This window comes from Culex pipiens, chromosome 2 (assembly GCF_016801865.2).
Source record: "Culex pipiens pallens isolate TS chromosome 2, TS_CPP_V2, whole genome shotgun sequence".
Lineage (NCBI taxonomy): Eukaryota > Metazoa > Arthropoda > Insecta > Diptera > Culicidae > Culex > Culex pipiens.
In genome coordinates this window covers 114,956,280-115,100,458 of record NC_068938.1, presented here as the reverse complement: position 1 = coordinate 115,100,458, position 144,179 = coordinate 114,956,280, and the positions used below count along the sequence as shown (strand labels likewise).

The 144,179-nt window shown below is 37.5% G+C and overlaps 1 protein-coding gene across 1 annotated transcript; it reads left to right on the top strand.

Moving 5' to 3' along the window:
• Positions 1–62,485: 62,485 nt before the first annotated feature.
• On the top strand, positions 62,486–132,713 carry LOC120422191 (lachesin-like). Its single transcript, XM_039585572.2, has 11 exons — positions 62,486–64,433; positions 89,008–89,049; positions 97,821–97,918; positions 97,990–98,197; positions 98,403–98,549; positions 98,648–98,776; positions 98,905–99,039; positions 125,302–125,454; positions 131,756–131,842; positions 132,074–132,181; positions 132,280–132,713. Exons 1-11 carry the CDS (start codon positions 64,340–64,342, stop codon positions 132,444–132,446), a joined length of 1,368 nt encoding a protein of 455 aa, XP_039441506.1. The 5' UTR covers positions 62,486–64,339; the 3' UTR covers positions 132,447–132,713.
• The last annotated feature ends 11,466 nt before the right edge of the window (positions 132,714–144,179 follow it).

Below are 144,179 nucleotides of genomic sequence, written 5' to 3'. Positions count from 1 at the left end.
AAAAGAAAGGAAAGTAATTGTAGAAATTTGGAAGAAAAGATCAATGTTTACAACGAGTTCAACCAAAAATTCACACATTTTTGCATCTTTTAAGTTGTTTCTACTTTTTTATTCATACAAGTAGATAAAATAACATTAGAATACATTACATCTTAACACTTTAAAATCAAAGCTAATGATTGAATTTATTGCAAAATTCAAAAAAAATTCAATTTGTTTTTAGAATATTTTCCAACAGGTAAGGTTTTTCTCAAGATTATGATTTTTAAAACATGTACTGGAATAGGCCACACAAAGTCCTTGCACTATTTCGGAAAAAAAGTTTTTTCAATAATGTTTAGAAAAATAGTTGCTTTAAAAATTCTTAGATATAATTCCGGGGTGACTTTGATAGTCATAGTTTTTTTTGTTAAAATCATATTTAAGATGTTCAAAGTTTATTTGTACGCTGAATGTACCATCACTAAAGTAGCTAATATAGATTTTAAGAAAAAAAAAAGTTACTTAATCCACCTTTAGGTGGTTGGTGCCTTCCTCTCATTTATAGAGTAATTCCAACCCCCCTAAAATGTCCACATTGTTTATGGATCTCTGCTAACGTGATCGCAGCACCTAAGAGATCCTTATAAAAATAAGTGATGAGTAAAAAAAATAGACTACCTACAGACTTTTTGTCAAGATTATACAGACACCGCCTTTGAGGAAAATGGCATCTCTCTACACGGCTTTTTCGTGGCGATCAGACCCGACCATTTGAGGTTATGTAAATTTAGACCATTTTTTAAACTGCTTGTAATTTAGATAGGTAAGTCAGATCTTGAAATTTTTTAAGCCACAAGAAAGGTCATTTCAGAGCCTTTCTAAAAATATATAATATGGCAGGTTTTCATGCAAAAACCACCCTTTTTTGCAAATTGTTAAATTTATATGCATCAGTTTTTTAAGCATAACTTTTGATGTACTTTACGGATTCTTATAAATTTCAATAGGGGCTTATGGGACCCCAAGACGAATCTAATGAGGCCAATACGTTCAAAATCGGATCAGTCAGTGACGAGTTATTCCAGTTACATTGATTCGGTACACATGTCTACATACAGCCAAACACACAGACATTTGCTCAGCTGGTGATTCTGAGTCGAGATGTATCAATGACGGTAGGTCTAAAAGGTCTAATTAAAAAGTTTATTTTTCGAGTGATTTTATAGCCAGTAAGGTGAGGAAGACAAAAATCAATGTTTATATTTTTTTTTTAGCAAAATACATATAAATTTTAGATAAAATTATTTAAAAGTCGGAATTTTGCCCGAAATTGGTTAATTTTTTTTTGATTTATTGTTTATAAAATTTTTGATTTATATTGTATTTTATACTGAATTCGAAGCACGAATCACAAATTTTCGAATTTAACATGGAATTTGTTCCACTAAATTGCCTATAAATTTGAAGATGTTTTTTTTTTGATTGTGTTTCAAAAACACATATTTTTTATTATTTAACCCTCTACTGCCCAATTTTTTTTCGAAAATATTTATTTTTCCCGTGTTCAGGAGGTCATTTTGAGCAACTTTTGTTCTACGAAAAACTTTACTTTTCTTGTTTTATGTTTTTCTTGTTTCATTTATAGTATTTTAATTTGCATTTATCTTATTAAGTTTATGTTTGTATTTGGTAGTATTTGGCCTACTCTACCACCTAATATAATTACATTTCGCCTATCTAATTTTTTCATGTTTTTGCGGTCACTTTTTCAATTTTTTGCATGTTTTTCACATTTTCTGCTATAGAATCGCACCATCATCATTTAAATTGCAAAAAAAAATGCGTAGAGGCATAGTCTGGGACACTACAAAAATTACTGCATACTTCTTTTTATTGAAAATATAGGAAATGTTAGTAAAAAACACTGCCAAAGTTGACCCCTAAAAAAATGACATTTTTAAAAACATTGGCAAAGTCACATAAAACAAGTTTAACTTCCAACTCTGAAATTTTCTAAAATTTGAAGAGTTCTCCTTTCCAATGCTTTTAAAAGATCAAAAATCGGTTGGATAATTGATTTTTGGCGATTTTTTAGATCGAAGCCCGTCTAAAGGCGGGGTTAGGTTTTAGAGGGTTAAAAACTTTTTAAACCTTCTCCTAGTAGAAAATTGTCCAAAGAATCCGAAAATACATTCCGTTTTCCGATTAAAAATAATTTTCATTGAGAAAATCATGACACTTTGAGAAGTTTAAAATAATAACTTTCATCAACATTTTCTTAACTGTTAACTAACTTTTTAAACTTATCAAAATTTTATGAAAAGTTCTTCTTGAGGTACTCTGAACACTTCTCTACCACGGGCAGTATGTTTCTAAACCATTCCTTACGTATTTTAATTGTTCTCTTCATTTTGCGGAAAAATCGCATACCTATCAAAGTCACCCCGTTTTACGGTATGTAAGAGACATAACCGAAAGACATAGGACCAAACAATTTTAATGAGATTATTGATGTTTTTGGATTGCTAGTGAAATTTGGAATAAGATTATTTCATTTTGTTTTCATAGATTTGTCGGCAAAATTGTCATAAATGTTCTGTTCCCCAAAGGGAACCTTCCATGAGGGCACCGGCAACTCCAGGTTTTGGCCACTACTGACGAAATGGCCATTTGCAGGTTCAATATCAAAACTATGAATTTTGATACCCATATTGCCACAACTCGTATGTATCGGTAAATGTCCCCCGGCCTGGGGGAACCTTCATTGAGGGCACCGGCCACTACAGGTTGTGATCACTACTGTCGAAATAGTCATTTTCGTGTTCAGTATCAAAAACAATGAATTTTGATACCAATATTGCCACAACTCGTATGTTTGGGTAAATGTTCCACCGAGCCCCGGGGGAACCTAATTAGAGGGCACCAGCCAGTACAGGTTATGGCCACTACTGCCGAAATGGCCATTTTCATGTTCAGTATCAGAAACCATGCATTTTGATACCCATATTGCCACAACTTGTATGGTTCTGTAAATGTCCCTCCGAGCCCCGGGGGAACCAGCTCTGAGAGTACCGGCCATTTTTCATGAGAACCGCCACATCCTGGCGACATCCCCTGTCCGCTTGGTGCGACTTCGTACAAAGTTCCTCCTTCTGCTACTAGTGGTTCTTCCCTCTGGTCCTCTTCTTCTGTTGGCTGCTGCTGCTGCTTCGTCCTCCACGCCGGCCCGACGTGCCCAGTTCGAGTGCTCGTTCCAAAATGACTTGCGATTGCGAAATTTTCTGCTTAAATAGCGGCAGAGCTGGAGAACGGGGCAAAAGGGGCGCGGCTTCGAATGCATAAGATCGCTCTGATTGAAAAATAACTCATTTTGATTGCATGTTTTAAGTGTTTTAACTATGTTTAGTCATACTCTCTATGTAGTTAAACGATAGCTGAAGTCTTCCCCTTTCGATTGGTGGTTCAACCGCCTGGATTTATTCACAGGGAAGAAAGATATAAGCGTTCGAAATGTCCCCTTTTTTGAACGCTTAAAAATGACGCTTTGGTTCGAATTTCTGAACTGCCCCCCCAATATAGTAAGTAGAGACATATGTCAAAAAGCTTGAATGGAGAGTTGCAGTTTTTTTTCGGTTTTATGTAACTGTTCAGGTCCTGTTCATTTTTTGGAGGAAAAAATATTGAAGAATTTGATTCCTAGGTCCTAGGTCCATGCTTCCATAAAACTCATCTAGCAGCGCAGTGTTTTTGTTTTCATTTGTTGCACACTGTTTTTCATCAATTTTCGAGAAGAACGTGCAACAACGACATCACGCAAACCGAACTAATTTGTATGTCCAACATCACATTCATCAACATCTTCGATACCCAATTAGCCAACAGTTGATTGACTGCTGCTACTGTGCAAATTGAGAGCTTTCAACAACTTTGCCAGCCGTCGTAATGTTACCGCAAAACAACAGTTGGTTGGTTGGATGGCAGTCTGCAACGGATACGCGTTGGTCTTGCGCTTGTGATACCAAACCACAGGAAACATAAACCACAACGAAAGCCGCCCATCAGCCAGAAGCCAAATCGAGCTAAAATCCAACCACACCGTCCGATTGGTTCGAAATGAATCGAAACGGACGTTTTCTGATTTGATGCCCCCGTCGTCACCCTCCCAACTCTGTCTCTGTCACCCAACAGCAGCGACCCTTCTCTGGATCGGTCGTTTCGATAATCACTCTCGATGGCCAAGATGCTGGCTGTCATTCAATTAATAAAGATTGAATCGACTCCGACGACCGGGACGGCGAGCTGAAATGAAACACCATAAACGAATTGATCTGGCTGAATAAATCAAGAAAACCCTCGTGATGTAGTGGAATAATTTCATTTGACTGGGCTCCGAGAACCCGGGAGAGATGATAATGACAAGCGAAGCGCCCATCCGTTAGATATTGAATTACAGAACCCCTTACTCTCAGCTCAGCTCAGGAGATTTGATGAGACTGCAAACATGTCTCGCATGTGTATAATAATCAAGCCTTTCAGACATGTGCTCCTCCGGCTGTCTCCTTCCATCGACGGCATGTCAAACTCTGGCATCAGCAGCAGCAGCTTGACTTTGCGGCTTCGTCGGTTGATGGGCAGCCGCGCTTGACAGGACCGGGGATTGCCGATGAAAAAAGTCATATTTCAATGCCATATTAAATAATCTGAACCTGTCATACAGTAGCTTTTATCTGTCATGGCGGTAGGTTTTACACAATCTCATCTTGGCGTCTTTCCACATCATTCTGACCGTGTGTTCCTGAGCCTTGGTGGCTTGGCCGATTGATCTCCATCATTATCGTTATCCACTCCTTTCGGGCTGTCAGTCCCAACCAACCCCAAGCAAAAGAGGTCTTTTGGCACTCACTCTCACCGGCATCGTTCAACAGGCACCAACATATCCACAATGTGGTTTCAAAGTTTCTCAATCCTTTCGGCTGTCGAGCCCGTCATGGTTACGGTATCTTGACCAATAGTGGGCACAGCATGAGCAAATTTATAATGTGAACAAAATTATGTTTTGCTCATTGCAGCGTAAACTTAGATTGATTTAATTTGAATTTAGGAGCAAGTGGGCAAGACGACCGTATGGGCAAGGGGGACAATTCTGGATTTTTTTTTAAAAGGTCCAATAAACCAAATTTCCGGTTTTTGCTTTTTGGGTGTTTTTGAAACCGCCTTGAGTCAGGGGTATTAAAAAACACCCAAAAAACAAAAACTGAAAATTTTGTTAATTGGACCTTTTTTTAAAAAAAAAAAAACTCTCCAGAATTGCTCGTGTGTGTATACCTATAGTTACACGGGAAATTGTTCCTTTTGCCCGTCTGCTCCACTTTCCCCTAACAGTCTTTGCCACTTAATTTAATTTTGAAGCATGATTCAGAATTTTCAAAAAATTCAGGGAAATTTGCTTGATTGAAATTTGTAAACTCCTTTTGAAATTACGTTTTTAAAAAACCTATTTTTCCTGTCATTCTTTAGTGACAAAATGGTCTACTCAATGTAAACTCCGGTGAATTGAGACAGCTGTTTTAACCATGTTGGAGCACAATATTTTGATTTTTTCTTGTTGGTTTCGGCTAGAACAGACTAAGACCAACAAAATGTGTATATCCATTTCCAAATTTAAAAGCTTTAAGTGCTCTAAAAACTGCTGTCCCTATTCAGACTGTAGTCCCGATTTGTCCCAGATTACGGTACCGAAAAGTTCATTACGCCTTTTCATCGGTTTCTTAAAAAAAAATACAATTATTTTATCCACGTTTTGGCTGTAACGATACAAAAAAAAAGAAAACACCCACAATGTGGTTACACATATGGAATGATAATTGTTTTTACTTTGAGAAATTACATGCAAATTAAACAGTATTGTATCCCGTAAAAAGAAAATGTAACGTGACGGGACAACATCGTAAAACTGAACTTTAAAAAAGCACACAAAAATAATCGCTGCAGTTTATCCAGTTTTATGTTTTCGCACCAATGCTCTTCTGCACATTGTCACCACATTCTGCCCCTTGAAATGAACGTATTGGTTGAAATTTGAGATTTTGCCAGCCATTTCTATACGTTACGGAACAACAATAGGAGCAGATTTAAGAAACTTGTTTCCCACTAAATGGCTTGCATACTTTATTTGATCATAATTTTGTACAATTGAGGTAAAATAACAATCCAAAATTATAATGCAATTATTAAACCTTAAAAATGCAATGTTTTATTCCAAAATTGCACTAAAAATTGAAAAAGGGCAAATTTGGTGTACCTTCGCTAAGAGAGCAGTTCTCTACGGAATCGGTCTTTTTTCTTTAATTTTAATTTTTGTATTTTTTAAACTGGCTGAAACTTTTTTGGTGCCTTCGGTATGCCCAAAGAAGCCATTTTGCATCATTAGTTTGTCCATATAATTTTCCATACAAATTTGGCAGCTGTCCATACAAAAGTGATAAGTGTTAATTCAATAATCTGTATCTTTTGAAGGAATTTTTTGATCGATTTGGTGTCTTTGGCAAAGTTGTAGGTATGGATATGGACTACACTGAAAAAAAATGATACACGATAAAAAAAATTTGGAAATTTTTAATTTAACTTTTTGTTACTTAAACTTGATTTGCAAAAAAACACTATTTTATTTTTTTTTATTTTTTGATATGTTTTAGAGGACATCAAATGCCAACTTTTCAGAAATTTCCAGAATGGGCAAAAAATCTTTGACCGAGTTATGATTTTTTGAATCAATACAGATTTTTTCAAAAAATCGAAATATTGGTCGCAAAAATTTTTCAACTTCATTTTTCGATGTAAAATCGAATTTGCAATCAAAAAGTACTTTAGTAAATTTTTGATAAAGTGCACCGTTTCCAAGTTATAACCATTTTAAGGTAACTTTTTTGAAAATAGTCGCAGTTTTTCATTTTTTTAAAATAGTGCCCATTTTTGCCCACCATTGAAAAAAATATTTTTGAAAAGCTGAGAAAATTCTCTATATTTTGCTTTTTCGGACTTTGTTGATAAGACCCTTAGTTGCTGAGATATTGCCATGCAATGTTAAAAAACAGGAAAATTGATGTTTTCTATGTCTCACCCAAAAAACCCACCATTTTCTAATGTCGATATCTCAGCAACTATAGGTCCGATTTACAATGTCAAAACATGAAACATTGGTGAAATTTTCCGGTCTTTTCGAAAAAAATATTTTCGAAAAATTTAAGTCAAGACTAACATTTCAAATGGGCGTAATATTGAATGTTTGGCCCGATTGAAATGTTAGTCTTGATTTTAAATTTTTGAAAATAATATATCAAAAATATCAAAAATATTTTTTTCAATAGTGGGCAAACATGGGCGCTATTTTTAAAAAATGAAAAACTGCGACTATTTTCAAAAAAGTTACCTTAAAATGGTTATAACTTGGAAACGGTGCACTTTATCAAAAATTTACTTCAGTACTTTTTGATTGCAAATTCGATTTTACATCGAAAAATGGTGTTGAAAAATTTTTACGACCAATATTTCGATTTTTTGAAAAAATCTGTATTGATTCAAAAAGTCATAACTCGGTCAAAGATTTTTTGCCCATTCTGGAAATTTCTGAAAAGTTGGCATTTTATGTCCTCCAAAACATATCAAAAAATAAAAAAAAAATAAAATAGTGTTTTTTTGCAAATCAAGTTTTAGAGACAAAAAGTTAAATTAAAAATCACCATTTTTTTTACCGTGCATCATTTTTTTTCAGTGTAGTCCATATCCATACCTACAACTTTGCCAAAGACACCAAATCGATCATAAAATTCCTTCAAAAGATACAGATTTTTGAATTTTCACATATCATTTTTGTATGGACAGCTGCCAAATTTGTATGGAAAATTATATGGACAAACTAATGATGCAAAATGGCTTCTTTGGGCATACCGAAGGCACCAAAAAAGTTTCAGCCGGATTAAAAAATACAAAAAAAATCGAATGACCGAAATCTCAGAGAATTGCTCAAGAATCGGTCATTGAAGAAAAAGTAAATAAAAAAATATTACCTCTATTATGATGTGATAAAAATATTAACGTTTTTTTTTTTTAAATAATACATTATTGAGGCTACACAGTAACCAAGTAAGTTATAGTCTTCTTATTCCAAAATTGTTGAACTTCCCGTGGGGGGGGGGGGGTAAATAACAAGGGAAATGCGCGATAATACCTTCCCTAGTAACATTTTTAAACTTACAGGTTTTATCATGGTTCTGAAAACCCTCTTATGGCCTAAATAGGCTTTTATGGCTTACTTAAAACCTAAAATGTTACTAGGGTTTCACTGTTATCAATACTAAACTTTGGTATTCCTAAACCCTATAAAATTTTTCTTAAGGATCAAATCGAATGCTTTCATTGAAAACCGAAAATTTAAAACTTGATAAAACATTTTTTATAAACCCCTTAAAGAACTGACTTGATATTGTGAAAAAAATTCTAAGTCAGAATCCCACATTTTGGTTTTAAAGGACGTAAGAATACCAAAAATTAAAACCATGATAATACCAAGTTGTGATATTCAAGCAATGTTCCTAAATCAAGAATATCTCACCGTGGTATTGAACTGGTTTTATTTTGTGGTACACCCCCCCCCCCCCCCTTAGTTGTTGATCCGAAATGCTACCACCGCGCCATGGACGCTTGGTGAATAGTGTGGGACAGAGCACCAACATATTCTTCTCTTTGTAGTTGTTGCTCGGGGACGCGCTAGCATTATATGTGTTGGTGAGAACTGCAGATCGCTGACATGTTTAAACGCGGGCAAAAATGATCTACGGGCTTGCTGCAAAAAATGTTATAAAATGTAACATTTTTTGCAGCAAATCCACTGTTGCAGATTTTGATATATATTTTTCCTTTGGGTGTATTATTTTACCTTTGGAATAACAGGTTTTGACATTGTTGTGGCCTTCCGAAAATCCCTGGACGTAATATTTGAACAACCTCCTTTCAAGTTTAAACAAATTTTTACTGTGTAGGAAAGGGATCCAGTAATAGAGCAACTACCCTTCTATTTTGGTGGGAATTATGCTCCATACAAGGAACCTCTCCGAGACGGGGATTAATAATCAGAAACGATTAATCTTCTGCTCGAAAACCCACTTGACCGTGTTATTATATTTATTTCTATTGTAAATCATACTCAACCATACAATACATCAGCCGGCAATCCATACATGTTCGGAAAGTGAACCATGATGTGACTGTCTCTTGTAAATGAAATTGTATAAATCACTGCGATCACCCAGCTGACGATGAGAGGGCGTTTCTTCGCCTTCGCGAGAGTGAGAGATAAGATGAGCCCTTCTCTCTCTCTTACTGCTTTTAAGCCACCCTCGAGTCGAAAGCTCTCCATCATATTTGCGTGGAGCTTTCCGAAAAAGTCTCGCCGTACATTTATCTTCGTTGGGGAGTTTTGAGCTGGCGTTTGAAAAATGGCATCTCGTGAGCGAAGAACTGATGAAAACAACAGAAGGACCCGGGACCAGGACCAGCTCAACTCAACCAACTCGGCTGCAGATTGATGGAATAGCTATTGTCAGCAGACGAAAATGCTTCGCCTTGATGATGGATAGGCTAGCCGAACCGAACGCGCCGGAGATAAGTAATGAAACGCTGATTCAAATTTATGACGACAATGTGTTCGACTGTCAGGGACTCTCTGAAAGCACGGCTCACGTGGGAAGTATAATTAATATTGCGACAGCTGGGATGCTTCAAAAATGCTTATCAAAAGATGAAATGGAAGGCAATCTACTCACTGTGTTGTTTGAATATTTTCGGAGATAATTGTGTTGATAAATTAGATATTTTTGTAGAATAGTGTTGTAAAAAAAGTACTTAAAATTTTGAAAATAAAGTTTGTTGAGCGTTTATGTAATAAAATTCATCGTATGTATTCAAGTATTTTGACAACATGAACCAAAAAGAAAATATAATTAAGACAAAGTAAGCAAGTCCTAGTTCATTGTGCTTGCGAAAATAAAAGTTTTTCACAACTATTCCGGGCAGCCGTGTTACAAAGATTTTAATATGCTGAATAAATTATGTGTCACCGGCAGTCATCTCAAAACGGGAATGAAAGCTCAAAACAAATTATAAATGAAATTCCACGATGCACCCTCGAAATGAATTTTCCTCCGGGCGCTTTCACCAAATCCAGCAGCAAGCTTCTCTGCCCTTTTTACCCTCTTGGATTGGGTGATGGGAGGTACCCTACTAGCACCCAGTCGGTTCCGTAGGGTGGCTGGGTGAAAAGTGTTTTCCATTCGGCTCCCCTTTATAAACATATTACGTTTAACCAGTAGCTGTCATGGCATTTCTTTTCTTGTAATCGTTTTACGTTGTGCTACTTTTTTTTCCCTCCTACGCTGATCCTGTTTCTCAACTCTCTTTCTCTTGTTCTGACGGCACTCTGCTGCTGCTGCTGCTGGGTGCTGTCTGCATGTCCTTTTCCATTCATTCAGAGTGTAATTTTCTTTTTCGTTCACAACTTTTTTGTCCACATCCCATCTTTCTTTAGCTCCTCGTCGCGCTGTCATGTTTTGTTCCGAGGGAAATCTCCGCAGCCAGCCAGCCCACAATGAGAAGAACGTTTGTAAAATTGTCATTAAAATTTAGCGATAATTTTCATGTTTATTCCATAAAAAAATACATGTTTTATGTTATCAAAACATAAAATTATTAAACCAGATAAACAAGAACAGATGACAAATGTAATAAGACTCACATGCGTTCTTCAAGCAATATGACTAAAATCACTCCATAGGATATGCCGCTATGCCAAAGAAAAACAGACGTAACTATCTAGTTTGAATAAGCGCTCCGCATGAAATGTCAAGAAGTTTTGTGCTAGAGATTCAAGAATCTTTAACGTTTTTTAATAAAAACCTCAAAAATCTTTAGATTGTTCGTCTGTTTTTCCCTGAATTTTTCAGTTAACATTTTCAAAAAAACTCAATTTTGAAATTTGTTTGAATTTGTATCATAACATTAAAATCTTCCTCATCCTTTCGGAAGACACGTGTTTTGGCACATAACATCTTCTCTTGTATCCTCATAATAAATAACAAGGTTGTTAACGAAAAAATTATCGACGATAATCTTATGGACAGTACACAGAAAAAAAGTTTAATTTATAATTTTGAAAATGTGGTAGGTTGAATATTACCTCTTTTTAAAGTAATATCGTAATATTACAAAAAAGTGTAAAAATGTGAACCTGATGAATATTCATCAAAAACTGATGAAAATTCATCATTTTCTGGGGTAAAATTTATCATTTTTTTGCCACAAAATCTGTCACCATTTCCTGATAAATATTACCATCATTTTTATTTCTGTGTAACTCATTTTAAAAATATTTCCAAAATCGATTTAATTTAACCTCACCATGTTAATTTGTCAATGCCAGTAATATATTTTTTGGAAAATGTAGTAAGTTTCAAAGTATAAATCTAGAGTTTTTTTTAATGTTGTAACCGTTGGTTACAATTCTTGAACGAACCTTCACTTTTTAATTTAATTCCCCAACATACAACATCACACCCTACAAAGCAGCGAAGGGATTTTCGTACCGCTGCGAATAAGACCGTTCTTGGCGGCGTCGCGTCGAGACGGCACACAATGGGTGGGATGGAAAATGGTGGTTTTCCCTCCAGGGAAAATAGGAGGGAGAAGTCTACCTGGCTCGCCGATCCCAAAGATCGGCCTCTTTTGCTTGACAGGCGTCCGTGTAGTCGGTTGAGTGTCCGCTAGTGCCAGTACCGCCAATTTGTACTGGTCACGTCCTGCATTCCGGAAGTGGAAGTGCCTCGGCGGAAGTCAACGGTCCGCTGGACCTCATCGGTGCACGGGATCTGGTCAATCTAGGCATGTAAGCGCGGCGGTGCCGTTGCCTACATTTCATCGTCAAAGACCGCAAAACCTCTGGCGCGGAACGCGCCATAATTGCCAAGGAGGTTCCCCTCTCGGCGAGCCCAATCGGTGGACTCCGGGGCTTGCCGATTCGTCACTGAGGGAAGACGCCTGCCCGCGCGGAAGTCCAGCAACGCTCGCTCGACATCCGACCGCGGTTCCCAGCCCAGCAGCTCAAGCGTTCCGGAAGCAACAACAGCCTACAACCGTTACGTGGCTGCAACGACCCCCCCCCCCTGGGAGTTCCGGCGGCACAGTCGAGGGCGCTCCTGTGACCGGCCATCGTAGAGGAAACGCCGAAGGCGTTCAGCCTAAGGACCAGCTGCAGCAGTACGGTACGTTGTCCCGGAGTTTGTTCTACACGCCCACACCCACACACAAATACACCGTTCAATAAAATTATACGTTTTAGTTTGAAAAGTGTGGTTCCGTGATTTTTATTCCCTATCCGTATTTACCTGAATCCGCTTAGTAGTTCGTGCCGACCCTGAGTGATGAGTAGTCAGTAGCTTTGGTCTACGACTACTTTTGAGTTGATGGTCTTTTGTCCTGGAAAGGACTGAGCTAGCCGTCCTTGATAACTGACCAAAGTCATTAGTTTCAATGTCCTATTAGCAATTGTGTTTCAAATGTGTATAACCTATTCAAAAAAAATCTCTTGAACTATTGAAAACTGTTCACAGTATTCTGTTTTTTTCGAAAAATACTTAAATTTTCATATTTTGCAATATGGGTAGCAAACGAAGCAAAATTTTGTTTGCTTTTTTACTTTATTACAATTTGTTAAAAAAAAAACATTTTTTTTCCCAAATTCTCTGTTTTTTCGAAAATACTCATTTTTTTTTAATTTACAACGTAAGAATCAAACAAAGCTAATTTTTCTATGATTTTTCACCTAACTTGGGTTTTTGTTTTGAAAATACTGAATTTTTAAAAAATACCGTATTTTTTGAAAGTATCCAAATTTGTAATATGGGTTTCAAACGTAGCGAAATTTTATATGCACTTTCAGTATATTAGAGTTTTTTTTTGTTTAAAAACTCAACATTTTCACCAAATGCTATATTTTTCGGAAATACTCAATACTTTTTCAAAATTCGAATAGGGAACGATATTTTGAAAAAAAAAATCACTTAATTTTTTTGTTAGTCATTTAAAGTTTCACAAAATATCGTTTTGAAAAATACTTGAATTTCCATAATTTGCAAAATGTTTGGGAGCCCAGAGCAAAATCGAGATTTTTTACGTTTTTCTACATTACTCGTAACTGGACCGTCCAAATTTGGTGAAATTTTGATGGTTGTAAGTTAACATTCTATTTAAACAAATGCAGGTTGAAGCAAGTTAAAAAAATGTATGGTAGCAGAGAAATTTAATTTTGAACACAAAAATTTGTGGTGCTCTGGAGTAACCATGGGCGTTAGAGGGTTAAGCATAATTCTATATATGGAGTTTTTTTTAAAGGTCCAATAAACCAAATTTAAAGTTTTTACTTTTTGGGTGTTTTATAGTACCTCTGACTAAAGGTGGTTTCTAAAACACCCAAAAAGCAAAACTTAAAATTTGGTTTATTGGACCTTTTAAAAAAAATCCAGATTTGAAGCATACATATTTTGAATGTACGATTGAAGCATGCAAAATTTCATTTCGTTAGATCCCATATTGCACATTTTAAAAATTTGAGTTTTTTCGAAAAATATGGTATTTTGTGAAAAAATTTGTATTTTCCTTAAAATACTCTTATAAAGTGAAAAAGCATACAACATTTTGCTTCGTTCGATACTTTGCCATTTAAAAAAAATAACACGATTTGGTTGAATGAAATCGATTCAAGAAAGATTTTAAAAATTAGTTTTCGTCCAGTTACCACCGATAGAATCATCAAAATATCGAGAGATTATCGTTAGACGGTAATATTATCGCCGATTGTTTTATCGATTAACAATCTTGATAACTAATGTATGGAATTTGTAAGTTTAAAAAGAGAACAGATATTTTTTAACTTAATAAAAAACATGAAAGCATATAAAGTTAAGGATTTTTTAATTCTTAAAAAAAAACAGCGAAAGGACACGTTTCTAAAAAAATGCAATTATAACCCATTTTTAAAAATCAAGCTATAAAAACAAAAATATAAGCTAAAGCAAACAGTTGCAAAATTATGATTTTCCAGAAAGATTTTTTTTCAGAGGAAGTCGTAAATTTATTCAACGAGGATTATTTTTATTCCCAACTTTTTGCATAAAACCATCCCAGTGTGCAGCCACCAAGTTCACCAACACAGTGTGGCGGGAAAATTATTTTCCTCCCTGACGCCCTTGGGCAACGGTTATCCTTTCTGTCCTTGCGTCACTCGTCTCGACGTTCGTTGTCGTTGCTTCTGGCTGCTGCGGCGTTCGAAAAAAAAAAATACCCTCTTGCCACGTGGTTTTGCGAGGACTCGCGCCCTACTGGTGGTTCCGGTGGTCGTAGACTTATTTTCTCTCATCATTTTTCCTGACTGCAGTGCTGCTGACATGCTATAATTTGGAATGACAATAGAATGGTGAAATGAAAATGCAGCATTTTCCCGCTCGTCGTGCAACACAGTGACACGAGACAGGGACGAGGCAGGACGAGAGAAAATGGAACCACCCGAGGCCATGAAAGAGCTGCCGTAATCATGTAGTGGAAAATATGAGAGTACAAGACGTTAACAAGTGCACAGAGCCTGACAAACATTGACAGCGAGTAAATGGAACGCTGCCATCGAGCAGACGCGGGAAAACAATTGCTGTCAAAACCACAGAACGTGAGCGATGACGTTGGTTCGAGGGAGGGAAGTCGTTAGCTGAAAGAGCAAAGAAAAAAAAAGACAAAGTTTGCAATCGAGTCGAATCTGTAAAAAGAATTTTACTTTCAGTATAGTTACCAGTTTTAGATAGTTCTCATTGTTTTACAACTTAGGATTGTATTTTTTGACATAATCACCATACATTTTTGAGTTTGAGTCAAAATAACTGGTAACAGTATTTCTTCTGTTGTGTGCTATCTTGTGACAACGCCGATTTTGGTTTAAAAAAAGGTAATGATGTGGCGTTTTGTTAAACTCAACACAGTCTACAAGATCTTTTCATCCGATTTTTGAAATTTGCTTTTGTTTTCAGGATATCGCAAAATACACTCGTAGCATAGACCAATTTCTTTTCAAAATAATTGTGCTATCTTGGGACACGTCCTACAAATTGCTGTTATTTAAATGTCATCTTTTGTTATTGAAAATATACTGATTAAATCGGATAATAAGCCGAAAATCTAACTAAAAAAAGAAGAAAAAAAAAGTTTGGGAACGATTGGTTAAGTCCCCACTTTGCGCAAAGCGATTCAATTTTGTATAAAAATTATAGTATGGGAAACCCATTTTTTTTGGATTTTGATATTTCAAAAATCCACGTTTCACGCTATATTATAACCGGATTCATATTCGGTTGCTCTGGAATGTGCTTTCCAACTTTCCCGAAGAGAGCACGGTGCTGATTTGCTTCTATAAAAAGATACAGATTGTTCAAAACTCGTCTAAAACGTGTTTTTTTCTCGAAAATCAAGTTTTAGACGAGTTTTGAGGACGCTGTATCTTCTTTCAGAAGCAAGTTAGCACCATACTCTCTTGCGGAAAGTTGTAGAGCACCTTCCAGAGTATCCTAATATGAATCTGGATTTGATATAGCGTGAAACGTGGATTTCTTAAATATCAAAATTCAAAAAATGTTTTTTTTTTAAATTTAATTGCTTTGCGCAGTGTGAGGACTGAACCAATCGTTCTTTGGGAAGCTATTTAGGACCCCAAAATGATATAAAAAATTGCTTTGCTGAAAAATACATTTTGTTATTACACCCTAATATAACACATCAAGAGTGTAAATTGGATCGCCTGGTCTGGTCCACGCATCCTTCATCTGTATCGTTTCAAAAAGTTGTCAAAGACAAACTTGTAGGAAATTTGACCGGCTTTCCGAATAAATACACTGAAAACAAAAACACGTGACCTTTATAATTTTTTTTTATTTTAAAGATGAACCCACGATTTTTTCGTTCAGTTTTTTTAAAGTAGCCTGAGATGTTGCAAAAAAAAAACTCACGAGAAATGCAGGATAGAGCAACTCACCTAAAAAGTACATAAATATCACTAATGTGGTCATAACTCGATACAGGGTTGCCAGATCTTCAATGTTTTGGACTCGTTGGAAAGGTCTTTTAATTACCTAACCAACGATGGGTTGAAAGATAAACCCGGACATAGTTTTCATGCATTTATTTGAGATCCGGATGTATGTGAAACCCGAGCAGGGGTAAATAACACGGAAATACCAAATTTTGGTATTACTTGGGCAAATAACAGCGACCAAAATGTGCCCTTGGTTGCCCAGTAATAGATGGTAAAGAACCATGAAATCATACCAAAATCTAGTATGTGGAAGGGCACAACAATACCAAACCATGTTATTCCAAGGGTAAAATAATACCTCAAAATAAAACCATTTCAAAACCAAACTGAGGTCTTCTGGATTTTTGAACATTGCTTGGATACCAAAACTTGGTATTGCCATGGTTTAATTTTTAGGTATTACCGCGCCCTTGGATAATCATATTTTGGTATTTCTGTGGTCTTTCACATACATGATTTTGGTATGATTTCATGGTATTTTACCATCTATTACTGGGCAACCAAGAGCACATTTTGGTCGCTGGTATTTGCACAAGTAATACCAAAATTTGCTATTTTCATACCATTTTTAGTGCAGCAGTTGCAGTTAGTGAAAAAACGTAAATGATCCTTATGCAGCAACCAAATCTACTTACCTGATGATTCCATGTTGTTTTTAGTGATATTCTTCACCACCCGAATGCATTTGTCATTGATGAACGGCTGTACTTGAAGTTCTTGAAGCTTCTGAAAAATAACAAGATTGAAATATAAGTATTATTAAAATGAAACTGGATTGAAATTCACCAAAATTCAATAATCTGTTGATTGACTCGTTTTTCAAAGTATTTGGTTATCCCAACTTAGAAAAATTTCAACGTTTTTGAAAAAAAATATTAGTGGGTATATCACAAAAAAAAATTAAATCAGCTTTAACATTTTTGGGTTTCAAGTCATTTTAGCGCAAAATTAATTATCTCGTCAAAAATTAAAAAAAAAATCCATAGTTTCAGAGAAAATTGATGAAACACTTTAATACCAAAATAATACCAAAATGTGCCATCCTGACTTAGAAAATTTTCCACAATTTTAAGTCATTTCTGTAGGGGGTATATCAAAAATGTTTAAAATCAAGTTTGAAATTTCCGGTTTTCAATGAAAGCATTCGCTTTGAGACATCATTTTAGCGCAAAATTAATTATTTTGTCAAAATTGGTCAAAATTTTCCCATAGTTTCAGAAGAATTTGGTAAAACACTTTAATACCAAAATAATACCAAAATGTGGTGTTCGACCATTGACAAATTCTGCAATTTTGCAATATCAAAACAATACCTTAAATTGGTATGATACCACATTTTGCTCTTGCATAATCCTTAAAACAAATTTTTAAGGGTCCAGGAATACCAAAATTTGGTATTGATACCAGAGAAAGGTATTATTACGCATTTCCCTTGTTATTTACCCATGCTCGGGAAACACATTTTTATACATAACTTATCGAAACCTCAAACAATTCAATAGCGATGTATGGGACCCTAAACATAGTCCAATGCAACTGGTTTGATCGAAATCGGTTCTGCCAGTGCTTGCTTAGAAAACTCAGTGAGAGTTTTGGTCACATACATACATACACACATACACATACATTTGTTTCGTTTTCGTAGGTGGGTCTTCAAGCTATTAATAAAAAAAGTATCAAGCAGGTTTATAGCCTTACCTCAGTGAGGAAGGCAAAATTGAATTCCATTGGAAAAATGTTCAGAAAATATATTGCTTTTCAGAGTATCAATATAAGATTTTCTTAAGAAACTAACTAAATTTAGACATAACAAATTGACTTTATTTTAAAGGCATAACTATAAAATAAATTTTTAGATTAAAGCTAGGCTTCTTCAAGATTCAATGAATTGTATTATTGATTTTTTAAATCATATTTTAAGAACTCTTCAGATTTTTTTCTGAGACTTGTTTAATTTTCACGATGTTTGACGTTCACGATGCCCGTAGAATTAACAAATACCACTTTTTTGTTTTCTATTCTGATTTCAATTTTTAATTTTGTTTTTGAAAAGTGAAATGAAAACCTTGAAAAAATCTACTTGGCAAAATGTCGCAGAAAATTCAAGTTGCATTAATATGAAATTCAATAAAATTTTAAAAAATAAAATAGAAGCAATTCAGCGAAATCTTTTTAACAATATCAGTCAAAGATTTAAAATGCAGTTCAATAATTGAGAATACATATGCCCTAGGATTTGTTTCACATATATCAAAATAATAAACCACGTGGAAACTTTTTGTAAAAATATGTCTTTGTCACGTTTAAATATATAGTGAATATATTTTAAAATTTATTGAAAAATACCATAAAATAAAGCATAACAAGAAGTTTCTGTAATTTTAACATAAGATTTTCAGATTAATTTCAACATTTTTCACGTTCTACGAAATGTCCGTTTTGAAATTAAGGTGTGAAATTTGCTAATTTTGAGCTTGAAAAATCATTCCAGCATGCTTACATGCTTACATCGGACTGGCTGCGTTTGTGTTCGATTAGATTGTATTTTGAAGACTTTGGGATTTGTTGAAGTAGTTATTGATGTAAACCCAGAAAAAAGGATTTAAAACAAATTAACACTACTTTCTTTATCATTTATTTTGATATGTCATTCCTGGTTTAGATAAATAAAAAAATCAACCTCGTAAGTAGCATTTATTGCTGCCAAATATTTTTCCAGCACCCGCAGAGGTCATATTTGGTAATCACGTATAAGCCATGAAATGTAATGATCTCATGCAGAAAAACGAAATTTACACAATCTTACCCTACCGCACAGCTTTTCACAGCACAACATTAGCCAACACCTTCGGCTGATGGGAAAGGGATGGAAAAACTGTTTAGAACGTGGAGTTTTATGCAGAAAACCTGAACGTAAGTGCTTCCGAGAACGAGAGAGTGAATTGTGTCAGTCTTCCTGCTCCCATCAAATATTTGTTGTGCTTTGGGGTCCCCAAAAAATCGGTTCTCTCACCCAGCATATCAAAGGAAGGGTGAGGGTTGAACAGTTTGAACCCAACCGAGGAAGAGCATAACGGTCGATATCATAAAAGATTAAAGCGATGACGATGCTCTAAGCGTGCGGTGCCTGCTGCAGGAGCAAATCGAGAGGATTTCCCTACTATTTCATACACACACACACATTCTTCCCGCAGATATAGACATTCCAGAGGCCGGTAAAGCTTGTTGGGGAGGAAGGGTGCGAGACACAGAAAAGGTAGTCCCATTTTCAATATGATAGGTTATGAAATGCCTTCGCTCGATCCCTTTGGCCTGGCGTTGCTATTGGGACCTGCCCCGGCTTTGACCCGATCCCATAAAGGACTTTTTATTAAACGATAAAATTCTTTCTTTATCAAAACTTACGATTATGAATATGTTGTTCGTAATGGTTTTTATGGATGTTAAAGCTATTATGAGAGTGTAAATATCGCCAGTGTTATGGAGATATGGTTTATTGGAGGAAATGAAATACTTCGTGCCTTGATTCTCATTATTAAAGCATGACAATCATTCTATAGGTATACAAAAGGGTGTCCCATTTTGAGGATTTGCAAACAAAAAATTGGCATCTCTTCTTAAATGATAGATATGGGTCATTCCTTCCCAAGTGACCACGCGTCCAACATCGACCTTCACCAGAGCATCATATTTGGTGACATTTGGTCCACCCCGCGCCCGTGGCACCCCCCTCTTTTTCTGAAATTTTTGAAAAACCTCATTTTTAAAATGCATTTTGTTAAGAGAAAAGTTTACAAAAAGTGAACTTTTGGGTATGCATATTTGAAGATTTTTTGATGTAGAATCGAATGGCGTACTCAAAATTTACGTACAGTGTTGTTAGATATGAAAATTTTGCGCTTTGAGTTTTAATGTTTTACTTAACCATCAATTTTCAACAGTACATTGCGTGAGAGCATAGTAGGCCTTGAAATTTGAATATTATTTTTTTCAATTTCTAAACGAAAGCAAGTGAATGTCCCAAAATTGAATTTATGTATGTATGTATTTGTGTATGTATGTATTGTATGTGTGCATTTGAACCTTCGTCTTGGCAGGACTTGGCGTGTTTCACGGATATAAAAAATGACAAAATGTTTAATTTCGAGCGCATCCACCGGAATTTTCTAGTTTTATGGCCCCAGAAGCTAGCCTGATAATATGAGCCCATTTGGTTAATGTTTAGTGGGTCCAGTTTTGACCTGAAGTCAGAATGGAACTTTAATTAATTAACTATGGGTAATTTTCACTTTTAACATCTTCATCGACAAAGTTTCCCAAAACGATATAAAATTTTCTTATTGTCAAAATTCTCAAAGATTTTGATCCGGGGAACAACTTTGTAGAACATCGCAAAGCGCTAGGAATTGATCCCGAAAAGATATAGGTTAATTTTTTTAGCATGTTTTTAAGTTTTGCAAAAAAAAAAAAAACTCCAAAAATCCTTCAGGTAAAATTGGACCCACCAACCCTAACCAAATAAGCTCATATTTTCTCGGGCTTCTCGGGCCATAAAACTAGAAAATTCCGGTTGATGCGCTCGAAATTAAACATTTTGTCATTTTTTTATATCCGTGAACCACGCCAAGTCCTGCCAAGACGAAGGTTCAAATGCATACATACAATACATACATACACAAATACATACATACATAAATTCAATTTTGGGACATTCACTTGCTTTCGTTTAGAAATTGAAAAAAATAATATTCAAATTTCAAGGCCTACTATGCTCTCACGCAATGTACTGTTGAAAATTGATGGTTAAGTAAAACATTTGCTGTGCAATACAGATCTTTCCAACTTAAAAATGTGATATCTCAAGAAATATTCATTTTACCCTGAGGTTTTGATTGAAGTTAATGTAAAAAAACTCTCAGCAATCGAATGCAATTGTCAGTTTTCTTGTAAGTGCTCGTTCAAAGGTTTAAAAATGCATTTTAAAACTTAAAGCGCAAAATTTTCATATCGGGCAACACTGTACATAAATTTTGAGTACGCCATTCGATTCTACATCAAAAAATCTTCAAATATGCATACCCAAAAGTTCACTTTTTGTAAACTTTTCTCTTAGCAAAATGCATTTTAAAAATGAGGTTTTACAAATATCTCAGAAAAAGAGGGGGGGTGCCACGGGCACGGGGGTGGATTAAATGTCACCAAATTTTGGATTCTTTGTATTTGGGGCAAAAACAACCCCCATGCCAAATATTAGCAGATTTGGTGAAGGTCGATGTTGGACGCGTGGTCACTTGGGAAGGAATGACCCATATGTCAGAAACAATGTTTTCTTACACAGGGAAAAATAAAAAAACTCTTTTTCGAGCTTCATCAATTTATTTAAAAGGCACTTTTCTGATTATTTACCATTGCAATACACAAAATAATTTAAAAATGTTTATTTTGTAGCGAACAATCAGTGAAGTGTTAATTTTCATGTGAATTCATTTTTTTTTTATTTCAATGCTTTAACAAGTGTGACTTGCGGCCTAATTTAATTGATGTTATCCTTTTTATATCAAAACGTTTTGATAACTGGGAATAACAAAAAAGCATTTCTTACCTTATATTGTTTTGTATACGCCACTGATAGGCTTCTCACATCAAACCCATTTTCTGCTCGACTTGAGCTCAAACATTCTTTCCGTAATCTATAAAGGCAGCAGCCTGGCTTCCAGTTGCCCAACGAAACATCAATCATAACTGCTTTTGCGGACCATCCAAGTGTACCTAATGGTTTTGTTTAATTTATCAAACCAGATTGGCTCTTTTGCTTCTGTTTAGAAAGGATTAAATTTCATCTTTCACACACACACAAACACATTTTGATTCAGGACTATTCAAAAGGAAAATTTTTCCTCCTCGCGCCGGCCAAAGTCGTTTTTTTTTCGTTGTACCTTTGAAAAGGGTAAACGGTTTAGCTAAAGAAACAAACCCATTCTGGCCGAGTTGGGAGGGGTGCTCGTACGAGAAGTGTTTAGAACGTTAAAGCCGTGTGATTTTGAGAAAGATTCAAAACGAATCTCCAAAACATGGTTATGCCCTCGAGGAACTGACACACTAGCTAAAGGTAACCTGTGAAGTGGATCCGTATGTGATTTTGATGATGACGATGAAGAAGGTATATGACTACCGTGTGCTTTTGATGCTAATCGCTCGAGAGGGCAACCCTTCAAGTGCACAACTATCGAAATGGGTACGTGTGTGGTTGAAATGGATAGACAGACAGCCCAACCCAACCCATCCTAGCCGAAAAGTGGCCAAACGATTGCAGCCGCTTACCGGAGATGTGAAGGTTCATCAAAAATCGTTTGATCTATTCTAGTCAGACGAAGGAGAAATTTTAATGCATGATATACAAATTCACTCATCATGCTTGAATTAATTTTAAACGGTTTTGTGCTTGAGCAGTCAGCGGTGAAATTTTCTGGAAGCATCTTAGCAGCATGAAATCCAGGACGGATATGAAGGTACTTATTAATATTTATGTCGACACCATTATGAAAAAAGCGAATGAGAATAAGATTGTGGTTCTAAACATACACTCTTGTAATTATAATTTGAATTTAAAAACAGGGATTCATACCCAGTTTAAAGAGGTTCTTTTGTCATCATAGTGCTACACTACACTTTTTGCATCCTTAAATGTCCCATAAAATAAGGGGGCACAACACTGTCAACTGACAACATTTTCTAACATATTTGGCCAAAAATTACTTCTCGAAAAAAAAAAAAACGTTTAAATATTTTTGTTGGTATTGCTCGAAAAGCACCGAAATGTTTGAAGTAGAGATTCTTCAAACATTGCAGCATGTCAACACGATTCCCTCGAACAAGTAACACTGTTTGGATGACTTGTTTTTACCATTTCTTTGTATTTGAGAATAATTTAAGTTTCATTTGATTCAATGTCACCCCCTTTAAGGGGTGAGATTGGGTCAATTTTCAAACGATTGGCATTTAAGGTAGAGGTTATCAAATTCCACCATATTTTGGGCAAATGTTAGTAAACTATCTAAGACCCGTTCTACGATAAAAGGTTTACGATGTTATTTAAAATGTTTCTGTTAATAATAGAGGTGTATCTTTTTTTGACCCATAGTCACCCCCACTGACAGTATCTTAAGCATAAATATGCAATTTAACGTGTAGTGATGCCTTATTTGAAATACAGTGAGTCAAATATTTTTCCGTTCCCCCTACCCCCCCCCCCCCCCCCACCGTACGGAAAATTTTTGTGAGGTAAAAGTTTATTTCATTTCATTTCATTTTATTAGGTTGCTCTAACAATTACATTGGTGCAGTTGTTAACCTGAGCTGAGATATGGACTACCTTTCAACAGCTGAATTGTTCAAAATGGGGAGAGAGTTTACTGGTACTAAGGAGAACGAATTAGACAAAGAAGGAAAAAAAATGCAAAAATAACCTTCGAAATAGGTAAAAGTTTATAAAATTCGACATACAGCAATCGACGCGGCAGAATGTTCTCTTCAAGATCCATTCATTGGATTTGTAACAAAACTTTTTCTAAAAAAAATACGGGCACGGACAAATATTTGACTTGCTGTAAATACTTTTATTGTTATTTGAAATTAAATCACTATTCTTCAAAATGCCTGATTAATCAAAATCAATCATCAACACCAAACAACCAAGCATTGGAGGCCATCTAGATGTGAAGAATTGCGCAGTAGCGACGCCACACTGTGAGTGGATGGAGTACATGCCATAAAATAACGCACGAAAACAAGAAAGCTTCCTAGCGTTATGATTTTGAAGCTTTTTAGCTATGCTTGAGATTTCGAGCAGAAAAGCTCCACATGGTTTTGCGATTTTTATCTAAAAGCGTAAAATTGAGATGCATGAGCCATGCTTTTCTGTTGGCAATAGCTAAGGCTACCAACTGTACGGATTTTTTCCTTACCATACGGATTTTCGAACCTCTTCGCGGATTTTCAACAGGCCGGAATTTTTGTAGGGAATTTTACGCATAATACGGATTTGTACGGAATTTTAACAACTTTTTAATCATTGAATTGCTTTTTTGATTTGGTTGAAGCTTTTTTTAACTAGAAATTTTTATTTTTCTGAGAGTTTGATTTAAAAAGGGAGCGTTTTCTGGGGTTTTCTCAATTCAAACTTGATTATCAATAATTCTAGAGTTTTTGAACTATTGTCTTTCATATGTTGCTAGGACCTTTAAAAAAACCCCTGGAATTGTTTTTTTAGAAATTCCTTACTAAATATATTTTTCCATTTCCAAAGGCTTTGTAAAACTTGTGAAAACATTTGAACATTTGAATTAACAAATCTAGAGTTTTTTAAAGGTCCTATAAAATATTGTGTTTAACATGTTTGAAGACCTTTTCAATAAAAAAAAAACTCTGGAATACTGTTCTTGAAAACAATAAGAACAATAAGCAAACTTGACATTTCGTAAACTTTTGAACGTTTAACAAAAAAAAAATGAAGAACATAATGATTTGATTCAAATCACGGTTTATTTTATGAATACTTTTAAACGTGCAAGTCATAAGCATTTTGTGAAATTTGTTAGCTGTAAAAACGACACAGTTTTATATTTTTAATTCTCAAATATATTAAATTTAATTTATCTAAATAATTCATTGACAGTTTTTGTTACACCATGGTGTCATATCGGCAAAGTGTACGGATTTTTGCTCGGCAAGAGTTGGTAGCCTTAGCAATATCATAGTAATATTATTAGGAACGAATAAAGGGTATAAATTTTAAATCACTAAAGGAAAATAAAGTCGGATTACGGTAAGCAGAAATCGAAAAACGAAAATATGGAATACGGAAAGCGGAAAAACGGAATACGGAAAGTAGAAACCAGATTTTGGAAACGTGAAACTGTAAATCTGCATCCGGAACTGGAAACCAGAAAACGGAATATGGAACGCAGAAACCGTAATAAGGAAACCGGAAAACGGAAACCGCAAATCAGAAAACGGAAAACGGAAAACGGAAGACGAAATCTGAAATTCGGAAATTGAAATTTGGAAAACGAAAACGAAAAACGAAAAACTGAAACTGGAAAATGGAAATCGGAAATCGGAAATTGGGAACCAGAAAACCAGAAAACGGAATCCGGAAAACGGAAACCGGAAAATGAAAATCGGAAAATGGAAATTGGAAACCGGAAAACGGAATCCGGAAAACAGAATACGGAAAGCGGAAACCGAAATTTGGAAAACGGGAAACGGAATGGAAACGGAAATCGGAACGGAAATGGAAACGGAAAACGGATTGCTCAAAGTGGAAATCGGAAAGTGGAAACGGAAAATAAAAATAGCAATAGGTTAGAGCTTTGAGTATTGCGAAAGCAACGGACAATTTTGAATTCGTTGCCAGTTTATCGTTCATTGTCTGAATCGCTTTGCGCAAAGTGTGGGCTGAACCAGTCGCTCCCAAATTTTGGGGGGTTGTTCAGGGACCCAAAAGGGACTGGAAAACTTTGTTCTGAAAAATCGATCTGACCGAGCCATCCTGTTGTCTACCTAACCAACAAAAAGGATTTAATTTGTGCGAAACTGTAAACTGCTTGTATTCGACGGTGAAGGCTGCGTCACGCTGCATGTACATTAGCGTTCCAATCGTATTTAGTCACATCATTATCAATGCTCTATATTCAAGAAGTGTTTCGTGACAAGTTGAGACCCAATCGTCTACTGACCTAAGGTTAAGCAAACAATTTTGGTCTTTGATAAAATTGTCATGTATTCATCGTATTGTTATCTAAAATTGCTTTCACTGGGTAAAATATTTCAAAATCTACTCAAATTTAAAGACAAATTCTCTATGCTACGCAAACGTTGGATATGATTTGCATAAATTTGCAACGTTTCTGGAGGGCAACCACGTCACCTAATGATTATTCGACACCTGGTTATATATGCACGATTTAATAGAATAAACACACTCACACGAGAATCCTTGCTTTGAGGTAGGTCTACCGACGTACGACAAGCTGAGTTGATACTGCAACATGCGGTGGATGTTCTTGGAAGACACTGTCTCTTCCTGCTTTCCCCAGCTAAGCAGAATCGTCTTCTTAGGGTCGTCGAGACCGGAGAGTCTGGTTCTATAGGAGACGTGTGCGGAGACGACTTTTATGACAGTAATCCAACGCATTATTATGTTAGCAGCCCCCGTGAACACATTTCCCCGCACACATTATTGTGACACACAACGCGGCGAGCGATTGAGTTCTACAATTACAAACACGGCTAGAATAATAAACTGCCATCGCCACGCGCAGTTCTCTCATAATGAGTTGATTAAGAATTAATAATGTCATGCCGGGTAGTATAGTAGTACTCCAGTATAGAAAATTACGTTTGCCTACCGATTGGATTTTGATGCTATTGTGAATGCGACAGGTTATTATGAACTGGCTATAACGGTGACATCGACAAAGGCACGATTGGAACTGTTCAGCATATTGCAGGTGGGCAAAACTCAGCTGATAGGTGTGTGTGTGTGTTCACTATTGGAACCGATCGATAAATTGACAACTTTATCGGAAGACATGAGCTAAGTTAGTAGAGACAGATTCGGCAGAATGACTAGGTTAACAAACCCTTAAAATCTGCAAATGTGGCATCCCTGCACCCTTTTATTTTTTTTATTGTTTATTCAGCAGCAACACGTTGCTTATAAATATTAGTTCATAAAGATAAGGTGGTCCTAATTTTCACGCTCGCTATTGTTTATGGACCCCTTATGTTCCCATGTTGGATTTAGTACTTTCAAACAATAGCACATTGTTAATCCCGCGCGTTCATGCCATTATTTGCCCGAAAAAGAGCGGATAAATTACGCAAATAAGAAAATGAGTGCCCATAAATGAGACCCGACCCCATTTCGAAACGAGATTTTCACCACCTTCCGCTTGCTGACCGACCACCACCCAGAGGCAATTAAATCCACAGATAAAATTGTGTAACTTTCCTTGCTCGGTGGTTCGTCTGAATGCCCCAACAGGGCAGGGTGAAAAGGGCACTTCTACACCAAATTTTGTCCACTTTTGGTCCACCTGATTCGCGCGTCTGAATGGCAAACCATGAGCGTGCTTGAGTTCTGGTTTGGGGGGTGGGCCCAAGGATAACACTGCGAAATTCATTACACAAATGCTGGATCAAAATGCAAACTAACTAGCTTCGATTAGTGGGGTTAAGTGACCTACTTGGCCTTAACCTATGCCTATGATCTCTGTTGGATGGGCGACAGGACAAAAGAAAACGTGTGGAGAATTCTGCAACCCCTTCCCGAATTGGGAATCGCGGGCCAGGCAAACTGACCGTTTTGAGGGCAGGTCAGCAGCACGTGGCCACGGATTGTAGGGGGAGGACTTTCTCAAAGCACGGTGTAATTACATCCAGAAATGAATGGATATCGGGGGATAGCAGCTACCAGAAGTAGCTGCAGAGGTGAGAATTGGCCCGGGGCAAACGGATGCCAAAACGAATGAGTGTGCCAGCCAAAGTCGGAAAGTGCTGAGCAAAAGTCAACATTAATGCGGAAAGTAATTACAGCGGATTTAATAAATGCTTTATTCATGCCGGTTTTAGATTGTGTGGCGAGTATCAAGAACTCGCTAGTGTTGTTTTTACTTATGATTTTTAACGTTATGACGTAACCTAGTCTCACCCGTGTGGATCAATCGGACCGCGCTCTGGACTAACAATACAAAGGTCGCCGGTTCGAATCCCGCGGCGGGTGCTCTCAAATTCTTTGTGTAAATAAGGTTATCCGGCGCCGTCGCTCCGTGCCGTGCTCAAACACTTAGGAGCCCAGGGCGACGAGGTCCTTGTAGTTAAAAGGAAGACACTAGCTATAAAGTCAACTTCGTTTTTTTTACGTAACGTAATTTTCTCTTGGTAGAAAAGAAACATACATATTCAGAATGTCGTCGCCATCGTGCTAACTTGTCGTACATGCATTTTAGGCCAAATTGAGTTAAGAACGCCATTTTGTGCAGCTCACAATGCCTCACCTTTTGACCTTCACAGATCCTCAAAATTCGATTTCAATCCTGAGATATTCAACAAAAACCGAAAAAACTCCGTGCATTTTTGTCACTTTACATATGAAAGTAGTTTCAATCTTGTCGTGCTATCTTGTCACTCCATGAAAATTGATGTAAGAATTTTTTTTTTGAAGTTAAATATGTCTTTATTGAACATTCTTATAATAATTACATTTCTTTTACATGCTAAGTGGTATGGTCTAATGCTCTTCATCTTTGTTGTATTTTTCGTTTTATTATTAACTGATCACATTTATTTATTTGATTCAAATTGTTTTACATTATTGCATTGAATTGAATACATTTGGGTAAAAAAGAAAAAAAAATCACTTTAGCAGCTAATCCTAACTTAAACTAAAAAAATAAATCCATTCAAATATTCAAAATCACTAGAACGAGTAAACTACGAACTGTATTTTAAGATGAATGCTCCAAGAGTTCTTACTTGTTCCTGGCGAGTTTTGCACCCACGCAGAGTTGTTGTCATCTCGATGAAAATGTTCAGAAGTTCTTGTGGTGAAAACAGGTCACTACTGCCTTCACCCGTTTTAAGCTCTTCTTTCAGCACACTCACATCCATGTCGTACAAGCCACGGAGGACCTGTTTCATGGGGCGTTTACCTGGATCGTCATGGCTGTAGTATTCAATCTTTGTGTTGTTCAGGAAATCCCGAACGTAGTTGTAATCCTTTCTGGTAGGTAGCAGAATTTTGAGTCCATCAGCACACAAGCGAATGGAAGCTCGTAAAGCACCAGATTTGATAAACCCGGTCAGCCACTTTCGCACCGAATCCGATGACGATGTTTTCACAAAAATGGGTGGCAACTTTTCCCGTCGTTCAAATTCTTCCTTCTCGCTCACGTCCACAGGGAGGGTAGCGAACTGGTTTCCAGACAATTTTTGAGCGTCCTTGCTCAAACTGCCTGGCCTTGCAGGTAGCGCTTCGGCATTCTTTAGCTTCTTTAAATCTGGCGATCCTGCTGGTGAGGACCGCCTCTTTTTCTTGCCCTGAGGCATTTTTGCACTTTTTAAGCACTTTTCAGGAGCTAAAATCCAGGAGTACCTCACTGAATGATGGTCCACAAAGGAAAAAATTGATGTAAGTGCGACAAAAGGCCAAAGGGATTTCAGGCCAGGAAAGTCAGGATGCGTTTGTCGCACGTACAAGCTAGACTACCGTAAACATTTGTAATTATAACTCGGGACTCCAGCAACCAACTTCAACCAAACTTTGGGACAATGCACTGAATGGTGAGCCAAACAAAACGTGTTTGTTATTGTTTACATTGCGTGCTCTCGTTTTTGAATATTCAAGGTCAAACATTAAAACGCGTTTTTCTCGGAACGTCAAAATGGCGGGTGCGACAAGATAGCACGACGACGTCGATGTGTTCGACACCAAACCACAGTATCCTAAAATCTAATTGTATAGCCAGTGCCGTACTTAGAGGTTGGCACACTTGGTGACCACCAAGGGCGTCAATATCGACGATTGAAAAAGATGGCCATACATTTATCCAACGAGATTTACCGAGTTTTGCAACGAGTTGCTTTCAACACTTTTTGCAATTTCGAAAAACGCTTTAAAAAGAATTTTGTCCTAAATCCATGTGTTAAGTCAATTTACCGTTCAAAACAAAAATATATTGAAATATGTTACTTTTCAATACCAGTGCTGAAAATATTTTCCATTCTGTTAGTTTTGGTAGAAAAACGTTACTTAATCCACCATTAGTTGGTTGGTGCCTTCCTCACATTTAGAGTGTAATGCTAGGTAATATCTGAGATCCAGCCTCCACAATGTTCATAAATAAGTGCTTATAACTTTTGATATGGTTGTCAAATCTTCAATCTTTCATTATACGCGTTTAAATGGGACGAAAGGCCGTAAGAGCAATGTCGTACCGCCCCTTTCAAATGTTGCTCCAGCAATATGACCAATTGAATACGATGAAACCAGGGATCTGACACGCATGCAGTTTCCTGAAGTCCCCACCAGAGCCGCTGTCCCTATTGTTTACGTAAGGTTTTTGAAAAGGTCGTATAAAATAAATTTTGTTCCCAAATTATTTTTTGGTTAGTTTTTACCATCTTTTGCAAACATTTGCGAGATAATTAAATGGGTAATTCTCCGCCAACTCACACAGCAGTTGTCCCGACCCCTCTTCGATTTGCGTGAAACTTTGTCCTAAGGGGTAACTTTTGTCCCTGATCACGAATCCGAGGTCCGTTTTTTGATATCTCGTGACGGAGGGGCGGTACGACCCCTTCCATTTTTGAACATGTGAAAAAAGAGGTGTTTTTCAATAATTTGCAGCCTGAAACGGTGATGAGATAGAAATTTGGTGTAAAAGGGACTTTTGTGTAAAATTAGACGCCCGATTTGATGGCGTACTCAGAATTCCGAATAAACGTATTTTTCATCGAAAAAAACACTAAAAAAGTTTTATAAATTCTCCCATTTTCCGTTACTCGACTGTAAAAATTTTTGGAACATGTAATTTTATGGGAAATTTAATGTACTTTTCGAATCTGCATTGTCCCAGAAGGGTCATTTTTTTCATTTAGAACAAAATTTTTCATTTTAAAATTTCGTGTTTTTTCTAACTTTGCAGGGTTATTTTTTAGAGTGTAACAATGTTCTACAAAGTTGTAGAGCAGACAATTACAAAAATTTTGATATATAGACATAAGGGGTTTGCTTATAAACATCACGAGTTATCGCGATTTTACGAAAAAAAGTTTTGAAAAAGTTGGTCGTCATCGATCATGGCCATTCATGGTCACCTGCGACAGACACGGACGACGAAACAAAGAGAAACGCAAAAAGTAACTTTTTCAAAACTTTTTTTCGTAAAATCGCGATAACTCGTGATGTTTATAAGCAAACCCCTTATGTCTATATATCAAAATTTTTGTAATTGTCTGCTCTACAACTTTGTAGAACATTGTTACACTCTAAAAAATAACCCTGCAAAGTTAGAAAAAACACGAAATTTTAAAATGAAAAATTTTGTTCTAAATGAAAAAATGACCCTCCTGGGACAATATAGATTCGAAAAGTAAATTAAATTTCCCATAAAATGACATGTTCCAAATTTTTTTACAGTCGAGTAACGGAAAATGGGAGAATTCTTAAAACTTTTTTAGTGTTTTTTTCGATGAAAAATACGTTTATTCGGAATTCTGAGTACGCCATCAAATCGGGCGTCTAATTTTACATAAAAGTCCCTTTGACACCAAATTTCTATCTCATCACCGTTTCAGGCTGCAAATTGTTGAAAAACACCTCTTTTTTCGCATGTTCAAAAATGGAAGGGGTCGTACCGCCCCTCCGTCACGAGATATCAAAAAACGGACCTCGGTTTCGTGATCAGGGACAAAAGTTACCCCTTAGGACAAAGTTTCACGCAAATCGAAGAGGGGTCGGGGCAACTTTTCCCAATTTCGTGTGAGTTGGTAGAGAATTACCCAAATACAAGTATTACGTATATTTTTCCACATTTTACAATTATTATTTTAATGCAAAAGTTCTACTTGACGATTCAAGTAACACAAGAATATCACTAATATTATTCAATTTGATTAAAAATGATTGATCAATGAATATTTTTGTAAAAAAATACCTTATTAATTCACAAACTTACGCATAAAAACGCAGTGATTCTGATTTTAATAACATTCATACTTATGCCTCCAATTGCAATCATTAAAAATTTTGATGAATCTGGGTTGGGTGCTAAATTGATGCTTCACCTCTGGAAATAATAACAGCGAATAAAAGCTCATAGCAAGAGTGACATAAAAACAAATTTAGGGGCTTGATTTTATAGGCAAAATTAAACAAAAATCAAATAAAAAAAAGGAAAACAAACCGGCCAAAATCTTCACAAAATTGCCTCTTAAAGATGCTTGTATATACTAAAATCAAGACAGGCTTCCCAAGTTTAGGTGAAAATACTGTAAAACCAACAAGTTTTTTTAAAAGGCGTCTTGAGGCGTTAAAATATAGTCCTGGTGAAATGTTAGGTGCAAATTTTGTTGAGTCTTTGTAAAAATAAGTCTTTGTAAAAATCAAATTGTAAACTCCATAACAAATATAACATTTTTTTCTGCACCGTTTTCGCAATTTAATTTAATTTAATCTCTGTTTAATGAAAGAATCCTTAAAACTCGTTTGGTTGGTTTATGAAATGTAAAATTAATCCTTTCTATTCGATGTTTTGCATCACCAGAAAGGAAAAAAATCAGGTACACAATGTCTGATTAAATTTACTCATGCAAAACACACGTAAAATGGTGAATGAATAGCTAATGTGCACCGGGTAAACTCAATCAAATTTACTCTTACAGTTCACATGATTTCATTTCGCGCCCTCAGTTAACGTAGCGATAGGATGATTCGCGCAAAATTCCCCCAGCCGATTTGTATGTTCGTAATTAAAATTAAACCCAAAAAGTAAATTATGAAACGAGTGAAATGATTGTACACTTTGTTGAACGCGCCAGCGCATGTGCGTGTGTGTGTGTGTGTCTGTGTGTGTTTGTTCTGGTATCACGCATTGAGCAAACATTATATGTTTTATTCAATTTGCGTGCATGCATGTTCTGGCGGGGGAAAAGGCACCATTTTCCAGCGGATTGTTCCCAACTTGGCCGCACAACAGCTTTCTCACTGACTGGAGCCGGCGACGACGACGATGTGTGTATTTATTTCAATTATTGAACTCGCGTTTAATTTTCACACTCTAGGCTCATTTAACACCGATTGTTTGCAGAAACACATGGCAAATAGCTGCTCGTCCGTCCGTTCGTGTCCGCAGATTCAATTATCCTCCATTTTTCCGCGAATGCCTCCCCCACAATCGAGAACGGTCGGCTTTCACTTGCTTTTGATCGCGGAAAAAAAACATTTCGTGAATTTGTCCGCCCAAATCCTGTACCATTTTGTTTCAATTTCCAACCGCCGCCACCCCTTCTTTCCCGACGTGTATTGTTTGTTTTGAAAATGAACTCAATTTAAAGCTTAATTTCGCCGTTATCCCGATTTTTACTCCACTCAACACAGTCGTTCCGCATTCCGAAATTTGCGTACAATCCACGCGTGCACTTCCTCTATTTTCCGTGACAAATTGCACGCAATTGATTCAATTTGGCGAAGCGTTTGAACCGACGGTCCGACGTAGGTGTTTCCCGATTTTGCCGGATTTATTGGCACCGGGACCGCCCCCACCTCGCACAAAACTCGAGCAATTAATTAATTATGTATGAGCGGATTTGAACCGCACGATGTGTGTCACCATAATGAAAGATTGAAAATTAATCAATTTGCCAGGGATTATGCTTTAAATATGTGAGCATCAGCGAGGTCAATGTTTCGGAATTTCATCGCCGGCAGCATAATTCAGCTGGCTTTAAATGGCTCCAGAAGGATTATCGACACGCGACTTGGTGCATAATCAGATCACTCGCAAAAGCATGATATTTTCATTGACGACGACCATGTGTTGAATTTCTCACTGGCACCGTTTGACCACCGGGGATGACCGTGTTATAACTGAACAAAAAAAAAATGAAAACATGAACGATGATTAACATTTATTTACTTGAGATCATTGGCGGTGATTATAAACCAACATGCGATAAGAATATTTTTTGTCTTGTAAGACAAAATGAGGGAAGTCGAATTGATAGTAATCATGAAATTATCAGCTTTATGGGCTGTTAATTTGTGAATATTTACTTAGAAAAAGCAATCACTTTCATTTAACGAGGCCACTGAACCTATTTTTCCTTGAGCAACAGATACCATAAATTGGGGTCGCATTGATAGGTCATCCTACAATTTTGCCTTGGGCTAGAATACCCTTTTATAATGTTTTTCAGTACCGAGGTGCCATTAGGCACGAATTAAGCATTAAAAGTGAGCATATTTTTCAAAGAGCATTAATTGTAATATTTTTATATTTTTAACCTTCCTCACTGATGACAGGCTTTATTATTTGTAGAAGTGGACTTTTTCAGAAATCTGTGAATGTATTTTCATCGAAAAAAAAAATATACAAAAATTGTGTCATTTCGGATCTGCAGTTACCCAGAAGGATATTTTTTTCATTTAAAACAACATTTTTCATTTTGAAATTTTGTGTTTATTGTAACTTTGCAGGGTATTGATAGTAAAAATATTTTAGATAGTACATCGGTTGTCTGCTTGCAACCTTTACGAGTTTTCGCGATTTTAAGAAAAATCATTTTGAAAAAGTTACTTTTGTTGTTGTTCTTTGTTTCGTCGTTCGAGTCTGTGATCAAAAATCACCTCTTAAGACAAATTTTCACGCAAATCCAAGAGGGGTCGGGGCATTTTTTCCGATTTAGTGAGAGTTGGCGGAGAATAACCCAAATGAATCATCAAAAGTGACCATACCGAGGGTTAATTTGACGCTATCAATTCAAATTTCTAACTTGTAGGAGGAAATTGGTGGGAATCACGTAACTATCAAAGCAACCTATAGGTTTTTAAAATAACAATTTTCAATGAAGCTGTTTTATAAAGCACAATTGAATAACCATTTTTGAAAAAAAAAAAATTGTACAGGGACTACCCAAGTAACCGCGGGACACTAAAATAGTAGTTTATGCAACAAGTTGCAAAAAGAGAATTTTTCAGCACGAATCGTACATTTATCCAACGAGGTTCACCGAGTTGGATAAATACGAAGAGTGCTGAAAAAATCAAGTTTTGCAACGAGTTCCATACAACATTTTTTGCAATTCCAAAAAACACCCATTGAGTGAAATTTAAAGTCGAATTTTCATGTATTTTGTCAATAAATCGTTTTAATCAAAAAAATGTTGAAAAGTGTTACTTTTCGAAACAAGTGCTGAAAAGTTCAACTTTTCAGCACCCATTTGAGTGCTGAAAAGTAGAACTTTTCAGCATTTATTTTGAAAAGGTTGCTATTCGATTCTGTTATTTTTGGAACAGAAAAGTAGGCTCTTTCGCCGTTCAAGAATGACAGGAAAAGTAAGTAGTTTCACGACGGAATTGCAAAAAGTAACATTTAATCAACTCTATATTAAAATAAAGTGTAAGCTATTTACAGCAATGAAACTTTATATTCCCTTATAAAGTGACATTAAAGCTAAAAGTGGCGACGTACAGAGTTAATATACAGTAACACTGGAAAATGTTGATAAAGAGTATTGCGCAATTCTCACCAACTTGGACTTCGCACTAAATTGTTGCTATCGATCGCACTATTGCGACTTGTCAAACTGGCTTGGGAAATTTTAATTTTCTCAAAAAATGATCAAAGCGAGCCGATCTTGCTCACCTATCAATCGCAATTTTAAAGTGCGAATGTCCAGTTTGGTGGAAATTGCGACTGGAAATGTAAATAAACAACTGATGGTTGCCTAGTTTCTGGAAATTATGTTGTCAAAAGTGCGAGAGAAAAGTGCGGGCCAAATCCAAGTTACAGTGCAAGAATCAATAATGCTTCCAAAAAACAACATAATACTACTTTGCCGACTCTTTGACCGTGTAATCAAAAAGCTTTTTCCAACCTCACACCATGTTCTTATTCTCTTCTCTCATTTAGAGGAAGCTTTCTCAGCATGTTACAATGTTTCTCCTCTGTCTAGGTTCGAAATCAGTTGTTGTTGAGTGTTCTTTCTGGCCGATGCCATCGATGCCATGCGCCAACCATCTCCTCCGTCGAAATATATGTCTCGGGGGAAGATTGTAATCGAAGTGTTTCTCACGGACCCTCTTTATATTTCTTGTGTGGTCCCGTTTGATTTATTTTCAAACAAAACTCACACATTGTATGTCTTCTGACCATCTTTGTTATTTTTGAAACATTTAAAACACAACTTTGTTATCATGAAAATCATGATTTACATTTTTTACTTCCAACTTTTCACTTCATACACTAGCAATTGAACATTTTTCACACTTTCACACATTTTTGCTGATCCGCTTCCATCACGCATTGGTCAGAAATATTTGCAACCAAAGTCCAGAGTTTCCGGCTCGTCAACACATTTTTCCAGTTGATTTTCAAACCCACCGAATCTGCAGAATGGTCGGATTAATTGTTAACAACGAAAACATTTCACTCATAAACAATATTTACTTACAAAAAAGCAGCACGACGGAACGATTCATAACACTGCTTCTGGTTGATTTAGTGGTTCAAAACATCATAAGAAATGTCAAAGTTTCGAAGCATTTTAGATGTTGATTTAGAGTTATGGTACATTAAACCATACTCTATAGTAACATCAAAAGTATTCTATAATGTTTTGAAACATATGTGTACTTAAGAGCGAGTCCACGAACAAGGCATACCCCTTTGTATGGGACGTCGTTTGGACCTCACCAATCTGCCTGAAATTTTTAATGGTTCAAAAACATCAAAAATCTTAAAAGGCTGTAACTTAGGCAAAATTCAATTTAATTTCAAAACTCAAAATGCATCTGAAAGGCTTAAAAAATTCAACAAAATGCAGGAAAAAGCATCCCAATTGGTTGATTCTAAAGGGAGTTATTGGCATTTTTGTGATAAAATAGCATAATTTTCAAACTCAAATAAAAAAATGTTCCATCCAGATATCAACTCGCTTCGACCTGCAGCTTATAGGGGACATCTGAGACTACCATCTGAGACTGAAAACGCTTTGGGTAAGGCAGTTTAACGTATTAAATAAACACTTTTTCTTTAAGTGATTTTTTTGGCTGTAAATTTTTGCTCGGGGGACCCCTAAGATCAAATTTTCCGGTGATAATTTCATGATATTCGTGTTCCTGAGACAATTTCACGATAGAAACATGCACAAAAATGTTTATTTTCATCCATGTGAACCCTTTAAAAAATAAAAGTTAAAAAAATTAAGAATCTGACTCTTTTCTGGTGTCATCTAGTATCCTTGGAAACGAACTTGATTTTCAATAAATGTGAATCGAAGATTTTTTACTTTCATTTTTTAAATGGTTAAAATTGGAAATATCAATTTTTATGCATGCTTCTTATGTGAAATTGTCTCAGGAACACGAATATGATAAAATTATCACCAGAAAATGGGATCAAAGGGGTCCTCCGAGCAAAAATTTACAACCCAAAAATTCACTAAAAGTAAAAGTGTTTATTAAATATGTTAAACTGCCTTACCCAAAGCGTTCTCAGTCTCAGATGGTAGTCCCAGATGTCCCCTACAAGCTGCAGGTTGAAGCGAGGTATTTGAGTTTGAAAATTATGCTATTTTTCCACTAAAATGCCAATAACTCCTTTCAGATTCAACCAATTGGGATGCTTTTTCCTGCATTTTGTTGCATTTTTTAAGCCCTTTCAGATGCATGTTTAGTTTTGAAATTAAATTGAATTTTGTCTAAGTTATAGCCTTTTAAAGATTTTTGACGTTTTTAAACCACCAAACTATGTGTCCCGATTTGCCCCACTTCCCGTTGACCTAGAGTGCTCATATTTTGGCCAGATGCTAGTTTTATATGTACAAACAACCCCTGAAAATTTCATGCAGATTGGTGAGGTCGATGCGAGATGGGTATGCTTTGCTCGTGGACTCGCTCTTAATATTTTGAAGCTCTAAATGGTTGCTCTAAATACAGTTAAACCTCGTATAAGAGCGCCTCGCATATGCAACTTTGCATATACGAGTCATTCCACCTGATTCGGTTTTGTCGCAAGAGTTGCATATGCGAGGTACAGGGCTTATGGGATTTTGGCTATATGGAAGACATGGGCTATATTTTTATAAAAAATCAACTAAACTATACAAATTTATAGTGTTTTGGAATCGTTATGAAGTCAGCTATACAGCTACACCAAATTTACATGGTTTACGATGTTCTAGATCATCCGAAACTTCGTCAAGTTAAGGCCTATGTGTTCAACGCCGTATAAGTATGAGGTAGGCGATTTGACTGTGGTTTTTGACCACAGATCATATCCGGATAACCTCAGGGACGTTCAGGGACTAGTCTACCGATATGTGGTGATGTTCTGGGTCTTCTGTAGAGTCCCGAGATGTACGTCCGATGGGTCTACCGCCGTAACACGGCAGAGGTCGGTAGTTTTAGACCTCAGATCATATCCGGATAGCCTCAGGGAGGTTCAGGGACTAGTCTACCGGTATGTGGTGATGTTCTGGGTCTTCTGTAGAGTCCCGGGAGGTACGACCGATGGGTCTACCGCCGTAACACGGCAGAGGTCGGTGTTTTTTGACCTCTTATCATATCCAGATAGCCTCAGGGAGGTTCAGGGACTAGTCTACCGATATGTGGAAATGTTCTGGGTCTTCTGCGGAGTCCCGAGAGCTACGCTTGAAGGGTCTACCGCCGTAATAAGGCAGAGGTCGATGGTTTTTGGCCTTAGATTATATCCAGATAGACTCAGGGAGGTTCAGGGACTAGTCTACCGATATGTGGAGATGTTCTGGGTCTTCTGTAGAGTCCCGGGAGTTACGACCGACGGGTCTACCGCCATAACAAAGCAGAGGTCGATGGTTTTTGAGCTTAGATAATATCCAGATAGCCTCAGGGAGGTTCAGGGACTAGTCTACCGATATGTGGTGATGTTCTGGGTCTTCTGTAGAGTCCCGGGAGCTACGTCCGATGGGTCTACCGACGTAACAAGGCAGAGGTCTGTGGTTTTTGACCTAAGATCATATTCGGATAGCCTCAGGGAGGTTCAGGGACTAGTCTACCGATATGTGGGTCTCCTGTAAAGTCCCGGGAGTTACGGCCGATGGGTCTACCACCGTAACAAGATAGAGGTCGGAAGTTTTCGACCTCAGATCATATTCAGATAGCCTCAGGGTGGTTCAGGGACTAGTCTACCGATGTGTGGTAATATTCTGGATCTTATGTAGAGTCCCGAGAGTAACGGTCAATGGGTCTACAGCCGTAACTAGTCTACCGATATGTGGTGATGTTCTGGGTGTTTTGTAAGATTTCGGGAGCTACGGCCGTTGGGTCTACCACCGTAACAAGATAGAGGTCGGAGGTTTTTGACCTCAGATCATATCCGGATAGCCTCAGGGGCAGTAGACCCATTTACCGTAATTCTCGGGACTCTACAGAAGACCCAGAACATCACCACATATCGGTAGACTAGTCCCTGAACCTTACTGAGGCTTTCCGGATATGATCTGAGGTCAAAATCCATCGACTTCTGCCTTGTTACGGTGGTAGACCCATTGACCGCAGCTCCCGGGACTTTACAGAAGACCCAGTACATTACCAAAAGTCGGTAGACTAGTCACTGAACCACCCTGAGGTTATCTGGATATGATCTGAAGTCAAAAACCTCCGACCTCTATCTTGTTACGGAGGTAGACCCATCGGCCGTAATTCGCGGGACTCTACGGGAGACCCAGAACATCACCACATATCTGTAGACTAGTCCCTGAACCTCCCTGAGGCTATCCGTATATGATCTGAGGTCAAAATCCACCGACCTCTGCCTTGTTACGGCGGTAGACCCATTGACCGTAGCTCTAGGGACTTTACAGAAGACCCAGCACATTACCAGAAATCGGTAGACTAGTCCCTTAACCTCCCTGAGGCTATCCGGATATGAACTGAGGTCGAAAACCTCCGACCTCTATCTTGTTGCGGTGGTAGAGCCATCGGCCGTTACTCCTGGGACTCTACAGCAGACCCAAAAAATGACCACACATCGGTAGACTAGTCCCTGAACCACCCTGAGGCTATCCGAATATGATCTGAGGTCAAAAACTTCTGACCTGTATCTTGTTACGGTGGTAGAGCCATCGGCCGTTACTCCCGGGACTCTACAGGAGACCCAGAACATCACCACATATCGGTAGACTAGTCCGTGAACCTCCCTGAGGCTATCCGGATATGATCTGAGGTCAAAAACCACCGACCTCTGCCGTGTTACGTCAGTAGACCCATCGGACGCAGCTCCCAGGACTCTACAGAAGACCCAGAATATCACCATATATCGGTAGACTAGTCCCTGAACCACCCTGAGGCTATCTGAATATGATCTGAGGTCGAAAACTTCCGACCTCTATCTTGTTACGGTGGTAGACCCATCGGCCGTAACTCCCGGGACTTTACAGGAGACCCACATATCGGTAGACTAGTCCCTGAACCTCCCTGAGTCTATCTGGATATGACCTTAGGTCAAAAACCATCGACCTCTGCCTTGTTACGGCGGTAGACACTTCAGGCGTAGCTCCCGGGACTCCACAGAAGACCCAGAACATTTCCACATATCGGTAGACTAGTCCCTGAACCTCCCTGAAGCTATCTGGATATAATCTGAGGTCAAAAACATCTGACCTCTATCTTCTTACGGTGGTAGACCCATCGGCCGTAACTCCCGGGGCTCTATAGAAGACCCAGAACATCTCCACATATCGGTAGACTAGTCCCTGAACCTCCTCGAGTCTATCTGGATATGATCTAAGGTCAAAAACCATCGACCTCTGCCTTGTTACGGCGGTAGACACTTCAAGCGTAGCTCTCGGGACTCCACAGAAGACCCAGAACATCACCACATATCGGTAGACTAGTCCTTGAACCTCCCTGATGCTATCTGGATATGATCTGAGGTCAAAAAACACCGACCTCTGCCGTGTTACGGCGGTAGACCCATCGGTCGTACCTCCAGGGACTCTAGAGAAGACCCAGAACATCACCACATACCGGTAGACTAGTCCCTGAACCTCCCTGAGGCTAGCCGGATATGATCTGAGGTCTAAAACTACCGACCTCTGCCGTGTTACGGCGGTAGACCCATCGGACGTACCTCCCGGGACTCTGCAGAAGACCCAGAACATCACCACATATCGGTAGACTAGTCCCTGAACCTCCCTGAGGCTATCCGGATATGATCTGTGGTCAAAAACCACAGTCAAATCGCCTACCTCATACTTGTACGGCGTTGAACACATAGGCCTTAACTTGACGAAGTTTCGGATGACCTAGAACATCGTAAACCATGTAAATTTGGTGTAGCTGTAAAGCTGACTTCATAACGAATCCAAAACACTATAAATTTGTATAGTTTAGTTGATTTTTTATTAAAATATAGCCCATGTCTCCCATATAGCCAAAATCCCATAAGCCCTGTACCTCGCATATGCGTGCTTCGCATAAGAAACCCCCATATGAGGTGCATATGCGAGGTTTAACTGTATCATTATACTGTAAGCAATAATGTTTCAAGCCATAAAAGTGTCAAAGCATTTGCAAATACTATATAAAGTGACAGCATCGAAAAAGCTTATTTAGGGTGAACTTAGAGTTTTGATTTAGTGCAAGTGGTTACATGGGAGTTTTATCTTACTTACTAGAGAAGTTTTATCGTTTGAACAATATTTGAAAAATAATGTAACTTTCCCTTTGTTACAACCCGCTCAGTCGCACAAAACCCCCCAAGAACACCCAGGGTCGGCTCACTCAGTTAATCTTCATTTGAAAGCAAAGAGGGAAAAGACCACTTCTACGTTTTCATGGCACGTTTATTTGAGAATCTGCCCTAACAACCTACTCCCTACGCTACCTAACCGGACTTACTTGTGTGGTGTCAGTGTATGGGCCCGCTGATCAGCTACTCTCGGCGTCGCTCGTGGACATCGGGATCTGGTGCGTTCCCCGACGCGTGGGTGGTCGGATCTCGAACACGCTCCGTCCCCGTCCTCGACCTGGGACTTCTCGTTGCCTGCCGTCTCCTCCTCGTGTTACAGGACTTCCCGCGTTCCGGCGTGGAACACCGTAGTATTCGCCGAAGTCACGTTCCCGTCCGGAACCTCGTGACACGGCGTCTCTCGTACTCGCTTCCGTACCCGTAGTAGACGATCCGGGACGTTCGATGGACCGTGCGTGGTAGTCGTGCACGTCCAGGCACACTCCGGTGCGGTTCGTGGCGGTGGCTATGTGTAACGGAGCCCACCGATGCTTAGCTCGTGGCTAGCAGGAACACTTGCCAAGGGGCAATCCAGGGTAATTAGCGTGCTGGTCGAACACTAGAACTCGCGGGACTTGGCCAGGTTACGGATGGCCGTACGATCGCGCAATCCCTCAGCCATAGACGGTGGCTTTCGGGCTTTCTCGACCTCGTGGGAGGTTCTTAAATCGCGGTTCTACTCACTGGTGTGGATCTTCGTGAGCGTGTGGACTCCTTCCTGGTGCTCAAGCAAGTGAACGAGTCGATCCCGTCCAGACTCCGAAGAGCCCTCGAAGATCACGCAGAAGTCGAGGTTGCGTTCATCTCTGCGTTTCGTGGGTGTTGATAAGAGTAGCCAAGTTGTCGCTACTGAAAACAATGCCTAATGTGATGTGTGATGCAAATCTCTTGTGCCATTCTATTACTTTTTCTAGCTATTTAAATTCAAAACGACTGTTGTTTGACGAATTGGTGCAGATTTATTATATTTGCAAATGTTGCGCTTATTTTGCGTTTCTTGGTTGAAAATCTACCTCTTGAAATGACCCGAGTGTTCAGGGAAGGTTCATGAGACGATGTGGGCAAACCAAGGTGGTTGGTCACAATAATTTGAATTCCTCTCTATGTCACCCCATTTTACGGAACATCTGAAGATACACCTTTCCCACAGAAAAAAAGATCAATCAGTTTTGATCCTTATCAACCTCGTTGTTATTTCTGGGGATGAAACATAGCCATCGACCAAGATTAAAAGGATTTAATGAACCTCTAATTAATGTGAAATTACCCACTTTTGCTGCCACCACAGTTTAACATCCCACAACTTAAGCAGCGAAAAAATAAGAAGTGGAATTTAAGGTGGTCGAAGATATTTCTTCATCTTTTCAGAATTTGGAGGATTTTCGCGCAAGCCTCGGGGCGACTGACGGTAGACAGCAGCAACAAAAGCAACAGCAGCAGTATTTCCGCGAATATCTATCTCTCTCTCAACAGGAAAAGCACCCCGAATCCAGGCCGGGGTCGTCTCATCGCAACAGGAAGATGAACAGCTTGATTGTTCCGGCAGAATTAATGGCAGACTTCTTGTTGAAATGACAAACTAGAGACGGTTGAGTAATTAACTCCAAACTTGGAACGAGTTGATTCGCCTTACGCTGGGACAAGCGGGGAAGGGGGTTTGGGGGAGGAATGACGTTGCTGGAAGCGGTTTTCCAGAAAATTCAATCACAAAACCGGATGCTGTCTGTTGTGTGTTGAGATTCTGGGAAATTGTGAGGATGATATAAATGTTGCAAATCCGGAATTCTCGTTGCATTTGAAATGTGAATTGATGGAATAGGCAACTGTCATAGAGAATTGCAATGTGTTGCCTAAGGGTTCTTACAATAAGGTTGTGATTGAAGCAAGTTAAAGAAGATTATTGTTCTGATTGTAATTTATGATAAGTTTTCGATGGCCAACGTGCACAATTTTGAGACGTTTGAGTTGTGAAAATTTGTCGTCGGACCTGCAGTCCAAGTTTATTCGAATGCCACCGAGTAAGACAAATCAGGCCGTTAGGTCATTACAGGTGTAGGAGTTGTTACAGAGACCGTCAAGACCTGTGAATTGTAGAGCGAATGATTTCGTTTTAACTTTAACCAATAATAAATGATTTTTTTTATAATTAATGTAAATCTCCTCTGATTGAAATCATCATCCCTAATTCTCACAAATCTGTAGCCACTAGATGATCTTCCAGGCCAGGTGCACCTTTCCAATCAAGTAATCCATTAGTCACTAATCCGAACCATCCAGCAGCACTGGCAGTGAATGTTTGAAGTTTTCTTCAAACCCTCACTTCCTCGTTTCAAACCACTTCGCACCAAACACACAAACGAATTGGAATTGGGGTGTACCGAAGGCCGAATGAAAATTTGATATTGTTATTATATTAAGAAACCCCTCTCTCGCTGGCCAACATGAACGTGCCCGGTATCAACAATCGTGCACCCGAAGTGGAGCTACGGCGGAACAGAGAGGGCTGGCAGGTTCTCGCTGCTGGTTCTAACCGCCAAGTGTAAGTCTGAAAACATTTAGCGTCATAACAACTTCATCCCACCCACGCACACACCACGAATTGCGAATCGTGCTCTACCCGCAAAAGTGCCCACAGAGCGATCCCAAAACGTTTCGGACGAAGTGATTTAGAAACATTCGAAATTGAAAATTGGATTATAGGTTCTTGTCTTTTGGCCCCTCCGTCCAGAATGGAACAGACTCTCGGGTTGCTCCAGGGCGGAGATCTGCTGCTGCTGGCCCGGTTTTGGGTTTCGTAATGTTTTCCACTGCATTTGGCAAATGGATCAGATGAAAGTGCTATTGCTGCTGCTGCTGCTCATCCTGATTCACCACGTGGCCACAGCCAGTCCGGAGAAAGGAAGTCCAAAAGTGGTGGCACTTAAAGAGCCACCCCAAAATTGGAAATAATGCAGTTTAACTTTTTAGGCTTTTAGGCTTTACGATATTGATCCCGGAGAGAGAGGTCAAGATTCGACTCAATCTAATGGGCCTAAGAGCTTCTTGCACTCGTTATTGGTCGGCCAAAGTGATTGGAACCGTTTGCCATCGCTGCCATGAAGAACGAGATATTACGACATGCTGATCCTGGTGGCAACTAAACGTGTTCTAAAGGTGAGTTTCTCAACACATCAACCCAGACACAAGCTAGTTGCACGTTTAATTCATTTTAAACTTAATTAAGCCAATTATTTTTTACGCGCTGTTGAGCACGAAAACAGATTTGTAGCCGCCGCCGACGACGCCGCCTTGTCAACGGCTCTGCCTTGAACTCAACTCGACTAAACTCTCTACGAAAGTGCTGACTAGTTGACTGTCTACTGGTGGAGGTTGGGGGGGAAATTGAGACGATGTCTTTTTCGCTTTCGTTCCGCGAAGCTCTCCTCAATGATTGTAAGTTTCGTCGTACCAACCAACCGAGTCGGCAGACATTTGCGACTTTTCCTTTGAAGGCCTTTTTCGAGAGAGGAAAAAGGCTGAGGTGGCTGCATCCCATCCTGCACTGACGACGGTGGTTAATTGAACTAAACATCCTCGTTTTTATCGAAATGTCTTCCGCCTCGATGAAATTGTGGGGCGATTTGTTTGCGGGCAACTGTTTTTACTTGTTGAAGTTGTTTCGCTTTGAAGGTATTGCGGAAAAAAACTGTTGAAATGCAACTTACAGAGTGTGCTTTAAAATAATAAGATTTTCAGCACTTTGCACTTCAATCAATTGATTTGACTTGGAATTTGTTATTTACAGCAATGAAATAAATATTACCCAGTTTCATTTTTCAATCACACTCAAGACTGATTTAAGCGTTAAATATCCAGTTAGTTAAAATCTAGTGCACTTGGAAATATTGTTCGCACAAATCCCAACGGAACGTCTAAAACGGGATTAGAGCGTAAGGATCTGTCTGTCCAAAACTTGAACCAGCAGTCAGCAGTGGTGTACATTTTCCATTTTTCACAAGCACACACATTAACACATTCTGCCACATGCGAAGCTTCTCAGTGCGAATTTCATGAACAATCAATTCTCATATATGCAACACGTCGTCCTCATTCATGTTCTGGAGAGCTTGCTTGTGCACAGAGAGCCAGTGTTGCATGTTGTTGAGCATAAAGCAGGAGCAACGTGGTGCAGCAGTCAAGATTGTGGCTGCATCGCAACGAGCGAAAGTGCAGATGGAAATTTTTAGAAAGTGAAAAAGGCGGGCTTTGGAGCGAACGTTTGAACACATTTTGCTGCCTGCACAACAAACGAGTGATGATGGCTGAGCTAACCAGTATTCCCTGATGATGCTCGTTTTTTCTGCTGCTACTATTTTTATAAACATTGTGCAAGTTTGTGTATGGGTGGTAAAGTCAAAGGCATTCTGGAACACAGTTTGACCTTTTTTCGAAAGCCCTCCGTTGTTTGCTTTTTCGCGTTTTTTATGTCGCTGTTGGTTTTGTCAGGTTCAAACTGTTATTGCTATGGTGTCTACAATTCTTAAAAAGATTGGCCAGAGACGCTATCTTGTTATTGACTTTGTTATAAAAAGATTGGCACAAATTAAAAAAAAATGGTTGGATAATATTTTGAGGAAATAAGTAAAACACGTGGGCACCAAAGGTGGGTGGAAGTAGGGCGTCCAATTTTCCCGGAAAACGAGAAAAATATTTTTAAAATCCCCGGAATTTCCAGGATCCCGGGATTATTTTTAAACATTCATTAAATCTATATTTTCATTATATTTGTTTTGTGTTCAAGCTTAAAATCATAGAATCAGCTCAATTCTATTGATTGGTGATAACCTACACTTTAATCTTAACATATACCCGAGCATGGGTAAATAACAAGCGAAATGCAAAATAATACCATTCAATGGTATCAATACCAAATTTTGGTTTTCGCGAGCCCTTAAAAAAATGCCTGAAGTGTAAGTTAATACTAATCTGTGGTATTATACCAAATTTTGGTAATGTTTTGTTAATGGGCAAATTTTTTAGAAAATGTCGAATTTTGACATTCTGTTACTTACTTACATACTTAAAAACACAAATCTACTCCAAATTAAAGCCAACTACTTCATTTTGGTCTAAAAAAGTAATTTAATTATCTTTATAAATTAGGAAATACGATACATTGGTATTGTAAAGGTATTTTATACAAAAATATTATAAAATAAAGTTGATTCATAAAAAAACTATTTTAAATGCTGTTTAACATTGTTAAAAGTATGCTGATACATTTGAAAATGATAAGACAAACATTTATATATTTAGATAAATGGATTTTACTTAACATTGTGTGCCTTTTTCGTCATAATCGATAAACTCAAAAAAAAATAATGTCAATCTTTGTTAATTTGATAAAATAACTCTTTCAATACCAAAATGATGGTATGCATGTGGTTTTCGAACTTCGTTCTCAAATCCTTTCAATATTGGATTTGTGTTGAATCCTATAGGGGGATAGCGTCGCTATTTTTAGACCACGTTTTCCACTTTTTCTCATCGAAACCGACTACTTTATCGACTTCATTTTGCTGGGCGAGATACATCCCTATAGGGACGTGGCGTTACATCGTGCTGCCATCTGGTTTTTTTAAGTGCAAGAGTGGAAAAGTGCTGAGTCATCGTCTAAAAATAGACGGCGTCCTATCTCACCCAGCAAAATGAAGTCGATAAAGTAGTCGGTTTCGATGAGAAAAAGTGGAAAACGTGGTCTAAAAATAGCGACGCCATCCCCCTATAGGACGCCGTCTATTTTTAGACGATGACTCAGCGCTTTTCCACTCTTGCACTTGAAAAAACCAGATGGCAGCACGATGTAACGCCACGTCCCTATTCTGTTGGAGTCATGCATCATCGAAAATCCCACGAAAAATGCCACGCTGCCTGGGCTAAAGCCTTTCTCGTTCTGGTTTAGTTTGTTTCTCTTTTTTTGAATTTCCTGATATTTTTGCCTGCAGCTAAAACATGTTGATGCAGCAGCAATTCGTTTTCAACAAGCGTTGATAGTTCAGTTGGTAAACGGGTAGCTAAAATGGTGTCTGCACCTTACCTGTCATGAGTTCGATTCCAGTATTCCTCTAGTTTTCTTTACCTGATAATTTTTGGCTCTCTAAAGCAACACTTCGTTTTCCTGCCTGTTCGAATGATTTAAATATAGCATCAAAATTCTAACCATTTCTCATTTAAATCCCATTAGCCAAATTGAATTCCCGTTGTAATCCTTTAGAAAATTCTCACTGTTTTTTTGTCCAATGAGATTTTTATTTACCCTGAAAGTTGTTATTGTCTAGTATTCATTTGCCCTTGGAATGGCACGTTTTGGTATTGCTTTGGTCTTCCCCATACAGTATTTTGGTATGATTTCATGGTATTATACCAACTATTACTGGGCAACTAAGGGCACATTTTGGTATTTGTTATTATGCCAAGTAATACCAAAATATGGTATTCCCGTGTTATTTACCCCTGCTCGGGTACGTCAGCTTTAAATAGCTTAAGGGGTTACATAAATGTAAATCGGCATAAATGTCAGAGATAGGTATGAGAACAAATTTAAACTTTTTCAAATTTATTTTCAAGACATTGAAATAAATATTTTCATCTATCAACAAAATAAATTTGAAAATTTTGGTTATACCATTGCCGAGATATAACAATTTGAAGTTGGCAGTTTAAATAAATGGGTGTCACGATATCTCAACACTGCTTTGACCAAATCGGCTCATAATTTTGGTGAACACTCGTTGAACTGGTTCCGTGTGCCTGAATAAGGCCGATATTAAAAAAAGTTTATTTTTAAATTAGATGAAAATATTTTTATAATTTTCATATAAAAGCTAGAAAGCTTTTGATTCTTGCATTTTTCAAATATGCAAAATTCAAAATTCGGGCATCGTCATGCACACCAGAGGTCTTGTGAGTCTTCTCCCCAATTTCAGCAAATTTGGTCCATCCTATCTTAAGAAAAAAAATGTTCACAAAGTTTGACAGTTTGCTTTGCGCATGGCAAAATGTTTGTGCTTAAATCGTCTCTTACTCAGTTTAATAATAAAATATATTCATGAAACTTTCGGGAGTGATCATCTTTGAAGTGGATTTAATAAATTTTATTCAATAAGTTTTATTGCTGATATATGTCGAATACAAATTTAAATGCTTTTAAATTCTTGTCGATTATTATGTTTTCAACTATTAATGTATTTCTACAAAAAAAAAAAAAATTCCGGGCCAAAATTTGATTTTTTTTTTAATTTCGGGAATTCCCGGGACAAATTTAAAAGAAATCCCGGGATTCGGAAATTCCCGGTTTTGCAAAGGTAGGTAGTTCGATTCCCGTAGTCGACACTTTTGGTTTTTTGTTTGACGGATGATTTTTTTTTTGCAAATGAACCTCGAGGGAATAATTCTCTCGCCCATCTCGAGCTGTGTTCTCTGAGTCCGTGTCCACTATTCTCTTGACTCGAGGCCATTATTCTCTCGGACGAGCGCTGCCCTGTTTTGAGTGTAGATAGGCCATTAGCTGTTTTGGAATATAATTTATTTAAAAATTGCTCAGCAAACCACCAACAAGAGATATTATTGGCTCAAGTGTTGTGTAAATCTCCCTATCTCCAGGAGAATACACGAATATCTTCTTAGGTACACCTCCATCAGGCCTACAACAAACTACTCCAAACTCCAGTTTTCTTTTCAATTTTCCCAGGATGGTGAATAAAACATGAACCTTGACGCAAACAGAGAAAAATTAATCCCATTAATGCATAATTTTTGTAAACAAGATAAGGTTGGTGTTCGTTCGTTGGTCCTTTTCCCACAAGATTTCCACTTTACTTTGCTTTCCAGCTACCTTCCTCGAAGGCCGCGCCGAAGTGTGCGAGATGAAACGTAGTACACTAATCAAGATGTCGGTGCTAGGGCGAAACAAAAAAAAAGCGAAAGTTATGCTCACTTGACTTGCTGGGAAAACAAAAGCATCACAGTTTCAAACCTCCTAGCAGGGATACGTGTATGGTTAACCGAGTGCTTTAAAAAAATTACATGTTTTGTTGTTGTTGAATTCTGTTTTAAATTTTTCATCACATTTTTTTTCAATTTATATTTCAACTGAATGTAAATCTTTTTTCGGCAAAAAACCCGGTAAGTGAAAAACACCCTGAATGATAAGAGGAAATAACAGGGCGCAAACTTGTAAATTTCAGCACCACATGCCATAGCAGCGACAATTTGCGGTGGTGGCGAAGGAAAGCTGCAGCAAGCAAGGAAGGATAGCATCAGCGCATAAGTTACGAAACTGCGAACCCCATGGGTGGGGTGGACACGTGGTTTTTTTTGTGAAGCCAAATATAAAATGATCTTGTCATTTTTCCCAAAAAAAAAAGATATTTATTATTATTAACTCCATCGCTCTGTCGTAATGTAGTGCCACACTCACCGCAATTTGAAAATTTTGAAAACAATTATAATTAGATTTTTTTTTAGATATTGGTAAGAACAAATTCAACGTATATTTCAAAAGAAAAAAAAAAAAGAACAGAACGTTTCCTTATTTAGGTATATGAGCAATTCTCTACCAAAACCGGAAATGGATTTTATTTGTATTTTTTTATTTGGCTCAAACTTTGTGGGGGCCTTCCCTATGACCAAATAAGCTATTTTGTGTCATTGGTTCACCCATACAAGTCTCCATACAATTTTGGCTGATGTCCATACAAAAATGGTATGTAAATATTCAAACAGCTGTAACTTTTGAGTGAATTTTTTGATCAATGACATTATGATTAACGGTGTTGTAGGTATTGTTGAGGACTTTTGAGAAAAAAATAGGTACACGGAAAAAAATGCATATTTTTTTATCAACTTTTTTTTCACTAAAACTCAATTTCCCAAAATACGTATTTTTTGATTTTCGAGATTTTTCGATATGTTTTAGGGGACAAAAATCCGCAACTTTTGAGCCATAGAGAAACATGGTCAAAAAATCTGCCAATCGCAGATGCAATCGAAAAGTACTTTACAGATTTTTTGATAAAGGGCCCCGTTTTCAAGATATAGCCACCGAAAGTTTGATTTTAGCGAAATATTTGCAGTTTTCAATTTTCAAAAAAAGAGACCATAAGTGACAATTTCTAAAAATATTTTTTTTTTAAAGTTCAGAAAATTCGCTATAAAATTGTCTAAGAGACATTGAAGATTTGACCTCGGGTTGCTGAGATAGAGCCGCTTTAAGAAAAAGAAGCACGAAAATTGAAGTTTTCTAAGTCTCATCAAAGCAACCTACCATTTAATAGTGACCATATCTCAGCAACTAATGGTCCGATTTTCAATGTTAATGCATGAAATATTCGTGAAATTTTCCGATCTTTTCAAAAAAAATATTTTGATTTTTTTTAAATCAAGACTAGCATTTTAAATAGGCATAATTTTCAATGTTTGGCCCTTTTAAAATGTTGACCGATGACGCAAAATAGCTTATTTGGTCATAGCGAAGGCCTCCACAAAGTTTAAGTCAAATAAAAAAAATACAAAAAATAAAAATGGTCGAAATCGGCCGATTTCGTAGAGAGTTGCCCATATGCTCTTTTTTGCAAATATCAATTTCTGAATTCTCTGATTTTTCCTGCAGTCTAGCGAAATTCTTTGAAAGAAACATATGTTTTCAAACTTAGGGCTTGTTAAATTTTTAATACTGCTTTATTAAAATATGTAACTAAATATTTTTCATAAGCAGTCTTATTTATAAACTAATTAAGAAATAAATGCATACTAATGTAGTCAATTAAAAAAAATCTGAACTTCAAACATCTTTACAAAACTTAAGCATGCACAACTTTCCTCCCTAAGGTAGCTCTTATTACCACTACCTCCCCCAACTCAAACCACCCAGAACCAGCAGCGGCCAAGGTGAAAATGGCCACCAAACATCAAACCGACGCTCAGGAAACAGTGCCTGCCTACCTGCGTGTCATTTAGAGGATGGCACTGTGGAAAGGGTGGGGACAAACCTGGAGAGCTTGATGGCGCGACATCGAGGGAAACGAAGCGAAAAAATGCGATGATCAACATGATTTATGCACATGTGATTTTTGAAGCACACTGCTAGGAGTTCCACCATGGTCGCGGAACGGAGAGCAAGTGTTAAGGGGAAAATAACCTGGCCGGGCGAAATGTAAATTACAGTGCGGTGGCCTGTGGAAAATTCTTTTCGCCGTGTCGGTGGAAGCTTTTTTTTATCTTTTTCGTGAATTATCTCAGCCACTGACGGGAAAAGTGGAGAAAGGAGAGGGGGTTCTTTGGTGCAGCTAAGCCGTTAATCATAATGTCATCAGGGTGTACAAGATTTGCGGTGGATTCACACGGTTTCGCGCCCAGCGGTGCGTATTGAGTTGGTAAGTGTTTTTCGGAGGAGGGCAAAGAGCATCTCTTTGTAATTTTATTCACGCACTGTGTGGCGCATGTTATCTTGGAAAGGTATGAGCACAATGTTTGTACATAAATGCTTTTTGAAGAATGCCGCTGGGAAAAGAATTGAATAAAAATTGCTGTAAGTGTAACGAAACAGTTGAGTAAGATTTATGGTCAACGATACATGATTTGTTAATTTACTCTCCTGGAGACAGATCATCTTTTGAGTTTGCAGGAGCTTTGATCTGAGTAATATTTATTGAAGGTTTACCGAGTTAGATAAAAACGACGAGCGCTAAAAAAACAAGTTTTGAAATAAGTAGCATACAACTTCTCATGTTGCTCCTGAAAAAGTTGTTTAAGGGGTTACATACATGTAAACCGGCAAAAATGACAAGGGTTGGTATGTGCACACTAGTAAAAGTAAATCTTTCCCAGTTCCTGAAGGGAACACCCTTGAAGAGTATCGGGGCCGGCATTTACAAAGCGGATTCAGTGGCAGTTTTATTCTCAACTTAATGTTAATGTTAACATTCCATAGGTCGCATCCCTAAGGTGTCGTGATAAGGTCCAGTTTATGACGATACACTACCTTCCCTTTACTAAGTAATCGCTTCCAGAAGGGAAAAGATCACCAGTTGTGTTGGTACGAGCCGGGATTTGAACCCCGATCTACCGCTTACGAGGCGGAAGCGTTACACCTAGACTACGTGGCTCGGTCACACTAGAGTGTAACAAAAATGACTTTTTGGTGGGCATTCAAGGGTTTGTTCCGGTGAGCTTTATTGGACGTAACAGGAGCTGGAGCTTTGCATTTGAGTTTTAAATGTAATTTAACCCGTAAAAAAGATTTTTTCAAAAATTTCATTTTGAGGCCTACACGCCAATGATGTTGAAAATAAACGCTTTAGTGCCCAAAATGCTCCAAAAAGAAACATTTTTGAAAAAATCTTTTTCACGGGTTAGATCCCATTAAAAATTCAAATGCAAACCGCCAGCTCCTGTTACGTCCAATCAAGCTCATATTTTGGATTTTGGATTTTGGCTCAAAAGCCTACCGGAACAAACCCTTGAATGTCCGCCAAAAAGTCATTTTTGTTACATCCTAGTGCACACACTTTTTTTGAATCTGTTTGTTCAGAATTGAAAGATACATTTTCAATTGTTAACAAAACACATTTTCGAGCTTTAAATAAAAAGTTCAATTTTAGAGCAGGATTATAGCCTTACCTCAGTGAGGAAGGCAAAAATGAATCTTAGATTGTCGATATCATTATTTCTTTATCTGGTCTGCTGTGTGCTATCTTGTGACATAGATCATTTTGGTCGAAAATGAGTTAATGATGACGTTTTGCTAAACTTAACAAACATTAAAAGATGCTTTAACCCGATTTTGGAATCTCGCTTCCGTTTCCCGGATATCGCAATACACACTTGTTACATAGACCAATTTATCATCAAAATTGTTCTTGTTTTTCACAAATTTATGTTGATGCACACTTTCGAAAGGTAATGTAATCTTTTGTTTTTAAAAGTGTACTGATAAAGTCGGTTAAACTATTGATTTATGCCTATTTAAGTTTTTATGGGAGTTCTGTGCATACTTGTGACACGTAGTACAATTTTACTTTTGAAACATACTTGTGACACATGCTTATCAGATTTTTATTTACATAATTAACTGTACCTTTTAACTGGTGTAACAAAATTAGTTGAAACTTGGAGCGATTGTTTAGCCATAGTATACGAACCGATTGCTTCAAAAAGTTTGACTCTATCATCCATAGTTTTGAAAATATTTATCGTCATACTTTAAAACCACATCGTCACACTTTAAGTCATACAAGATAGCTCAAAACAGACGATCTGTCGATGGATTTTTCGGGCTCTACAAAGTTGCTTTACAGTTTTGATGTAAAACGCAAAAGAGAAAATTGGTTAAAAATATCAGTTTGAAAAACTTTCATTCAACTTGCACGAGCAGGAAATATTCCCTGTTTTGCAAAGCCAAATAAGCTAAAGACGGTTCTCTTCCATGTCCTTGGCTAAGACCTAGGTTTTTTGCATTTTATAGCAAAGGCACGTCCACGATGTTTGATGCAAACACAAAGTCTTTGCGGCATGAAATCCGTCCCTTTGATGAATTCCTGCCGAAGCGCGTCCGTCCTCAAATGTATGTGTGTGCGTGTCTGCATCCCCTAATTGTCCTAGTCAATATTTGATCACCGATGAAAATAGTCAAATTGGCAACACAAACACAAAAATCACTTTCCCACGCGCCGTGCCGACGATGTTGGCTTCGTCGCGCAAACAAAATGTTCCAAAGTACGACACACTCCAACACATGCTTGACACATACACACACATACATTTGTTCACACATGAGGTACGCGCGGATGGTGATGCTAATTTATTTAATTTCAACACTTCTGTTTAATCGATGAAACACACACACATCGACACTCACACATGTGACCAGCCCGTACACGAAACTTCGTCTAACATGATAAATAGCGATCATGTTCATGTAGGCGAGCATTAGCTTTCATGCTTGCCCCGATGATGTATCCGCTGCATGACACGGTACATACAACGAACACACACACACACACACTCGTTCAGATGTGGTGGAAAATTACCCCCCCGTTGGTATTTTCAGTCGATTTGCTTTGCTTGTTCCATGATCGGACCACGTTATGCCCGGAATTTCGCTCCACTTCCTGGCAGAGGTCCCTGCTGAGCAATTCTCTGGGTTTTCATAAAATTAGATTTATTCTTGCCTTTAAATATGCCTGAGTTGTTAATGAATAAATATTTTTTGAAACATTTTATGTTTTCTTTTTGCAAAGTAAAATAGACCATTATTTTAATTATCTGAAAATTTACTATAAAATTGTTTTCAAATAGTCCTGTAAGCATCCTAAAAATACTCTTGAGTGCTGAAAAGTTGAACCTTAAAAAACTCGATTTTTTCAGCACGCTTCATACTCATCCAACTTTCATAGCCTCGTTGGAGAAATGTTGGACTCCTGCTGAAATGGTCATCATCATCTCGATTTTGATCCTGACATACAGAACAGAAATCAATAAAAACTTCGTATTTTAAAGCCAGTCTTCATGCCTTGAAGCAGTTTTGTAGTTTGACACAATTGCCTAATTTAATAAATTTTATGACCATGATTTTTTTTTAAATAAATGTTAGATAGTCAGTTGAAGTTTGTCACACTATTATGCACCTTATTGTGTAAACTCTAATTGAAATTTAGTATTAGAGTAACAAATTACAATCAAATATTTAAAGAATATTAATAATAATGTTATTATTTGCAACGAGTACTTTAGCTTTTGTTAGAACAATGAACACTGTTTTTCTCAAAATTTCAAAAAGAGACACATTAGAGCATGACCACGACGATTGGAGAAAATCAAGTTTGAATGCAAATTTCTAAAGATTTTACGACGATGAAGCCCGACGATGGACAGATGGATGGCTGGAACACGCGGCAAGGACACACTGGAACCACACACACACATACACACCAGACCCTCCCTTCCCCGCCAACATTGGTCGGCTGCCCACACGGGAATAGAATAGCAAATTCCAGCACTTTGCGATAGTGACTGAACTATGTGTTTTGCATAGGAAAACTACAGCAGAGTCGCTCTATCGGCGCGCCTGTCCCCCTCATTGATCTATTCTGAGCTAGTTTCAACGAGGATTTTCCGGCCCTTTTGAAGTGCTTAGACAAAGGTTCGTGATTTTGTTGAAATTTTGATGCGATACACGACGTGAAAAGCATCAAACGCAACACACTTTTTATCGTTGAATCAAAAAGTGAGAAACAGCAAAAAAAAAGTTGCACCGTCAGCAGCGTATACAAACTAATGCGTGAAAAGGGGTTTTCGATACAAACTAACTTGGTAATTCAACAAAGTGGTTATATTTCCTACTCTTTCACCGGGTAAAAGAGGTTGAAAGGTGTGTAGATAAAAATTGATTTTCAACTTTTTTCAACATCAACTCAATCATATAAAACGTACAATGATAGGTAAATAGTGATTTTATCGTGTGTCGAACGGACGACCTTTGTTTGGATTGTGAGTCCTACTGCCTACCTGCGACTCAACCGAGACAGGACCAGGGAGACGACTCCTACACCTGGACTGAGCAAACGACCTAAGCTTTATAGGTTAGTCCGGGGCCAACATTTACTTCCCCATCCAAAGGAAGGCGTGGTCAGACAAATCTCGTCTCGAAAAATGCCACCGGGACCTTCTGGGATCATACCCAAGCCGACTGGGTGAGAAGTAATCACGCTTACCCCTACACCACGGGTCCCGACATTATTATGAATAAGTAACAACAACACTTTGTTGGAAGAGCGCAACCCCTCACATTAGCTTCCAAGCAGTGAGTTGACGTTTGGCGTCGCGTTTTTCGTTCATTAAAACGATGCTTCTGTCATAGTTAGTAGCATGCGTTGAACGTATAAACTGAGATTTTGAAGGATTTCGGCGTCGCCGGTTGTTTCGGCTTTGCGCAAGCTCGGGGATGACACGGATGACCATGTACCCTTAGAGAAAAATGTTCCTTGGGCCACCCCCGACATGGATACCTAGCAGTGTTCCCACGAGCCTAAGCCATCGGCTCGGCTAGGTTCATTTTTCTGGCTCAGGTTCACACCACACGCCGGCAAGCATCGTCGGCTCACCGAGCGCCGTGAGCCATGGTTCATTTGGTTCAAACCAGGCAAGCTAGCCAAAATGAACCATTGGCTTGAACCAGGCTTGAACCTGATAAAAGAATGTTAGGCTAAACTGCGAGCTCTGTTAGACCGTGACACTGTGCATCCCTAAATCTACTACTCCTTAATATTTGTTACACCGTAACATTCGTTACACTGTAATATTGTTACACCGTAGCATTGTTACACCGTAGCATTGTTACACCGTAACCGTGTTACACCGTAACCGTGTTACACCGTAACACTGTAACGGATGTCACGGTGTAATGGATGTCACTGTGTAACGAATGTTACGGTGTAATAAATGTTACGGTGAAATGAATGTTACGGTGTAAAAAATTATCACCGTAACAATGTTACGGTGTAACAATGTTACGGTGTAACAATGTATCGGTGTAACGATGTATCGGTGTAACAATGTATCGGTGTAACAATGTATCGGTGTAACAATGTTACGGTGTAACAATGTTACGGTGTAACAATGTTACGGTGTAACAATGTTACGGTGTAACAATGTTACGGTGTAACAATGTTACGGTGTAACAATGTTACGGTTTAACAATGTTACGGTGTAACAATGTTACGGCGTAACAATGTTACGGTGTAACAATGTTACGGTGTAACAATGTTACGGTGTAACAATGTTACGGTGTAACAATATTACGGTGTAACAATGTTACTGTGTTACAAAATCACGGTGTAACAATGTTACGGTGTAACAAATGTTGCAGTGTAACCATTGCTGTAACATTTGTTACACCGTAACATCCGTAACACCGTAATATGGTTACACCGTAATATGGTTACACCGTAACATCCGTTACACCGTAAAATTGATACACCGTAACATTGTTACACCGTATCATTCGATACACTGTAACATTGTTACATCATCAATTTGTTACACGGTAGCATTGTTGCACCTTAACACCTATGCATAGTCATGGTTTTCATTAGCCTGGTTAGCCTGGCTTAAGCCATGGTTCATGGTTCACTGAACCAGGATTGAACCACAAAGGGAGGTTTAAGCCGAACCAATTTTATTGGTGAACCTAGCCTAACCGGTTCATTTGGGAACTCTGATACCTAGTGTAAGTTTGTCGCTCAGCTTGTAGGAGCGTTTGAAGTCAAAGCACGCGTTTTCCATAGTAATTTCCATGTAAACTTTAACCCCCGAGCGACAAGCCAGTTTTCAACCAAATGAGCTCTAATTTGGTATGAGAGTCCCTATGGGTACCTCTACAAGATGGACCTTATTTCAGTCGGATTCGATCACTTTCGAAAAAAATGGCCCACCCTAGTATTATAGAGCAATTCCAGCTCAAATCAGGAATTTTTCTGGTACTTTTGTACCCGACCCTCTCCGATTTCAATGAAACTTTATAGAGATGTTATCCTAGGCCTATATAAGCCATTTCTGTGTATATGGAGCCAACAGTACTCGAAAATAACATTTGAGAAGGGCGTAAGGTATTTAAATATGTTTGTATTTTGTAATTTAAAAATTACTGTATTTCGAAGCCGTTGCGTCGTATCAAAAAGTGGTCAAAGACAAACTTGTAGGAAATTGGACGGGCTTTCTGAAAAAAATACACTGAAACAAAAATACACGCCACATCTATGAGATTTTTTGATTTTTAAGTCTAAAACTTAAATTTAAAGGTGAAAAAGGAGCAGCCGTGGCTGACTGGTTACGGTGTTCGCTTTGTAAGCGAATGGTTCTGGGTTCGACTCCCATCTGCTCCCAACGAGAGAAAGTCAAGAACACATAAATTTGAAATGATGAATATGAACGAAAAATCAAAGTCGCTCGAGGCGGGGTTCGATCCTCCGTCCTTTGGATTGGTAAGCAAAAATGATAACCACTAGGCCATGACGACTTGGTGAGCGTGGAATGGAATTAGGAATACTGTTACAGAGAGCGAGTTGTGGCGCTATAACCACGGCAAATAGAGTCCAGGGCATTCGTGGAAATACAATGTCCCATCCCAGAGGGTCCCGGAGTACCAAACCTTCTTAGCATGGTGCTCCCAACGAATACAACCAAATCTCGGAGCGTATGGTGGTGTGTCCCCACGCTTCTTCCTCCCTTGTCGATTCAGAATTGTGTTGTTGTTCGAACACTCAGTGCTCAAACTCAACCCAATTACGAGTCATCTCTGCGATACGGCTTTACGCAGTAGGCCTGGCCGCTTTAACGCTTGTGATGTCTCAATGCATTTCAATGCAATGGCGCACTGCAAATGTTAATAAATGACAAGAAGAGTGCTAGGCGTCATCTAACCTAAGGCACTCTCCAGGATCCCTTCGAAAGATTGGCTGCGCTAGGGTCTGATTAGATTAGATTAGATTAGATTAGAAAACTTAAATTTAAAGGTGATGTCACGATTTTTTTTCGTTCAAAATTTTTGAGGGAATAGCCTAAAATGTTACCAAAAGACTGACGAAAAATGCAGGATGGTATGTCTCTCCTAAAAAAATACAAAAATCATTTACTAAAACAATTTTTTTGAAAAGTGGTCTAAACCTCAAAATTTTTAAAAACCGGTAGTGGCATTAGATTCCCCAGACAATTTTACATAAAAGTCTCTATATTGACCATTGTCCTAAGTCCAATCCTTGGGAAGATACAGCGGTTTTAATAATAAAAATGTTGAAAAATCGGGTTTTTTGATGGTTTTTGGCAATTTCTATATGACAGACTTGATTTTTCAGTCTCGTAAATATTTTTACCGGAAAGCTCGTCCAATTTCCCATAAGTTTGTCTTTGACAGCATTTCAATTGGATGTAAGGGCTTACAGATATAAGCTTAACTACATTGCTAATAACTGAAAATAGAATATTTTTTTCAGTGTGGTAGAAACCTGGATAGTAAATTTGCTTACGTAAATATAAAAACGAGTCAAATCAAAAAGCTGTCAAAGGCAAACTTATGGGAAATTGGACGAGCTTTCCGGTAAAAATATTTACGAGACTGAAAAATCAAGTCTGTCATATAGAAATTGCCAAAAACCATCAAAAAACCCGATTTTTCAACATTTTTATTATTAAAACCGCTGTATCTTCCCAAGGATTGGACTTAGGACAATGGTCAATATGGAGACTTTTATGTAAAATTGTCTGGGGAATCGAATGCCACTACCGGTTTTTAAAAATTTTGACGTTTAGACCACTTTTTAAAAAAATTGTTTTAGTAAATGATTTTTGTATTTTTTTAGGAGAGACATACCATCCTGCATTTTTCGTCAGTCTTTTAGTAACATTTTAGGCTATTCCCTCAAAAATTTTGAACGAAAAAAAATCGTGACATCACCTTTAAATTTAAGTTTTAGACTTAAAAATCAAAAAATCTCATAGATGTGGCGTGTATTTTTGTTTCAGTGTATTTTTTTCAGAAAGCCCGTCCAATTTCCTACAAGTTTGTCTTTGACCACTTTTTGATACGACGCAACGGCTTCGAGAAACAGTAATTTTTAAATTACAAAATACAAAAATATTTAAATACCTTACGCCCTTCTCAAATGTTGTTTTCGAGTACTGTTGGCTCCATATACACAGAAATGGCTTATATAGGCCTAGGATAACATCTCTACAAAGTTTCATTGAAATCGGAGAGGGTCGGGTACAAAAGTACCAGAAAAATTCCTGATTTAAGCTGGAATTGCTCTATATATGTCTTAGTTTTTTTTTGTGAAATTTCATTGTACACTTTTTTTTTGCAAAGCATTTTTTTTTTGTGTGCAAAGTTTTTTTTGTGAAAATTCATTGTACACTTTTTTTTGCATAAAAACATTTATTCTTTTGACTATTTATTTTTTCTTCTGAAAGTTACCCAGAAAACACGCCGTGAAGTAACTTTACGACGGAATTGCAAAACGTAATATTTTTCGGCATTGTTAAGGAATTTAACACTTATCTTGACAGCAAAACCGATTCAAGTGAGAAACAAACCATTCGCTGAAAAAAATCAAATTGAAAGGGTGTTTTTCGGGATTGCAAAAAAAGTGTATTTAAGGCTGGTACAAATATTTTTAAAAGTTTTTGTCAACACCCCCCCCCCCCCCTTCAAAATTGGCCCGAAAAATCAGGGGGCAAAACAAATATTTTTACAATAAACTTCAAAATTTCAATGAAAATTCAAGTGCAACCAGCTGAAATCAAATTAAAATACATTCTTCTGCGTTTAAAATCGTTTTTAGCATGTTTGGGTTTATTAAAAAATCTTAAGATTTTTTGAAAATTTTCGATGCAAAACCTTTTTTTCGATACAATTTTTGTTTTTGTCAGATCTTAGATTTTTTTGAAAACTAATGATTGCAAAACAACTGAACTAGTGTAAAATGCATTTTAAAACACTTTTTTCATTTAAATGTGAAGACTATGGCTTGTTATTTAAATTTTTATATTTTTTTATTTTTTTGCCCCCCCCCCCCCTTGACCTCGGCCAGGGCCGAGGGACAAAAACTTTTTTTAATATTTGCATCGGCCTAACTAGTTACTTAACATGATTTTCTGAACTCTATTGAAAGTTCCTTCTCGAAACTAGGAGTCCGAAGGTTTGAATGGGGAGGGCACCCCGAGCATGAGTAAAAAACAAAGGAAATGCGTAATAATACCTTTCTCTGGTATCAATACTAAATTTTGGTATTCCTGGATTCTTTAAAAAATTTCTTAAGGATTATGCAAGAGCAAAATTTGGTATTATAACAATTAAAGGTGTTGTTTTAATATAGAAAAATTGCAAAATTTGTCAATGGTCGTACACCACATTTTGGTATTATTTTGGTATTAAATGGGAGCGTTCTTTTATTAGGTAACGCAAAAAAAATCCGATTTTTTGAACCCCTCCCTCCCTCGTAACAAATTTTCCATACAAATTTTAAAAAAATTGTAAAATGTTAAAGCTGATTTTCAAATTTTCAAGCTGATTTTTAATTTTTTTTTATGTACCCACCAATAATTTGCTAGAATCATTGAATATTTTCTAAGTCGGGATAACCAATTACTTTGAAAAACAAGTCATTCGACTGAATATAAAAACTATTATTTTCAACTATGTTTTTTAGATTTTGAGTAGAACAATGGACCGACGAATATCTAAATTGGCAATCAATTTCAACAAATTGTTCAAAATTGTACATTTATCTTTTCGATTAACAAGGAAGATTTTCTGATGGTCAACTAAACACTTTTAACGCAGACAAGCTCCATTCGCATATTGCAAATTTCTCACGATTCTCAAAACCCACATATGAATACTCTGTTTTGCACATCGAATGTATTCTTGTCCGGTTATGTACCAAAGCTTGTGCCCCACAAATGCACTTTGTCCTCGTTTTTGTTTTGATCCAGCACACACGACATCGGTCGACATAGATTTCAACCGTGGACGTCCTGCGAATGAACTCCCAGAGTCGACATCCTTTCGGGAGTGCGCATGTTCACCGGTAGCCAACTTCCCCGATTTGAAAATGAACTCCGAGACCGGTACTTCCCCTGAAACCGTTCGGATTCCGGTTCGTTCGCTCGGAATCATGTGCTTAATCGCGGTGTCGTTACAAAAGTGATTGCATTAGCCCGCTTTCGCTTAGTCCCTTCGCAAGCCTTCGTTCGGTTGGATCTCGGTGTTGGATTTCCAGCAGGTTCCGGTTCTAGAACGTGTGCGGTTTTTGCTGCCTCTGATGTGATCCGGATCGGAAGGAATTTACTATCTACGTGGACTAACTCTTTCGTGATTTTTTGTTTTTGTTCGGGGCCATTGCTGGCGCCCACGTTTGTGTAGTGTGTTGTGGGGTCATAAAAAAGAATGAGCGCCGCGAATAGTATTGTGACGGGGACAAGGACAGTATGAGGCTATGTTTGTTTATTTTACCAGCTGGCGTTCCATTAGAGCCGTTCCCATCGATATGCACCGCTAGGAGTCGTCACCCAGATAACAACGTGGCGAGCCTGCGATGTGGAGGCAAATAGTATTCAAAATAGTTTGGAGTAACGAGAGTGGTGCTAGCGTATTGGGCCTCCGCAAGGTAGCCCCGTAACTTTGACCGGAATGTGGTGGTCCCCGAGATAAGGGGTCGTTTGGAGAAAAACCAACAACAGAACGAAAGTGAGTGAGCCGAGAAAAATAAATTGACGCCGAGAGTTATCGGGGAAAATTGATTTCAGTGTGCGATTACGGTAATTTTCATAAATTCCTGGTGAAAATCGTGCAGGAAGGAATTAATTACAGCCGAATCTAAATAATGAATTAAGGGTCGACGACGGTGACGACAGACGACTGCTATCAAGCTAAAAGCCTCGCCGGGAGGGGTCGGAGCCAGAACGCATTTCAAAGGTCGTCGTCGTCGTCGTCGACGGCGTCGCGGCACCTATATATTAGGGATGACGAATTTGCTAAGTGGATGAATGAGTATCAACCTTTCGCCGTGCCCGCCGTTGTCGTCGTCGTCGTCGCAAGGACTTATTCGGACTTACGATCCGTGTGCGTGGAACGAAGGGTCCACCTACTTGTTGTGGCAACCGCCCCACAGTGATTGTGGAAGAGATCCAAACCAAGAGGGTAATAATGTAATAAATTTCTGTGGAAAGTACAATTTCGTGACAATCGGCAATAAAAACATTTCAAACAAAGAAAACCAAAAGTGTAAAAACCGGCAGAACAAGCGAAAGCTGCGAATAAAACGGAAAGAAACCGCTCCTCGTTCCCGCTCCTGGTCCTAGGGAGCCGGAAGCGCCCCGCCAACCGTAACCGCCGCCCAACTCAGTGCCCCAGCCCCGCCTTCCCTTAAAGTGACTGTGTGTAAGTGTGTGCGAGAGAGGAAAATATTTATTATGCAAGGATAAAGTGAAGTGAGAAAATTCAAAGTGTTTTATTTTTCCTGCACTCTCGTCGTCGCGCGGTATTCCCAACTACCCGCCCCTGGCACTGATTCTCTGTTTTTAACTCCGGTCTTGGATTTTGGCTCGGTGTCGGAAAATCCGAAAACCGGCACCACCGACGTTTCCCACGATATGGGTAAAGGTGGTGGCGCTTATCCTTGGCTGGGGCACGACTACGACCATCAGCACCAGCAATACCATCATCGCCGTCATTAGAGCCTCCGAGAGCCGTACGACTCCTTCCCTCCTCTCGCATCAGCATACCGGCACACACGAAACTTAAGGAACTGAACCGAAAGCGCAAAAGGCTCCCCCTTTAACGTGTGTGTGTGTGTGTGTGTGCACCTCACCATTTGGAGTACAACTCCTCACACGAGACTTGAGCCCACAAGTACGTACTCAACAGCAACGCTTAGGAGCGCTTGCAGCAGTAGTTAGGAAGAAGGCACTTGCCGTTTGCACACAACCTCCGCCACCACCCGGCAAGCAAATCAAGGAAAGAAATTCTACCACACAAGAACTGTTCTGTTGCACGGTGAAGGAAGTGCAAGTGGCAGCAAGAAGTGTTAGCATGAAAGCATTAAAATCGAATGCAATGCTGCTGGTTGCGAGTGTTTTGCTGATTTTAAATGGATTTCTCATCACGAGCACGCACAGCGAGGAAGGTAAGAAAAGAGTTAACTCGGTACTCTGTTGGCAAAGGGGGTGGAATCTTGGGGGCGGAAACAGATAGGGTGTCTTATAATTGCATGATGTTTTAGAGCACAGTTTAGCAAATCAGTTAAGATGATTTTAACGAAATTGGTAAGAATTATTTTAGCTTTATGTTCAGATACTTTCTCAAAATGTGAGAAAAAAAAAACAAAAAAAAATGTTGCCTCCATTACTGATGAAAAAAACTTTTTTAAATATGGATTCTCAAATTTTCCTCGCCTTTACGTACATCCATCAGCTCAGAATTGAGGTATGAATAAATGTCTGAGCGGTTCATTTTTTTTTTTGCTGGATTTGATTTTAAATGCGTTGCGTACTGATGTTAAACTTAAACTTTCTGATTTTTTTAAGATCATTTAAAGCCACTAGAAGTAGGGTTGTTTAATTTTCTGTTTATGTTTTAAGTTTTTTTTATTCTTGAGTTTTTTTTATATGCGTTTCTTGTTGACATAATTTACCTGTTTTGCTTGTTTATTTTGGTTGTCATTTTTTTTTTATTTGAGCTTGTTTTTGTCTATTTTTCCTCATCGACCATCCTTTTTTTACAACATAGTCAACAAAATTACTGCATACTTATTTGACCATGACTATGACCAAGAGCAGAAGGATGACAAAAATTCCAATCATATTTATTATTATAACATTTTTATTTTGCTTTTAAAATAAAATGTTGCTAATTGTTTAAGTTTTGCCTTTGTATTTTTCGAAATGGGTAATTCTCCGTCAACTCACACAGCAGTTGCCCCGACCCCTCTTCGATTTACGTGAAACTTTGTCCTAAGGGGTAACTTTTGTCCCTGATCACGAATTCTAGGTCCGTTTTTTGGTATCTCGTGACGGAGGGGCGGTTCGACCATTTCAATTTTTGAACATGCGGAAAAAGAGGTGTTTTTCAATAATTTGCAGCCTGAAACTATGATGAGATAGAAATTTGGTGTCAAAGGGACTTTTATGTAAAATTAGACGCCCTTTTTGATGGCGTACTCAGAATTCCGAAAAAACGTTTTTTCCATCGAAAAAAAAACACTAAAAAAGTTTTTAAAATTCTCCCATTTTCCGTTACTCGACTGTAAAAATTTTTGGAACATGTCATTTTTATGGGAAATTTACTATATACGCGGTAGGGTGTTCCCTTGGGCGTTCGCTGTGAGTTGTGGATTGCCTGCTTCTCTAATGAAGGTTCGACTAGGGGGGCATGCTTATTAATTTCTCGTCGCTCCATACCCTCAGTGACGTGATGGGAGCAAGGGCGTCTATGCAAAGTGTCCCTACACCCGCTACAAATTTCCGGCGCTTGGGGCGGGAAGAGGGAAATCATTTTATTCTATGCGCCGGTATTTGTAGCATTAAAATTCGTGCAAAAAAACTTATGCACGTGGGTGTACAGATTACGGAGTAAAAGATGATCGAATTGTTCACCTAGCGCTCACATGTGTTCCAGGACCAAGTTGCCTGCGTAATTTTTATGGGAAATTTAATGTACTCTTCGAATCTCCATTGGCCCAGAAGGGTCATTTTTTCATTTAGAACAAAATTTTTCATTTTAAAATTTCGTGTTTTTTCTAACTTTGCAGGGTTATTTTTTAGAGTGTAACAATGTTCTACAAAGTTGTAGAGCAGACAATTAAAAGAAATATATATAGACATAAGGGGTTTGCTTATACACATCACGAGTTATCGCGATTTTACGAAATAAAAGTTTTGAAAAAGTTGGGCGTAATCGATCATGGCCGTTCATGGTCACCTGCGACAGACACGGACGACGGAACAAAGAAAAACGCAAAAAGTAACTTTTTCAAAACTTTTTTTGAAAAGTTTCACGCAAATCGAAGAGAGGTCGGGGCAACTTTTCCCGATTTCGTGTGAGTTGGTAGAGAATTGCCCAAATGATTTTATTTCAAATTTAATCATTCTTTATGTTTGAATTGAATTCTATTCATTTCTATATTGATATATTCCGAATCGATTATTATCCAACTTGACAAATTTGCAAAAAGATTGCAAAGAAACACTAAATTTCAAAATTTCTTCAAGTTTTGGCTGTATTTACTTCGAATTGAATTGTAACTTTTTTTAGGATTTTGATTGAAATAGATTTTTCATAAATGAGTGAGCAAAAATAATGTATTTTTTAGAACAACTTTTCAATTCTTAAAAAAGCTTTAAAAAGCAAACTAATCATATTGAAAATGGATAACACTGATTTTTTTTTTATATTAAAAAATGTTTCATAATGAGTAAAAAAATCAATTAGCAATGTGTATTTTTTTAAATTCAATAATTCTACGAAATTTGTAGATTGACGCATTAAAAGATCAAATCAAATCAAATTATTCGCTCTACAGCATTTCCTGGGCGTTCTCGATTGCGAGTTTCTTACTCGAAACTAGGTGACCGAAGGCTTGATTGTTGATACAATTGCAAACCTCTTTTTACACCTAAGCTTCCATCCACCCCGGGATTCGATTTTACGACTATTGGATTGTTAGTCCAACTGCCTACCAGCGACTCCACCGCGGCAGGACCCAGAGAGACGACTGCTACACCTGGATCTAGCTAACGTCCTAACCCTCTAAGTTAGACCGGGTCCAATATTTACTTTCCCATCCGACGGAAGGCGGGTTCAGACAAATCTCGTCTCGAAAAATGCCACCGGGACCGTCTGGGATCGAACCCAGGTCGACTGGGTGAGAGGCAACCACGCTTACCCCTACACCACGGGTCCCACCCTTATCAGATATAGATATATTTTACTTTTTTTTTATTTTATGTCTTTCAAAACAGTTTGAAATGTTTCGTAAAATATTAGAATAAAGGTGCACAACACCGCAAAAATTGATTTTCGTAAAGAAAATTTGAATCCAAATTTCGTTTCAATAAATTTGATTATGTCTTGTTGATTTTAAATTTAAAAAAAAAATGCAGCATCGAAATTGGAATGTTTTTTAGTTAATGATACAGGGTATAATCACAATACAGTTTCAATCAAAGCAAAATAAAAATAATTCAAATAAATACATCTATGAAAATAATCTTTGTTTTTCTTTTCTAAAATCAAGATATTTGAATCTTATTTGCAACCCCGAGCAGACGGAAATAACTTGGGAAGGTCAGTTTTTGATGCTGTGAGAAGATCGAATTATGTTATTGGGATGATCGGATTAGTTGTTTTTTTTTTTTTTTTTTTTTTTTGGGAGGGTGATCCAGCCGCACATCGTTGATGTTGAAACCTCTAAACTGGGCCCTCGTCCTGTCACGTCCGTCAGTAGTTTTGTCGTACATTACAACTAGAATCAGATCTGCCAATGAATTAGTACACTTCGACCAAATAAACACTGACGCTGTATGGATCTGACTCTAGAATAAATGCACAGTTGTGTGTTATTCATAAGTCCATTTTATTCAATTATTCATTTAAGTCCAAATATTCATTTGCTAACTACTTTGGATTGAAAATCTCAATTTTAATCTAAAATCCTCTAAACTTAATGTTCAAAACTAAACGTTCCTTTAACTGTTGCAGTACAACTTCTATGAAAAAAAAAACAATAAAAATTTGTGAACTAATGTACAAATAGGATAGAAATCGCAATTTTAAAAAGAAATGATCATTTACGTCAGAAGATCCGTAGTTCCTCGATTCGCAACAATGGTCAATACAACCATAATCCGAAAAACGTTAGTTCAACAGATCAACGAATTTTGTCCGATATCATTACATTATTGATTGATCGAGACTCTATGGACAATTTGACATAAAAGAATGCCTAGTATTCTACATCTATCAAAGTTTATTGACAGCATTACTCTAACTTAACAATTGCAACTAAATTTATCATCAAATAGATTTGGAAAAGATACTGATTTATTTTAAATGCTAGTGCTAAGCAACAAATCAATTGTACTATCCTGAAGTCCCACCTAAATCCCACATTGTGATAGTGAAAAAGTCACAGAAGCAGCGGTGTCTTGTGCAATTGTGATATTTTCACTATCGGAGAACTACTTAGTTCACGAAGACAGCTTATCGGTCAACGCTTAAGCCCTGGGGCTGCGACAAAGCGAGTTCTCGTAGCATGAAGTGGAGTCCATAGGGGTGTACCCCATTTGGCATAATGGACATTTGGCATAACGGGTTTTCAAGAAGGACGTTTGGCATAATGGACGTTTGGCATAATTTGTCCAAGACATCAGGAACGTTTGGCATAATGGACATTTGGCATAATGGACGTTTGGCATAACTCGTTCAAAAACTATTAAGGACGTTTGGCATAATGGACATTTGGCATAATGGACGTTTGGCATAATTATTGCTAGTTTTTTTGTTTTGTTAAATTAGTATATTTTTTTGTAAAGAATAATAACTTACAGCTTTTTCCTATTTTCTAAAAGATAGTTTTACTATAAAAGCTTTATAATGCATTTTTTCATAAAATTATTTAAAATTCTTTTTTAGAAAGTGTCTATATAAAATTAAGATTTTTCTCCTTTTGAAATAGCAGCTAATTTTTTGTATTATTTTTTTCTTTCTTTTATTTTAAATTCAACTAACAAAGAGATGTAAGTTTTGCCAGTCTTTGAATATTTTGCCATAAAGATTTTACACTATTTTCCCTTTTCCCTCCTTTTTTGAATTTAACCTGAAGAATGTATGTACATTTGCTCTTCTTTAAAGAAATGCAATTAATATTTTTAAAGCAATTTTCTCTTCTTTAATTTTAAAACTAAAAGAAGGTAAAATCTCTCAAAAGATGTGCAGTTTTTTTTTTAATATTTTGCAATTATTGTTTTTCATGCAATTTTCCCTTCTTTAATATTCAACCTTAATAAGGGATGTTCATTTTTCTTTCTTTAAATATTTGGCAAATGAGTTGTTATGAAATTTTCCCTTCTTTTATTTTAAATTCAACTTTTAGAAGGGAAAATCTCATAAAAAATACGTTTTGAATACTTGACAATTGCCTTTGTTTATGAAATTTTCCCTTCTTTTATATACAATTAAACTTATAGAAGGAAAAGTCTCTTTAAAGATTCAAATTTTGCCACTCTTCAAATATTTGACAATCGCATTATTTTTATGTTTTTAACCAACCTCTATTCAAAAAATCTATTTAATTAGCAATTATTTTTTTAAACAATTTTCTCTTCTTTAAGATAAGCTTTAAGTAAATACAAGAAGGGAAAATTGCATACACATTACACAACTTTATTGCAAAAAATAAAGCAACAGTGAAAAAATGTGCCAAAATGATAAAAATGTTTAAAGAGAACATCTACAAGAGAATTTCCCCTCTTAAGTTGTATATGGGTAATTCTCCGCCAACTCACACAGCAGTTGCCCCGACCCCTCTTCAATTTGCATGAAACTTTGTCCTAAGGGGTAACTTTTGTCCCTGATCACGAATCCGAGGTCCGTTTTTTGATATCTCGTGACGGAGGGGCGGTACGACCCCCTCCATTTTTGAACATGCGAAAAAAGAGGTGTTTTTCAATAATTTGCAGCCTGAAACGGTGATGAGATAGAAATTTGGTGTCAAAGGGACTTTTATGTAAAATTAGACGCCCGATTTGATGGCGTACTCAGAATTCCGAATAAACGTATTTTTCATCGAAAAAAAACACTAAAAAAGTTTTAAAAATTCTCCCATTTTCCGTTACTCGACTTTAAAAAATTTTGGAACATGCCATTTTATGGGAAATTTAATGTACTTTTCGAATCTACATTGACCCAGAAGGGTCATTTTTTCATTTAGAACAAAATTTTTCATTTTAAAATTTCGTGTTTTTTCTAACTTTGCAGGGTTATTTTTTAGAGTGTAACAATGTTCTACAAAGTTGTAGAGCAGACAATTACAAAAATTTTGATATATAGACATAAGGGGTTTGCTTATAAATATCACGAGTTATCGCGATTTCACGAAAAAAAGTTTTGAAAAAGTTGGTCGTCATCGATCATGGCCGTTCATGGTCACTCGCGACAGACACGGACGACGAAACAAAGAGAAATGCAAAAAGTTACTTTTTCAAAACTTTTTTTTCGTAAAATCGCGATAACTCGTGATGTTTATAAGCAAACCCCTTATGTCTATATATCAACATTTTTGTAATTGTCTGCTCTACAACTTTGTAGAACATTGTTACACTCTAAAAAATAACCCTGCAAAGTTAGAAAAAACACGAAATTTTAAAATGTAAAAATTTTGTTCTAAATGAAAAAATGACCCTTCTGGGTCAATGCAGATTCAAAAAGTACATTAAATTTCCCATAAAATGACATGTTCCAAAATTTTTTACAGTCGAGTAACGGAAAATGGGAGAATTTTTAAAACTTTTTTAGTGTTTTTTTCGATGAAAAATACGTTTATTCGGAATTCTGAGTACGCTATCAAATCGGGCGTCTAATTTTACATAAAAGTCCCTTTGACACCAAATTTCTATCTCATCACCGTTTCAGGCTGCAAATTATTGAAAAACACCTCTTTTTTCGCATGTTCAAAAATGGAAGGGGTCGTACCGCCCCTCCGTCACGAGATATCAAAAAACGGACCTCGGATTCGTGATCAGGGACAAAAGTTACCCCTTAGGACAAAGTTTCAGGCAAATCGAAGAGGGGTCGGGGCAACTTTTCCCGATTTCGTGTGAGTTGGTAGAGAATTACCCATATGAAATATCGGAAAACTTCATAAAACAACTAAATTGCAAAATATTTAATAAAAAGTAAAATCGAAATCTGCAAAACAATTAAATCTTCAACATGGGTCATACATCGACATCTGACTACTCTTGTGTCACCAAGCTGTTGTGGCCAAGGCAGTTTAGTTATTGTGTTATTCTATTAAAGGTCCTTGGTTCAATTCCCGTAGACAACAATTTTTGTTTTGAAGGATGAACTTTTTTTGAAATGGACTCGAGGGCATAATTCTCTCGATCATCTAGAACTGTGTTCTCTATATCTGTAAATCTTACCGCTACTCTCGTGTCGGACGAGTGCTGTCCAGTTCTGGGTGTTCTATAGATTGAATTCGAAAAAAGGGAAAAATGTGGAATTATTTAGAGATTTTTCCTTCTTCAAGTTAAATTATGATCAAAAGAAGGGAAAATTGCATTATAACAGCTCAATTGTCGAAAATTTGAAGAGGTTTTTTCATCATTAAGTTGAATTTCATATAAAAGGGAAAATTTTATTCAAAAAATGTTAACAAGAGATATTTCCTTCTTTAAACTAAATTTTCAATAAAAATATCAAAATTTTATTAATAAGATTTACTGTGAATTATTCAAAAAGGAAACAATTTACTGTTGGGGAAAATATAAAGAGAACCCTAGTTTTTCGAAAAAACTAATAGTAATCTCTGAAAGTTGTATAAAAAAGGAAAATAAAAAATATATTTTCATTCGTGAAAATGAGAAGTACTTATAAAATAAAACAAAAATAAAATCTAGTAATAATTATGCCCAACGTCCACTATACCAAACGTCCTAGATGGTTTTTGAACGAGTTATGCCAAACGTCCATTAGGCCAAATGTCCATTATGCCAAACGTCCTTGATGGTTTTTGAACGAGTTATGCCAAACGTCCATTATGCCAAATGTCCATTATGCCAAACGTCCCTGATGTATTGGACCAATTATGCCAAACGTCCATTATGCCAAACGTCCTTCTTGAAAACCCGTTATGCCAAATGTCCATTATGCCAAATGAGGTACACCCTGTCCATAGTGCTTATAAAAAAAATTTATACCCAAATTTTAACTAATGCACTAGGATCAAATTATGCCCCTTGACTTTACAAGGCCCAGGGGGATGATCAGATTAGTTGTTAAAATAACAAAAATCAATAACAAAGATTTGTTTGAAGAATAACTTAAACTGTTATTATGTTGTTGTTGCAATAACAAACCAATAACAAAGAAGGAATCATGAAGGAATAACAAGATTTGTTATTTTGTGCGGAGAGGTGTAGCACCATAATGACAAAAATTGTTATTGAACTTGTATGTCTCCATAACAAAAAAAAGTTATTGTTTTGGTTTATTTGTCATTTGCAAATAAACCTGCAGTTGCCATAACTCTTCTGTACTAGTCAGGGCTGCAGAGTCGGGATCTTTCAAGCGACTTTGAATCCATACTTTGGAGACAACTCCGACTCTGAATGCAGAATATGACGTCGACGCCGACTTCAGCTCTCCAAAAATACCCGACTTCACAGATTCCGACTCCAAGTGAAAGTTGCTGAAAATTAGCTTAATCCGATGCCGTCTCCGAGGTCTCACAGCCCGAGTCAACGTCAGCTCCGACTTCCTCGATCTGTGAAAATAATAACAGTTTTTGTCATTCACATTTCAAAAATTCTCAATAAATAAATCAATTCCCTTAGAGAATATAACAAACTTAAAAAAACAACTTTCAAAAGTTAATTTTATCAGATTTATTTAAGCCCATTTCATGGTTAAATAAATGACCACGATTAAATTGGTCTAAATTATTCCACATTTCTGACCAATTTTAGTAAAGTCCCTTAGGGGGTATATCAAATAATTAAAAAAATCAACATTCAAAATTTCAACTTTTTAGAATAATTTTAGCTTACGGACCTCATTTCATGACTAAAATAATGACCCCGACGAAAATGTCAAAATTATCCCATAGTTCTAGTCAATTTTAGCAAAGTCCTTTACTGTCCATGTTCGCATAAATGTCTCATATGCAAAAACAGCATGCTGAGAAGAACGCATTAGAAGTTTGTTCCACACATAAGGCTACGTGTTAAGTTTTCACGAAAAAACTGGAATTTCTCCAGATTTGTAGAATAAAGTACTTGATGTTATAGGCTTTTCTGAAAAAGCACACGATTTTGAATCAAATTGCATCATTAACTCAAAAGTGAAAAAATGCATATGGGACATTTATGCAATCAGGGGCAGTTTAGGGTGTTTATCAAAAAAATTAAAAATCAACTTTCAATTTTCAACTTATAAAAATAATTTTAGCTTAAGGACCCAATTTCATTGTCAAATTAATGACCCTGACGAAATTGGTCAAAATTATCCCATAGTTCTATCCAATTTTAGCTAAGTCCTTTAGGGGGTATGGGTAATTCTCCGCCAACTCACACAGCAGTTGCCCCGACCCCTCTTCGATTTGCGTGAAACTTTGTCCTATGGGGTAACTTTTGTCCCTGATCATGAATCCGAGGTCCGTTTTTTGATATCTCGTGACGGAGGGGCGGCACGACCCCTTCCATTTTTGAACATGCGAAAAAAGAGGTGTTTTTCAAAATTTTCCCATAGTTCTAGCCATTTTAAACAAAGTCCCTTAGGGGGTATATCAAATAATTTAAAAAAAATCAACACTCAAAATTTCAACGTTTTTGAATAATTTTAGCTAAAGGACCCCATTTCATGGAAAAATAATGACCCCGACGAAAATGGTCAAAATTATCCCATAGTTCTAGCCAATATTAGCAAAGTTCCTTAGGGGGAACATCAAATAATTGAAAAAAATTCAACTTTCAAAATTTCAACTTATTAGAATAATTGTAGCTTAAGGACCCCATTTCACAGCCAAAAAAATGACCTCGACGAAAATGGTCAAAATTATCCCATAGTTCTAGCCAATTTTAGCAAAGTCCTTTAGGGGGTATATCAAATAATAATAAAAAATCAACTTTCAGATTTTCTACTTTTCGAATAATTTTAGCTGAAGGACCCATTTCATGGTCAAAATAATGACCCCGACGAAATTGGGCAAAATTATATTAAAGATCTAAACATATCTAACAAAAGAAAAAAAAAACAGATTTTGTTATGGACACTTAAAAACTTTTTCATTTGTGCGATTAATGGTAATTTTATTTCTAAGTCAGAATCGCAAACGAATAACAAATCTTGTTATTAGGAGAGTTTTTGAAATGTATAACATTTCCTCTTATTAGCGTGTTATAAAAAATTTTCAGTGTGATATCACTTCAATACCAAATCTTGTTATTTTATCAGAAACTGTTATTATTTTTTCTTCTTGAAGTTGAAGTTCTGGATAAAATAATAACACTTTTTTGTTATTTTAACAGGATTTGTTATTGAAATATTATTAATTTTGTTATTACCGTCTGCCCGGCACTTTTTTTTTAATTTTTTACTTGAAACAACCTAATCAAATACATTTTATGATTTTTTTCCTAAACTTTCAACCAGCCCGCCACTGTTTTAGAAAAGTCAATCGATTTTAGTTGTTTTGAACGCAAATGAAAGGTGATAAGTTGGTCTTTCTACGAAAAATAGTCTAAAGATCGAAAAATCTAGCCTAACATATGAAAAGATCGAATGAAACTTTAAAATGCCATTTTGAGGGTGTCTGGACCAATGAGCCAATGTCTAAAAATATTTTTATCGGATTTTATGTAACACACTCAAAAATGATAGGTGTTCATCAACATGATTCCGAGATATGATTTTTTGAAAATAAAACTGGGAGTTTTGGCACGCCACGGGTCAGATCGAGAAAATGACGAAAACGGGAAAAAATACCTTTTTTTAACTAAAACTGCGATAACTTAAAAGTTTTAGCAATAACTTTAAAATTTTCTACCATGTTTGGGTACCAAAAGTTGCGTTTTTGATTAGGAAATTTTGGTATTTAAACTTGTGTAGCTTCTCGCAAAAAAAATGTCATCAATACTTGCATATTTTGGAAACTCATGATTGCAAAACAACTGGACAGGTGTATAATGCATTTTATATGGCTTGCCATTTTAAATTTTCACTTTTTTTTTTAATTTTTGCCCCTCAGATTCGTGGTCAAAGATCAAAATTACCCCTTATAGCAAAGTTACACGGAAATCAAAGTGGGGTCGGGGCAACTGCTGTGTGAGTTGGTGGAGAATGACCCATTCTTCATTTTAATTTGTTTGCGAATTGAAAAACTAATACAACAGGGTTCAAATTGAGAAAATTTTAAGAATTGAAATTTTTCAAACACCTTTTAAACAATATTTTTATATTTTAGATCAGTTTTGAGTTCCCTGTATATTTCGTCAGGAACAAGATATATTTTTTTTTCTTCGGAAAAGTTTTAGCAACATTTCTCAATTTGACGCTGTTGTATTAATTTTTCAATTCGCAAACAATAATAAAAATGTAGGGTTTTCCATACGATTCCCAAACAAAATTGAAATGCTTTGTGGAAAGCATGCTCAGATCGCACCTCAATTTTAGGGGGTTGTTGTGGGGCCTGATAACGAAAACGGAATCGACGTAACACCTTATAATGTGGCCCTCTTAAACCTTGCGGTTTCGTCAACGGATCCACAGGTGTGTATCGTTCTTTTTGCGACAAGACTTCGCCTCCCGGGTCTCCTAAGTGTGAAGGTATGGCACGGGGAGAGGGCACCGAATACCTATATTTTACACTTAGAATTTTTGCGTCCGCCTCGGGATTCGAACCAGTGACCTCTGGATTGTGAGTCCAGTGCGCGGTCCGATTGATCCACACAGGCAGGCCTGATTGTGACCAGAAAATGGCTGTTTTAAATATCGAGCCACCCTAGAGGTTATGCAGTAAAGCAAATGAATAGCTTGGCACAACAGAATATCATTCTTTAAAACCAGAAATGATGTCGTGATATATTTTTTCAGAATTAGATGTAAATCAAGCCTTAGCTTTTATATTGACACTTTTCGAGACACCCTATTCGTTGCAATGCTCGCATGCTACTGATGTGTTCCCTAGTTGGAAGGTGTTACTATACTGAGCTTCTGCTGCACCCATCCACCCACCAGCACAGTCACGGAGTACATTTGTGTACGTACAGACATTTTTGCATCTAGATTGATAGATAGCAAGATGTAAAGTGGATGAATGGCACCACACTCGAGCATGAATATTCCAGACTGTCGATTACCTACCACACTAAACGATGCAAGCGTAAACTCTTTCCAAGAGTGACTATGTGTGTGTGTGTGTGTGTGTTTGCATTCTAATCGTAGTACTAAAATGTAATTTGGAAACCTATACCACCAGCTTTGATGATAATAATCTCAAGTTGTTGAAAAACGAGCTAAATGGAAGGATAGTTCGTGTTCTTGCGGGATGCAGGATTGTGAAGAGCCATACCTTCTGCATGCCTCTCATACTGATAAAGAAATTCAATTTATATATTTGATTGTTCTCAATAGACACACATATCGAATCAATGAGATATCCTGCATACAAATGTTTGCATTTCAAGGGAGCTTAGGAGAGACTTAAACAAATCCTGTTGATATTCTATTTTGAAGACAGAAGAGCTTTGCTGCAAATTGATGGTAGATTGACTTAAATAATTGCATTTCTGTAATTGATTACTTTTCATTAGGATTATGAACAAAAAATTTAAACATCAATTCATGAAAATCCATTATGACTAATGAATTGGCTCCAAGTCTGATCTGAAATCATAATTGCTACATATTTTAAAGCTATTATATAGCTCCCAAAAACTTTATAAGTCTTCTTCACACATAAGAGACTACAAAACTGTGCAACATTTTCATTGAAATCCTTTCACTCTGAGGTTTGGCCCATGGTTCCTCTACACGTGTACCAAAAGCACATTGAAATGGTTTCCATTTTAAAATACTTTGCGGTGCAAAAATTTCATTAACAGTCCCCAGGTAAAATTAATATCGATAGAGTACAAAGGCGGAAATACCAGGCTGGAGGAGGAGCTCACAGCTTCCAGCGCAGAAATATGCGTGTTCCACCTCGAGGCAAACTGACGGCGTAGACTCTTGGCAGAACTGCTGGGCGGCGAGAAAAAGGCGAAAAGTGGTAATAAATTTCCACTAAGAAAACAATAGGACATCATCCATGCTGTGCCAGACTTGATGCTGCTGGAGCCGTTCTTCGCCGGTTTGCCTGCGGCGCACACTTTGAGTCAAAGTCCTGGTCCTGGCATCAGGACGACGACGGCAAAGTTGGGCGCAGAACACTCGAATTTGGGCCGCATCAGCTGGAGGTTTCTGGTGGTGTTGAAAAATTGAAAATTTTCTCCTCCTGCTGGTCGGCTGGCTTTGGTCGTGAGCTATGACCTACCACAGGAGACAACGAAGAAACCATATCGCGCTAACATCCCATCATCAGAATCGCCCTTCAAGAAATCGAGCCGCTTTTCAATGTCAGAATGTTCATGTTCTGGGAAATTATGAACGCTTATTAGATTCATGTATCTCGAATGGCGGTTCTTATTTTTTTTTTTTTCAAAAATTAATGATGTTTTATAATTTTGTTTCTTTTTCTCTTTTGAATTGTTTTACAAATCGGTTCGACTGACCTAACCTGAAGAAAGATTAATTTTCAAAGATTCAAAATCAAAAATCAAACCATCCACATTAACGACCCCCGGGTCTTTTGTGGTCATTATTGCAAGTTTCTGCTCGAACCTAGGAGTCCGAAGGCTTGAATGGGGAGAGCACCCAAACCTCTTCTACTCCAAGGAACCTTCCACCCCAGTGTTTGAACTGACGACCTTCGGATTGCGAGTCCAACCGCCGCCAGCGATTCCACCGGAGTAGGCTTGGTTTGGTGTGTTGTTTGTACTTATGGCATGGAGACGTCTCCTACACCTGGAATGACTTAACGGCCTAAAAACCAAGGCCGGGACCGACATTTTACTTCCTCATCCGATGAAAGGTTGGAGCAGATGGGAATCGAACCCAGAATCATCCGCTTACAAAGCGGACAGCGTAACCATTCGGCCACACACTGCCACCTTTCAAAGATTATGAATTTCAATTTTTAGAGAAAAACTAACTTAATCCACCTATGTGGTTGGAGCCTTCCTCACTCTTTTCCAACAGTACACAAATTTCATCTACTTTTTAGATCCGGAATAAAAAAGTACACAAATATCACTTCAGTGGCCATATCTCGAGACAGGGTTGCCAAATATTCAATGTTTTGGACTCGTTGGAAAGATCTTTTGATAACCTAACCAACGATGGGTCGGATTATGGACCCGGTCATAGTTTACATACATTTAAGTGAGATCCGGTTATATGTGAAAACACATTTTCATACATAACTTTTGAACTACTTATCGAAACTTCAATCTGTATAAAACTCGATCTATAGGACCCTAAACCAAGTCGAATGCAAATCGGTTCAGCCAGTGCCGAGAAACATCAGCTAGTTTGTTGGTCACATACATACATACACAAACACATACACACACATACACACACATAAACACAGACATTTGTTCAGTTTTCGATTCTGAGTCGATATGTATACATGAAGGTGGGTCTACGACGTGTTTATACAAAGTTCATTTTTAGAGCAGGATTATAGCCTTACCTCAGTGGTTTGATACCCATCTGCTCCCAACGAGAAAGTATAGGAAATATAAATCTTGAAACTCTGAAACATGTACGAAAAATCAAAGTCGCTCGAGTCGGGGTTCGATCCCCCGTCCTTTGGATTGGTAAGCAAAAATGCTAACCACTAGGCCATCGCGACTTGGTGAGCTATGACTGGAATTAGGAATACTGTTACCACCATCAACTATATACGCGCTGGGTCCTTGTCCATTTGACAAGGGTTCGGAAGTTCTAAATAAGGTTTGAATCCGATTGGTCCAAACGTTCTTCAGGGCGGGGCTTGTCGACAAAAGCTGAAGTACCTCGTGCTCGGCTAGCCAGCGTAGAAATGGGTCACCGAAGCTCGTCAGAGCTAACACCTTCCAAATGCCTATGCGAGTTATTTGCATGTATAGAATGAGAGCTAAAAATACATGGAAACAACTCAATTTGTAAGAAGCGACCACGTGGTCCCGTTTGGTTGGTTGCACACACACACACACGCACACACACAGGATTATAGCCTTACCTCAGTGGGGAAGGCAAAATGTAACCTTTAAAACATTTCAAATATTTTTTTTATCAAATTACATGTAATCTAGAAAAAATGCTTGACCCCTGTTTGATTTTCGTAAAATGTGGTTTAGTGAAAGATGGCTAAAATCGATCAATTTTTCTAACCACGAAACATGGCGCAGGTCACCCTAGCAGCCTCAAAACTCAAACATAAATAGATTTTTGGGCCATGGAACCTTCAGTTTAATTTTGAACCAATTTGGAGCACTTTTTTGGTTTGTGCTATTTTCATATGGAACTGCTTTATTTGTCTGCTCTACAACTTTGTAGAACACTGATTTAATCTCAAACCATAAAGGTCAGTACAATTTAAAATTAAACAATCAAATCAACAATCACAGCATTAGGATAATTTAAAAATAAATGAATAAGTTATAAGACAAATCATTGTGTCTTAAGCTTGCTTGTATTTAAAGAAAGCATACTTGAAATCAGTTACATCTGGTATGAATAAGACTCACAACAGTTCTGCTTCCCATCTCGGAAGCTGACATTGACGGAAAGGAAAAACATTCCAGCGAAACATCGTAGATTGGTGGATATCTCATCATCTGTAATGTACAGCGTCACGCGATTCAACAATTGTAAGAAATTCTCCCAAAACAGCAACAGTGGCAGATTCCCAAGCAAAAAGCTTAATCCATTTTCTTCGTGATCTTTTGTCGAAGAAAATTAGCAGACAAAAAAAAACGAGAACGAGATGATCGTGCCAGGGAAGGAAATGTTTAGTTTTGGTTCGTGCTTGCTGCTCACTAGCCGATTAAATTGTATCACTCCTCGCCAAAATATCCTTTCTTTTGTTGGTCGGGCTTTCCTAGAGTTCTGGCGAGCAATTGGAATGATGCGAGCGAGCAGAAGAAAAATCCATTACCACACAAAAACACGTGAAAATTTGAACGATAACAAAGCTCCAGCAAGAGAGCATTGCAAGAAAAAGCTCAGCGAGTGAAAAGCAGTTGAAATTATATTTATGGAACGTAATAAATCACTACAACAGAGCACATTCATCTCTTTACCACGCGCACTAATTTGGAAAAGAGGGTGTATCGTCCCAGTGGAGCTTTGCCCTCCTTCCAACCCCGTCCAAAAATCGTTCCACCACCTTGTGGCCACCAACTTTGCTGTGTGGGTGGAGGGGGTGGTGTCGCGCGTTTGTTTCAGATTTATTTCTCTCGCCCAGATTTGTCCCCTCACAAATTCCCGACCCGACTCGACCGGGTTACATGTACTCTTGATGAACTGATGGTTATCGATTTTCCGGTGGTGATGATAAATTACACGTGAAGGCTAATTCGTCTATTGAATGTGAATTTTCAACAGATTGGTATCCAAATTTGAGCGATTTATTATCCTCGAGGGGAAATCGGGGGTGGTGGATATGGTGTCGATATGATGGAAAATATAGATGGGGTAGCTTTAATAATGGACATTGAAACAAATATGAATTTAGGTGAATGGGTTTTAACTTGAAAACATGAAAGTGGAGATTTTACAAAACTATTGAAATCAATATTAGCATAAACCGGAGTGCTTAAATAGGATTTCAATTTATGTTTGTAATATTATTCAAACTATGAGACTTGTCTCAAGACTTATATTTTAAAACATGTACTGAGATAGGCTACACAATGCCCATGCACGTTTTAACTAGTTTTGTTAAAAATTGTTTTTTTTTTTTTTTTTTAAATCGGAGTGACTTTTTGACAGCCAATTCCGCCTACAGGTTTGAAAATTGAATTGAATCGTCAAAATGACCCTAAGTAAACAAACTTTAAATGTTTCATTTGAAAAAATCAATTGAATGTTTCTTTAAACAAAAATTTATCAGCTGTTCAATCATAATTTCATAGTTTGATCAAAATAATTAAACATTGTCTTTTTCCATAAAAATAACAACACTAATTTTGAAGCATGATTAAAAAAAAATTACTAAGAAATTTGTTCTACTGAAGGCGCCTATAAATCTGTAACATTAAAAAAATTTCAAGCTGTTCTTGGGGTAAAATGATAATCAGAACCCGTAAAGGAAATTCATTTTCCAATTTGAGTTAATTTCCATGGAGAAAAACATGACATTTTTCGAGTACTGAAAAAATCTATTTATCAATGTTACAATAATCATATTTAACAAATAGTGCGTCCATCCCGGGAATTCCCGGGACAAAAATCCCGGGATTTTTTAAATTTTGTCCCGGGAATTCCCGAAATTAGATGAATAGTTCAATACTTAGACTCGATAAGAATTTTAAAGCATTCATATTTGTATTCGGCATGTATCAGCATAAATTTGGCTTGTTAGGGAAAATTGATGAAAATTTAGTTTACAGATCCGCCTTGCGCTTTTAATATTTTCTGTTGAATTTTATTTATTTAATGTTCTGATTGTTTTGATTGATTTTAGTTACAACAGGAATATTACAAAACAATTAGTACACCGATTTCCAAATTTACTGCTCTAAAATCTCCTGTATCTATTCAGACTGCAGTCCCGATTATCTCCAGTTGGCGGTAGTGACTTAGGGATAATTTTTAAAATACGTTTTAATATAAAACATAAAAATCTAAACTTATCTAAAGTGTTGTTGTTTTAGACAGTTTCAATGTAATTGTTTAAGCTTTTGTAGTCATGTTATATAAATAAATAAAAAAGAAATATATTTAAAATTGCGGTTAATTCAAATTCCAAAGCACATCAAAAAGCGATTTTAATGTGTTTTAAGCTATCTTAAAAACTGCTGTCCTTGTTAAGATTGAAGTGGGTAATTCTCCGCCAACTCACACAGCAGTTGCCCCGATCCCTCTTCGATTTGCGTGAAACTTTGTCCTAAGGGGTAACTTTTGTCCCTGATCACGAATCCGAGGTCCGTTTTTTGATATCTCGTGACGGAGGGGCGGTACGACCCCTTCCATTTTTGAACATGTGAAAAAAGAGATGTTTTTCAATAATTTGCAACCTGAAACGGTGATGAGATAGAAATTTGGTGTCAAAGGGACTTTTGTGTAAAATTAGACGCCCGATTTGATGGCGTACTCAGAATTCCGAATAAACGTATTTTTCATCGAAAAAAACACTAAAAAAGTTTTAAAAAATCTCCCATTTTCCGTTACTCGACTGTAAAAATTTCGGAACATGTCGTTTTATGGGAAATTTAATGTACTTTTCGAATCTACATTGTCCCAGAAGGGTCATTTTTTCATTTAGAACAAAATTTTTCATTTTAAAATTTCGTGTTTTTTCTAACTTTGCAGGGTAATTTTTTAGAGTGTAACAATGTTCTACAAAGTTGTAGAGCAGACAATTACAAAAATTTTGATATACAGAAATAAGGGGTTTGCTTATAAACATCACGAGTTATCGCGATTTTACGAAAAAAAGTTTTGAAAAAGTTGGTCGTCATCGATCATGGCCATTCATGGTCACCCGCGACAGACACGGACGACGAAACAAAGAGAAACGCAAAAAGTAACTTTTTCAAAACTTTTTTTCGTAAAATCGCGATAACTCGTGATGTTTATAAGCAAACCCCTTATGTTTATATATCAAAATTTTTGTAATTGTCTGCTCTACAACTTTGTAGAACATTGTTACACTCTAAAAAATTACCCTGCAAAGTTAGAAAAAACACGAAATTTTAAAATGAAAAATTTTGTTCTAAATGAAAAAATGACCCTTCTAGGACAATGTAGATTCGAAAAGTACATTAAATTTCCCATAAAATGAAATGTTCCAAAAATTTTTACAGTCGAGTAACGGAAAATGGGAGAATTTTTAAAACTTTTTTAGTGTTTTTTTCAATGAAAAATACGTTTATTCGGAATTCTGAGTACGCCATCAAATCGGGCGTCTAATTTTACATAAAAGTCCCTTTGACACCAAATTTCTATCTCATCACCGTTTCAGGCTGCAAATTGTTGAAAAACACCTCTTTTTTCGCATGTTCAAAAATGGAAGGGGTCGTACCGCCCCTCCGTCACGAGATATCAAAAAACGGACCTCGGTTTCGTGATCAGGGACAAAAGTTACCCCTTAGGACAAAGTTTCACGCAAATCGAAGAGGGGTCGGGGCAACTTTTCCCGATTTCGTGTGAGTTGGTAGAGAATTACCCAAGTGTAAATTATCACCAATTAACAGTATTGAGTTAATTCTGTAATTTTAGGCTTGAAAAACATAACAAATATAATGAAAACATAGATTTTATTACTGCTTCAAAAATTTCCCGGGATCCCGGGAAATTCCCGGGATTCCAAAAATATTTTTCCCGTTTCCCGGGAATTTCAAAACCCGGGAAAATTGGACGCCCTATTAACAAACTTTTGAAAATTCAAAATTTATTCAAATATTACTTCTTGAGTTACCTTGAACAGGACTTCACCGCCCTGGGCTCTTAAGTGTATGAAAGTATGGCACGAAGTGACGGCGCTGAACATCCATATTTTAACTAATAATTTAAGAGTGCAAACGGCGAGATTCGAACTGGAAACCTTTGGATTGTGAGTCCAGTGCGCGGCCCGATCGATCCACATGGGCGGGTAGGGTTAAATTTGCGTTGTTTTTCATGCGATCTGTTAACAAACTTGGAAATCTCCTGACTTGCATGTTTTTCACACATTAATTACAGTCGACTCTCTGGTTGTCAATATCGAAGAGACCGTCGAGGAAGAGAGTCATCAAGTTACAGAGCGATGCAAAATGAAGACTCGATTGAAAATATTTTTTTCTTGATACCCAGCTATGGGAGAGAATCATGGCAACGTCCATCAAACAAAAACAAACTAATGTCAAACACCCTTCAAAGCTTCGTTTCGCCAAGAAAAATGTCTCTGCAAGCCATGAGAAAGAGAAATTATTGACAACCGGAAGAGATTTTCAAAGCAAACAGAATCCAAGGGACCGTCGAGGAAAAGATCCTTCAAGCAAGGGAAAATATCGAGGAATGAAGATTATTGAAGTATGCAGATTGAAAGGACTGAAGAATTCATCGATATATGGAGAATTATTGATATCGAGAAGATCGACAGCCAGAGAGTCGACTGTAAATGCTTAAACCACGAATTCCCAAACTAATGTTATATATAAAATTTAGATTGTTTTAAAAATAAATTTTCTAAAATTCATAACTCAGCGGCAGAATTATTGACCATACTTCTCTATGGCTCAAAATTTGCGAGTTTTGGTCCCCCAAAAACCTGAAATCAAAAAAATTCGAATATTAAAAAAAATACATATATTAGGAAATTAAATTTTGGTATAGTTGATTTAAAAATCGGCTAATTTTTTCCGGTAAGCGTGATTGCCTCCCAGTCGGCTTGGGTTCGATCCCAGAAGGTCCCGGTGGCATTTTTCGAGACGAGATTTGTCTGATCACGCCTTCCGTCCGATAGGGAAGCAAATGTTGGTCCCGGTCTAACCAAGATGTGTTAGGTCGTTAGCTCAGTCCAGGTGCAAAGATGCAAAAAGAGGTATGAAATTGCCTCAACAATCAAACCTTCTTACACCTAGTTTCGAGTAGGAATCGAGTAGGAATCGCAATCGAGAACGCCAAGGCAATGCTGTAGAGCGAATAATCAAAAGATGATCAGAAAAAAATAATTGAAAAGTTACAGATTTTCGAATATTTACGTACCATTTGTATGGAGACTTGTATGGGTGAACCAATGACACAAAATAGTTTCTTTGGTCATAGCCTATGACTCATAGGGAAGGCCCTACAAAGTGTGAGCCAAATAAAAAAATAAAAATGGTACAAATCGGCTGATTTCGTAGAGAATTGCTCATTATTTTATTTATAAACAGTTTTCAACATATCTAGAGTTTTTTTTAATAGGTCCTTTAAACGTATGTAACACATATGACACTTACAAAAAAAATTCTAGATATTGAACATCATCTTGGATTGCACGCTCCCAGATCACTTTTGACGATTCTAGTAGTTTAGTAACCCCTTAATTAGTTAAAATTTACCAGTCGATATAATTTCTTATTTGGAAGTTGTGAATCTTGACCACGAATATCGTGCCACGATATTTAGACTCAGGAGGGTTGAGTTAGTCTAGAACCATCAAAACCTGTCTTTTTACATGATTTGCCCTTCAACGCAAAAATGCATTTTCATTGGAAATATGTGATTTGCAAAAACGAAATGCAAAAGCAGCTATGTTTGAGCTATTTTTGTAAAATTTCGTGACTTCAATTTCAAAAACAGTGGTGACAAAACGGAGATTTAAATAAATTTACTCAATATTATGTATCGTATCCAGTTTGTGTAACTACCGGTAAAAGGAGTATGTGACATTTTGTCATGCATTGTAAACACGCGCTATGAATGAAGCTGCTGGAATTTCCCCCCTTCTTCCCAACGTTTCCCGGCAATGTCATTGATCCTTTCACGGTATACCTACCAATTATGCCGATCACATCAGCACGAAAATTAATTATTAGTCGCAAATTTTCCACCCGAGTGTGTTGTACGAGGCGAGCTTTCAGTGACGAGAAAGTTGGCGGACCCAGACCGCATCAAAAGGAAATCATAAAATATACAAGAGCGTTGGAAAAAGGCAAACCAAAATCCCTTATTCCATTTAATTAGCAGCTGCCTTACACCATGGCGAAACATCCTTTCATCATCATCATCAGAAGCAGCATCATCATGCTCAACTTCACCGGGGCGTCACCTGAACCGAGAGGCTCCACCGACGACCGCCAAACCAACCAGCCTGGGACGACGACGTCGAGGTCAGAGAGATTGTGGGGAAGAGCCCGTTTTACTCATGGTTTCACAAGGTGGGGGCCCACCTTCCACATAATAGTAAAAGTAGCGAGAAAAGCGAAACCCTTTTGCCGTTTTCCAAATACTGCTGAGGCGTATAGAGTCAGTGATTTTGTTTTCTCTGATGTGCAAAACCGCGTTTGAGTTTCTTGACAAGAGTTCCCCACCCGGCCCCTCGTTCTAACTCAGTCTTTAAAGTCAACCAATGGGGGCTGGGGAAAGCAACTGAGGAAAGGGAAGGGTATTGCGGTTTTGAGGGCGGAATTATAACCAAATAGCTAATTATTTATAATGAAACCAAAATTTATGAGCATTTCGGGATTTGTATTTTTCTTTTCTAGCGAATCGTTTTGGTTTTGTGGGGTTTTCGTAGCCAGGTTGACGTTAGGAAGCAATCGGTGCTCTCTTGTACTGTCCACTACGTGTCATATAAGTCTTATAAAGATGTGGTAATTGATACTGTCAGGATACTGCATTGTTAATCCAGAAGTCTCGCGATTGATCCCGTTATCAAAAGCTTTTTTTCCTTGATGGATGATTTTTTCGGGGAATGAACCTGACAGTTGAATTTTCACGGACGTCTCGTATACTTCGTCCCACCCGTGTAGATCGATCGGACCGCGCACTGAACTCACAATGGAACATATTGCATGCATGTTTTTTGGTTAAATGCAAGAGCGACGAATCGCCATAATTCTCCAGACAAACTCTGGAGAAAAACGTTACTTAATCCACCTTTAGGTGGTTTATGCCTTCCTCTCATTTATAGTGATTCCAACCCGCCTAAAGTGTCCACATGTTTATGAATCTCCCCTAACGTTCACAGCACCTAAGAGGTCATAATAAAAATAAGTGATGAGTATAAAAACAGACTACCAACAGACTTTTTGTCAAGATTATACAGACACGGCCTTTGAGGAAAATGGCATCCCTCTAAACGGCTTTTTCGTGGCGATCAGACCCGACCAGTTGAGGTTATGTGAATTCAGACCATTTTTTAAACTGCTTGTAAATTAAGATAGGTAAGTCAGATCTTGAAAATTCTTACTTCACCTAAAAGGTCTTCTCATATGCTTTCTAAAAATATATAACATGTGGGGGTTTCATGAAAAAACACCCTTTTTACCATAATTTTAATTTAATAAGAAACAGTTTCTTTAACATAACTTTTTAAATACATGATAAAACTGCATGAATTTAAAAAGCAACTTAGGAGACGTTAAGACGGATCGATTAAAACCATTCCGGTCAAAATCGGTTGAGCCTGTGACGAGATATTCCAGTGACATTGATTTGGTACACATTTCTACATACAGCCAAACACACAGACATTTGCTCAGCTGGTGATTCTGAGTCGATATGTACAAATGAAGGTAGGTCTAGGAGGTCTAATTAAAAAGTTCATTTTCCGAGTGATTTTATAGCCTTTCCTCAGTAAGGTGAGGAAGGCAAAACCATTCGGCCCTGTCTAAATATTTTTGAAAAATACAAAGTGCACGTGTTTCTGGGGATCCAAAACTTCATGCTTCCCCTCGAGTTAAGCCTGCGTAGTCATTTTTATCATTGTTTGTTGGTCAGTGTAACAGATCATAAATTGATGCCCGTGTGCTCTCTTGTACTAACTAGATAGGAATCCCAGCAAACTTAGTACTAGACACACCGGCATCTAAATACTGACCACTAAGGCAACATTTTATAGATTTATTTCTATTATTTCGGATTATTTAGAACCTTGACAAAAATCACTCAGCTTTTTTACATTTTACAAGCTTGTTTACAAATAATTTACAAGCTCGCAGCTACAATTCCGAACGCAGTTACTACACTCCCATCAAGAGTCGTAAACCCCAGAACAACATCATTTTATGTCGGAGCAATAAGCAATGAATTGAGTCGTCTTGAATTGGAAAAGTCTCGCAAGACTCAACAATAGCAGCAGCAGCAGTTCAAACGAAGGTGAAGATTTCTCAACCAGAAGAACAAGCTATTGAGCGAAAAATGAACCCAAACAAGAGGATCGTTCTTTTTTCTCCTTTTCTTGTGGTGGCACTTTTTGGTGAGCGAAAGATTAGAGGAAGGAAGGTTTGCTCTTTCGGTTCACTTTTACTCCTCTTGGCCCATTCACTCCAGAAGAGGAAACATAAATAAAACGGTCTAATATCCTTTTATTGTGCCAAATATCTTGATCCATAAAGCTCTCTCTCCGTGTTCCGCCGGGGTGCCCTCGAAGCCCCGAGCGACAAAGCGATGATATTTTTTTCACTTTATTTTCCGGCTTTTCCCACACTCTGTTAGAGCCGTTTTATGTTTGCTAAATTTTATGGCCTCAATTTATTGAATAATATTCATAATAGACCCATGCTTCACGGAGCGCTTCTGGGGACAGTTTGAAGAAAGACCACCCCCCCAACAAACTGACTTTCGCAGATTATGGTGGCGTGCTTGTTTGCAAATAAAGAAGCAAAAGGGGTTGTGGATAAAGGATGGCGCCGGTAGTTGCGTCCCATTCCGGAAGCTCAACTCGGTACCATCTTGGCAGACCGTTGCGCGCTGCCACTGGACGGATCGTTTGTTGTGTGTTGTCGCACGCTTGGGTTGATAAACTTTTGGAAAGTAACGGACAAAAAGGACCATGATATTCTGGTACTTCGAAGAAGCAAGACTTCCGAGCTAATATTAACTTTTGCTTGTAATAATTGAGCTATAATGGGGGGTTGTTGACCATGTTGGGCTTATTGATGATTTAAAACAAAGTTGAACACATTAACTACCTATCAGAACAAAGATAAAACGAAAATTTTATTCTTATTTCTCTAATGTAAACTTTATTCCTTTTTTTATTTCAGAAGAACCAGTGGAAGACGGCAGTTCATATATATTAGACAGGGGTAAGGCACATAGCTTTTAAACACTTAACAGCCAATCTCTGCAAAAAAGATTGACATTTTTGCAGATTGATAAAAAAAAATGGAAAAACGGCACAGAAACCATTGAATCATTTTATTATTTTTTATTTTTTTGCTGTATCGAGCGATTTTTTCAGTTCTCCCAATTTCTTGTGCTCATTCCAAACTATTTGTTTTTTTTTTAAATAAAAAAACATTTTTATTTAATAATCTCCAGAAAACTTGTGTTCTACAACCACAGTTTCTTACATTATCTCCTTGAACTGACTGAAATTTCCAAATCAATTCCGAATTATTGCAATCATCTTTTTTTTTTGTTTTTTTTTTCTTTTCATTAAAAAGAAAACTACTGTTATTTTATTCTTCAGAAACCATCGAATCATTTTTTTTTGCTTTATCGAGCGATTTTTTTTTCAGCTCTCCCACTTTTCTTGTGCTCATTTCAAACCATTTGTTTTTTTTTAATAAAATAAATACTTTAACTTAATAATCTCAAGAAAACTTGTGTTCTACAACCACAGTTTCTTACATTATCTCCTTGAACTGACTGAAATTTCCAAATTAATACTGAATTATTGCAATCATCTTTTTTTTTTGTGAAAAACAAATCAACTCTTCTCCAAACTCATTGCAATTTATGTTGTTGCTCTTTTATGATGGAAATCACTTTTTTATTTAAAATCTCAAAATCAATGTCCATTGCATTCTCTCTTCGAACTTTTCCGTACGTGTTATTTAAAAAAAACATTTCCACTCCATTTTCTTGTTTAGGTTCTTAATTAACCCTTTCTCATGTTTTTTTTTTATCCGATTCACGCTCAGAAATCAGTTGAGGCGTTCGTCAACATTATATGTGATCAGTTGAGGCGTTCGTCAACTGTTTTCATTTTTTTATTTTTTTTTTTTGCAGTTGAGGCGTTCGTCAACTCATTTTTGTTTTTTTGTTTGTTTGGTGCAGTTGAGGCGTTCGTCAACTGATTTTTTTTTGCGCTGTGGAGGCGTTCGTCCACTCCATTCCTCTCTCTGTCTTTCTTTTTCCATTGAAATCCTCACCATACGTACCTATCGACTGCGCCATGTGGTAAACTCACGGCCAAAACTTAAAAAATGTCGTCAAACGACCGTTCGCTACAACTTTGCAAACAAGACTGAAGACCTTCCCGACAAAAGCCACTCTCCACGATCATGCAAAGAGCGCACTCACACTTACGACTCTTTCATTTCATTTCTCCCGCGCCGCGCGATTCTGACACGACGTTCGAAAGCTTTTCAGCCATCGCCGCATTCGTTCGTTATCTCTCTCTCTAATTTCTCTCTCTTTTATTTAGCAAAGCTTTACGTTGCGCAGCAGACCCAACCTAGACGAAGCACTCACACTCATACAGCGTGTGTACACGTTGCTGACCAATTTCTTGGCACACGATGGTGCTCTCGCTTTATGTGCGTCGTCGTTGCTTTTCAGCAAACCAAGCACAATCGATTTTCGACTTTAACATTTGAAACGGTCTTAATTCATTTCTTCGTCTTACTTTCCATAAAATAATTTATTCATTTAAGTTCTTTTTATGCATGAATTATTATCCTGGTCTTATTCTCTACAACGGTATACAGATATTTGCTTGTTTAAACAATTCGTCATCTTTAATCAGTATTGTATACAGCTATCTACATAATTGTTTAATATTTAAATCAGTATACTTATATATAACTCCTTGTTAGGTAGGTGATTCTAGTATGAGCTAACATTTGGACATTTTTAATTTAAATTTTGGTCATTTCAGCTCAAACAAATCAGCACCCGTTATTGACTATTCTTATCTAGCTAAAACGTAGTGGAGTTATTGTTACTATCAAAACACACAAAAATCATTGAAAAATAAACACAAAAGTTTCGGAACTGTTAGTGTTCCCTGTAATACAACAAATGGGTCATTAGGGTGGAATTGGAATTTTTTTTCAGCTACTTGTTGTCCCTTTTAAGGTCCCAAACAACTTCCCAAAATTTGGGAGCGATTAGTTAGGCCCACGATTGACGCAAAGTGAATAAAGTTTGTATGGAAATAGGGGAAGGTGGGGCAAGACGACCATATGGGGCAAGAGAAACAATCGCTCGTACGGCCGTAATTTTTACAATTTTGATTATTTCCAGTATGAGGAATTGTTGCTAGCAATGCAATTAGCTGATTCTACTACCACATAACCGCCAAAACGACGTAAACGCCACGGGGCATGAGATTTAATGAAGTTTTTTTCAAAACCTTTGTTTTCTTATAATATTTGGAAAGTACAAAATAAGGTTTAGGGTTCGATTTAAGGCTCATTTTATCAAAATGCTATTTTTCCTAGATCAGTAGTGTCCCTACCAATGACTTGCACCTATTATAAAGTATGATTTAACTTTTGGCTATTTTTGTTGAGAGCTTTTAAAAAACCTTGTCCAGGTGGGGCAAGTGTACCATATGGATTTTTATTATGGAAAAAATACGAATTGCTGCAACATCATATTTTATTGGGAAATTAATACATAAAAGTACTTAAAAACTGATAAACAATTGATAAAAAAAATTCCGTACAAAATATAGTGATATTATGAAAATTTCCTTTTTTTCATCTAAGTAATAATTTGTTTTTGTATAAACGATAAATTTTTTAGTAAAATATAATTAATTAATCTAAAAATTAAAGAAACGTTTCAAATACATTCTAATCTGATGTACCTAAGTGATAACAGTTCAATTGTTAGCAAATTAACATGTTATTTCATGCATTGTTCCTCTTGCCCCAACGGGTTGTTCGTCTTGCCCCACTAGTTGAGAAGAACGTACGGAAAATCATTTTTTTTAAATCAATTTTTTACATTAAAAAACAGGATTTTTTAAAAACTTCTTCTATCAAAGTCTTAGTCAAGACCTGGAATAAGATGATTATAAAAAAATCCGACAGATTTTTAACGTTTTTGATGGGTTATAACGAGCATTTCCTTAGCTTGTTACACTTGCCCCACTTTCCCCTAACTATGGGGAATCATGCATTTTCACATTTTTGAATTTACAAAAATCATGTTTTATTATTTTATGAAACCAATCCCGTAGGAGTTAAGCCCTGAATGTCCTGAACAACTCTCTCAGACAGTATGGTGCTAAATTACTTCTAACAAAAGTTCCAGAGCGTTCACGATTTCGACATTTTGAAATACTCGGCAAAATTATACTTTTTGATAACACCGCCAAGTCAGGCGGAAACTTAAAAAACGTAACTTAAACAACATAAAGGTGGTTGATGCCTTCCTCACATTAATGTACTTTCGATAGGGTTGTCAGATTGTCAACCTATTGTGCAAAGGTCATTTGATTACGCATCCAACGATGGGTCATTTTCATCAAAATATCTTAGATCCGACCTCCAAAAAGTTCATAAATAACACTTAAGTGCTTTAAAATTTGATAGGGTTGTAAGATCCTAAAACTTTTGATCTCTTTGGAAAGGTCTTCTCAATACCTTTCTAAAAATGTATAACATGGTGAGTTTACTTACAAAAACCACCCTTTTTAAATCTTCCGGACTTATGCTAAAATCTTTTTTTAGCACAAATTTTGAAGTACTTAACTAAACTTCATAATATTAACTGGAATTTTACGAGACAAAGTGTGGCAAGGAAGGGAAGGTGGTCCGTGAGAGTGTGACGTCACGCTAGGCTATTTGTTGAATACTAAAAAATCAGTCTTAAAATATTTTTTAAAAAAAAAGTTTGATAGACTTTACTTATAAATTAAACACAGAGTTTTTAATAAGGTCGTTGCAAATATTTTTCAAAATTTATGTCACCCCCTCCCTTCAAAATGTGTCGGAAAAATCAAAGGACAAAAAAATATTATTTCAAAAAAATTCAAAATTTCAAAGAAAAAAGAAGTTAAATCGACTCAAAACAATCTAAAATGCATTTTCTGCACTGATAATAATATTAAGCATGTTTGGGCTGGATTAAAAATATTTTGATTTTTTTATGAAATTCCACCGCAATTGTTGCAAAACAACTGGACAGGTGTTTAATGCATTTTAAAATACTTTTTTCATTCAAATGTTGAAACCATGGCTCGTAAATTCAATTTTTAAACTTTTTTATTTTTTGCCCTCCCCCTTCGACTTTGGTCAGAGGCGAGGGACATTAAGTTCAAAAAATATTTGCAGCGGCCTAATAGATTTAAATCATCAATAATAAATAATAAAAAACTTCCTCGATTGAACTCCAAATTAAAAAATAATCCTACATTTAGAAATCATGCAACAACTGCTAAAAAAAAAAATTCAAAACAACCTATGAGTCTTGGGTGTCTCATGCCGATAGGAACTTTTGAAGATTGAACTTTTTTAGATTGAACAAAAAATCAAGATGGGGGGAGGGGGTCCGAAAAAGCGTGACGTACTTTTCGAGGGGGGGGGGGGTCAGAGTCAGCGTGACAAAATGTGACATAGTCGATTTTAGCGTGACATACTTTATGGATGACGCCTAATATATTTGAGGAATTGGGGTGCAACTTAATTGAATAATGTCTTCTGAACATTTTTTCATAACGATTTTAACTATTTGTGGACACACTTTTTCCGGTTTCGTGTAAGCTGGCGGAGAATTACCCATATGTTTTTATTTTTATTTTTTTCAAAAGACTTTGAGTATCAGAGCATTAAGAATGCTTCTCCATAATATGAAATACTGAATGCTCCAAATAATTCCTCAACATCCAGCAGCGAACAACTGTAATCGACTGGAATTGCAAAACTTTTGCCTCCCCAGCACAGCCCTATGAAGCGTAATTAAGCACACTCTAAAATCCACTTCATCGGGAAGAATCCTTTACACAAAACTTTGTCTAGCTACCTTTCGTTCATTCAACTGCTTTCGCTCAAAATCGGAATCAATCTTCATTCAATCACTGAATCAGTTCTGTGAGGGAGGAAAGTATAAACTCGAAACGTATGCTGATTTTTATCTTCAATACCTCGTTATAACTTTTCCTGGCTTGATGGGAAAAATAAAGAACAAGTACGAAAGCGAAAAAATCAAATGTTCGAACCACTTTCGTCCTTCTTTCCACTGCTGCTGAATCCAACTATACCAGTACACACAGTTGGAATAGTTGGTTCATCCTAGTGGAAGGATCAGCCCAGGGAGCTTTCAGTTCAGGGCTGAACTTTGCCACTTTGGTCTCAGTGCACATTAATCGGTGAAAGCACTGAGACCCACCCTGGTAAAACTATCCGACTATCCGACGATGGAACAAAACTTTCTCTATAACGTTAATTTGCATAACTTTCAACAGATTACGTGCTTAGTTTACGAAAATCTAGGTTAAAAACTTAATTGCTCCGACTCTTTTGCTCTGGAAAGGGGCGTAAGGTATCCTTTTTTTCTGTTCACTTTTGCACCCTTTCGTTTTCGTTCCAAAGTCCACCCAGGATCCAGGACCAACCTACCAGTGTGAAGCCGGTTCCCGCTGCGGAAACGGAACACGCGGACCCTTTTGGTTATCTTGGCCTCACTTGAAAAGCTCCGTCAGGAAGGCGAAGATGAATGCACTTAGACGCTCTATTTAGCATGCCTTTGGTGGCTGCCACGTGGGTTTACTTATTCAGCGTGTTGTAAAAGTGTGTGTGTTTCTATCTGCGAGAAGAAAAGGGAAAACTTTTCAATTTAACACCCCAACTCTGGTGGTGGTGCGTTTTCTTATATAGTTGCTCTTTGAGCAGGAGGAAAAGCATAGTGCCTGCAAGTTTTCAATCTGCCGTAAAACGGTTAATAAGTCAGGCGGATGCGGGTGGGTGTGATTTGGGTTGCCCCTTGGCGGAACCCATGTTAACTTGGTCTTAAATTGCATTATGAGGCAGTGTTTTTACGCAGAGGTCATGGTTTTACAAGAATGGAGGTAAATTTTGTTTACAGACTTATTAACCTAGTCTTTTCTAGAGTTCTTTTTTAATTTATTTAATCAACTTTTTTATTTCATTCAAAAAGTAAAAGGCTGACTCATTTCATGGCCAACAAACACAGTTGATGAGAAAACCAAATGAATTTGTTTTGTGATCAGCTGTGGTTAAACTTAATCCTAAACTGTCATTTTTTTTTTGATATTTGGAAAATGATACAAAACAGAAATGGTAACATATTCTTTTCCAATTTACTGCCTTTTTCTGAAGACACATTTTTCAACAATATGTAGCTCAAACCCAAGATAAGGTAGTAATTTGGTGTCAACAGAACTTTTTAAAATATGAGCTCAATTTGGTGGCACCACATCGTCGTTGTCGTGCTATCTTGTCGCACGTGCATTTTGGGTCATATTGAGTTAAGAACGCCATTTTGTGCAGCTCTAAATGCCTCACCTCTTGACCTTCAAAGATCCCCAAAACCATGCCTGACTACCATATACATTTGTAATTATAACTCGGGATTCCGGCAAAATAACCTTTTTCTAAATTTGCATTTTCGATAAAGCCTATATAAAAAAGTGACTGTCTCCTTTGCAAATTTATTGTTTCAAAAATTTTAGTTTTCCATAAAAACCAAGGGTTTCCAGCAAGGCCACATTTTAAAAGGGCCAAACATTGAATATTACGTCCATTTAAAATGCTAGTCTTGATTTAAAAAATTTCATAATATTTTTTTCGAAATTTCACAAATGTTTCATAAATTAACATTGAAAATCGGACCATTAGTTGTTGAGATATCGTCATTAGAAAATGGTGGGCTGTTTGGGTGAGACTTAGAAAACTTCAATTTTCGTGTTTCTTTTTCTTTAAGCCGCTGTATATCAGCAACCAAAGGTCCAATCTTCAATGTATCTTAGACAATTTTATAGCAAATTTTCTGATCTTTTCAAAAAATATATTTTTAGAAATGGTCACTCATGGTCACTATTTTAAAAAATTGAAAAACTGCAAATATTTCGCTAAAATCAAACTGTTGGTGCCTATATCTAGAAAACGGAGCCCTTTATCAAAAAATATGTAAAGTACTTTTCGATTGTAAATTCAATTTTGCATTAAAAATAATGTCAAACTTGTTTTTGCATGAAACTTCGATTTTTTCCAAAAATCACTATTTTTTCAAAAATTCATAACTCGGCAGCAGATTTTTTGACCATGTTTCTCTATGGCTCAAAAGTTGCGGATTTTTGTCCCCTAAAACATATCAAAAAATCTTGAAAATCAAAAAATACGTATTTTGGGAAATTGAGTTTTAGTGAAAAAAAAGTTGATAAAAAAAATCCTCAAATTTTTTTTTCCGTGTACCTATTTTTTTCTCAATAGTCCTCAACAATACCTACAACTTTGCCGAAGACACCAAATTGATCAGAAAATTCACTCAAAAGTTACAGCTGTTTGAATATTTACATACCATTTTTGTATGGACAGCTGCCAAAATTGTATGGAGACTTGTATGGGTGAACCAATGACACAAAATAGCATATTTGGTCATAGGGAAGGCCCCCACAAAGTTTGAGTCAAATCAAAAAATACAAAAAATAAAAATGGTATAAATCGGCCGATTTCGTAGAGAGTTGCTCATATGGATCATTTTCGTTTTTTCACTAACTGCAACTGCTGCACTAAAAATGGTATGAAAATACCAAATTTTGGTATTACTTGTGCAAATATCAGCGACCAAAATGTGCTCTTGGTTGCCCAGTAATAGATGGTAAAATATCATGAAATCATACCAAAATCATGTATGTAGAAGACCACAGGAATACCAAAAAAATGATTTTCCAAGGGCGCAGGAATACCTAAAATTAAAACCATGGCAATACCAAGTTTTGGTATTCAAGCAATGTTCAAAAATCCAGAAGACCTCAGCTTGGTATTGAAATGGTTTTATTTTGAGGTATTATTTTACCCTTGGAATAGCATGGTTTGGTATTGTTGTGCCCTTCCACATACAAGACTTTGGTATGATTTCATGGTATTTTACCATCTATTACTGGGCAACCAAGGGCACATTTTGGTCGCTGTTATTTGCCCAAGTAATACCAAAATTTGGTATTCCCGTGTTATTTACCTCTGCTCGGGCATGGGAATTGTCTTGACAGTTTTTACTTCAAATTTCAGACAATTTGGTCAATCCAATCTCAAGATATCGTGGCACCCGTAAATCAACTCGGTGCTTGAAAAAAAAAAACGCTCAGAAAGTTTGGAAGTTTGCTTTGCACATGGTGATATATCAAGCGTGAATCGTCTGTTACTCACTTTAAGCATAAAACTTTCAAGAGTGATTGGAGATCATCTTTTTAGTAGATTTAAAAAGTTTTCTGTAATCTGACATTTTGGTAATCTGACAATAAAACTGTAAAATTATATCCGGAATTTCAAGCAAAAAACTTCATCAATTTGCCGGATACTCTATTTTTTATACAAAACATTGATAAACTTTAGAGTAATCGTCAACATTGTTGTCAATTTTGAAAACATATACAATGAAATTGTTTTTTTACGATCTTGGAAACATTTCAATGTTTACAAATTTTTCAAGATAGATTTGCCGGATTAGATGAAAAGATTTGTATCCGTTTCTTGCAAAATGTTTAATTAAGACTTGAAGAAAACCACAAATATAAAATTGAGTGATACAAATTTGAAGATTAGTTATAAAAATTAAAAATTTACAAAGGCTTTTTCAACATTATTCCATCTTGGAATGGTTCATTCACACTAAAGCTTATTGAAAGTTGTAACAATCCATATTTGTTCTGCAATTTCAGATTTGCCAAAATTTGGAGAGCCCATCCAGAACCTGACGGTTGCCCTCGGCCGGGAAGCAATACTGATTTGTGTCATCGATAATCTTCAGACGTACAAGGTACACGTGTAACATCGTCCACTTTTTCTTAGCCTTTCCTCCTAAACCGGTCAATTGTCTCCCCTCCACAGGTCGCCTGGCTGAGGGTGGACACGCAGACGATTCTGACGATTCAGACGCACGTGATCACCAAGAACCACCGGATGACGATAACGCACGTCGAGGGCCGCAAGTGGGTGCTGCGGATAAAGGACGTCAAAGAGTCGGACAAGGGCTGGTACATGTGCCAGGTCAATACCGACCCGATGCGCAATCAGATAGGCTTCCTGAATGTCGTGGGTAAGTTTGGGGAATGACCAAAAATTTTCTTGTTTGAACCGGGGTCATAATTTACGATTACCAATAGGGTTCTGATTCGTGGGCAAATATTAGGGCCCGTTCGTTTGTGTTTGGATTGTGTTGCGAAATGTTTGCTCTGCCGGCGGATGTCGCTCGAGCCTGATGGTCAAAAATATGTGCTCAATCATGCAATGTTTATTTTCAGTACCGCCAAATATCCTAGACTACCCAACCAGCACGGATATGGTCGTGAGGGAGGGCAGCAATGTCACGCTAAAATGTGCAGCATCCGGCTCACCCCAGCCGGTCATCATGTGGCGCCGGGAGGGTAACGAACCAATTAGTACGGGAGGTAATTTGAAGGCAGCAAAAAAAAATCTCTCAAAATGAAAAAATCACATCCATCATGGCGCAGACCAATTATTTAGCTTGTGTCCTTTTTATTTTCAGCTTCCAGTCTGAACGCTTCCACATTCACAATCTCCCGCGTCAATCGACTTCATATGGGAGCATATTTGTGCATAGCTTCCAACGGGATCCCGCCATCCGTCAGCAAGCGCGTCATGCTAATAGTGCATTGTAAGTATCGAGAGAAAAACAAATAATAAAAAAAACGAGTCTCCAACCCTAAATCCATCAACGAACGTTAAAAGCCCTCAATTATTGAGCTTTAGCATTTTTTCCTCTTTTCATCCTTTCATTCACAGTTCCTCCCATGATTTGGATCCAGGACCAGTTGGTGGGGGCAGCTCTGGGTCAGCGGTTGACCTTGGAATGCAACTCCGAAGCCTTCCCGAGATCAATCAATTACTGGATGAAGAACGATACAATCATTACTCAAGGTAAGCCGGTGCCAGGATTAGTCTAATACCTTGGCCGTCGTCCGTCGTCCATCGCCCCATACATAATCATCATCCACGCATCGATGCAAAAGTCACGCAGGAAAATTCAATAGAGCGACCGATCGGAACCAGCAGGTCACACGTGGCACGTTGGGGTCGAGTCGAGGCGTTTGACCAACGTTGGGTCGTTTCTTCTTTTTTGTCCTCACTGGAACCGGAGTGGTGGACAAGAAGCAAGCGGCTATCACGACAACATCCATCATTAGTATTTTCCCTTTCACTGAGCTTGCTTACTGTTTGGGGACAACCCCACCAGTTAGTCCGTTGCCCTGGCAGAGATGTACCGTCAGCTTGGGTAAAATTGAGTTAATGTTTTTGAATAGTTTCATCAAAATTTACATAAATTTATGGGTTGTTTTCGACTGGACACTTGTTGCGAGTTGTTTGTGGCTTTCTCAGTCAATAAAACAGATCAAACGATCTTGTTGTTTGAAATTGCCCGACGTTTCAGCTCGTTGCATTATTTTTGTGACAATGACAACACACCCAATTTGTCTTCAAGTTTCCAAAGTTCTTTTAGGTATATGTGGTGAATAATATTCCCTTCTTGGTTATAGCTGCGCTAATGAATTAAATAACTTTTAGTTAAAGGAAGTATTTTCTTCGTTGCGTCCAGGACATGTTTTCTACTATTTTATCAACACCCAAAATCTTAATAATAAAACTATATATAGTTTCGAGCAGTTGGGTTATTGATTTTTAAATCGTAAATCGTTTTAAAGCGTAGTTTTTTGTAGTGGTAGGGTACTTGCTGAAATAATCTTGCAATTTTTTTACATATCAACGTTGCATAATTTTTTAACATTTCAACATTGTATAAATTTTTAATATTCAAATAATTTCCAAAAAATCTAAATCAAATTATTCGCTCTACAGCATTGCCTTGGCGTTCTCGATTGCGAAACTAAGTATTCGAAGGCTTGATTGTTGAGGCAATTGCAAACTTCTTTTCACACCTTAGCTTCCATCCACCCCGGAATTCGTGCTGACGACCTTTGGATTGTTAGTCCAACTGCCTACCAGCGACTCCACCGAGGCAGGACCCAAGGAGATGACTCCTACACCTTGACTGAGCTCTATCGACCTAACCGTTTAGGTTAGACCGGGGCCAACATTTACTTCCCTATCCGACAGAAGGCGTAGTCAGCCAAATCTCGTCTTGAAAAATGCCACCGGGACCGTCTGGGATCGAACCCAAGCCAACTGGGTGAGAGGCAACCACGCTTACCCCTACACTACGGTCCCGAATAATTACCATTGTTCTAAATTCATGGTAATTCGTGAAATTTGAAGATTTCTGTGAAATCCCGTTGTTAGCACCGCAGTCCCGATTAGGCGCGCCAGACTGTAGTGTTAAATATTTATTATCGCGGACTTTCTTTAATATAAAACAATGTACACTTGTTCCGTTGTACTTCAACTCTGCTCGTCCAAGGACGAGCTCACCTTTATTAAGTATTTTCATGTCGGTAGATCAACTACCTCCCTAGTATTATTGACTACCTATCGACTTAACTTCATTTTATCTCCTAGATTTAGTCATTGCGTTTACCTGTTGACGTACATAAGTTTTATTGTCTTATATCGCCAAACAGAGATGGTAAATATGGGAAAAAGGGCGTGTTGTGGTTCAGGCCACAACATCACTATCCCCCTCGGAAAAGGTTTTTTATTATCTAAGAGATCTTTTTTATCTTATCATTTAATGTTGTCAATAGTGCTACAATACTTTGAAACCTATTTATGTGACATTTATAGATGTGTTGTCTGAATTTGTAGAGGTTTTGTTTTATGTAGATTGTTGTCATTTGTTTCATAAGTTTTCATGATGTTTTTGATTTTTTCTGAAATACGGTATTGTTTTGTTTGGTACATATTGTTTACAAATTTTACTTAAACTAATGTTAGTTGATGGAACCGATTGCCCGCGGTTTACTCGGGATTAGTAGGATACAATAAAAGTAGTAAATCAGTGATAACTCTTATGGCTAAATAATAATATTTTTATGTTTACTGATTTTGAATGGATTCGTTTCATATTTTTGTTTACTGTGCTATTATGAATTTTACTTTCAATTTAATATGTTTTTTTCTAGACAGCAAAAATAATGTTTTACAATTGAAAGACGCGAAAATTATGCAAGTTACATTGATTACATTTCCTAAAATTTAAAAGATTTCAATAAAATATATTTGAAATGTGAAATGTACAGGATGACTGTAGGCGTTGAAAATGTGTAAATACACTTTGTGATGATGGTGCTGAAGATGTCTTGATGTTGTTGTTTTGGAACCATTTCGATTGTTAACGGTTTCGTTTTCGTGAATCTTTTGATGACGACCACGATCTCGGCGACGATTAGATGAAGATGAAGATGGCGAAACAATTAGAATTGTTTGGTCTGAAGGTTGGAACGTGGGGGTCTCCTTCCCCCTACAAAAATAAGTTTTGTCTTATGCAGATTTTACTTATTTACTTTGTATTTATTTTACTTAACTACAAATGTATTTTATAAAATTTCAAAACTATGTTAAGTGATAATCGAGATGTTTGTTTTTGTGTTTATATGTGTGTTTTTAGTGTATGTATTTATTTTATAATTATGTTGTATGTTGAATTGTTTTTATAATGCATGTATTTTTGTAAATAATTATTTTTGATCATTTTTTTTTTGTAATTCAGTTGGTACATCTATAATGTTTATATTTTCATGGATAAAAACTGATTTTTCCCTTTTTATACATTTTTGGTAACGTTATTTTTAAGGGATCTATATATTCATAAGTATCTACGAAATTGTTTGTTGTTCCTTTTTTAATACTATCATTCAAGTCATGTTTATTGAGTATAAAGTCACAATTTGTAATCTCCTTATTTTGTTATGAACTAACAGTATATTTAAAAAAAATAAGAGAAATTGCTATAAAAAATACTTCAAACTAGTTATTATACTAAATGAAGTGAAATTATGATGTTTGTGTTATGACAGCAATTAGTAAACCTATTTGAAAAGATTTCCATGTATATTGTTCGCTTGATTTTTTTTAACTTTAAGATTATTTCTTGTGTCTGATTTGAAAGTGGAAAATATGAATCAATCTTGTGTGATTTTTTTGATTAGTACATTACATTATATTGCAGTGTTCTTAATTGAAATTTATTCAATATATGATGGTTGTTTTTTTTTAAGTTTTAATATTAAGATATGAAATTGATTTTTACAAACCAAATTAAATCAATCAAACTTAAATCATATTTACAATATCGATTGATTAAATATAAAGTATTAAAAGGTTGATTTCGATATCTTTGATTGCTCGTCTGTTTTTTTCGACACACTATGATTTTAAATTAGGAAACTATTTTGCTAGTTTTGAATTATTTGTAATATTTGTATAATATATTTAATGAATTGATTTACTTTTAGCTTTTTGCATTGCATTTTTCTTTATTCAATCTGTTATATGTTCTGAACCATTTATTTTTATTTTTTACGAATAATTTGTTTTGAAAATGATTTTGTATTTAGCAAAAATATTTGCTTTGTTTCATTGATTTTGTATTTAGCAAAAATATTTGCTTTGGTTCATTTTTGTGCACGCTGAATGCTTTTCTTAGATTTTTGCTTGATAGAATTTTTATTATACTTTCGCTGAACATATATTTAAATCAGATGTATTCTCCGGCAAAACATATATGATTTAAAATAATTTGCTTTTTCGATTAAGGTAGAGTAAATCATTAACATTCATTGATATTTGATATTGGCCAGATATCAACATAATTGATTGTTAAATATTTAAATATTTCTATCATGATTGTGTGTGTGTGTGTTTTTTTTTGTTTATCAGTAAGAATACTGATTACTTAGATCATCTAAGTATTCTATAAATTGTTGGTAGAAGTGATCATTTTTATTTAAGAAAATATTTTTCTCGTTTTCAATGAAATAATTTTTAAATTTGTTTTGTTGGTAATCTAGTTTTTGACATTGTTTTTTATCTTCATTTTTTATAATTTTAATTTGCTCATTATGTTTTTCGTTAAGCTCGAAAATTTTTGAATTATTTTTGATTTCCTCATAATTTTCATATTCTGCTGTTTTTTGATTTTTATGTAGAATTGGATTTTCAGTATTGTCACAAAGGTTTTCACTGATATTTGGATTGTTGAAATTTTCAGCTTGAATATACGAGATTTCATCATTTGAATTGTTTTTCGCTAAATAATTTTTATTTTTTGGCATACTGTTTTGCCAGTAATGATTATATTTTGTGTTATAGTTGTGGCAATTATTTGTGTTATTATAACCATTGTTGCGAGAGTTGTTATTTTGAAAATTACCATTTGTCATATTATTATTATTGTTGTTATCGTAATTGTTTATAAAATAAGGTCTTTTGTTTTTAAAAATTGGAACGAAAGTTTTACCCTTATGATTAGGGTTAATTTTTGTATCTTTATAATGAATGTTTTCCCTTTTAGGAACAAAATATTTCCAATTATTTTTACCATGAAAGTAATTCATGTTATTTTGTTGTCGGATTCTATAAATTTTTTCTTGTTTTGCATCATTATTGTTATTGTGCAATGGATTAAAATTGTTACCCTTATACCTGGGATTGAAGTTTTGGGGACCTTTTTTCCCAGAATTCAAACATGGTTGAAAATGGTTTTTGAATTTAAAATATTGAACTCCGTTGTTTTGAGCTGTAGATTGTTCTAAATTTCCTGCTCTGTCAATTAATGGTAGAAATTCACCATACATTTTTTTGTCACCTAAATTTAATTTTTCCAAAGTAATTTTGATTTCGTCTAAAGTAGACGCTTGGCCTAAAATAATAATTGTGTCGATGGACAACAAATCTTTTATTTTCCATACAGCTTTACCCATGGCATGCTGATGGAATAATTCAAATTCGGAGCCACAATTGTTTTTTATTTTTGTCAGAATATAATTGAGTCTAGCAATGAAATCAGTTAAGGTTTCATTTTGCTTGATTGATGATGCATTCATTTCGTCTAATAATTCCAACATCAATTTTAAACTTGGTTTAAATCTATCTTGCAAAAAAGATTTAAGTTGGTCCCAAGTATCAATTTTTTTGTTTTTGAATTCATATTGTACATTTTCCGAAAATTTACAGTATTTAATCACTGTAAGGAAATGTTTCTCATTTATATTTTTTGTTTTATAGATTTCGTGAAAAAGATCCACAATTTCTATAAAGGATTTTAATTTTTGCACCGAACCGTCAAATAGTTCGATGTGTTCAAATTTCAACCAATTTTCCATGTTTGTTAACACTCCTCCGTCCAAGGCGGAAAAAAAGTTGGAACGCTAACTTCAACTCGCTGGTTCTCAGCCAAAACTCAACCAATCTGGATGATTCCTTTTTCCAGAGATTTGTACGGATCTCCAGATGAGCCTAGAACTTTGCAGATCTCGATTTGATCAATCCTCTAATTACTACGACTAAATTAGTCGGAGCAACTTTTTTTCCGCGTGTATTTCCGAAAAGCGACTCAAGCGGGAACATTTTTGCTACGCTGCAAAAATACAATAACTTTGTTAAAATGTTAGCAAAACCCATAAAATTATATATCAAAATTTCCGTTATGATCTCAGGATTATGATGAACTTCTCAAATTTCCATTATTTTCTCAAAAAAATCACAAAACTACGTAAAACTACAGAAAAAATAAAAATGCCTCATTTTATGACTAAAACTTTATGGTAAAATCATTGATTTCATTGATTTTTTTTCATGAAAATGTTTCAAGTGATCTAAATTATATGTTTCAGAATCATTCTGGGTGTGTTTCTTCCTGAATACTACAAAATTTTACCAAAACTACGTAAAATACAGAAAATTTTATGCTTACCTTTAGAACTTTATTTGTTTCATTGTAAAATCATTGATTTATTTTATGAAAATGTTTCAAATAATCTAAATTATAAGTTTCTGAATCATTCTGAGTGTGTTTTCATCCTGAATACTACAAAATTTTACCAAAACTACGTAAAATACTAAAATACAGAAAAATTGATACTTTCCTTTAGAACTTTATTTGCTTCATCATAAAATCATTAATTTAGTTCATGAAAATGTTTCAAATGATCTAAATTATATGCTTCCGAATTATAAGTTTCCGAATCATTATGAGTGGGTTTCTTCCTGAATACAACAAAATTTTACCAAAACTACGTTAAATACAAAAAATTTAATACTTTCCTTTAGAACTTTATTTGCCTCAAGGTAAAATCATTGATTTATTTCATGAAAATGTTTCAAATGATCAAAATTATAAGTTTTCGAATCATTCTGAGTGTGTTTCTTCCTGAATACTACAAAATTTCCCCAAAACTACGTAAAATACAAAAAAATGTATACTTTCGTTTAGAATTTTTGCTTCATGGTAAAATCATTTATTTATTTCATGAAAAAAATTCAAATAATCTTATTTATAAGTTCCAGAATCATTCTGTGTGTGTTTTATCCTAAATACTTAAAAAAAATACCAAAACTACGTGAATTAATGTAAATTTGATACTTTCCTGTAGAACTTTATTTGCTTCATGGAAAAATAATTGATTTATTTCATGATGTTTTTTTCAAATGATCTAAACTATAAGTTTCAAAACTATTCTCAGTGCGGTTCTTCCTAAATACTAAAATTAAATTACCAAAACTAAGTAAAACACAGAAAATTTCATAATATTTATAATTTTATGTTGGTATTAGAATGTAGAGCATTGTTTTGGAAGCTTATTGTATGGGAGCAGTTCTCTACAGAATCGGTTTTTTTTCCTTTAATTTTATTTTTTGTATTTTTTAATCCGGCTGAAACTATTTTAGTGTCTTCGATATGCCCAAAGAAGCCATTTTGCATCATTAGTTCGTTCATTTAATTTTCCATACAAATTTGGCAGCTGTTCATACAAAAATGATATGTGAAAATTCAAAAATCTGTATCTTTTGAAGGAATTTTTTGATCGGTTTGGTGTCTTCGGCAAAGTTGTAGGTATGGATAAGGACTAATAATACACGGTAAAAAAATGGTGATGCAAAAACCACTATTTTTAATTTTTTTATTTTCTTGTTTTAGAGGACATAAAATGCCAACTTTTCATAAATTTCCTGAATGGGCAAAAACTCTTTGACCGAGTTATGATTTTTTGAATCAATACAGATTTTTTCAAAAAATCTAAATATTGTTCGCAAAAAATTTTCAACTTCATTTTTCAATGTACTATCGAATTTGCAATCAAAAAGAACTTCAGTGATTTTTTTTATAAAGGGCACCGTTTTCAAGTCAAGCCATTTTTAGGTAACTTTTTTGAAAAAAGTCGCAGTTATTCATTTTTAAAATTAGTGCCCATGTTTGCCCACTTTTGAAAAAAATATTTTTGAAAAGCTGAAAGCTGAAAAGCTGAAAATATTTTTAAAAGGGCCAAACGTTCAATATTACGCTCTTTTGAAATATTAGTCTTGATTTTAAGTTTTTGAAAATATTTTTTTTTCGAAAAGATCGGAAAAATCTACAAATGTTTCATATTTCAACCATTTGTTGCTGAGATATCGACATTAGAGAATCGTGGGTTGTTTGGGTGGGACTTAGAAAACATCAATTTTCCTGTGTTTCAACCTTTGAATGGCAATATCTCAACAACTAAGGGTCGTATCAACAAAGTTCAAAAAAGCAAAATATAGAAAATTTTCTCAGCTTTTCAAAAATAGTTTTTTCAAAGGTGGGCAAACATGGGCACTAATTTTAAAAAATGAACAAATGCGACTTTTTTCAAAAGAGTTACCTAAAAATGGCTATAACTTGAAAACGGTGCACTTTAAAATAAAATCACTATAATAATTTTTGATTGCAAATTCGATTTCACATCGATAACTTAAGTTGAAAAAATTTTGCAACGAATATTTCAATTTTTTGAAAAAAAACTGTATTGAAGTTTATATTGTATTTTTTTTGAATATTACTTTTTCGGATGAAAACATACACAAAAAGTTTTGAAAACTTATTATTTAGAGTATTTGAAACATTTTCATAAAATAAATCAATGATTTTACCATAAAACAAATAAAGTTTTAAAGGAAAGCATAAAATTTTCTGTATTTTACGTAGTTTTGGTAAAATTTTGTAGTATTCAGGAAGAAACACACTAAGAATGATTCGAAAACTTATAATTTTGATCATTTGAAAATTTTTCATGAAATAAATCAATGATTTTACCATGAAGCAAATAAAATTCTAAAGGAAAGTATCAATTTTTCTGTATTTTACGTAGTTTTGGTAAAATTTTGTAGTATTCAGGAAGAAACCCACTCAGAATGATTCGGAAACTTATAATTTTGAACATTTAAAAAAAAACATGAAATAAATAATTGATTTTCCCATGAAGCAAATAAAGTTCTACAGGAAAGTATAAAATTTTCTGTATTTTACGTAGTTTTGGTAAAATTTTGTAGTATTCAAGAAGAAACACACTCAGAATGATTCAGAAACATATAATTTAGATCATTTGAAACATTTTCATAAACTAAATCAATGATTTTATGATGAAGCAAATAAAGTTCTAAACGAAAGTATCAATTTTTCTGTATTTACCGTGGTTTTGGTAAAATTTTGTAGTATTCAGGATGAAACATACTCAGAATGATTCGGAAACTTATCATTTAGATCATTTGAAACATTTTCATAAAATAAATCAATGATTTTACCATGAAGCAAATAAAGTTCTAAAGGAAGGTATAAAATTTTCTGTATTTACGTAGTTTTGGTAAAATTTTGTAGTATTCAGGATGAAAACACACTCAGAATGATTCGGAAACTTATAATTTAGATTATTTGAAACATTTTCATAAAATAAATCAATAATTTTACAATAAAGCAAATAAAGTTCTAAAGGAAAGCATAAAATTTTCTGTATTTTACGTAGTTTTGGTAAAATTTTGTAGTATTCAGTAAGAATCACACTCAGAATAATTCGGAAACTTATTATTAAGATCATTTGAAATTTTTTGATGAAATAAATAAATGAGTTTACCATAAAGCAAATAAAGTTCTACAGGAAAGTATCAAATTTTCTGTATTTTACGTAGTTTTGGTAAAATTTTTTAGTATTCAGGAAGAATCACTCTCAGAATGATTCAGAAACTTATAATTAAGATCATTTGCAAAATTTTCATGAAATTAATCAATGACTTTATCATGCAGCAAATAAAGTTCTAAAGGAAAGCATAAAATTTTCTGTATTTTACGTAGTTTTGGTAAAATTTTGTAGTATTCAGGAAGAAACACACCCAGAATGATTCTGAAACATATAATTTAGATCACTTGAAACATTTTCATGAAAAAAAATCAATGAAATCAATGATTTTACCATATATTTCTAGTCATAAAATGAGGCATTTTTATTATTTCTGTAGTTTTACGTAGTTTTGTGATTTTTTTGAGAAAATAATGGAAATTTGAGAAGTTCACCATAATCCTGAGATCATAACGGAAATTTTGATGTATAATTTTATGGGTTTTGCTAACATTTTAGCAAAGTTATTGTATTTTTGCAGCGTAGCAAAAATGTTCCCGCTTGAGTCGCTTTTCGGAAATACACGCGGAAAAAAAGTTGCTCCGACTAATTTAGTCGTAGTAATTAGAGGATTGATCAAATCGAGATCTGCAAAGTTCTAGGCTCATCTGGAGATCCGTACAAATCTCTGGAAAAAGGAATCATCCAGATTGGTTGAGTTTTGGCTGAGAACCAGCGAGTTGAAGTTAGCGTTCCAACTTTTTTTCCGCCTTGGTCGTTCGTGTAAGTACGGGATGCCTTGGACGGAAAAGTGTTAAAGTATTTTTTATTATATGTTACCAATCGTGTCCGTGTTTACTGCAGGGTTCCTGGCCGATGATCCTTTTTTTTTAATCACTTTACTTCAGCTACATTTTTGACTTCTGACACCAAATGTTAAATATTTAGTATCGCAGACTTTCTTTAATATAAAACAATGTACACTTGTTCCGTTGTACTTCAACTCTGCTCGTCCAAGGACGAGCTCACCTTTATTAAGTATTTTCATGTCGGTAGATCAACTACCTCCCTAGTATTATTGACTACCTATCGACTTAACTTCATTTTATCTCCTAGATTTAGTCATTGCGTTTACCTGTTGACGTACATAAGTTTTATTGTCTTATATCGCCAAACAGAGATGGTAAATATGGGAAAAAGGGCGTGTTGTGGTTCAGGCCACAACAGTAGCAGCAGCCCTGCTGAAAACTGATGAGCTGCGTTTGGCGAGTTCCTGCGGCCGCGCGACGACTACTGGCTCGACGAAAAGAAGAAAACACAAAAAATCTACTTGCTGCTTTGTAAAGACGTGCTCGAGAAGACTTTGTTTAAAACTTTAATTATCCAGCTGATTTTCTTAAACTAGGGTACGTTATCCATTAGTGGACCCCTTTCCTATAGTGGACCCTCTGAAGGGTTTTTGATGAAAAATTCAATAAAATCACAATTTCAAGCGTGTTGTTGTCTACAAATCTTTTATTTGGCATGTTCAACATCATTTAAATCAATGTTGACTGATATTGAATTGTCTTTTTCACCAAAATAAGAGTTTTGAGTTTGACATCTGAAATCAGCCATGGCCACTAGCATTTTCACAACAAAACTGCATTTATATTTTATGATTGAATTAACTATCCAATCATTTTTAGACTGATTATTTAACTTCAGCAAGTTGAATTAATGAAAGTTTAAGGAACTTTACTAAAATAAAGCGAAGAACTGCTCATTTTCAAGCAAAAATTAGGGGGGTCCAATATAGGACAACGAAAATCCAAACTTGTCCAAAAGTGGACCCCTGTTAATTAAACCTTCAAAAATTAAGATGTTAAAAAAATTAAGTGTTAAAAGCACCAAAAATGCTGAAGCCGTAAAAAATATAATTAATGAAAACTATAGTCAATTTTACTTAACTGAAGCATCATGATTGCAGTTTAAAATGATATTTTATAATAAAAAATCAAGAACAAAACATTTTTTTTAAATAAACATGCGTGGTTTTATCAGCAACTGTAAACAAATCTATCTATAATATATTGTTAAGTTTCGGTCAACCATTTATGTAAATAATATAAAAAAATGTGCATCAAAATAACGTTTTTTAATTATTTTTATGTTTACAGTGGTTTTTGAAACGTTTTCTCTGATCTTTTTCGGAAATAAATGTGTTTAAATGTCTGTTAGGTTTTGTTGTTGTTTAAAGCCAAATTTGTTAACAAAACATATTTGTTTATGATGAAAAGTGAGCAAAATCCATCTTTTATTCATTATATCTATTATTAGACCTACACCATGCATCAAAACATCAAATATCAGTTATATTTGGTATAAAAATAACAGTTTGCCTATAGTGGACCCGGGTCCACAATCGGATTATGGACCCGGGTCCACTATAGGAAAAGGGGGTCCATAACAGGCAAAGACAATTTTTTTTTCAAGTGGCTATTTTTCTGCTTAAAAACAAGTAAACTGATGAAACAAATAGTCAAAATTGTTCAAAAGACTTCAGTTTTCATTGTTTTGTACAAAGGGTTATGAAAAAGTGCTTAAAATATTGAAAATTTATGAAAAATGTGCTTCGGCTCTACTAGGGGGTCCACTAATGGTTAAAATACCCTATATTTTTTGATTTTGTACTTGTAAGTACTCGCTACAATAATCCTGTTCAATTTATCTTAATTAGCTTTTATTTAGGCTGGGAAAAGGAGAGTTTAAAAGAGTTCAAACTTGTTCGGATTGAACGGAATAGGAGATAAACCATTAATGTGAGTGGAGAAAATGATTATTCTAAACTTAAACCTAATAAATGAATTCTTTTGTAGTTTTGAGCTGCACCAACAATAATTTGAGTCTGCTTCAAGAACCGGTTTCAATCTCGTCCGAACAAAACTCAAAAATTAATGATGAGCGGCTCCGAGGATGAAGGTTCTAACCTTGAAATAACCGCTCAAAACCTCAATTGTGCGCTGTGCGAAAAGCCGGTCGACGCCGATTCTAAGCTGATCTGCTGCGGAAAGTGCTCTCGGCTGTCCCACGCCAACTGTGCGGGTCGTACGGAAGATGTGGAAGAAGTTTCGTGGATTTGCCAGACGTGTGCGGGCCAGGCTGACCCAGACGGCGATGGCACGGACGACGGTAACGGCGCCGGCACGGGCGACGGTGACGGAAACGGCGACGGCGCTGGGGATGATACAGACGTCCTTAAGGACACCAGATACCTCTGGAACGAGGAGCTGCAGAAGAATGCTGAAAAGCAGCATAAAATGGATCTGGAAGTGATGCGCCGGATCAACTTACGGAACTATGCGCGGGAGTTAGCACGGCTGGAAGAGAAGCGGCAGGTTGAATATGAGCTGGAGTGCAAGATGCTGGCAATGAGAAAGGCGGCCGATGAGAAGATGCGTAAAATGAAGGAACTCTTGCAGCAGCAGTACGGCGTAGCGGATGATAAGAAGTCGGCGGATGAGGCGCAAAAACCTGTGGTCAAAAAGCACCATTCCAAGGCAGATAACACTGGCGCTTACCCGAAACATTCCACTCCTGTCAATCGCTCCGATAAACTGCCGAAGCAACCACTTACGCCACTACGGAATCCGGAAGTCAGGCCAGGCAATGGATCAGGAGAAGGCGCCGGCAAAGGCTCTGGAAAAGGTTCAAAGAATCCCGAACCTGCCCCTCACCCTAGATTTACGCCGAAACCTTCGCCGGTACTCACTCCGGAGCCATCGGAGCACGAAAGTTCTTCCGAAGACGATGATGAACAATCGCTCCCGTCGCTACCTCCACCACCCGAGGAGTTCAACCAGACCGGGCCGCAACTAACCAAGGCCCATCTCGCGGCACGAAAGGGTCCGTTCCAGAGGCTGCCAACCTTCACCGGAAAGCCGGAGGACTGGCCGATTTTCTACAGCAGCTGGCGCAACAGTAACCTGGCCTGCAACTGGTCGAACCTGGAGAATTTGGGCAGACTGATTGACGCCATCCAAGGCCCTGCGCTCGAGATGGTAGGAGGCCAACTGCTGTATCCAGAGATGGTTCCGACAGTAATTGAAACGCTGAAGAACTTTTACGGAAGACCGGAACTCCTGCTTCAAGCGTCGACGTGATAGCTTTTCTCGACGAAGGTGCATCGTATTCGCTCCTGGAAAGAGAAGTGGCCGAACAAATCCAGCTAGAAGGAAAATCCCAACCGATCACCCAACGGAGAAAGACTCGAAGTGTGTTACTGTTTCAATTGCGGGACTAAACTCAAACAAGAAGTTCTCTTTGAAAAATGTACACACGGTCGAGCAACTGAAGCTCCCGGAACAAACCCTGGAGTACTCCGCTATAGCTGCCAAATACCAGCATCTGAAGGATCTGCCGGTAGCCGATTACCGGAGTGGCGCTCCAAAAATCTTGATCGGACTGAAGCATCTCCACGTCTACGCTCCGTTGGAGTCCCGTGTCGGCAAAGCTGGCGAGCCCATCGCCGTGCGCACGCATCTTGGCTGGACAGTGTACGGTCCCCTGCACGCAGCTGACTTGGAACTTCACGAGCTGCTGAAGAACTACTTCGTCCAAGAGGAATCCGGTGTCCAAGTGTCGTTGCTGCCGGAATCCGCAGATGATCGTCGCGCTCGTGAGATTTTGGAGGAATCGACTGTTCGAGTAGGTGACCGGTACGAGACTGGACTTTTGTGGAGAGCTGATCAACCCCAGCTTCCGGATAGCTACCCCATGGCAGTCAAGCGAATGAAAAGCCTGGAAAGGAAGCTAGCCAAGAACCAGCAGCTGCAAGAAAACGTGGCCAAGCAGATCGAGCAGTACGTCACAAAGGGGTATGCGCACAAGCTCACTGCGCAGGACGTGGAAGACGCTGTACCGGGCAAGGTGTGGTATCTCCCCTTGAACGTGGTGCTAAACCCGAAGAAGCCAAACAAAATCCGTTTAGTCTGGGACGCGGCGGCAGCTGTCCAAGGAACGTCGCTGAATTCGGCCCTTTTGAAGGGACCGGACCTCCTCACGAACCTGCCCGTGGTGCTGTACCATTTTCGAGAGCGGCCGATCGCCTTTGGGGGCGACATTGCTGAGATGTACCATCAGATCCAGATCAAGCGGAGCGACAAGCAGTCCCAGCGTTTCCTGTATCGCGACGACCCCTCTGCACGGAGAAAAAAGAGTTCCCAAAATCGTGAACAAGTGTTCATGAAATTGGGAACCACGAACAAAGTGTTCAAATCTCATGGTACGTTTTTGAAAAACGTACCATGAAATTTGAACACTTTGTTCGTGGTTCCCATTTTCATGAACGCTTGTTCACGATTTTCTGAACTCTTTTTTCTCCGCGTGGCCCCCCGCAAATCTATGTGATGGACAGGGCAACATTCGGTTCAACCTCGTCCCCATGCTCCGCGCAGTATGTAAAGAACAAAAATGCGCGGGAGTTTGCCGACAAGTTCCCAGATGCAGTAGAAGCGATTGTCGACAAACACTATGTCGACGACTATTTGGATAGTACCGATACAGTCGACCAAGCAGTTAAACGGGCGCGCGAAGTTAAGATGATCCACGCGGGGGCCGGGTTTCATATCCGGAGCTGGGTTTCAAACTCCGCGGCTTTCCTGGAACAGTTGGGTGAACCAAGGACAGAACAACTCGTCAACTTCACCTCGAACAAAACCACCGACACTGAACGAGTCCTAGGCGTCGCTTGGGACCCCAACGAAGACGTGTTCGTGTTTTCAAGCAAAATGCGCGCGGATCTGGAACCGCTAGTCGTTGGGGAGCAGCTTCCGACGAAGCGACAGGTGGCTAGCTGTGTCGCAAGTTTCTTCGACCCCCATGGATACTTGGCCCCGTTTACCATTCACGGGAAACTCCTTCTCCAAGACTTGTGGCGCTCGGGCTCCGGCTGGGAAAAGCAACTTGACGGCGAACACACACCCAAGTGGAACCGGTGGATAGCAGTAATCCCTTCAATCGACGATTTCAAAATCCCTCGCTGTTATTTTTCGTCAGCGGGGCCGGAAGATCGTGACGGGTTACAACTGCACATTTTCACGGACGCGAGCGAGGTCGCCTACGGGTGCGCGGCCTACCTGAGAGCAGTCATTAAAAGTGAACCAAGGTGTGCGCTCGTCGGCGCGAAGACGAAGGTGGCGCCACTGAATAACCAATCCATACCAAGGCTGGAACTAGACGGAGCGGAACTCGGTTCGAGACTTTCGGTGGCTATCAAGGCGGGCCACTCACTACCGATCACAAAAACCGTTTTTTGGACCGATTCCAAGACGGTGTTGGCCTGGATAAGGTCGGACCATAGGAGGTACAAGCAATTTGTGGCGCATCGCATCGGGAAGATCTTGAGTCGGACGTGCGTCGTGGAGTGGCGATTCATTCCCGGCTACATGAACATCGCGGACATACTGACCAAGTGGAAGACCAGCCAGCCGTTGGACCCCAAGGGCGAGTTCGTCTGCGGCCCAGATCTGATGTTTCGCCCAGAAACGTACTGGCCTCAGGAAGAACCGGTAGAAATCAACCCAACTGAAGAGCTCCGAGCCGTCCACCTGTTCCACGAGATTACGCTGATCGAGCCTGTTGTTGACACAACTCGTTTCTCGTCCTGGAATGTTTTGATTCGAACAATAGCGTGCTGCCAACGTTTTGTTTCGAATTGCCGCAAAAAACAGCTGGGCCAGCCGATCGCAACGCTGCCGTCAACACCGAGTTTGCTGAAAAAAGTAAACAAAACGATCGCGGCAACGGTGACGCCACTCGAGAGGGAAGAATTCTGGCAAGCAGAAAACTTCCTGTGGAGAGCAGCACAACACGAGGCCTTCCCCGACGAGGTCAAGACGCTGCTCAAGAACCGGGATCTGCCGCCCGAAAGCTGGCATCGTCTGGAACGCTGCAGTCCTCTGTTCAAGCTTTCTCCGATGTTGGACGAATACGGCGTAATCCGGATGGAGGGAAGGTCCGCCCACGCCGAGTTCCTGCCGTTCGAGCTGAGGTTCCCCATCATTCTCCCAAAGAACCATGACGTCACCAAAAAGCTGCTGATGTTCTACCACCGGAAGTACGGTCACGCGAACCGCGAAACAGTGGTCAACGAGATCCGTCAGCGATTCTACATTCAGAACGTGCGTACGGCCGCGCTGCAAGTTACCGAACAGTGCACCTGGTGCGAGGTCTACAAAAGCGAACCAAAGGTCCCGAGGATGGCGCCGCTACCCGACCAGCGACTTGTGCCGAATAGACGGCCGTTCAGTTTTGTCGGAATCGATTATTTCGGCCCCATCAACGTCAGCGTCGGACGGCGAACTGAAAAGCGGTGGGTGGCTCTCCTGACGTGCCTCACTACCAGGGCTGTCCACATGGAGGTGGCCCACAGCCTGACCAGCCAGTCTTGCATCATGGCCATCCGTCGTTTCATGTGCCGCCGTGGGGTTCCGCTGGAGTTTTTCTCGGACAACGGGACTAATTTTCAAGCGGTTAGCAAAGAACTAGGCCTGCAGGGACGGCAGATTGACATCGACTGCGCGGAGGCGTTCACGGATGCCAGGACGCAGTGGCACTTTAATCCGCCCTCGGCTCCCCACATGGGTGGGAGTTGGGAGCGCCTTGTGCGGTCGGCCAAGGCGGCGATGAAGGCACTCGATGACGGTAGGCGCTTGACCGACGAAGTTCTGCTGACCGTTCTGGCGGAATCGGAGGAAATGATTAATTGTCGCCCGTTGACGTACTTGCCCCAAGCGTCCGCCGATGCCGAGGCCCTAACTCCGAACCATTTCCTTCGGGGATTTCCTTCGGAAGAACGCAAGCTGGAATCCGTTCCTGTCGATCCTGCACAAGCGCTGAGGGACCAGTACAAGAGATCGCAGCAGCTGGGTGATTTGCTGTGGCAGCGCTGGGTGAAAGAGTACATTCCAACGATCAACAAGCGAACCAAGTGGTATGGGGAATGCCAACCGATCGCCGTCGGGGACTTGGTGTTCATCACGGACGCGAGTAACCGGCGCAGCTGGACACGAGGAATCATCGAGCAGCTGATACATGGACGAGATGGAAGAATACGCCAGGCGATGGTGAGGACCAACAAGAGCGTGTTGCGGCGTCCGGTGAGTAAGCTTGCGGTGCTGGAGCTTGGCGGTAAATCTGACCGAGGAACCGAGCCTGGACCAGAGTTACGGGCGGGAGGTTTGTTAGCACCGCAGTCCGGATTAGGCGCGCCAGACTGTAGCAGCAGCCCTGCCGAAAACTGATGAGCTGCGTTTGGCGAGTTCCTGCGGCCGCGCGACGACTACTGGCTCGACGAAAAGAAGAAAACACAAAAAATCTACTTGCTGCTTTGTAAAGACGTGCTCGAGAAGACTTTGCTTAAAACTTTAATTATCCAGCTGAATTTCTTAAACTATTTTTTTGACTTTGTACTTGTAAGTACTCGCTACTATAATCCTGTTCAATTTATGCTAATTAGCTTTTATTTAGGCTGGGAAAAGGAGAGTTTAAAAGAGTTCAAACTTGTTCGGATTGAACGGAATAGGAGATAAACCATTAATGTGAGTGGAGAAAATGATTATTCTAAACTTAAACCTAATAAATGAATTCTTTCGTAGTTTTGAGCTGCACCAACAACAATTTGAGTCTGCTTCAAGAACCGGTTTCAATCTCGTCCGAACACCCGTGAAATTGATCAATTTTCTTAAATCAATTCTTTAAAATAACAACATAATAATTATTTCATTCAAAACGACTTTTTAAGTAAATATTATTACACAGTAAAAAATGTGTAAATTTGGAAGCTGTAATTTTGGAAGGTTGAATATTACCTCTTTTATGATGTAATTTTAACTCAATTTAGACTGAAAAAGTGACACTACACCTTTCTAGTGGTAAAACTACACATTTTCAGAGGTAAAATTACACAATTTTTCTGACATAAAAGATGTACCCCTTCCCAGATGTAATATTAACATGTTTTTTTCCTGTTTAGTTTTCAATTGAAAATCGTGATATGAACCATTTGAAGAATTGTTAGATAAACATACATCAACATGAAATTGATTCAACATTTACTAAGAAGTGAATGCTGCGAATACTTAAATGATGTTAACAAAAATCAGCCAAATAAGAAAAAATATTCTCGGAATTTTTTTTATAAATTTTATGTAATTCAATCAAAACATGTTGACTGAATAAGTGTTTTGTGATTTTTTTAATTGCCCAAATAAAAAAACTGTATTGTTTTATTTTTAGAAATCAATTCAAAACAAACATTCATGTAAAAATAACATTCTGTGATAAAAGTTGTCTTTCCTTTTCCTCCGGTCAATGGTATCACCGGAGGAGCAGAATAAAATTGTTCGGCAAAATAAATTCCATCAGAGCAAAGAAAAATATAGAGAAAATAGATTGCTTTTTTCTTGATATTTTAATTAACAGATTTTCAATTATTCTTCGGAAACTAACTGAATTTAGCAATATTTTCATTCGTAGTAATACCAATTTAAATGTTATTTTATTTAAAATTTTATACACCCAGAACTGGACATCGGTATACGAGAGAATAAAGAGCACGATTCGGTAGTAAAATGGTACTGTGTGCGGACTGAGAGAATAAATCTCGAAACTACCGAGAGTTCTTTACTCATGGGTTCATCTTCAAAAAAAGTTCATCTATCAAAAAAAAAAAAAATACCGGTACCGAGACTCGAACCCAAGACCTTTGGCATATTGAACCGTGCCTTTGCCGTATGAGCCACCATGGTTCGGTGACTAAGTGGCGGTCATTTGTCCATATAAGCCACACAGCTAAAAATTTAGCAATCCAGTTGCGTGTAAAAGGCCTGGGTGTAAAATAAATATTGCATTATTTTATGAAATTCTGTCTAATATTACACCCTGAAATATGTAGCCCATCAGTATGGGAAACCTACTTGACCGAAATGTCAAGCTCGTATATGCGTTTATCCTTACAGCTTTTCTTCAGTCTGATGGCCGAGTGAGCTAAAGCGCCAGTCCTAACTGTTGGTGCCGGGTTTGAATCCCGTAGGTTGCAACTTTTTTTTGTGTTTGCTAAAAATGTACATGCAGTGTGTAATATTAAGTGTTTTTTTTTGACGAAGGTGATGTGCAAGCTTTTGCATGCGATTTTTTGCTGGGCACTCAATAAGATGATCTGTTTCAATGAACAAATGAACACGCGAGAGGACTAGCTGTGTATACTCTCGCAAAATAGCACTTTCCTCACGTTTCTTTTCGTAAGGACTATCCTCTCGTTCTTTAACTTTGGGTGTAGACATAATTAATTTGGTTAATTCAAGATTAAATATTTTTTTTATCATTAAGCCGCATTCAAAGAACATTTGTGTCGCTCTTTGTGTGCATGGGGTGATTGGGCATAATAATTGAATAACGCTATCAAAAGTGCAGTGCTTCTGGGGACGCGCAGTCCTGTTTTTTCGTGATAATTTTCGTCTCTTTTGTGTTGCTATTTGTGTGCATGGGGTGATTGGTTTTATGTGAGTAGGTTTTATGTGATTAGGTTTTATTTTTTATGTTATTTTCTTTCTCTCCATTTCCTCAGTTTGATTTGCGATGCCTTTCCGTCGGGTCGTGTTTTTTTCGCGTTCGTCGTCGGTGTGTTTTTCGTTTTTTTTTTTCGCGTGCGTGTATGTATGTAAAGGTGCGGCTGGCTCTGGTTGTCATCGATGACAATTGAGCCAGTCTGATTTGCGATGCCTTTCGGTCGGGTCGCAGGGTTTTTTCGCGGTGTTTTTTCGGTGTGCAATAACAACAAAACCTTATCATACCATTTCAGCTCGATAAACATCGTAACTCGTCGTTCGCTTCGTTAATCGCACTAAACATGAATCATGTAAAACTCGTAAAAACATCTCAATTGAAAAGTCAGACTGTTAAATCCTTCATCATTTATTTACAAATAATTTTGATTCTATCTTTCCACAGCCGGCTGTCTAAGATTAAACCATTTCAATTAAAAGTTAACTGCCAATAAACGGGAAATGTCTCATCTGCAGCATCCGATTGCTTGCCTTGAGAATAAAACATAATACCTTTCAACAAACTCTATGATTTTGGGTCGCATCATCATCTTCTATGATGAATCCTGACCAAACACCCTATCCTACTAACAAATATTCAGGTTCCTGGCGCTTGTGGTGTGTAAGCACAGAGTAAATCAGCTGCCCTAGTAGCAACTTGCGCTAACTAAAATTCCCGTCCCTTAAAATCGAGATCTACAAACTGACATGGCGGGCGCCGTTGGTGGCCAATGACTGTTACCTATTCGCAACTGATCTAGCTTTAGCAATCATGGTGTTTTATCTTTTCAGCGCATTCATACATGCTGTTGATAAGGGAAACACCACTTGATAGTCGAAGTCTATGATCAGTAGTGCTGAAAGGATATTACGGTTCTGTTCAGCAACGGAGGGGCAACCATGGGTGATCTCTCATGCTCATGCTCATCATTTAGTCGCATTCAAAGAACATTTCAGATTTTTTCTGAGTCCTGTTTAATTTTCACGATATTTTAGCCACTAAGCCTAGTTATAATGAAAGTTATAAACTAACCATAATAATTGTATAACTTTTTGTGGTAAAATTTATAAATGGACTCAAAACTGATAATCATCTTGGTTTCAAACCCCTTCGGCGTACGGTTTCCATCACATTGGCTCCAACAAGGCAGGAGGCGTTTAGATGAAGGCATCTACGGAACGCAAAAAATTTCCTTCCTTCCCACATTTGTGACGACAAGCACCGGCAACAGCCACGCATATCCGTCCTTGCGTTACGCGTTGGTTGGCTGGGGCTCGAGAGGTGATGGTGATGGGGGACGAGAAGGGCAAAATAGCAAATTGGCGACTAAGCGTAACGAAACAAAATCAAACGGATGAAAATAATAAGCATGGCGAAAATCTGATAACGAGAAAAATTGTGACAAAATCATCATCTTGTTATTCAATCAAAGTAAAGAAATCCAGAAGGAAAAGGAGCGCGTGCATTCACTGGAAGGAGAATATTTTCACTCAATGTTTTTCGTGTTATTTTTTTTTCTTTTGGCAGTTTCTTAGCTTGGAAAAAAGGACCTTCAAGCTTCAGCTCCATTCAATCTCCCAGTGACAGGGTTATAACGAGGGCAAATTACGAAGGATTCATTATAATGCTTCCTTCAACCAGAACAAAGGCAAGTGGCTTGTTGACACACAAAAATGAGGCTGTCTCTGCTTTCGGGCAGCCAGGGTTTTTGACATATTACGACGGGACGACAACCGGACAGGGAGAACAATGGGGTACTTTATCTGTACTTCCTATCGGCAAAGCGAACCACTACTTTCACCGGACGGATTGACATTATCTTTTCCTCCCATCACTGGCTGGCACTCGTAGGTGAATCGTGGATCTTGAGACCAAGTGACGACGTCAGTGATTTTCCGGAAAGAAAACTTTGATAAATACACAACAGGAAACCTGTTAACCTTTGACACTAGGTAATAGGAAAATTCCTTCAATAAGTTCTCAGAACATGATAAAGCCGAGTTATGCGGCCTTGTGACATGCAACGGATTAAAACAAATCGTTTTAAGTACCTACGTTTGACAGTTCTCGTGCTTCGATTGGAACTTTTGATTTGAGTTGTCCGTCCTCTAACAAACCCTAGGTGCTCTACTCGAGATAACCGAGAGAATTATGCACTCGAGTTCTATCCAAAGTAAAGTTCATCCGTGAGCAGCATGAGCATGAGCATGGTTGCCTGCCAATGAGCTGCTACTCCGTTATTGACGGATCAGCTGAAGTTACACAATGAACCAACCGATGATTAGTGGGAGCTAATCATCCTCACTGTATAACCCCTGAAGATCTCTGCTTCAAGTCAATACGCGCGCCCCCCCCAAGGAGATGCAGTTCAACAAAGGTAGGAATGTTAGTCCGATAGTTGAAGTTGCAGACTCATCAGACACAGAGTTTGTCGCTCTATACCTGTTGACACCGCATGAGACCGTTAAATCCACAGCATCTCCTTCAAGCATCACGGGAAGTGGGGGAATTGTGTTAGTAGGGGAAGGAAAGGGAAGGTCAGGATTCATCTTGGTAGATGATATGACCAGAAAGTGAAACATAATCGTTGCCTTCCGAGCTACGACGCTATAAGAAGGACTTTTCACATCTTACCGCCGGCGTGCCATCCGAGCAACGATGCTATGGGAAGGACTTTCAAAATTAAATGTTATTGTATTTATCGATTTATTCGGCGACGTGCAATTTTAAATAGATCAGGGAAACATAATCGTTGCCTTCCGAGCTACGACGCTATGAGAACGACTTATCAATTCCTCAATCGCGATTTTTCACTTCTACCGCCGTCGTGCCATCCGAGCAACGATGCTATGGGAAGGGCTTCCAAAACTAAATGAAAGTGAATATACACACGACGACGTGAATCCCTTTTTCAATGAAATCCAGAAATCTCCACCACTTTCTCGCGGATTCTCGCGCGCGTCGTCACTTACCGATCCCCCCGACGAACACCACACGACTCAGTAAAGTAAAGTAAAGTAAAGTAAAGTAAAGTAAAGTAAAGTAAAGTAAAGTAAAGTAAAGTAAAGTAAAGTACTCAGTAAAGTAAAGTAAAGTTCATCCGTGAAAACAAAAACTGCTGTCGAATCGATCCAGAGACCTTTGACAGACTAACTCAATGACTTAGCCACCTCGGCCACCACAGCTTGGTGGTTGGAAGTCTGTGTACGACCCTTGTTGGAGATTTACTGTTTCAATTACCGAATGAACTCATTGTTGGTGTTAGTTGGTAGCATTATTATTTCGAATTTAGCATTGAGCTCTCCATGAATTTTAGTGGAGCGTATTTTGGGTGTAAGATGCTTTTCCTGAAATTAGTCGTAAAAGTCTTTGACTTCGAGATAAAGTTGTGATGTACCGTCAGTGGGGATGACATTGGGTCATTGGGTGAGATTGGGTCAAAGTGATTTTTTACGGATTTGAAAATTTCTCAGGTTTTTCTCAATGAAATTGAATTCTGTTAAAATGGTTGTGTAGGGGACATCTTAAAATGACTTAGCTGAAAAAAATTCGTTCATACAACAAATCCTGTCATTCACAGAAAAAAAAATCAATTCTCGTAATCGTGAATCAAGTTCACGAATGTGAGAACCACGAAGGAATTTATTCATGAGTATGGTGCATTTGCACCATAAACGTGCATATATTCCTTCGTGGTTCTCGCATTCGTGAATTTAATTCACGATTTCGAGAATTGATTTTTTCCGTGTTTTGGCAGCTAAAGATGAGGTACGTTTTTGGCCAAAAATTTCATCTCGAGAAATCAACTTTTTAATATTTTTGCTGGAATTGCTCGAAAAGTACTTAAATGTTTGAAAATCTCTACATCAAACATTACTGCATGTCAATACGATTCCCTCGAACAAGAAACACTGTTGAATGACTTATTTTTACCATTTTGTAGTATTTGAGCTTAATTTTATTTTCATTCGACCAAATGTCACCCCCTCTAAGGGGTGAGATTGGGTCCATTTTCAAACGATTGGCATTTAAGGTAGAGTTCATCAAATTCCACCATATTTTGGGAAAATGTTTTTAAACGATCTAAGAATAATTCTAAGTTAAAAGATTTTTGATTTTATTTAAATTGTTTTTGTTACTAAGAAATTACGAGTGGCGTATCGTTTTTTGACCCATAGTCACCCCCACTGACGGTATTGGACGAAATTGCTTAGGTTGGCAAGCCCAATAACTTTCTAGAAATGGAAAAATATTGCTGAAAATATTCCCCTACAGTTATATTTTTTGAAACACCCAAAGCGTGGACAATCCTAATTTTTAATGCTGATATCAATTTTGCATTTTTTGTGCACAATTGAGGTGGAATGACACATTTAAATTTCGTCGTTGTCGCGCTATCTTGTCCCACGTGCATCTTGAGCCAAATTGAGTTAAGAACGCCACCTCACCTTTTAAACTTCACAAAATTTGATTTCAATTCTGCGATATTCAATAAAAACCGAAAAATGCATTGTTGTCACTCTTCATATAAAAGAAGTTTCAATCTTGATGTGCTACCTTGACGCACCCTGAAAAGGGATTTCAGGTCAGAACGCATTTGACACACGTTCAACCAAACTTAGGGATGATTCACAGATTTTTTTTTAAATTTATTTATCAAAATATTGATTGAACTTTCTACATCAGGTGCCAAGAAGGTTTTAGTGACCGTAGTTCGTCGTGTGTCTTGGAATGGTCAACCAAACAAAACGTGTTTGCATTTGTTGGCGGTGGCCAACGGGAGGATTCATCCGATTTATTAATCACAGTCCGGCGAAAATAAAACAAAGCTGTTTGCATGTCTTAGTCGGTATATTTGGTAGATTAATAAATTCCTTCAGCGGTAAAAAACATATATTGTTTAAAAAATAGCAACGAAAAAACGAAACTATTGGCACTACGCCCCCCGGGGCATGGCCTTCCTCTAACGTGGGATTTCTGCTCCAGCGAAACCGGGACCGACGTTTTACTTCACCATCCGATAGAAGCTCAGTGGATAAGGCGGGAATCGAACCCGCGTCTCATAGCATCATCGGGATCGGCAGCCGAAGCCGCTACCCCTGCGCCACGAGACCCAAAATAGCCTTCTAAATGGAAAAACGAACTTACGTTTTTGCTCCCTAATGCATTCGGTGGCCAATCGGCAAATCGAGCTTGGTTTGGCTGAACTCATGATCATCTCTCATGGTTCAACGGGTTTTAGGTTATGTAATTTCACATAAAGCTAATTGAGGAAAAAAGTGCAAAATTCACTAGATTTAACCCCAAGTGGTTGCACTGAACCAATTACCATTCTGAGAACAGAAAATTAAGGTAATTAGTAAATTTTAAAGATAATATCGCTGTGAAGCAGCACATATCAATTTCACTTCTGCTTCTTAACCAATTCGGATGACTTTTGGTCCAGCGCTCAAGTCAGTTTGACAGTCGAATGCAGGTGACGTTAAGCGCTTCGGCGCGTAACACCATTTTTCTTGCTCCATTTTTTGTTTATTGATGTTCAAAATTAAAACGTGTTTTTCCGGAACTTCAAAAACCGACGTGCGACAAGATAGCACGAAAGCGTCGATTTTAGCTTTTTTGCATTATTATAGTTTTGCTTTATTTGAGTTTTATAAGTTATCGAGTCGCCGGGAACCGTAGTGTAGGGGTAAGTGTGGTTGCATCTCACCCAGTCGGCTTGGGTTCGATCCCAGACGGTCCCGGTGGCATTTTTCGAGACGATATTTGTCTGACCACGCCTTCCGTCGGATGGGGAAGTAAATGTTGGCCCCGGTATAACCTAAATGGTTAGGTCGATAGCTCAGTCCAGGTGTAGGAGTCATCTCCCTGGGTCCTGCCTCGGTGGAGTCACTGGTATGCAGTTGGACTCACAATCCAAAGGTCGTCAGTTCGAATCCCGGGGTGGATGGAAGCTAAGGTGTAAAAAGAGGTTTGCAATTGCCTCAACAATCTTAGCCTTCGGACAGTTATTTTCGAGTAGGAATCTCGCAATCGAGAACGCCAAGGCAATGCTGTAGAGCGAATAATTTGATTTTTTTGGAAGTTACCGAGTATCAAATAGTGATAAAGATTTTAAAAGTTGATTCACACCGAAACTAACGGGCTTTTCACCCATTCAGTTTAATTAAAACCAAAATTACAAAATCAAACTGGCAAATCAGAACTTTGCCATTGCTTCGCCATGTGGCACACATCATGTCACATCAAATGAAACAAGGTTCAAGCCCCCCGAAGTTACAGCGTTATTCCACAGTGTAAACACAGCAACAACATTTGAAACATTCTAACGACCTCGACGAGACCGTCAACGACCGATGCCTGTCGCGTCCTGTCGTATCGTGTAATGTCACCTCAGTGAAATCGAGCAGAAATATTACTGTGCAAACTGTGCCACGCAAAACTGCAAACATCATCTCAAACCAAACACACACACACTCACAACAGAATCCAGTGTAGAAGTCAGTAGCCCCCCAACCAGTAAACTGCCACTCACTGGGGCTGTGTTTGTTCTCCTCTTCTCATCTCCACCCAGGCAAACGCTTTGAACCGTCGACGCACGAAGCCAGCAACTACAAGGTGGTGATGAAGCTCACAATCAATGAGGTCGACATCGGTGACTTTGGCACCTACAAATGTGTGGTCAAGAACTCCCTCGGCGAGACCGACGGATCAATCAAAGTGTATCGTAAGTATCGGGGGCTGACGCTTTCCATTTAGTATGTGTTTGTGTGTTTGCATGCCAATTGTATGTGTGATAACGTTAGTGTGTGTAAATCCAGCTGAAGATGCAAATTTTACATTGAAACTTGTATAACTTTAAACGAACGTGGCACAATGTAGGTGCTTAGAGCCTTAGTCTGAGCTGCAATACTATGGGAAGAGGCTCTTGAATTACGACAAATAAGCTTGGATCATTTCGATTTGAAACTCAAACGGCAAATCTAACCGCTGACTTACATTCCGAGCAACAATGCTATTTGAATAAACTAATAAACACACATTTCACACAAAACAAGCATTTCTATTTCATCACCGCAATTTTGTCCGCCATCTTGGATCTAAAGAAATTCAAAATTAGCGTAGTTTAGGGACCATATCCGAAGTGGAATATTTCCGAGGCTTTCGGATAATCGAGTCTGGACTTTAACTATTGTTTATCATTTATAAAAAAAAATAATGCACCATGCATATTTATGAGATAAATGAAAAATGTAGCCTACATGGAGACGCATGGTAAATCAACTTTGAGTCGAAAAAAGGAACTGTTGGAGCCTTTTTGAGACTTTGCATGGATTTCAGCTCAAATTCAATCGAAACTAGCAAAACAAGTTGCAATTGTAACCAGCTACTCCTTTTGTGGTACAAGCTCGAATTAATGAACAAATCTTTGCCCGGTACGAATCGTCGCCCCAGGACACATGACTTTTGTCGTCCGTACCGGGGCTCGATTGTGAGGACTGCTAGCTGTGCTTTCGAAATTGTTTAATAACAAATAAAATCATACACATATCCCACCGCCCAACTGGGGCAATTTATTCTCCTCGTTTGGTAATCGGCTTCGAGGGGCCCATAGCAAGGGTTCACAGTTGAACCTGACGCACCACCACCACCTAGCGGTGGACCCCCCTTGGAGTGGAAAATAATTTTCTCTTGCCATGCTTTGCGGCATGCTCGGGGTTTGGTTTGCTGCTGATGCTGCACCACAATGTATTCGAAATATGCTCCGAATCTCAGTTATGCGTGAGATGCTAGGAAAGAGCAACCGAGCATCAGGAGGAACGATCCTGGTGGACCTTTGTTGTGCCATTGCTACTGCTGCAAACCCCAGAACAAGGCATCCGGAAGGAAGTGTTTCTCTCGGCACTCCGAAAAGGGACCCAAACACACAGCCAAATGGCAGATTCTAGTTTGTATGACTCTATTTCCTAGAGCTTTGCTTGTACTGGCTGCCGGAGCTTGTTCCATTCATATTTATACCTCCCTGGAATGAAACTTGATTTGTAAAGTATAATAGTGCTCGTCCTGTAAACACAGTTCGTTTAATGTTGTGAATCTGTTATTCCTGGCTTATTCGAAGCATGTCCCTTCTCCCTTGAAAATGTGGCTTGTGCGAAGGTGGTTATGAATTTTAAGTGACGCAAACAATGGAATGAACTTCTAAATGTGAATTATATCCCACAGTGGCAAACGGATTCATATTCACACAGCTTCAGCTGTCAGGCGGACAGAAAGTTGGAAGCGTTTTGTCCCTGCAATTTCCATTCTTCTCGGGTATCCATCAGAGAGGACGAATAAATTCGAATTATGAATGGAATTACTCTCAGACCGATTGTTGTATACAGTTGAGTGTCACACTTTGGAGTCAAAGTGCACTTTTTTTTTTTTTTTATTTATATTTATTCAAATTTCTTTTCCATGTACATTCATTCAGTTAAAATATTATTGAGTGTCCAATCACAAACGATGACTTTTCACCTCAATTTTAAATACTAGCAACTTTCATTTATTCATGAAATATTGTAGCTTTCGCTATTCAGTGATTTCAAATGTAGGAGGTCCTACATGTACAAAAGGGAAAAGGGATACCTTAAAACTAACTTATAAACTATATAAAGAGCGGATCAATGCAGCTGAAGACTGCAATGATTTTTGTCGAAATGCATCAATTATCTTATTGGACATAACATCCAAAGTGTCAACTTCGGCTAATTGATGAAGTTCACTGGTGCTGAACCAGGGAGGAAGTTTCAGAATCATTTTCAGAATTTTGTTCTGAATCCTCTGAAGTTTTTTCTTCCTGGTTAAGCAACAGCTTGTCCAGATCGGCACAGCATAAAGCATGGCAGGTCTGAAAATTTGTTTATAAATTAACAGTTTATTCTTGAGACAAAGTCTAGAATTCCTGTTTATAAGTGGATACAAACATTTAATATATTTGTTACATTTAACCTGGATACTTTCAATGTGATCCTTGTAAGTAAGGTTTTTGTCAAAACCAAGTCCAAGATATTTCACTTGATCCTCCCACTTTAAATTTACCTCATTCATCTTTATAATGTGATGACTTTTTGGTTTAAGAAAATCAGCCCTTGGTTTGTGAGGGAAAATAATAAGTTGAGTTTTTGCAGCATTTGGAGTAATTTTCCATTCTTTCAAATAAGAATTGAAAATATCCAAGCTTTTTTGTAATCTTCTTGTGATGACACGAAGGCTTCTGCCTTTGGCGGAGATGCTTGTGTCATCAGCAAAAAGTGATTTCTGACATCCTGGGGGCAAATCAGGCAAGTCAGAAGTAAAAATATTGTATAAAATTGGACCCAAAATGCTTCCTTGAGGGACGCCAGCACGTACAGGTAGTTGATCAGATTTGCTATTCTGATAACATACCTGCAGAGTACGATCCGTCAAATAATTTTGAATAATTTTCACGATATAAATCGGAAAATTAAACCTTTTCAATTTCGCAATCAAACCTTTATGCCAAACACTGTCAAATGCTTTTTCTATGTCTAGAAGAGCAGCGCCAGTAGAATAGCCCTCAGATTTGTTGCTTCGAATTAAATTTGAAACTCTCAACAACTGATGAGTAGTTGAATGCCCAAGGCGAAATCCAAACTGCTCATCAGCGAAAATTGAATTTTCATTAATGTGCGTCATCATTCTATTAAGAATTATTCTTTCTAATAATTTACTAATAGATGAAAGCAAACTAATGGGCCGATAGCTTGAGGCTTCAGCAGGATTTTTATCCGGTTTCAAAATCGGAATTACTTTGGCATTTTTCCAACTACTGGGAAAATATGCCAAATCAAAACATTTGTTGAAAATTTTGACCAAGCAACTTAAAGTTGCTTCTGGTAATTTTTTAATTAAAATGTAAAAAATGCCATCCTCACCAGGGGCTTTCATATTTTTAAATTTTTTGATAATAGATTTTATTTCATTCAGATCCGTATTAAAAACTTCATCTGATGAAAATTCTTGTTCAACAATATTCTGAAATTCTATTGAAATTTGATTTTCAATAGGACTCAAAACATTCAAGTTGAAATTATGAGCACTCTCAAACTGCTGAGCAAGTTTTTGAGCTTTTTCCCCATTAGTTAATAGAATATTATCACCATCTTTTAAAGAAGGGATGGGTTTTTGAGGTTTCTTAAGAACCTTTGAAAGTTTCCAAAAAGGTTTGGAATAAGGTTTAATTTGTTCGACATCTCTTGCGAACTTTTCATTTCGCAGGAGAGTGAATCTGTGGTCAATAACCTTTTGCAAATCTTTTTGAATTCGCTTCAGTGCAGGATCACGAGAACGTTGATACTGTCTTCGGCGAACATTTTTCAGACGAATCAGAAGCTGAAGATCGTCATCAATAATGGGAGAATCAAATTTGACTTGGACTTTAGGAATAGCAATATTCCTAGCATCCAAAATTGCATTAGTTAAAGATTCCAAGGCTGAATCAATATCAGCTTTGGTTTCTAAAACAAAATCATGATTTAAATTATTCTCAATATTATGCTGATACCTGTCCCAATTAGCTTTGTGGTAATTAAACACAGAACTATTGGGTCTGGTAACTGCTTCATGAGAAAGTGAAAAAGTTACTGGAAGATGATCAGAATCAAAATCAGCATGAGTCACTAAAGGACCACAATACTGACTTTGATTTGTCAACACCAAATCAATTGTTGATGGATTTCTAACAGAAGAAAAGCAAGTTGGCCCATTCGGGTATAAAACCGAATAAAGACCAGAAGTGCAATCTCTGAATAGAATTTTACCATTGGAATTTACTTTTGAATTATTCCAAGATTGGTGTTTGGCATTAAAATCACCGATGATCAAAAATCGAGATCTATGCCGAGTAAGTTTATTCAAATCCCCTTTGAAATAATTTTTATTTTCCCCAGTGCATTGGAATGGCAAATATGCAGCTGCAATCATAATTTTCCCAAAAGAAGTTTCAAGTTCAATGCCCAAACTTTCAATAACTTTTAACTTAAAGTCACGTAACGTGCTATAAGTCATACTACGGTGGATAACTATTGCAACTCCACCGCCATTTCGATTCATTCGGTTATTAGTTATAACTTTATAATCTGGATCACTTTTCAAATAAGTGCCAGTTTTTAAAAATGTTTCGGTTATAACAGCAACATGCACGTTATGAACTCGTAAAAAGTTGAAAAATTCATTTTCTTTCGCTTTTAAAGAGCGAGCATTAAAATTCATAATATTGATGGAATTACTTAGATCCATGATTAAACTTCAGGGTAAGAACAACATCATTCGCAAATTTTAATCCAATCTGGATTGCTTCCATCATGGATGTAGCATTACTCATTGTTTGAATCAAACCAAACAGTGAGTTTTGCAAAAAAGTCATTTTTTCAAACGTAACATCGCCGAGATCAGAAGATCCCATAGCGTTGCCAGCAGAAAAATTTTCAAATGAGATTTGAGGTACCTGCCCAATTTCAGAAAGATTGGTAGAGGATTTAAAATTCGTGGATGAACCCGAAACGACGTTAGCATAAGAAATGCCATTGTTGTTACCTAACTTTTCCACGGTAGGGGTATTTCTAGAATTGTTCGAGTGAGACAGCACGAACGTTTGATTTAAAGATGCAGGTACAACCTGACTTTGAGAAAATTTCGGTTTGGATTTCGGCTGATGCTTAGCACGAGAATCCAAAACCTTTTTTCTGATGGGGCAATCCCAGAAATTTGATTTGTGATTTCCACCACAATTTGCACATTTAAATTGGGTGACTTCTTTCACGGGACAATTGTCCTTGTCGTGAGAAGAATCCCCGCAAACCATGCATTTTGGAACCATGGCGCAATGATCAGTACCGTGACCGAATGCCTGGCAACGCCGGCACAGGGTCAGATTCTGGCCATTACCGCCATGTTTCTTAAAATGCTCCCACTTTACCCGTACATGGAACAAAAACTGAACTTTGTCCAAAAGTTTCAAATTGTTGATTTCATTTCTGTTGAAATGAATCAGATAAAATTGTGAAGTCAAACCAAAGCGAGAAATATTCCCGTTTGATTTTTTCTTCATCGGTATTACTTGGGATGGGGCAAAGCCAAGCAACACCTTAAGTTCGTTTTTGATCTCATCCACCGACAAGTCGTTGGAGAGACCTTTCAAGACCGCCTTGAATGGACGAGCATTCTTGGTCTCATACGTGTAGAAATTGTGTTTGTGGTTTTTCAAATAACCAACAAAAGTTTGGTGATCTTGTAAAGATTCCGTCAACAAGCGACATTCTCCTCTTCGACCAAGCTGGAACGAAACCTTCAAATTGCAAGTTTCCTTGCAATTCTTCAGTTGCGTTCGAAAGCTGGCCAAATCGGAGACGGAAGTCACTACAATTGGCGGTGCCTTTACTCGTTTCTCGACGGCAGAAGGCTCAGTACGAGGAGAAGGTTCCTTGTCATCAGTTTCGGATAAAACATCGAAACTGTTTGTCAATGGAATTGGAGGATTGACCTCACATTCAGAATCAGAATCAGATCTCAGAAGAGGCTGTTTTCTTTTTCTGTTTCCGTTAGCCGGTTTAGCGTTCAAACGCTTCACCGACGTAACGACCAAATCTTCAGAAGATTTGCGTTTACCTTTGTTTTGACGCATTTTGCAAGCAAAGTTCTCTTAAAAAGATGGCTTCGTTTGTAAAATACAACAAAATTTCAGGCGGGGTTAGTCTTGAAAAGACTGTTTAGAATTTTGGAAAATAACTCAGGTAGTCTTTAAAAAGACTGTGAATTTTGTTTTGAAATAACTCTGAGCTTAGGTAGTAAAAAATACCGCAGCTCTAGTGTCCGTTCACCACGAAGGTTCGCAAGACACTCAAAAAAGTGCACTTAATTTGCATGAATGACTTGTGAATGTGTTACCAACGAGCCTCTCGTTGGCGTCTAATTTGTTGGTCGTAATCATTGATTTTTTGTCTTCTTTCGTTGAACCATTCTTTCAGACATTCCGTCGACCACCACAACTCCCACTACTCCTCCAACAACAACCACGTTGCCAATCACAACGGAAACTCCGTACCGTAAGAACCGTAAGTATTTCAAGTACACGGATAGATATCATCAATTATTCCCGTTTTCGCTAAAGGGACCATCCACAAACCACGTGGACACTTCTCAGAGAGCACAAGAAAGTGCAAAATCCTCACTTTTTCGACACGGCAAATGTCAAACCATAAAAATAATACCCAAAGCTAATTCCCCAACAAAACCTTGGACAAACAATTTTACCTAAATGAAACTTCACTTTTTTCCTTCTGCAGACAAAAACAAAATCTATCGGCCATTTGATGAATACTCGTCATCGTCTAACAAAATCCACATGAGTGACAGCGGTGAGCTGCGAAATATGGATCTATCCAAAGATAAAGGTAAATGAAGCTTTGCTGTTTGATTTATTAACCTAATTATGAGGCTTTCTCCTCATACATATTCTTTTCCATTTACAATTTACAATTTCCCTTTCCAGATCGAGACCGCTACAGGGAAAACTCCGCCAATCTTGAGGATCAACGGGAAAAGGAAGCGTTTGTCGATAACGACACAAAGTCGGACGCCTCCGTTGGGCGACACTTTACCGCCCGGATGGACTTGACTGTACTGCTCGCGTTGCTTATGATACATTTTCTGAGGTGATTTAATCCACGGATTGAGTCGTAGGTGCAGTAGAATTAACACACACAGGAATAAAAATCCATGCTAAATAAAGAAGAAAAAACTAAAGAAAAAAAAATATAATTAAAATATTTACTTGATCATAATCTCGTCAGATGCAAAATAGAGAGAAAAAAAACCAGATTAGCAAATCAAAATATAGTGAATATTGAAGAAAAGGATAAATGCGACAGGCAAACTTCGAGAAGATAATGTTATACAAATAAAGTCAGACAAGTTTTGTAATAAAATAAATCATTGTTTGTTCTTACTATAATCCGAAAACATCCATTTACTTTTTATAATATAAAGCATGCATACTAGAATGTAACAAAAATGACTATTATGTGCAATATGAGACTTTCAGTAACACCGTAAAGATTAAGTAGAGGTCATCCATAAACCATATCATTAAACTCAAACCACCCACATTAACGACCACCAGGTCTTTTGTGGTCTCTTTTGCAAGTTTCTGCTCGAACCTAGGAGTCCAAAGGCTTGAATGGGGAGAGCATCCAAACCTCTTTATACTCCAAGGAACCTTCCAACCCCAGGGTTCGAACTGACGACCTTTGGATTGCGAGTCCAACCGCCGCTAGCGATTCCACCAGTTCCACCACTTGGTTTGGTGTGTTGTTTGTTTTTGTAGCAGGGAGACGACTCCCACACCTAACAACAACAATGTCGGGACCGACGTTTTACTTTCCCATCCGATGGATGGTTTAAGCAAATGGGAATCGAACCCATGATCATCCGCTTACAAAGCGGACAGCGTAACCATTCGGCCAAGCCTGCTACCATAAACCATAAACTCTAGATATTAGGACGTAACAAAAATGACTTTTTGGCGGGCATTCAAGGGTTTGTTCCGGTGGGCATGCTAAGCCCTAATCCAAAATATGAGCTTGATTGGAAGTAACAGGAGCTGCAGCGGCGCTTTGTATTTGAATTTGAAGTGGGATTCACCCGTATAAAAGATTTTTTCGAAAATGTCACTTTTTGAGGTATTTTGGTCATTGAAGCGTTAATTTTCAACATCATTGGCATGTAGGCCAGATCCTTGCACATCTTTTGGTATATATAACATTGAAATTTGGAGCACCCTGGAGCTCGGTACAGACCTTCAAAGATTGGAATTTAATCGAAAATCGCCAATGATGTTGAAAATAAACGCTTCAGTGGCCAAAATGCCTCAAAAAGTGACTATTTCGAAAAAATCTTTTTTATGGGTTGAATCCCACTTAAAATTCAAATACAAAGCGCCAGCTCCTGTTACGTCCAATCAAGCTCATATTTTGGATTTGGGCTTAGTATGCCCACCCTTAAATGCCCGCCAAAATGTAATTTTTGTTACACTCTACTAGATATGTTCTTTCCCCATAGGTTTTTTTTTCGTTTGCAAACTAAAAAAAAACTAAAAGGTGAAAAGTATCCCCTAAATGTTTTATTAATTTACTCGCACCTGAGGGTGTGCTGAATTTTATTTACTAACCTCTTGGCACTTTTAAAATTCTGCGCTCCGAAACACCCAAAAGAAACTACAGCAAAGCACCATAATCGGCGGGTGTGTATGTTTTTTGCCACGTGAAACAAAGAAGTAAAATTTGAAACATAAATCACAACTTTATCAAAATGAATTCTTAACTAAACACTAAATAAAAAGCTTTTCTTCTGTCTCTCTCTCTTGCTGTGGGCCTCTACTCTGGCGCACACACACACGAACTTCCTCTTTGGCGCCACGTGGGAAAAAGGTGAGTTTTATGGTGGTAGGTACAACACACGAGGATCGAAAAGTTTCTCTATATTTTGCCCCGTCTGCCACACACACACACACACACGCCCGTAATGTTGGGCCCTTATGGGTGGGGCCGTAATCTGAGCTGCCTTTTGGGTCACATAAAATAATTAAAATATCTTTTATACACGAGACACTTCTCTTCTCGAGGATGAAGTTCCCCAAAAACTTTTGAGCTCACTCTGGCATTTAATTACGTAATTGGTTTGTGAGCGCCATAAAACTCACCGTAGTGAAAATCGCAAGAAATTTCCCTCCGTTTGAATCAATGGCACCACTCTCCATTTCCAATCTCGGTTCATTTTGCTCACTACTCTAAAGAAACTTGATGTCATCATCATTATCGTTATCATTATCACCATTATACTCGTCTCACTCTCGCGCACACTTGGAAATGTTATATGCTCACTCGATATGCCCTTTCTTTTCCCATCACTTTACGTGCTTTTGCCACTTGAAACTTCTTTTGCATTTCTTCATTCAATAATTTTCGCACATCATCATTCATCGTTTCCGGGTGAAAAGTGCTCCTTATCAATGGGAAACTTTGCTCTCAATTTAATTATGTTCGGAATGAAAGGCAGGCAGGCGATTATCCCATATATAGACACGTCACCGTAATTGAATTTATGACGATGGCTTTTGTAGAGAATTTCATTTACGTTTTGAAGAGATATCAACTTTTTAAAGTGGGAATTAATGTCAGCCTTAAGTTAAGATTAATCGATGATAAAATATTGATATACGATTATTTAAAAATGTCACAACTTTCCTGAATAAGCTCCCAAAGTCATATGTTGTGGAATATCAGAGAACAAATTTATAATAACCGGCATCAGGGGTTGGGTCATACAAAAATGTTGAAATTTGTATGACGCACTCATTCCTGATGACGGTAAATTTATATGCAAAATATCAGCAACAAAAAGCTGATGTTCGAATCAATCGTGGTCCTTTGTTATAACACCGACAAAAAACACTTGAATGCTCAAACGTAGTATCTTGCGTTTGGCAAAATATGTTTAAAGTTCAGCTTTACCTGAATATCAGTTAGGCCGCTGCATTTTTTTAAAGTTTATGTCCCTCGACTCTGGTCGGTAACAAAAAAATTGAAATAACATGCCATGCTACTTTACCGAATCCCGTTTATGAATTTTAAAACTTTAAATTTGGTTATTAGAAATTTTACCAAATTCGGTATAAAATGACAAGGCCAGCCATTTAAATAACTTAGAAATTGTGAAGTTGATGTCAGTAATCGCATTAGTTTCGTCGAGGTAAGAATGATTTGGGCTCTCCGACTAGACAGACATTTTATTATTTTATTTTAGTAATTTCTTTGGCAATCATTAAAATTTGTATATTTGCATTTATAGTTTAAATATTAAATTATAATTTATCGGCGGAAAATTCAATAAAATTCAATTTTGCATTTGGAGCGAGATCCCAAATCTATCATACCTTGATGAAAATGAAATAATTACTGAGAACAACTTGAAAAATGTCTAGTTGTGATACCAACAATTTGTAGTTTTATTGAAAAAAGTGACTGGCGGTTTCTGCTAGAGATTTTGAAGTTCTGATGATACTTTATTGGCCATCCATAAGCCAAACAGATTTTTTTTTTAAATTCAGACCACCCCTCCCTTGTTGTAGCCACGGAGTTTATGGATCGCCCCTTACCGATTCCGATCGTTAGCTCAAAACTAAACATTACCGAAGAATTTAGTTATTTTGATGTATTCGGCTTCAATTAACGGATAGTTCGGTAATCTGAACTTTAACTGAACAAATTACCGAATTCGGTAAACAATCTAAATTCATATTAGAATCAGCAATCAACCAAAATTGAAGGGTCCAATAATCAATTACCTGAATTGCCTTTGCCGAAACGACTTATGGCCCAAGCAGTAACTTACCTGAACGTTCAATCACAATATTTGCAGCCTGATATCCTGATACAAAAAAATAAAAAGGTAATTTTGAAAATATTTTTGAAGCTTCCTGTTCAATTTTAAAACAAACCGCATTTCAAAATATTGTCTGCAGATGTTGTTTGGAGTTTTTCGCGATATTTGACCTCAACACCCTGTCACTTCCTGTACCTTCAACATTGGTTGTCACAAACTCTAGACCCCCTTCAACCTTTATCTAGGACGATATTTTGAAAGCTTAATATGTTGGCGATAAGAAGGATAAGACTGACCTTCCCCTGGGGCGAATCAGTACAGCATTTTCGGGGTGGTTCGGATAGAGCGGATCCTAACCTACAAAATGTGTGCAGATTTAATGCGTGTTGTGCTTTGAGACTTTTACTAGACATCTATCTATTTAATTTCTGCTAACTTGAATACTTTTGCACGCTTTTCAATACAATCAGCATTTTAATTTGATTGTACCCGCTCTCATTCCCTACACTATCGTAAATTAACCACTTTTGGCTACTTTTTTTTCAATTCATCCCAGTTAACAGCACATGATTAACATGTTTATATTGTCAGCGGTACATTCCAAATCTCTTGTTCCAGCATAATTTAAAGTATTTCGTAGCATTCCATCAGCTGCTTTGAGAAAATTCTCGCAATTTAATGAGTTTACAGATAATTGCACAAAATTAAATCAACTTCATCGTTAACACTCGAATGCTCCACGGAGGGAGGAGTGGCTCAAGTGCCGGCAACGGCAGCGATTAGTGAATTCCGTGACGCTTTAATTACATTAATCAAGAATGACGCCCACAAGGTGGATCTCTTCTAGCGAGCAGCACCCACGACTTCCACCGCTCGTTAGGAGTATCAAGAATGCAATAATTTTAATTAACAAGCTTTTTACAAAGGGAATATGAAAATTATGACGCCCAACACAATGCTTGTTATCTTGTTAACATTCCACTTTTACCTTCCACCCCTCGCGAATGCCAATCTTTGCCGTTTTCCCTCGTGGGCCACGGTTTCATCACCTCATTCAAAGCGCGCCATGGCTTGGGGTCGTAACAACAGTCACCCAGGCTCTGCTGCTGCTGGCATCATCCCCAACACCACGGTTGGTCGGTTGGTTGGCTGGGCTTCAGGTATTTCAACCAGAAACGAGGGGTGGCAGGACATTGGCGCGTGAAAGGAAGGAGATCAAGTGAAAATAATTACCATAATAAAAGAAAAATTATTGCTCCTCTAGATTCGCAGCGACAAGAGAGCTTAAGAGCCAGCAAAGGCTAGATTTAGGAAGGTCTCTCCACGTTTCAGCATCGAAGGAAGGGGTTGGTTAAAAGCTGACAACAAACATCTCGAGAGATTTAACTCTCAACAATAACCGCTGGTGGGGGAAGCAGTTGGAATATTTCCATGTAAAATATTATCTCGCGACGTTGGCAATAAAAGGCAGTAAAGCCTCCGGCGATAAAGGTGCGAGTTGCTCGATGAGTTAACGCATAAAGACTACAAATTTTAGTTTAATTATTTGCTTTAAAAAAATCTACATACATATAAATTATAATTTACAATGACATATCATTGAAAGTTTGATTCATGAAACTGGCTAAGCGAATCCCGTTTTGTCATGGATTAAAAAGCAAAGCAATCCACTTTAACGACCCCCGGGTCTTTTGTGGAATCTGTTGCAAGTTTCTGCTCATTTCTAGGCGTCCGAAGGTTATGTGTGGTGAGTCACCCAAAACCTCTTTGGACCTGCATGTTTAATTTTCATAGTTTTTCATTAATATATATTTTTTTTTTAGAATGCTTTGATTTTTTTGCTTCAATCAATCGAAACAGTTTATGGGTCATTCCATCTCAACTGTGCACGAAAAAGTGCAAATTTGAAAATTACCCTCTCCGATCCTGCTCAAATTTGGCAGGGCTGTTGATACTATCAAAACATGCAAGAATCCCGAATTTCATCCAAATCGGACCACCCCCTCCATTTTTGTACCTCCCCAAAAAATCGACTTATTGGCGATTTTTTCCCAAACCTCCTAGTTTCAAATGACGATAACTCAGGAACCACAAATCTTAGATGGTCTATCTCAGACTCAATTTTGAAGGAAATTGGACGTAGAATCCATTTCCGTGATCGAAATTTTGATTAATTTATTTTTTCTACTTGTATTGCGCAATTGAAAACTTTAAATGGCCGTATCTCAAAACACCCCAACTTATTTTTTTTATTTAACCTCACCATCGTGTTCCCCGGCCAATTTTACATAAGAATCACTTATCGACAGAAATGAATATGTTTCGTTCCAGAGATATCGAATTTTAAAGTTTAGTGTTTTCGAGATTATCTACATCAGCTTCATCTGCTAGAAGCACACAGGCGGGCCGATCAATTACTGCTACCTGGTGTTCTGGGAGATGAATAATTTAATTTAAATTTAAAAAAAAAAATTGCGCAAATATTTATTCAGATGGCTGATACCTACCTTGATCAATCTATTTTTGTGAAAGGAATATTTATTGGGTAATTTTGAATGCACCGTTTTTTTACGTGTTGCTAACCGTTTCAAAGTACCTCCGAGGCCATGACTAGGGCCTTTATCATGGGCGGTAGCAAAATAGTGCCATTCAGCAAAAACCCCAAAACCTGCTTTATTTTTATTATTATCATTATTATAGTTTACTTTTGACACTTTACCATAATTTGGCAAATCTGATTTATGGTTAAAAAGATTGATCATATTAAATCAATTTTTATATTGTTAGCCAGCTCCATTTGATTGAAAGATGATATTGGTCAAGGTACATTTAATTAAAAAAAATCCTTATACGTGAGGACAGCAGCCGTATTGTGTTCCATGAATCCAAGAATGAAAGAAGAAAAAAACTGTTGTTCGGACGGTGTCGAAATCATCGCAACTAAATTTGGGGAATTAGACGCTTTGAAGCAGATCAAACTTTGTGATTTGCTTACATTTTTCAATTTTATACTTTCCAGAAATCCTTTTCCTACTCCTTGTGGTCGTCCTTCACTAGAGTACAACGTATCAACAAATTTTATTCATTTTAATTCATATTTTTTACTCAATAATGTATCGTGCACTTATTGTTCAGTGTAACTAACAAGATTAATTGCATTTTCCTGCTCGCTTCGCCGGAATCCAATTCTGCCCTTTACTGTGTGTCGTTATTGCTCTGTCCTGTGGGTTAGCACAGAAATTCATTTCATTAATTTTTTTGAGCAGATGTTTCGCGATTAAACTTCAGTTTCCTACAGTGTTATACAGTTAATTTTTGCCCAATTTGGTAAATATTATTTATGATGAAATATTATTTCAATAAATGACCAGGTAGCAGTTATTGATCGACCCGCCTGTGTGCTTCTAACAGATACGGCGAATGAAGCTGATGTAGATAATCTCGAAAACACTAAACTTTAAAATTCGATATCTCTGGAACGAAACATATTCATTTCTGTCGATAAGTGATTCTTATGTAAAATTGGCCGGGGAACACGATGGTGAGGTTAAATAAAAAAAATAAGTTGGGGTGTTTTGAGATACGGCCATTTAAAGTTTTCAATTGCGCAATACAAGTAGAAAAAATAAATTAATCAAAATTTCGATCACGGAAATGGATTCTACGTCCAATTTCCTTCAAAATTGAGTCTGAGATAGACCATCTAAGATTTGTGGTTTCTGAGTTATCGTCATTTGAAACTAGGAGGTTTGGGAAAAAATCGCCAATAAGTCGATTTTTTGGGGAGGTACAAAAATGGAGGGGGTGGTCCGATTTGGATGAAATTCGGGATTCTTGCATGTTTTGATAGTATCAACAGCCCTGCCAAATTTGAGCAGGATCGGAGAGGGTAATTTTCAAATGCTGTTCCGCTTCAGATGGAATGACCCTTATGTGAAAACCCCAGAGACGTGTTCGCATAGAAAAAATCAAATACTTGCGATTACTTTTCATGAATTAAACTTTATACAAACGCTATTTAACACATTTTTTCTGGGAACGGACACATCTTTTATGTCACAAAAAATGTGTAATTTTACTTATAAAAATATATAAATTCAGCACAATTTTAGTGTTTCGCCACTTTTCAGTCTCAATTGAAGTAATATTAAATCATAAAAGTGGTAATATTACACCTGCCAAATCTACACAAATTTTGCTGCGTAACGTTTTGGTAAAGTTTGCCAACCTTTTTATAAATGGAAACAACTGTAATAATGACAAAATTTTTCCAGCGATGTTTTTTTGTTTTCAAGCTGCCCGCAATCCAATTTAAAATTACATTTTTATTTAAATGTCTGGATAATAAGAAATTCCCAAACACCTTGAAAAATAATTATGGCATAATTTCACTAAGATTATGATTTTGAAAATTTGTTTTGAAATTCCTAGAAATTTGAAAAAAAAGAAATGGTTGCTATTGTGTTGTTAAGTATGGCCAAAGTTTATTTTTATGTTTTATGATTGTTTCAAGTATGTTTCAAGTAAATATGTTTCTCATTGAATCAAAAATAAACAGGGGCTAAGTTAATTATAAAAAAAAAAAAAATCAACATGACTTGTTCTGCGATTCTTGCATTACTGTAAAAAAAAAACTTTTCCGGATAGTGAAAGCTGTTTCATCTGCTTTCACAAGTAGAACATTCGCAGAACAGATGCTGCTTTTTTGCCAAGCGAATATTTATCAACATATTTCACCTGCGAACATTCAAGCGTGAGTCAGCTTGTGTTAGGGTGGATCTCTTTCGGTGATTGGTTCGAAAATGTTTTATTAGAAATCTTGCTATATTTTTAATATCTATTAAAGATTTATCGAATTAATCAAATTTACAGTAACGAATTCAAATTTTGGTTGATTCAAAAAAGTCCCTCCACAGACACATACACACACACACACACACACACACTGTCTGCAAGGTGTACGACACAATGGTACATTTCCCTTCCATTTGTTCGAATCAATTGTACGTGGAAAAGCGATTTTCCTTCGTCTCACTTCCTTCCGTTTGCTTACTCGTAACGGTGTCGTGTTTGCTCTTTTCGGGTGCGTTTCTCCTTTTTGCATGAATGAAGTGGTGGTGGTGGTGTTGTATTTTTTTGCGTTCTTGAGCCAATTTCGAGTCACCTCTGAGACGATTTCTACTCTACACCCCCAACTCAGGTTGGCATTCTGGGGGAGGGGTGGATTGGCTTCTGCTTATCCTGGCTATGGGAAAAGACCATCCACTCAGTAGCTTAAAAAAATAAAATAAAAACTTTGAATGTGAATAATGATTTTTTGTTGGTAACACTACACAGTAAAAAAATCGAATTTTGGATTGTTGTTACTCTTTGTTTGAGAAATATTAAACAAAATATGTGTAAAATGTTAACCTGATCAATATTCATCAAAAACTGATGAAAATTCATCATTTTCTGAAGTAAAATTACACAAAAAAAGTTGAGTTTTGGAATGTTGAAAATTTTGGTAGGTTGAATATCACCTCTTTTTTGAGTAATATTACATAAAAAATGTGTAAAAATGTGAACCTGATGAATATTCATCAAAAACTGATGAAAATTCATTATTTCTGGGGTAAAATTAATCTTTTATTTTGACACCATATCTGTCATCATTTCTTGATGAATATTACCATAATTTCTTTTTCTGTGTTATCATTTTTTTGTCACAAAATCTGTCACTATTTCCTGATGTATATTACCATATTTTTTTTCTGTGTAATTGAGATAACTTAAGGCATGATAAAGCGACAAACACAACAAAAGTGTGATATATTTTTGTCTTCCTCACTGAGAAAAGGCTGGGAAATCACCCGAAAATTGAACTTCCTAAGTACACCTCTTAGATATACTTTAACGTATACAATACATATCGACTTAGAATCATTTTCTGAGCAAATGTCTGTGGGATGTGTGCAGACATGATTTTCTTTTCACACGCATATCTCAAAACTGGCTGAATCGATTTTGACCGGGTTTGCCTTTTCATGACCGCTTTGGGTTCCAATAAGATCATATTAAAAGTTATTAGGGACCATCCATAAACCACGTGGACACTTTTCTGGGAATCTATTAACCACCCCCCTCCCCTTCGTGGACAAATGTCCATAGAAAAAAATCTTTTTTGTATGGATCGTGGACAATCGCCATATATTTTTTTATTGATAAACTTATTTTTATCGGGTATTTTCGGTGCCGTAAGCAGAGCTGAAAATGTCAGGGGTCCTGACTCGAAAATCGGTGACGCTGACTCGAATTTTTGAGATCCATTCACTAAACCGCAAAACCGTGACATAAACAAACCCGACTCAGTCGTGAGTGCCCTAGCTCACTGAGCAGCTGCAATGCGAGGCAGTAGTCGACCAACGCTCATTCGACGTTGCACGCACACACATAAAGAAACAAGTTTTTACACAAAAAGTTGGTATTTATGCGTGCAAATGTAATTTTGAATGTAAGTTATGGTTGTTTTAAGTGTTTTGCACAGTCTAGAACCATTCAATTGTTTAAAAATAGTCAAAATAGTGTTTTGAGAGGATTTTACGAGTCAGTCATACGACACGAATTGAGTGAGTGTAGCTCATTTTTTCACGTCTCTTATTCTCCAGCAGCCGACCGGCACGAGTCAGGCGGCAGTGGTTGAACGGACACAGTAGGCTTACAGTCAAATGCTAGCAGTGAACTGACATTTTGGTTTGCTTCATGTGTACGCTGGTTTGGAAACATTTTGCAGGCCTGGCCGTAAGTCCGTAAACAATGCAAATCTGAATTAGGACAACTTGGGAGTTGAATTGCTTTGTAAATGTGAGGAAGGCACAAACCAACTAATAGTGGATAAAGGAACGTTTTTACCTTGTAAAACGCGAAAAAAAACTAGATAATTTTCAGATTTTACCAGTTTCCTGAGTGTAACCACCCTTGTACTCAGAAACCGGTTTGGTACAGGTCTAAGATGTGCGGTTTTGGGCTCTGGTGTCGGTATCATTTGCAAGTACATGATGATCGTATCAATTTGCATAAGCATGAAGTCATTGCCGAGCCGAGCTCTGTGTGTGTTGTTACATATCACTCTTGGCTGAATGTCGTTCTTGACAATACGATATGCTCCAGTCTGTCACCATAATGGAGAAATTCAGCCTTGCTGTACACATTTGGACAGACCAAAAGAAGAGGCACGGTACGTCACCCTCTTCCTCACCGCAGAAGCTTAATTTACTCAATTCTCCGAAAATGTGCTGGAGTTATCTTCACCCACTTTTGCCCCAGTGAAACCTTAGCCGCATGCCGCAGCCGATGAACAAGCACTTGTGTGTAAAACCACAATCCTGGTTGGTCTTACACACGTTACCATATTTTCCGTCGAACCTTAACTTGTGACGACAGTTGCCATTGCCACCGTAAACTCCTCCCAACTCTTGTTTGCACTTCTTTATTCTTGGGTTCCTCTTTAAGTGCTTCCTCGACTCAAAAGCTCTTCCGATTCAAAGAACACGTAAGGTGAAGAAGGAGCGGAAGCTTCACCCGCAACTCTCGATATTGTGCTCTGGAGACCTTAACGGATATAAATTGCAGAGTGTAGTGCAATAATTTTCACACTCTCGTGTCGTCCTGAACTGGCGTTGCACTTTGCCATGGCAGTTGCAGCAGTGCAGGTTGACGATATGCAAAGGCGCTTGTGGCGTGTCAACTGAAGGTATGTTGATTGATAGTAAGTCAAGATGAGTAACTGTTACTGATAAACCATATACATTTACATAATAGTGCAGACTCGAGGGGAAACCACACAAACACACACACACACCCACACACGTACACATCATCGGCAAAGCAGGAAATGGATCGCTGGGATTTGGCCATCGTTGCCGGTGCGGCGCGCTGGACATTATTCACTACACCTAAGTAGGTACATGGCCCAGCTCAACCGAGACGCGCTCGATAACAGTTCAATCTGTGCTTCCACATAAATTTTGC

Coding starts and splice junctions, on each gene's coding strand:
- LOC120422191 (XM_039585572.2), top strand. CDS start 64,340: ATGAAAGCATTAAAATCGAATGCAATGCTGCTGGTTGCGAGTGTTTTG. Junction 89,050..97,820: donor TTCATATATATTAGACAGGG/GTAAGGCACATA, acceptor CTGCAATTTCAG/ATTTGCCAAAATTTGGAGAG. Junction 98,198..98,402: donor AGGCTTCCTGAATGTCGTGG/GTAAGTTTGGGG, acceptor GTTTATTTTCAG/TACCGCCAAATATCCTAGAC.